The sequence below is a fragment of the Dermacentor variabilis genome, chromosome 2, assembly GCF_050947875.1.
Source record: "Dermacentor variabilis isolate Ectoservices chromosome 2, ASM5094787v1, whole genome shotgun sequence".
NCBI classification, from domain to species: domain Eukaryota; kingdom Metazoa; phylum Arthropoda; class Arachnida; order Ixodida; family Ixodidae; genus Dermacentor; species Dermacentor variabilis.
The window spans coordinates 139634349-139743712 of NC_134569.1; the positions used below are offsets into that span (position 1 = coordinate 139634349).

Genomic DNA, 109364 nt, shown 5'->3' on the forward strand with positions numbered 1-109364 from the left:
GTTAGGTGGGCGGATGAGATTAAGAAGTTTGCAGGGACGGCATGGCCACAATTATTACATGACCGGGGTTGTTGGAGAAGTATGGGAGAGGCCTTTGCCCTGCAGTGGGCGTAACCAGGCTGATGATGATGATGATGATGATGATGATGAGTTCTGCAGCAATTTTATTATGGTTTCCTGCACATCTGGGGGTGTTGGACGGAGCTCGGAGAAACCTCATTGAGGTGGCAAATGAAGCAGCACGCGGACTTTCTAGCCGTGCTCTTCAAGATCGAGCAACTTACAATTCACCCGGAGAACACAGGGATCGATTATTAACATATAATGAAATCACGAAGCATTATTATTTAAGCAGAAGGGAATACCCATTGCCACACGGTAAGCTTTGCAGAGCCCAAGCGGTCACATTACGTTTTCTACAGACAAGAACATACCCAAGTCCAGATTTTATTAACAGGATCTATCCGGAGAGGGAAACTCGAATCGACTGTAGTAAGTGCAATGGCATCATTACTCTTGACCACATGCTTTGGCAGTGCCCCGCGGCCTTCACAGACTGTGAGAAGGAACAAGAATGGTGGCGGCAAATGCTACACAGCGAATCACTCTCTGACCAATTACGGGCAGTCCAGAAGGCCCGCGATGTGGCTGAAGGGCTCGGCCTGACAGTCCCAACGTGGGAGTAGCCCGCGTCAACCTAGGGTTGACCTTCAGGACCCAATAAAGTTCTTCTTACCTTACCTTACCAGCGAGCAGTTTAGTGAAATGAAAAAGCAACAAACTTTAAATAGGAGTACTCTTACGATCAGAATTCAATCTCACAAGCGCAGTACTGTGCCACTATTCGACGCCGCTTTGTTGCATGATAATAATTGCAACGAATGAAATTATGCATGTAGAGAAAATATTTACAATATGACAAGCACCAGGTGTTTATGACCAATGACCGGTAAACGAACGCTGCATAAGACGAAAGCGTCGTACAAAGCGACACCTTCCATCACAAGAAAAACTTGGATGGAGAAAAACATATTCTAAAGTATATAGGAATCAGGCTGACATTCATTTTGATAGTAAATGTCCTTCAAGTGCATACCCATCCAAGAGAAATGTGCTCTTGAAGAGATAATTCTTTCCGCATTTCTGTCTTGCGCACGAGATTTCCATAGGTTATGCATGCCTATCCGTAAATACCTATCGAATGTCACGTCACCACACGGAACGACAAGATATAGAATTCTGCGAGCATTTAGACATAAGACTTTCCGCAAACTTCTATCGAGGACATCCCAGAATAATATGCCATCTTTACAGTCAATGAAGGCAGTGTTCCATAGTTTCAGCTGCGCTGGTTATTTACGAGACGTGAATAACTAGCGACACCAAAGCCTACATACAGTTCGAATTGGTGCTTACACGTCGCACACAGACATACTAGATGCTCATTCTACACTGAACTAAAACGTATGCCTCTATGAGAGGGAAAACATATTTTGCCCATGCCAAATAGCAGGCCCTCACGTGGACAGGCGCTGATTTTCTGTTATGATCATCGCCGTTTAGCTTCTAGAAAAAAAAATCAAGTTGAACCGCCACCTCCGGAGACTGTACGGGATGTTACTGCCGATTCTGATAGCTGTTTATTGTTCTTCGTAACCGGGAAATGTAACGTGATCTTAGTTCAACACTGCGTTCCAATCTAAACATCTGAGTAGTCACATATCTCAGTCAGGGTAGCGGGGGCGAGTGTGACTGGCAACCTTCAACGGCACCACATGTCCGTATGCTTACAACGCGTCGCATCGGCGCTCACCGCTTCCTGTCGGGTGACTGTAGACACGAAAAAAAAAGGTCTTAATTAAGGCCACTGACGCCAAAGCTGAACTATAGAGTGATTTTTCCTCGGCGGACTTGTTTATTGCCCAGTGCAGACGCGTCGATAGCGTTAGACAGACTAGGCAGGTATGTTAGTCCTAACTTTCAATGAAATGAAACAAATGGTTGAAGGCCGCCTGGTGCACTCTAAAGCTTGTGTGTTAGAGCTTGCGAAGGTTTCTACTACTATTTTTGAGTACACTAAAGCAAGTAGCAGCGCAGAAGCTGCCTAATATTTATGGCACTAAAATATTACCTTTTATTTACGGACGAATCCTACTCTAGTTCTGTCTGTCTAGTTCTGTAGGCTCTACTTCGGTCTGGGAAAATAAGGAGGCCGCACACGTAAAAAAAAAAAAGCGGACGCCACTGTCATTTAATTAAAAAAAAATATAGCTTGTCCGTAAAATTGCATGCTTCCATGAAAGACGAGGCTGAGCGTGCATGGCTGGACACTATATGCAGATATTCTGACAGCGCTGATTCATCCTATTGGCTTTCAATCCGCTCGCGAACAACAAAAACGATTGTTTTCGCGTGGCTGCGGCACTGCTTGCCATATTTCTTCGCGGGTACTACGGCTTCGTGGCATTTATCCAGGTATAAACGAGTGCTAGCATCCATTGCGAGTTATGGTGGATGACGCATTATATGATAGTGCAGATTTGTTAGCCGCTCTTTTCTACTTTTCAGCGGATGACCACGAAACATTTTGTGCCCGCAATAGAGCCGCAAAGATTTTTTTTTTATTTAGCAGTGCCAAGTTACCACACGGCAAGTACGGTAACACAGTACCGGTCGAGGACATCCCATGCGCGCACTTCACCGTACGGAAGGACCCTCCGTACGACGTACTAGACGGTAAGAAGTCGGTAAGACTCGGCTCGTGCCGTGTTTTGCGAGCCCAGCCGCACTAAGCCAAAACAGTGACAAACTGGAGTCGGCCACTGAGTTCACGCCGTGCGTGTCCACGTCTCGTGCGCGTTTTTCATCACGATAGGACCAAGGCCACGAGTTAACTTTAATTCAGCTTTTGCGGCGCCACGAAGTGCCAACAAGTATGACAACCTGTGGCCGTACCCTTCGTGTCAGGCGATTAAGTACTGTAGCCGAATCAGAGGAAACGAATATTCAAACAAAGCGAAAATCATCTAGAAGAAAAAAAGTCAATAAGAAGCACTTCAGGTTGGAGGCTTCATCTAGTGACTCAAAATTTAATTAGATGGGACGTAGTTTATATTGCAGTAACTAACTATATTCTACTTACCTGCTGGTATAAAGTGTCGGCAGTCGTGCAATTCACAACAAGCAATCCTTTTTTTTATATGTTGCGTAGACAAGAAACCCCAATGAAACAAAAAAAAAACATTTCACGTGCTATACAGCACAATGTCGCAAGATGTCGTTACCCGCCTTGTGAGTGGCGTCTACGCTTGCCGGAGCGTGGCGCATCCGTAAAGAATAATCTGCGAATGGACAAACTAGCGCTTTCTAGTATTCGACAAAACAATATTGGGCGCTCAGCACATACTTATTGTATTCGGCAAAGCCCCAATGTTAGCCACTTTCATCACTATCACATTACCGTACGCATCGAGCGGAACGCGCAGCTAAAACATCTGGCATTGGGGTAGGTTAGTACGGAACGGTAATGCCGTACCGTATAACGCACTTCCTGGAAATTAATATGGCCCTGCGAACACTTTCTTTTGACAAGGGATGGTCGCTCGATTCCAGGTAAGCTTGACTTCATGCAGGCTCAATTGATAGAGAATCAAAGTGATAGGATGATACTTCATTCATTCATTCAATCAACTTTATTCAGTGCCTTGCGATTTGGTGGGGTGGGCCTGGACCCCAGGATGATACTTGGTGGTTTTCTTATAACTAGTGCTTATAGTTACGAAGCAATGGTTCAAAGCGCATGAAAATTATTATTAAGGCTGCAAGCATTGCAGAAGAAATTAGCGCACCTTTTTGATGGAATCGACAATGGTGAAAATTCTGTCGAACATTCTAAGGCCTGCAGTGAAGTTGTCATGTGGACCAGTGCTTGGCACATTGAAGCGAAATAGAGCCACACTGAGTTCAGTTTATGTGAATCTCAATATGCACGTTTCTTTTCTACGCCACTTGGTTACAGACATGGCACAATTTTAGTTGAGTACCGAATTTACGCGACCAAATTTATTGCGGGTTTAAGAGGAACCTTTAGTTCGGGTGCTCCTATCTAAATGCATGTAAAAGGAGAATTCGTTTTTCTCGGCAACCACTGCACGAAATTGGGCGAGGTTTGTTGCATTTCAAAGAAAAACTTAAAATCGAGTGACTGTTGGTTTTGAATTTTTGATTTAGCGCTAATTGTTTAGTAAAAATAGCCAAGAATCGAAAATTTTCAGAAAACGAAACGGTCAAGTTTAGAACTCTAACTCAGCAACGATAAATGTTACCACAATTCTGTGAATTGCACCTAAAGTACATCTGGAGTGGACAAAATTGGTATGCTACACCTGAATCTCAAAAAGTGGCTAATATGGAAATTCAGCGTTTGCAGAACCATCTTAAACAAGATTTTAAACAAGTCATGTAACATATAAGATGACATATCGAATTTGTCCGCTGTCAATGATCTAGTGGATGCCATTTACAGAACCACTATATCTGCCCTTGATACGGAGCTGATACTTCGCACTTATATTTTTTTTTCGAACTTGCGAATTTTTGAAAATCTTCTTAACAAAATTCAGGAAATTCCGTTTCCAACAGTCACTAGAACTTAGCTTTTTCTGTCAAATGCGACAGATTTCATTAAGATCGGTCGAGCTATTATCCCAGAAAAACGCCTTTGCGTTTTACATGCATCTGAATTGGACACGTCGCAGTTGGACCCGAGCTAAAGCTTCCTCTTCAATTAATATAAGAAAGCGAAAATGCGCTTGGAAATATACCTGTCCTGATTTGAGAAAGAAGACGTTTGCACGAAGAAGATATTTGCACAAAAATGCACAAAGTGCATTTTTCTTTACCTTGACTCTCACATTGCATGCATATCCCTAAAAGTTCGATGTACAAAGACTACTGTGTGTGAGAAATCACAATGCTAGCTAAGAGATGTCTATTAATTTCCACGTGCATTTGGAAAGTAGAAGGCGGAAATATTTAGGAAGGCACCTTGGGTTTCATTCCATTAATTATACATCACCTTCTAAAACTGGTACAGCGCCCCGTGGAATAGAGAAACAAGCGGAGCCGATAACATGTTTACACTGTTACTCTATTATTCAGGGACACGTAAGAACTCACTGTCGCGATTGTGGATGTAAGCCTATTTTATGTCGGTGTGAAGTGCTGAAGAAGGAAACTTCACTACTTACACGGGAGATTGCAGAAGCTGACTTCATAGCAAGGGATGGCAGCAGCAGGTGTTTTAGCGCGCCATTTTTGTGCTTATCTTCTCATCAAGCAAGATTTCTTGATCAGTTTAACCGTGCATGACAGAATTGCGTGTTCTGTGACTCATGATTGTGTAGTATTCTCTCGGTGTGACGTTTTGTAAAGTGTTGTGACGACATTGCTTGATGCTTTCTTGTGGCTATGTATATCGTGAAATCTGCCGATCAAACCAGTTAGAAGTCAGTGCTCTGTTCCTTCTTATGGCCGGCTTGGCTTGTTTTTTTTCCTTTCCATGTTACGCTGAAGCAGTTTTGGATTGCAATACCAACTCGCCCAATCCTTAACCCTAACACACTACCTTGCTACAACAATCGATTCGAGTCTTCAGGCTCGCACAATTTTTACATTTTTTTTCAAACTCCCTCGACCGCATCCTACGCACAACTTACTAAGTTTAAGACTGAGATTTTTTAGGTATAATGCGAAAATTTGTTTTATAGATAGAGGCCTATCTATCGACTCGGTCTGGGAATATTCCGATAAAGAGTGGTGAATTGGACCATGTTGAGGTTTTTTCTGGTGTGCCGCATGGATCCGTGCTAGGTCCGTTTCTGTTTTTGCTATATTTTAAACAAGTTTACAAATTTCTGGAACCATGGCTAACAATGTGGCTTTTCACAAACCAGTGTGTCATTTACCGTCCTATTAAAAGAGCTGTTGACCTGATAACTGTATAGTGACCTTTTACAAGAAATGAAGGATGCAAAGTAAAACAAGCTACACGATTTGTGTGACTAATCTGTAAAAGGTGTTTTTAAGTCGGTTATATGAATTAATGAATACATCTGTGGTACGGCTGGAGTTACGATAACAACGTCATTGAAATAGCACATTCACGTCAATGATGCATGTGCACATTCATGTCATTCAAGAATTCGTATGTCAAATTACAAAAAACAGTGGTGGCGACCCTTTCAGTAAAATTATCTGCTTAGATGACACTGGGTAGGTCAATATTAGGATATGGCAGCTTAGTAGGTGACCCACATGAACAGGACCTAAGGTAGGCACTAGGAAATTTTAAAAACGGAGCACTGGGATGTATTCACATCAGGTGCTCAAGACATGACAGCATGACATCATTTTGCATATGAGCAGACAAATCAACACTTGCATGCTGGAGGAAGTTGGCCTCTCTGAAGTTTCTCTCCCATGATCTAATAAACCTGACAAAAAGCGACTACTTGTTGCCTCCTGCGTGCCACTCTAGTAGGACAAACCATGGTAAACAGATTATACCATTTGCCTCACAAATGTTTTTTTCTCATTAATGGCGGAGCTCTGAAATGCCGCTCGTGTGAAATTTGTTCCCAATCTGCGAAGTCGGTTGTGCCCTCACTTGGATTGCACTTTAAGTCCTTGCCAGAGTGGCTAACGCTTTCTCGTGCTCTTGGCTTAGCGCAAGCTCAGGCATATATTTTTTTCTATAGCGCATTTTATTCATGTGCTTATGTTTGCTCAATTATTTTTAATGGTACGTTTCTGTACCCTTCTGCATACGTTCAGGTGTTGGTCTTCTTTTTCCTTACTATACTTGACTCTGACATTGCAAGCACACATTAAAGCCCACAAAGCACAATATACAGATACTACTGTGCGTCATAAACCACAGCGCTTGTTAAGAGATGTCTGTTAGTTGCTAGGTGCATTCAAAAATTTGAAGGCAGTAATGTTTAGGAAGCACACCTTGGATTTCCTTCAAGAAATTATACATCACCTTCTAAAACTGGTAAAGTGCAAAATGGAAAGCGAGAAACAGGCCTCTGGATCTGTATGTTATGTTTATTTATTTGTATTCGCTTACCTATTCTTCGTGCCTTTCATTCTTTACGCAGGATTTGTTTCGCCTTAATAAAGATTAATGGTTTCCTGTATTTGAAAGTGATATGCTGAAAAAGTAGCACTGCTTTACCCAGCAGGATCTATTTGGCATTGGCACACAGTGTCTTGTATGCATCATGATAGCCAATTAAAACAATTTCATCGTTTCAGAAGTCATTCACTGTTGACGTTGTTCACTTTCAGTTGATGCTAGAATGCAAGTACCCAATGTTGCGATTAAATGTCCTTCTATTCTCGAAAAATTAATGCGATCCATGAACACTGGCAGAGGATACGTGAGGAATTTTTTTTATTTGGGATGCATTATCTTAAGCTACATTGCTGTAGCACACTAATATAGGTTACCCTTGTTGATCCCCACACGATGCAATAGTGATTAACCCATTGAATGTTTTGTTAGTTTCATTTCTTATGTTATCATTTTCAGCAAACCGTGCTTTGTGACATGTGACCACAGGGTGCGTTTGTCACACGCAGTGAGCTTTACGGAGGCAAATTGTCTGATTACATATTTGACATTCCCTATGCTGAAAGAGTGTTTCACAACGCGGGAAAATCTCCGAAGGTATTGGGCACTGCTATTTAGTATATCAAAATGCTACATTTAAAATATTTGCATTATTGCCACTTACAGCTAGCGCCCACTAAAAAGGCGGACACAGAATATAAACGTACCGGCTCGCCCAGCTAGCTACCGTAATTTTGAAACAGTTTTTAAGCTTCATTGTAGGCTTGCATGTGTATACCTCTTTAAAGCTCCTTCGATTTCTATTATTTCTTATATAGTTCAAAGCATTAATTCCAGCAGATAACAGATTATGGAAGTTTAGCGTAGGGAACTCAAATCAGTTTCGGCTAGCCAGCAAAGCATTTGTATAGCCTTACTTTATTTACAATGTTCTAGTGTGCCTCGTCTTGCCTGTAGCATCACTGCATCATGCATGAAAGCGTCTGCTGCGCAGCACACCTTTCATGCATGATTCATGATGCTATGCTTGATTGTTAAAGCACTTTGATAACTCAATCTCCATATCTTTATAGTAAAATGAGTGCTTGAGACAAAATAAGAATAACGATATACTGTAAATGAAACACAATGCAATCACCTAAAAAGCATAGTCATATTCCGTTGTTTTGAATCTTGAATTAGCCTTGTTAGCTACTTAAGTTTATGAAAGATTTGAAATATTGTATTATGGCATAACACCTACATTAAAGCTTGTAGAATCTGTCCAGAAACATAAAAAGAAGTTGCTGTCAGGATTTAACTATTAGCATTTTTGTGTGGCACTCTGAAGAATACTAGCAAATTATTTTATTATGAATCTCACTGGTGGCACAGGTTCAACACAGTGCTACGTGCCTTTTCGGTTTTTGTTCCGCCTTTGCGCAGTGACTAAACCGCAATCCCTGTTCTACGGCAGTGTCTTGTACCTGCAAGCAGATTTAGCTTGCACTTATGCACTTATCACAGTTGTGCAGTGCTCATGCCGCTTTTCATATCGCGGCTGCATGAGGCAGCAGTGGCATCAAACTAGAGAAAACTATTTAACTAAATCAGTTGAAGTGAATGGACTATATGACAACAGATGCTTGACAGCTTTTCAAATCATTGCACACTTTCTGCGATAACAGGGCCACGTGTGCTTGTTTGCCAGTGCTTGACAGAGGTCATCGTATACAGTCCGCAGTATTTACTCGCTGAAGTTTCTCGGGATGTCATGCATGCATCATCATTCTCCAGAAAGTGAATTAAAGTAGTAGCGCTGAAGTTTGACAATGCAGCAATTTTCAAATGAGAGGGCGTATATAAAGTCGTGAGAAAAAGTCTTGAGGCCGCCGGTGACGTCACATAATTTTTTTCTTTGCAGCCGTGGCAGACACGAAGTGGTAAAGCCTGTATGCTCCTGTTGGACCAGTGTGATGCATTGAGTATTTCATGCTACATGGCTGTAACTAGACAAAATTTAATTTGTGATGATACCATGGTTTCTAGACTCTCGCTCCCAACTCTATTTCATGCTGTTTCGGGAGGGCGCTCTTCTTGGTGTCAAACTTTTGCATGTCATTACGCCTGTTTTAATGTCGCAGCTTTTCGGAGGAAGTTCTCAACACAACCCTTCCCATTGCAAAAGGTATTGCGCTCGGACTGTGGGTTCCAGTAGGCAAGACGTGGCACTCTTTAGTTAAGAAGGTGGTTCTTCAGCATTAGCAGGTAGTGCCTGAGCGTGAATGCTGGTTTATGGGCTAGGCCTTCATGGTACTATACAGGTGAGGAAATGTCTCCCATGGTGTCTGCTTGATGTATTTGTTGGAGATGTGTCTGACGGGGGATAATACTGGCGACAAGAAATGCTTTGAAATTTTTTTTATCTTTTCTACTACAAGTATCAGTCCCAATTATATAATCTTGCAACGTCGTCCTTTGAGGCGCAAATCTTTCCTGCTTTTATATAATGGTTTCAACCACGGGTGCGGCGCAGTGCCTTAGAATCGCATGCAGAAAACCAACCCACAATAGGCAGTTCTGTCTCAGTGCCTCGCAGTTGTCGTTTAAAAAGGGACAAAGTTGACTGTGCAATGTCATGAAAAAAGTTTGATCATTTTCTGATCTTCACAAGATATGTAATGTGCCTATTACAAAAACAGGGGATAGCGCTTACTGCCTGTTAATTAAATTTTAAACTGAAAGAAATTTGAGAAATCACTCTCCTTCACTGTGATATATGTTGCTTATACTTTCTGCTCTTCCAAGTTTTCTGCTTGAGTTTCGCATTGCGCATACATAAAATAGCGCACACATATGACGCAAAACGTGTGCACTCCCTGGTACAACATGAAAAACATGTTATTGCTTATAACGGGAGATTTCAAATTATAAAGCAAACATATTAGCTCGTAGATGTAGAAGTATTTCAAGTAGTTAGTGGTAATGTAGGGACTAATAACTCACTACATTCTTTTCCTTTCAGGTAATGAAGCTTCCAGCATCCATTCAGTCGTGCAGTCACGTTCTTCTTTATTTTCTAATAAATACAAATTTTCTTTAGACATGCAGGTCTTTGACGGATTCGGTGATAAGCTGCAAGTGCGCTTTATGCATCCCGTAGACAGAGAACAATTATACCGTACAATGTAAAGCAGTTGATTGTGGTCATTATCGCTTCTTTATTCGGTTCTTGTCGTACCGTTGGCGTCACACCATTGTCTTCATCTCATTGTCTTTTCGTCTTCATTGTCATCACGTTGTCGTCGTTATGCCATGGTCATAGTCTAAGAACCTCTATCTCATTTTCCTTGTTCCGTCCTATTTCTACGTCGTTGTCATGCCATTGATATCCTTTCTTCGCCCTTGTTCCATCGTCAATGCTCCAACCTAACCCAGTCATTGACATGCTGCAACGCTCATGGGCAAACCTGGCACGCGGATGTTATTGCAAGGGCGAATTGATATCGGAGTATGTGGCATTAGTGGAATCAATGAAAGCCTGAGAATTAACACAACCCCTGTTAAATAGACGGAACTTTAGGAATATTGCCTATGTCTATATTCCTCGATTACTATTCGGATTACCACCGACAGTAATCGCGAGACAATTTCTGTACTAATTATTTCAATAAAGAAAGCCAGAGCGAGCAGTCTAGCGAAATAAACATTTCCTCAGAAGGAGCACTGTTACCATCAGGATTTGATCCTTAGACCTATGGAACACAAGCCCAGTACTGTAACACTATGTCATGCTGCTGTCCTTTCTTTATTGCAAGGAACTGTGAGTAATGTCATTCGAAAATGGTTACATTACATTTAGATCGCACATGAAAAACAAATGCACACATGCTAGGCACTCCAATGCAAGTTCGAAATTCGAGTAAACAAACACAAGCATCCAGATGCGAAATACATTCAGGAACGGGATCAATATTTCCAACCAAACTATGCACTCTAGCAGCCTCTTCTCGAAAAACAGACCTTGTCGAGTGAAGTGGCTCGGCATGTATGTCGATCATTCGGCTTCTCCATAAGGAATAGAGTCCAAATAAGATAAGTAAATCATATGGTGCATTACTGGATGTCTCTTTGAACCGGACACAGCAACCGGACACCATAAGATGTGACAGGAAGTTCATTTTTGATAGTTCATTGTGAAATGTGCCAAGAATAAAATGCGTCACGACAATGAACAAAGCAGTATTTTATTGTCTTGGGTTGACTGCAATGTCTGCAATTTGTATTCAGGGTACGATACATATAATCATTTTTCCTGCAGCCACTTTGTAACTGGAACGGTGGAAGCGCGCCGCTTAAAGAAGAATGTTTTCTCTACTGGCATAATGCACATTCTACGGACACGTAAAAGAACATCTTGACCAAATAGAGACAGATACGGCTTTCGATATATGGGTGCAGGGAAAAGGTTACTGATAACTTCTTATTTAGCGAAGTTGTATCAACGCTTAACAACTATTCTGGAGTGAATTCGGCTTTCAGAAATGAAATAGCGTCGACAAGTTCTTTAAGGAAGCATCGTAACGGCAGTTCTTGAGCAAAGCTTGTCGTGACCAAACGAAAAGGGAACTGTGAAGCAGGACGTGTTCGGTCAGCTGCGAGAAGGAATGGATGACGTACGTTTGTAAGGTAAAATATTGGCATGACCAACTGTCGCAATAGAAATGCACAAGACTGAGGCCTTCCTTCTCAGGTGGAAGAAGAAAGTTGTCCCTTCTCATGGCTTTCCTTGATGAACGCCAAATAAAATATGCGAATATTCTATGAAATGCCTGAAAATGGATACGAGAGCAGTGCAACAACTGCAGAGCATAAAGAATCTTAGAACCAAGAAATGTATTGCATACCTTAGCTCTCGCAAAATTGTAGAGGTCACGTCCCTGCTAGGTTGTCAGCTTTCAATGAATAGTGGTTAGCGTGGACGTCCGATGAGGTACACTATTACGGAAGTTATCGAGAGGCACACCAAGATATCACAGTGGAGACTTATTCTAATAAATATTAGAAAAAACAGCGCGAGTTAGCGCCCGCATGCCCAGCCAAAAACCTTCGCTCTTATGGGTATTTCCACCAGCTTTTGCAACTTCACAAAAACACAGGGTATTCTTTAGTGCATCGGTAATACTGGGCTTAACGACGAAAAAGAAGTCAATGTCATCCGCATAAGCTAGCACTTTAATTTCATCGTCTGTGTACCTGCATCCTATAATGCTTCCAGTCACAAATCACGCTTAAGCAAAAGGTTCCAAGCAGATGGCGAAAAGTAAAGGCTAGAATGGACAACCCAGATGGATGGATGATATTACCTGTAGTAAATCCGAGAAGGTACAATTGTCAAATAATTTTGCAATGCAACGTTTACAACAAAGTGCTATACCATCGTATACTACATCCGCTAACTAACGATTTCGCAGTAGTCAGAACAGGAAATTGTTCTGAGCTTTATCAAATGTTTTGGCGAGGTCGATCTGAAGAAGGGGGAGCTGCTTGATCCATACTGCCTTCTATGCACTCAAGGGCTGAACATGCGATAAGAACATTTGTCTTATAAAGTGTCCTCGAATTCTGTATGTTTGATGGTCGCCTACTAATTTAGCAATGTCTGGTTGCAACCTATTTGTGAGTACTTGTGCAAATATTTTATAATCGACTTTACATGACGATATCAGCTTGTATCCCTTTACTTTATTGTTACATTATCAGTGCTCTTTGGGATTAAGGTTGTGTAGCCCTGATAGAAACAAAGACAACTCATCATGTTTATAGGCTTCCTCGGAAAGCTGCTCAAGAAAAAGACAAAGGCAGCCCTGCTATGTTACATAAAATTCAGCACTATGGCCATCAGGGCTACACGTGTTGTTTTTCTGCAGAGTGTTCTCGGGAAACTTGAATTCTTCAGGAGTTAGTTAGTTGTAAGGGTGGCATAACGGAACTAAATTTATCAGCTTTTTCTTCGTAACAATTCTGAGGCCTAACTGCTGTGAAAAGATATATCTAATTAGCTTAGAATACGGTTATTGTTTGAGACATTTCTCTGTATATGAAACCCCCAGACTCAATTTGTAATCTTGGCCGTGAAAGTGCGTGTCGTTTTTCATCACCGAGAGCCCTTTTTCCGTGCTTCGAACCTGTTAAACGAGTTTTGCGTGAACTACCTAAAACTACCAAATCTCTGTCAGTATCAAGGAGTGGAACAAAAGAGAGGAAGAAAGCCTTCCTGTCACGGACTTTTGAGGGAACATAAACGCAAGATAACTGCCAATTACGGGAACGAAAAAAGAAGTCGCCAATATAAAGCGGCCTTCCGCATCAACATGTAGCGACAAAAAAGAGTGATTTAACTGATTCCTAACAAAAACCTCCAGCGGAAGAACCATATGCTTAGCTAATGCACACCTCGTGCACTGGTTGAAAATGTTGCACCACAAGGTTCACATCACTGGCAGGCTAATCTTGGTTTCTTGCACTGAAGAAACAGCAATACAATGATGCCTAAACACGTGGAGTAACTGCTGCTGACGCCCTATAATCCACAGGCCGCACACGTTGAGTGTCGCTACGCATAAAGGGAAGGTGATAATGGTCGTCATTTTCTCGCCTAAACCTGTAGTTTTGATGGCCTTCGGCCGGAGATAAATCTGTGGTCAGGATGCAGCGGTGGCGTAGAGGTAGAGCGTCCGCCTCGCGTGCAAGAGGACTGTGGTTCGAATCCCCGTGCCGCGCAATTTTGCCGCGGATTGAAAAAAAAATCCACATGTTGAAAAAATTGTATAAACAGGCCTGAAGTGCGGCCTGATCCCGGTAACCAGAACCGGTAACGCACACCCTCACCAGAGCAGGATTCGCCCCCCTGTGCAGTAATCGGCCACAACCTCCTATATGAATACAACAATGAAACCCCGGCCCTCCGTCCCCGGCAGCTGCCAAACAACTGACCCCTGCGGCGGTCAGAACATTGACGCAGCAGAGCGTGCAAAGTATCCCTGGATCCGGACAGGCAGCCATTAGAATGTGAACCTGGCAACGTTTACCGCTAGAACGTTATCTAGTGTGGCGAATCTAGCAGTGCTATTGGAGGAATGAGAGGGCAGTAAATGGGATATAATAGGGCTCAGTGAAGTTAGGAGGCCAAAAGAAGCATATACAGTGCTAAAAAGCGGGCATGTCCTGTGCTACCGGGGCTTAGCGGAGAGACGAGAACAAGGAGTCGGATCCCTGATTAATAACAACATAGCTGGTAACATACAGGAATTCTATAGCATTAACAAGAGGGTGGCAGGTCTTGTGAAACTTAACAAGAGGTACAAAATGAAGGTTGTAGAAGTCTACGCACTTACATCAAGTCATGATGACCAGGAAGTCGAAAGCTTCTATGAAGACGTGGAATCGGCGGTGGGTAGAGTGAAAACAAAATACACTGTACTGAAGGGCGACTTCAATGGCAGGGTAGGCAAGAAGCAAGCTATAGAGAAGTCAATAGGGGAATGTGGCATAGGCTCTAAGAATAGCAGAGGAAGTTATTAGTATAGTTTGCAGAACAAAATAATATGCCGATAATGAATACCTTGTTCACCAAGCGGGATAGACGAAAGTGGACGTGGAGGAGCCCGAATGGCGAGACTAGAAATGAAATAGACCACATACTCTGCGCTAACGCTGGCATCATACAAGATGTAGACGTGCTCGGCAACGTGCGCTGTAGTTGCCATAGGATGGTAGGAACTCGAATTAGCCTAGACTTGAGGTGGGAACTGAAGAAATTGGCACATAATAAGCCGATCAATCAGTTATCAGTAAGATGAAAAATAGAGGAATTACGGATCAAGCTACAGAACAGGTATTCGGCTTTAACTCAGGAAGAGGACCTTAGTGTTGAAGCAGTGAAAGACAATATTATGGGCATCATTAAAGAGTGTGCAATAGAAATCGGTGGTAACTTCGTTAGACAGGATACCAGTAAGCTATCGCAGGAGACCAAAGATCTGATTAAGAAACGCCAATGTGTGAAAGCCTCTAACCCTAAGCTGGAATAGAACTGGCAGAAATTTGCAAGTTATTCAACAAGCGTAAGACAGCTGAAATAAGGAAGTATAATATGGATAGAATTGAACATGCTTTCAGGAACGGAGGAAACCTAAAAGCAGTGAAGAAGAAACTAGGAATAGGCAAGAATCAGATGTATGCGTTAAGAGACAAAGCCGGCAATATTGTTACGTAGGAAGACACCGACGAAAAGCTATTTACAAGTATATTAACAAGGCAATACGCTGCAGTTGGCCAAGAGGCAACAGCCCGCGCTAGCTCCCAATCGTCGTCGCCGTCTTCTTACTGCTCGGCTCTTCGTCATTGGAAATACTATCCCGTAGCACTACCACCGGTGGCAAAAGCGCCATCCCGGAGCGACTAAAGGCCGGACTCTGAAGCAGTGGAGTAGCTCTTGAGCCTACTGACGTGCACGACATCACTAGATGCCGGAGTAGATGACGAGGTTGAGCTCACAGGAGCAATTTCGTACGTCACAGGCGTGACCTGGCGCAGCACGCGGTAGGGCCCTGTGTATCGCGAAAGGAGCTTTTCTGAAAGTCCGACCTGACGAGAAGGTGACCACAGGAGCACGAGTGCACCAGGCGAAAACTGTACGTCATGGTGGCGGGCATTGTACCGACACTGCTGCGTGGTTTCCGAGTCCGTCAGTCGAGCACGGGCAAGCTGGCGTGCATGGTCGGCAAGGGCGATGGCGTCACGCGCATACTCGGTTGTTGAGGTCGCAGCAGGAGGAAGTACCGTGTCAAGGGGCAAGGTCGGTTCGTGACCGTAGAGTAGATAAAACGGAGAAAATCCGGCGGTGTCGTGCCGGGAAGCATTATAAGCAAATGTGACGTAAGGAAGGGCAACGTCCCAGTCGTGTTGGTCCTTCGAAACGTACTTGGACAGCATGTCGATAAGAGTACGGTTTAACCGCTCTGTCAGGCCATTGGTTAGACGGTGGTATGAGGTAGTCAGCTTGTGTTGAATACAGCAGGAACTCACAATGTCGGCGATAACTTTCGAGAGGAAGTTTCGACCACGGTCAGTAAGCAGCTGTCGCGGGGCGCCATGAAGCAAGATAATGTCACGCAGGAGAAAGTCCGCGACGTCAGTGGCGCAACTGGTAGGGAGAGCCCGCGTGATAGCGTATCGGGTGGCGTAATCAGTTGCGACGGCTACCCATTTGTTCCCAGAGGATGACGTGGGAAAGGGACCGAGGTCTAATCCAACACGAAAGAATGGTTCCACAGGGACGCTGATCGGCTGGAGATGACCGGATGGTAGCACCTGAGGTGTTTTCCGTCGCTGGCAGGGATCACAGGCAGCAACATAGCGTCGGACGGAGCGAGCGAGACCAGGCCAATAGAAGCGGCGGCGGACGCGGTCGTACGTGCGGGTTACCCCAAGATGTCCTGCAGTGGGTGCGTCATGCATCTCAATGAGCACAGTCTGCCGTAGATGTTTTGGCACGACAAGAAGAAGATCAGGGCCATCAGGGAGGAAGCTCCTTCGGTACAGAATGCCGGCCTTGCCGACATATCGGCGAACGGATGCGCGGGTAGGTGTAGAGCGCAGACGCTCGATGAGTACTCGCAGCGATAGGTCTCGGTACTGCTCATCGGCGATGTTAGCGAAGGTAGACACAGAGAAAATGCCGTCGGCGGTACTACTGTCGGCGTCGTCAGGCTTGTCTACCGGGTAGCGAGACAGGCAGTCAGCGTCCTTGTGTAGTCGGCCAGATTTGTAGGTGACAGAGAACGAATATTCTTGGAGGCGTAAGGACCAGCGACCAAGTCTTCCTGTAGGGTCTTTCAATGAGCGTAACCAACAAATCGCGTGATGGTCTGTGATAACGGAAAAGGGTCGGCCATATCAGTATGAGCGGAGCTTCGCAACGGCCCAAACTAGGGCCAGACACTCACGCTCAGTGATCGAATAGTTGCGCTCCGCGGGCGAGAGGAGCCTGCTGGCGTAAGCGATAACACGGTCGTGGCCACGCTGGCGTTATGCCAGTACTGCGCCAATTCCGTGACCGCTGGCATCAGTACGGACTTCGGTAGGCGCAGAAGGATCGAAATGGGCCAGAACGGGAGGGGTTGTGAGAAGGCCGATTAGAAGCGAGAATGCAGAGGCCTCGTTATCGCCCCACTGGAAAGGGGCGTCTTTTTTCAAAAGCTCGGTTAGTGGTCGTGCTATGGCTGCGAAATTTTCCACGAAACGGCGGAAGTACGAGCAAAATCCGATGAAGCTGCGCACATCCTTGACACACTTCGGAACAGGGAAGTGAGTAACAGCACGGATCTTGCCTGGATCCAGTTGCACTCCGTTCGCGTCAACGAGATGTCCAAGGACGGTAATCTGGCGACGGCCGAATTGGCACTTCGATGCGTTGAGTTGCAGACCGGCTCGCCAAAAAGCGTGCAGGACTGCTGAGAGGCGCTCGAGGTGCGTAGCGAATGTTGGGGAGAATACTATAACGTCGTCCAAGTAGCACAGGCACATGGACCATTTGAAACCGTGAAGAAGGGAGTCCATCACGCGTTCAAAAGTGGCAGGAGCGTTACATAGGCCGAACGGCATCACCTTGAATTGATAAAGACCGTCGGGTGTTACAAAGGCAGTCTTCTCGCGGTCGAGATCGTCCACGGCAATCTGCCAATAGCCGGAGCGAAGGTCAATAGAGGAGAAATAGCGAGCACCGTGGAGGCAGTCAAGGGCGTCATCAATCCGAGGTAGGGGGATACACGTCCTTTTTGGTAACCCTGTTAAGGTGCCGATAATCCACGCAAAAGCGCCATGAGCCATCCTTTTTCTGTACCAGCACAACAGGTGACGCCCATGGACTACATGACGGTTCAATAATGTTCTTGGCAAGCATTTTGCCAACTTCGGTGTGAATAACTTGACGCTCAGCCGGTGATACTCGATACGCGCGGCGATGAATAGGAGGGGCATCGCCGGTATTAATGCGATGTTTAACAGCTGTTGTTTGGGCCAAAGGACGATCGTTAAAGTCAAAAATATCTTGGTAGGAAATCAGAACGCGGTAGAGCGCACGAGCGTGCTCGGACGGCATGTCGGGTGCAATCATTTTCTGTAAGTTGGCGATGGTACAAGTTGCCAACTGCGATGGTAGAGGAGGATCGGTTGAATTGTCGTCTACTGAAATCGATGCTACAGAGTGATCCTCGAATGAGCAAAGTTGGGCCAGAGCCATCCCGCGTGGCAGCACTTGTGTCGTCAAGCCAAAATTGACCACTGGCAGGCAGACGCAATTCGCCGTAATAGATAAAACTGTATGAGGTAGTGTGATCCCGTGTGTAAGGAGGACGTCTTGCATAGGAGCCGCGATGTAGTGACCGTCGGGCACTGGTCCGGATGACACGAAGTCAACGTAAGTCAGTGCCGAAGGTGTCAAGCGAGCGAAGTCGACGGAACTGAGGCGAGTAGGGTGTTGTTCAGCGGGATCCAGCAAAGGCAGGTCGAGGCGGAGAGTACTGGCGGAGCAATCGATGAGAGCAGAATGTGCGGAGAGGAAGTCTAGGCCGAGGATGATGTCGTGGGGACAGTGAGCGATGACTGTGAATAGCACGGTAGTGGAGCGATCGGCGAAGGAGACGAGGGCGGCACACATACCAATTACAGAAGCTGTTCCGCCATCGGCGACACGGACAACAGGCGTCGTGGCGGGCGTGATTATTTTCCTCAGCCGGTTACGAAGGTCAGCGCTCATTACCGACAAATTCGCCCCAGTGTCTATGAGAGCAGATACAGGAACACCGTCGACTTGCACGTCAAGACGGTTCAGATGAGTGGGCAACGTCAGGAGAGGATTTGGCGGCGTAGGGAGCAATGCAGCGTCACCTCGAGGCGCTGCATCGTCTAGTTTTCCAGCTGGGAGCGGCGTCCGAAGGGAGTCGGCGAATAGGAGCGACGGGGCGGGGGGGAGCGAGATTGTCGTCGTTGGGGCGAAGGCAAACGAGAACAGGGGCGGTTCGGCGCATGAGAATCGGTGGCGGCATTATCTGAGCGGAGCGGGCAGCATAGGGACGATAAAGGCCACCTGGGGGCCGAGAGTAGGCAGTATATGTAGGCTGGTTCAGGGAACTCCAGCGACTGCGACAGTGCCGTGAAATGTGCCCAATTCGATGGCAGTGAAAACAAATTGGCTTGTCGTCGGCAGTGCGCCATTCAGAGGGGTTGCGGAAACGTGGTGGGTAAGAAGGTGCGGGACAGGGTGGAATCGAAGAAGCCGGGTGGTTATTAGGGCGATGGGCCGAGCAGATGGTGTGAACACCCATGTTGGCGAACTCCTGGCGGACAACTGCCTGGATCAGGGAAACAGTGACTGCAGGTGCATTGGAGGGGCTGGAGTCGAACGCAGCCGGATAGGCGGCCTCGATCTCACGCCGGACAATCCTGGTAACATCGCCACTGTTGTTGGGACGAGGAGCGTCGGCACAGGAAGATGTCGCTGGGGTGTTGGGCAGACGGGCAAACTGTTGGTCGATACGTCGGCTTTTAGCGAGTTCCAGGCGGCGGCACTATTTTATAACTGCATCCTCCGTCGCCACGTTGTTAAATACGAGCAAGTTGAAGGCGTCATCGGCAATGCCTTTGAGGATGTGGGAGACCTTGTCGGACTCAGTCATGTGTGTGTCAACTTTGCGGCATAGAGCCAAGACGTCCTGGATGTACATGACGTAGGGCTCCGTTGACGTCTGCACACGACCGGAAAGCGCCTTCTGCACGGCAAGTTGGTGACCGTAGGGGCTACCAAACAAGTCTCGAGGCTTCTGTTTAAGCGAATCCCAACTGGTCAGCTCATCTTCGTGCGTCCGATACCAAACTCGAGGTGTGCCACCGAGGTAAAAGACTACGTTGGCGAGCATGATAGTAGGGTCCCACCGGTTATTGCGGCTGACGTGTTCGTACAGGCTAATCCAGTCCTCGACGTCTTCCCCATCTTTTGCCGAGAATACGCCGGGATCACGGGGAGCGGAGAGGGTGATGTAGGTCATCGAAGTGGCAGCAGGTGTCGGAGCCGGCGGAGTCGGGTAGTCGTCGCCGGGAGCCATGAAGGAAGGCTTGACGTACCATCCACTGCGAAGCTCCGTGACGAGGTACAGGGAACGTCCACCTGCACCAGATATGTTACGTAGGAAGACACCGATGAAAAGCTACTTACAAGTATATTTACAAGGCAATACGCCGCAGTTGGCCAAGAGGCAACAGCCCGCGCTAGCTTCCAATCGTCGTCGTCGTCTTCTTACTGCTCGGCTCTTCGTCATTGGAAATACTATCCCGTAGCAATATCATTACTAATATGGATGAGATAGTTCAAGTGGCTGAGGAGTTCTATAGAGATTTATACAGTGCCAGTGGCACCCACGATGATAATGGAAGCGAAAATAGTCTAGAGGAATTCGAAATCCCACAGGTAACGCTGCAAGAAGTAAAGAAAGCCTTGGGAGATACGCAAAGGGGAAAGCCAGCTGGGGAGGATCAGGTAACAGCAAATTTGTTGAAGGATGGTGGGCAGATTGTTCTAGAGAAGCTGGCCACCCTGTATACGCTATGCCTTATGACCTCGAGCGTACCGAAATCTTGGAAGAACGCTAACATAATCCTAATCCACAAGAAAGGAGACGCCAAAGACTTGAAAAATTATAGATCAATCAGCTTACTGTCAGTTGCCTACAAACTATTTACTAAGGTAATCGCAAATAGAATCAGGAACACCTTAGACTTCTGTCAAGCAAAGGAGCAGGCAGGATTCCGTAAAGGCTACTCAACAATAGACCATAATCACGCTATCAATCAGGTGATAGAGAAATGTGCGGAATATAACCAACCCTTATATATAGCTGTCATTGATTACGAGAAAGCGTTTGATTGTGTCGAAATCTCAGCAGTCATGGAGGCATTACCGAATCAGGGTGTAGACGAGTCGTATGTAAAAATACTGAAAGATATCTATAGCGGCTCCACAGCCATTGTAGTCCTCCATAAAAAGCAACAAAATCCCTATAAAGAAAGGCGTCAGGCAGGGAGATACGATCTCTCCAATGCTATTCACAGCGTGTTTACAGGAGGTATTCAGAGACCTGGACTGAGAAGAATTGGACATAAGAGATAATAGAGAATACCTTAGTAACTTGCGATTCGCTGATGATATTGCCTTGCTTAGTAACTGAGGGGATCAATTGCTATGCATGCTCACTGACATTGAGAGGCAAAGCAGAAGGGTTGGCCTAAAAATTTATCTACAGAAAACTAAAGTAATGTTTATCGGTCTCGCAATAGAACAGCAGTTTACGATAGCTAGTGAGGCACTGGACGTGGTAAGCGAATACATCTACTTAGGACAGGTTGTGACCGCGGATGCGGATGACGAGACGGAAATAGTCAGATGAATAAGAATGGGCTGGGGTGAGGTTGGCAGGCATTCTCAGAGCATGAACAGCAGGTTGCCATTATCCCTCAAGAGAAAAGTGTATAATAGCTGTGTCTTATCAGTACTCACCTACGGGGCAGAAAGCTGGAGGCTTCCGAAAAGGGTTCTACTTAAATTGAGGACGACGCAACGAGCTATGGAAAGAAGAATGATGGGTGTAACGTTAAGGCATTAGTAAAGACCAGATTGGGTGATGGAACAAACGCGAGTTAATGACTTCTTAGTTGAAATAAAGAAAAAGAAATGGGGGGGGGCATGAGCAGGACATGTAATGAGGAGGGAAGATGGTCATTAAGGGTTACTGACTGGATTCCAAGGGAAGGGAAGCGTAGCAGGGGGCAGCAGAAAGTTAGGTGGGCGGATGAGATTAAGAAGTTTGCAGGGACGACACGGCCACAATTAGTACATGACCGGGGTTGTTGGAGAAGTATGGGAGAGGCCTTTGCCCTGCAGTGGGCGTAACCAGGCTGATGATGATGATGACCATAGCCACTAAGCAACCACGAAGTGCTAGAAAGTACTAGCAGCGGTAACGTTTTCCTTTTCAGATTGCAAGAGTAACAAGACTAGCTTGCGTCGTGCCACACTGGTGCGACGTGAACTCGCCGTAGCGTGCCCGACATTCGAGAACTGGTTCTGAAAATTCTGCCATAACTTCCTTCGAGAATGGCTACAACTTCATGTAGCGTTCCGCCATCTTTAGTCGAGCAGGTGGAGATGAATCTGAGACGACGGTCCACATTTCCGAACTACTATTTTCGCTCATGAAGTATTCAGTACTTCAAAAAAAATCTTCATGGAAATTTTCTGCTAGGGATATGCAGTAAAAATGGTCCTACATCTTATAAAGGCATGTAGACCTGCGTGATGCATATACTTCATGAATCAGTGCATTTGCTGTCCGTTATCCAACGGATATAGTCCTTTTCAACAATAGGTATTAGTTTGGCCTCAATGAGTTTTTATATTTTACATGTTAATAAAGCGATTGGCAAAATTTATGAAAGGCAGGCTATGAATGTCCTCCATTTGTGCTCTAGTCATTTGAAGAGCGCTGGTACATTGCTATAGATAATTTTTACTATAAACATACTACGAAACTTCTCAAATGTTTGTCATTTTTGATGTCCACACAAGTTACGACTTCATCTATTGCATTTCTTTCAGTTTCTGTTTAGAATCCTACGTGTAAACAAATTTTGGGTCTCCATGTATACTGCCGTTTTGTTCTGAGTAAAATATTTGATAATATATTCAGTAGCATTGTGGCATTGCTGGCATGATGACCCTGGCAGTTGAGGCTAGCCTGCGTTCATTGGTCCTAAACCCGAATGCAATGAAACCAAACAATAACACCATATTTAGCCATAGTCGCACCATCAGACATTAGATGTACGACGTGTCGTATGTAGAGAACTATTCCAAACAGTGGTTTTGCAAAACTGAGTTTCAATGACATTATGAGACACGAGAGGGACAACTCGTCGTTTCTAGGCAGTTACTTCAAAATGTTATTTTGTGAACTAGAGTTTCAATTCAACACTATCAGACACGTGAAGGACAACTTGCCGTACCTAGTGAGTTATTCCAAAAGGTTATCTCGCAAACTAGAGTTTCACTCTGACACTTGTCAGACACGAGCGGGACAACCTGTGCTACATAGATAGCTATTCCAAACGTTGTTTGGCAAAACCGAGTTTCAATCTGACGAGGGCTCCTTTTGAAATGAAAAAGTGGAAGTTTTTTTCATGCGCCGAGCTTAAATAACGTAACATACTATAGCAGAAATTGAAGCAGTTCGGGTGAGGGGGGAGGCAGGAATTTTTTAAGTCAACATTGTGGGCATGTCCAGTTCTTCCTGCATTGAGCTTTTTATTGGCTGGGCTGGGGTGCGTGGGAGAAGTAGATGGGTGCCCCCCCCCCCCAATCATTCCTTCAACAGCAGACGAAATGGACATGTCCACACAGGAGGACGCTTACAGAATAGCACCGCCTCTCATAATGAGATTATTGTTTTTGATATGAAACCTGGATGACGTGGACGCAGTCGCCAATTGCGAAATCCTGCGAATTCGCTATAAAAGGTAGGCAGAATTGTTCCAACACTAAACGCTCCTCTAATGCTAAACATGCAACGACTTTCTAGAATAGCTATTATTATCGGAGTGTTTTCTCTGCCTCCTCTTATTTCGGGCAATGCTAAGAACCAGCTTCAGCCCGAATTTCCAGATGTGGGAAAGGTGAGCGACTGATATTGCCTGCGTGCGTTTATGTCCATTTAGTTTGGAACAGCGCTCGCTTTTGTGCTCACCGCGTATTGGGGAATGGCCGCACGACATTCTACGAACTTATTATCGCAGTGTCGAACTTATGCCGAAGTGTCATTTCCTCGAATATTGCAATGATAACCCTGATGATAATGATTGTTTCTGGTGAAATTTCTTTAGATTCGGAGTGGAAACAAATGACCTAGCTTGAGTGAGCTAATTAGCTTTTTATAGCTACTGCACGATAGAATCGAGGCTCTATCCGCTTTCTCCAGCGAAGTTAGCCATGCATGTTATGGCCACCCCATTCCTATCTCTGCAGTGCCATTTTTCCCGTCATTGGTCCAGTTCTATTTGTGTATCCGTTTATTTATTTATTGCTGATGTTCAAGCTTTGAACCAAACTTTCAAACAAAACTGTTTTCGAAGGTGGACGTTATTCTCTGGTCGGGCGGCGTTAATACCTTGGCATTCCAATACAATATGATCATTCAATGGCAGGAGCAGGTTTCCCTATATTGCGAGTGATTGCTCCTGTTTATCTTCTCTTCGGCCAGCAGATCAGGCCTGAAGTAGCTAAGACCTGCCGTTTGTGTTGGGGTGCAAATTTTCTTTTTTTCAGTACTTCTTTTCCTTCCTCGTAAAACTACTGGAGAATATTCTACGCAGTTTGTATACCGTCTAAGTTTCGTTTTCTCGTTGAATAATTCAGGGGCACTATATCGTAAAACTATTCCGAACATTTCTATTCAATTCTGCCATCAGCCCTCCACGATTGATCAAAAACGTTTTTGGACCCCCCCCCCCCCCAATTTACCTGTTTGTCACGCGACGTCACGAAAACCGCGACACCTCCCCATCTGATATGACGCGTCCACAGTGATTATGCATGATTTAACCGAACATAAGAAACATTTTTATCGGTGATTCGACGCCTTTTCGCCATTAGCCCTCGGCTATTGGTAAATATTTTCGGGATGCATCCACTTCAGCTGCCTGTCACGCGACGTCACAAAACCGCAAAAACTCACCGCCCCAAAGTGAGCGTTAAAGATGCATTAACATGCCGAACAAAACTGAATTTTCTTCTGAATAGCCGCGCGCTTCCCCATTCCCAAAGGAATAAAAGATGGATGCCGCCTATCGCTAAGGCACTGGCGACTCGCACCTGCCGGAGAGCATGGGTTAATTTGCGTATAATAAAACTTTTTGGGCGGCCATGTAACGTTTTCGAGCAGTTTTGGCACATTTACGACCTTGCTCTGCCAACTCTTCTTTGCAGAGATTCCATTTTAGCGTCATTCTTAAGCATCCGTTGCATGCCGCCGCGATTTTTGACCAGCCACCGCAAGCTAAGTGAAAGCGGACCAATTGAAAACGTCGGCACCCCCCTCTTCGTCTGCTTATCGATTTTCAGTGCAGTGGTTTGGCCCCATCGAATGCCTCTCCACTTGAGCCTGCTCCTCGCCTCTTGTCAGCCAATTAGATGAGACAACCCGCTCAGTGTAGGCAATGTTATTCGTTTTTAAAGCCAACAAATGTGCCCTCCTATAACTGAGGAGAGCGTTTGATTGATCTGTTCAGACAACCCTTGGGGTGACCGCCCGATGCTCGCGTCGGCGGTTACGCAAATTTAACGTCAGGCGATTGGAATAAAAACATATTGGAATAGTTTTACGTTAGAGGGCCCCATAACAGCTTCTAGATATGCCATCTTCTTTATCACATATTATTATTATTATTATTATTATTATTATTATTATTATTATTATTATTACAAACATATCCACACATGACAAAAAGAAGAACAGCGGGCTAGCAACTCTCTTCTACTAGGCACACCTCTCGTCCACACGTTTGCAGATGAACCAAAAATAAATAGACAGAAAAGGAGGAGATAAAGGAAGGAAAATCGCGAGAAGCAAACGCTCACACACAGATTAGCAGCGTTACAGTCGGGGTCTAGACTCGTGGTTCACAAGAACACCAGAACAGCTTTCTGAGCCTTATACGTGGCTGACCGCATGCCCGCTCAACCCCCAAAATATCTTAACGCACCGTTCGTGCAAAATTAAGTTGTCGAATTTTTTTCGGGAGCACCCAGCAAACTACGGAACGATGCACATTCTAAGAGCAACGGCTTAAGTCTTTCGCTGTAGTGGGCGCAAGCGTGACTCGAAGAGCTGGGCACACGTCCTTGTCGATGAAGACGGCGCGCGACCTCAACACAGCCGTTGCGCAACTTGAGCTAGAGAGACCTACTGTTGGTAATTAGAGCACGGCGAGCTAGAGCGCGGAGAGTCAGAGTACGGTCAATGATTGGTGTACAGTATGATGCCTTCGCTACATGTTAATGCGGGTGTAGGCGCTGTAGGTAGATGCATGTACCTGCAAGCCTCCGAATGCCATACATTGTCCTTTAGCAGTACAATGTTTCCCGCATACATAAGCCGGGAACCCCACCATATCCAGGTTGCAGATTTTGGATAAATCAATGCCAAATTCATGTTATTTCAGCTGCATTTCCATTTAATTAGGATAAATCGTGAACAACAATGCAAGAGAGGGGATCTTTGCTTCAGTTTGTTGTGAATTTTCAGCAGTTCTGGCCACTCTTAAACATTCCAATGGGAATTCTACTAGGTTTTTCCTGCATATTCTCTGGAAATCTCCATAAAACCAGCAGTTCTGCGCCATTGTGATAAAACGCATAACAAGTATCTGTCCACGTTGTTGTAAGCTTCCTTAATATTTAAAGCACTAGACTAAACATCTGCCCTAAGCCATTGAAATGGCTATGCCTTGAGCCAGTACAATGATATCATCCTCATAACGCTGCACTCTTAAGCAAAATGACACCTTTGGGTCGTATCTCGTCACATAAAAGTAATCATGATCTGTTTACTCCACATTTCCTTTAACTCTGTGGGCCCGGTACTTCGAGCCCGGTACTTTCAAGTAATGAATGGCATGCGCGTTGTCAGCATGACAGATCCTACTCGACAGGAAAGTAGCGAGCGCAGCGTTTTCAAGAAAGGAAGCGCAAGCAAGACAGATGACGATTATGGTTGTGTGGAAAATATAAACCCTAAAGAATGTACATTTATTTAAGAGTGCGCCCTCTAAAAAACATATACACTCTTTGGGGTGTATATCTGACACAAAACAATAATGTTCATCTGCCTTGCTTGTGTTTTCTCTGTTGAAAACGCCGCACCGGCTACGTTCCTGTGGGCAATGCTAGGTCATGCTCATAATGCGCATGGCGTCCGTTACTGGGAAGTACGTGGCTTGCAGCTTAAAGAAAGGAAATGCTAACAAGACAGATGACGTTTATTCTTGTGTGGCTACATACGACTCAAAGGGTATAAACTTTTCTTAGAGGCTAAAACGGTAGCACCCTTTAGGGTGTATATTTGTCCCGCAACAATAATCGTCATTTGCTTTGCTTGCGTTTACTTTCATGAAAACTCGCGCTCGTTACTTTCCTGTCGAGAATGCTGTGTCACACTGATAACGCGCGATCCGTCCATGACTGGGAAGTACCGGACTCGCAGCGTTAAAGAAAGGAAACGCGGGCAAGAGAGATTCTTATTATTGCGGGACACGGTAAGCCCCAAGGAGTGTACTTTGTTTTAAGAGTGCGGAATTCAGTACGAAGTTTCATTATTCCATTTTCACTAATTTTAGCAGCTCGATTTTTATGGCCTGCTTTGTCATTTGATCTACCACCTGTGAAAGTTATTATTGCTGCTCAACACGAACTTGCCTAAGACTAACCTCCTTTGCATGTACAAACTGCATTCGCCCTTTTTGTGCCAATCTGTAGTTATTTCGTTTTAATCACTTCTTGAAGGATGGCAATGAGCAGTGTCTTGTTGCATAACTCCAGCTGCTTGATCTACTGGTATATCATTCGGATCGACAGAGATGTTACTAGACAAAGTATCATTTCTTTTTATATTTATTGTTTATTTTTAGCGCGCAATCAATTTTTTAAGCGTTGCGCAGACTTCCACATGCAACAAAAATGGTATCGTCACGTGACAAGGCGGCACTTTGCCCGCTTCAGGCCGATCGAGCAGCGCCGTTGATAACTTGTTCGCTCTCTTCATAGGAACGTGAATTGGGTTAAAAGAAATGTTTATTGCCGCAAGTTAAAACACACACAAAAGGAAGACACATAAAGACAACATGGTCCACGTTTTCTTTATGTGTCTTCCTTTTGTGTGTGTTTTAACTTGCGGCGAAAAACATGTCTTTTTGCAAACACCGACTAGGCCAACAAGCAGTTCTGTTGTAAATTGAGTTGTAGACTTTCGCTGCAATGTTCGGGCGTTATCTCGGGGTTCTTCTGAGAGTCCATTTACGACATCGAGTGATTAAAGCCTAGCGCCTGTGGTCACACGGAGGCGAATTCGCGCTATCACTGCAACGGAACCGAGGCGCTGTCTCTCACCGCAACAGCAAAAAAAAAAAAGAAGAAAAAAATGAAGGACGCGGTTAGGTCCGTTGCCCGGTGAACGAATGCGCCAATGTTTTTTTCTCGAGAAATAGCTATCTGCTCAGCTAATGTGATGCCCTGCCCAATGCTTTGAACTGTGTTTGCTTAAGAAGGTGCAAACCAATATATGCGTTCCATTACTCATGCATCAATGCTAGGATGTGCCGAATTAGTTTGATAAACAATGCCGCATACGGTGTTTTCTTTGAGGTCTCCCGCAGACTTCCGTTTCGCGCTAACTACATGAGAACCGGAGACAGGAAAACACATGACAGCGCACATATATCGCGACAGCTTTTACGCAGAGCCATCTGTACTTCCGCTACAGGTGTGCCAGTTCCCGGCATTGTTCTCTAGGGAATCATGTAACGTAGCATGTAACACTACCTAAATGCGCTTTCTGGAAAATGTATGCGCACTCGATTGCATAATTCTTTTAGGTAATCAAATGGATTTCCTTGCGTCTTTCTTGTGTGTTAGAGCGACTAACACTCTCAGCTCTTTCCGCGTTTTCGTAAGTGAACTTTCCCCAACGAGGGTCTTTGCCTTCGTGCAACAGTTTTGAGATGTGATCGTCGTATAGCCCCAGCTGACTAAGATGCACGTGATATGCGTGCGCTAAGGTGCACGTGCGCGTGACTTTTATGGCGTATGAAGGTCAAGATGTCGGTCACGTCGCGTCATCGCATAGAGCAAAAATAAAAACACAACGAGGAAGTTACGCGTGTTAGTCTTGAAGCTTAGCCACAGAAAAGCATGAAAGGAACGTAACGTGGTAGTCAAGCGTAACGTGGTACGTAACGTGGTAGTCAAGCGGTATCCTCTTTCACCTCGCTTTCTTTGCAGCCGCTGCGGTGTGTTCATTTGGCCCCTTCATAGGTGGACAGACAGGAACGCAACGGCTGATGTGAAAAACCTTGAGGAGTGTTGAAAAAAGTTCTAACGCGCTCGGGCGTTCTTAACAAGCTTCGAAACGATAGCGCTTTCGACTTTCATTTCATGTTTTCGCGTCAGGCGAACGCCTCCTAGATTGCTGGCCTGTGCACTGTCTTTTATGATGCCATGCTACTTGAAGTTGAAGTTGAAGTTGAAGTTGAAGTTTATTTTCACCACTTGGACTGAAATTCGCGCTGTCAATCACGGTGTGACGAAATCGGTGACGTCAAAATCGCCATGGCTTACACAGGAGCATCCCCATTACATTCCAAGGCAGTCAGGCAACCTAGCATGACGTCATGGATCGAAGTGCTCCTGCTCATAGCCTTCTCCCCACCTGCTCATACCCTTGTGCTTGCTATGAGGCGTTGGCCAGGCGACCTGACTTTTGCCCATATTTCAAGACTGTCCGCTCGCTTCAAAATGCGACGTGCAAGGCTAGAACAAACCGCCGGTACCTTCACGACAGACTGTTGTTCGTATTTGCCCCTGCGTCGTTCGCATCCGAGAGAAAGTCATGAGAGAAACGTTTGTGTAATTTTCTATAGAGTTTTGCGAGACCTGGGGACTTTTTGGTGCGCATTCTTCCTTATATTATGCGTTTGTCTAGGTACTACGGACGACGACGCGCTTTGCTCACGTGTAAGCGCTGCTCGATCTACCTTAAGTAAGCATACCTTCAAGATTCATATTTTTATGAACTTCTGGTGATATCGGCTTTTATTCCTCACCACACAGACCACCCTGTGCACCACCCTGGTTTGTATTTCCAGCCAAAATTCCATCAGGTGAAGTGGAAGCACGAATCAAAGTAATGCGATGGTGGGACTCAAATTCAAAATTTTTTCCTCAAGGGAAACGCAAATTACTTTGATTAAAGTTTCCGTTGCAAAAGTTGTTATTTTTGTCAATGATATGCGCTCTTCTGCATACTTTTTCATGGAGCACCTTAATGAGTTACGAACGTCTAAACAAAGACAAAATTAGCATTTCCGACGAATTCAGGCATTTATTTTGGAGCCTGTGGCCATAACGTAGGCGAAAATAAATTTTTAGAACATAGTAAAACTTAGGGGGCAGTTCTATAAAAGTAATTCCAGGTTTTCATCTCTTACCGTCTTTTGTTACAAATTTCCCAAAATCGCTAGACTTTCCGCATTTTCACCTAGGTGCTGAGGAGAAAAAACATGAAGTTATGTTGTACAACTTCTTTATAATAAAAGAGCAATGTTCAGACAACGCAGACAACGCAGAAAATATTTTGGCGAATATTTTCGCACCTGCTTTTACATCATTTCGTGAAATACAAATGGCACTCACGGTGGCAAAAATTCTTTTCCGTTGAATATATTTGACGGATATACTGTTCATGTAACGCTTATATACGTGTAATGTTTTCGTAATTTTTTGAGAGACATTATTTTTATCGAGGTTGGGACAGCTGGTGTGGAATGACTCAATAGTGAAGCGTCATTTTTCTGTAGTCAATGGTTGGCCTGTGTCACTGGTAACGCACGTAGCCAAAGGTTTGTCGCTTCGCAGTGCGTCTTCTGCGCTATGCCAGTACCGCAGTCCTCTGCGACGGCAGCAGTACGTGCCACATGGTCCTGCTTGCGCATGCGCCGCCCAGCCGCGAGCAAGAGCTGAAGTATCACGTGCAATTTGATATTATATAATAAAAGGGATTCGCAGTAATGATACGCCATTATTCATTGGTCTGCAGCTCATTCATCTACCTAAGCTCCGTGGAGTACATAGTTCAGTGTCAACAGACATCGTGTACAATTTTAACTGCCCCACCTACAGAGAAGACTTATGTACAAGCCAGCTCATCAACGCCTCTTCTTGAGTCAGCAAAATTCCTCGTCGGGAAATCTAACGAACTGTTTCACATTAAAGGCACGACGGAAGCATCTGCAGCTCAAGAGGGTGTGGCCGCGCTGGAAAAGTTCTACCAATGTTGAAGACTAGGCGTGTTGGCATAGCATACTAGAGGTTCGATTGCGCAAGATTTTGACGAGACAAACAGAAGTGAAACACACACCACAGAGTGCTACTTGTTAAACTAACGCTCTGTGGTGTGTGTTTCTCTTCTCTTTGTCTCGTGAAAATGTTGCGCAATCCAACCTCTAAAAAGTTCTACGTAGTACAAAATCTCAACGAGCCAATTTTTGCCCTATGCCTCATCGAGAAGTAGGGCATAACGAGCGACCTTTCCGGAATTCATTACCGCGACGCTCTACTCAGGAAATACTCGCAACATTTCTTTGGCCTCGGTAAAATTAAGGAGCCCACTTCTGATAACATTTATGACAGCGATGCGCCGTAGCGCTAGTTAAGTGGTTTTATTCGAGGTACAGCATGCACGTACAGGAGCGCGTACATAGAGATCAGCGCTGGAGCCGCATCCAACTCGCACTATAATGCCTATAGGGTCTATAGTGACACCGCTTAAAGATTAGAACGTTGATAAGGTTTTGCACATTTAATATTTATTAGTCTGAGAAGATTCACGACAAAGGCATGCGCTGCGATTGTGATGTTTCACATTTGTTTGTGGACTGTCATTCTCAAAATTTTGAGCAATAACTTAGTCAATAACGTAAAACGAGGTATGAGCAAATTTAGTGATTGAATAATTGAGCAATAAAGCCCATATATTTGGCAACGATAAGCCTATAGTATGTTTATACCTAAACATATGAAGAGCCCCGCGGCTATGGCTACGTCTACGAGAACAGGGAATATTCACTTGCAGCGTCATATAATTGGTATCATAACAATAGCTCAACGTGGGAACGGTGACCTATTCTACCCGCTGTCTACTTACCTTTAACTTATTATGTCCCTTCCATAGTGCAGCACAGAAAGCAGCGCTCAAACCAGTTAACAACGGGAGCTTTTTTAGTAGCACGAGCATAAACACGCGAACAAGTATACGCACATGCACACACCCGGCACTAACTTCCAATAACAGCTTACTTTTAAAAAAGTAATGGCCATTATGCCTCCCGCTTAAAAAGAAACGGCGTTTGGAAACTGTTGCTTCTAAAAATAAATTGCTGTTAGAAGTGGCTCGGTATTTGTGTGTTTAGGCGTCCTCTTGTATCCGCGTTCTGTCATGCGCTAGGAGAATGCCAACAAGCCCTCATCACAGTATTGTGCGGTTGAGTGCACATTGCGTGTATGATGTCACCTAATTTCGACAGTAACAGTCATGAGTTCTTTTACCCATAGCAGTTGCCTTCGTTGTAATCACGTATAACCAACTCGCCCACCAGCACGTCCTCAGTAGTACTTGAAAATGTTCTTGTCTCTATTGCTTACGCGTTGTTTCCACCAAGTTATCCTCGGCGAGACTACAAGATGCAATAATGGTCGTCCTTATTGCAGAAAAAGGACCAATAAACGGCTCTTGCAAGAACAATGTTAAGGATGATTATGTGCTTATTGATAGAAAAATGCAAGGGACTATCGTCGTCTTCCTCTCCAAGATTTTTTCTCGACGAGAGACAGTACCCATTTCGCAGACGAAGCCCGCTATGAGAGCCATTATTCTCCGATGGGATAGTAGTGCTTAAGACGCGCAATACCTGGAAATTGGGTTTTGCTAGACCACCGCTATGTAGAGAAAAGACGTGCCAAAACGCCAGTTAGGTCACTGAAGCGATGGAAAATCGACAACGGGACAGCTTACCACGCGAAATTTCTGCACAAGGCGCGCCTGCACTGTTTCGATCAAAGGCACACTAAATCGCCTTTACGAAACTGAACTGCTTGATGAGTGCTATAGTACCAATGCTTCGAGCGGCTTTGCGATGCCACCGTGCGAAGACATGCTATCCGGCGGACTTCTTCCGCAAAGCCATTGGTGATTGGCCTTGGTGATTGAATCTTCGCTGTGTAGGGATAACGGTAAAATGGTGCAAAGGAAGGCCGTCAGCGATCGAGGACTCGTACATGGCCAACATGGTCGTCAGCGTTTGTTTCATCCATTCAACAAAATCGTTGGTCTTTTCACGATATGGCGTTGAGTGGCGGAATTGTGCACCGCATAAGTAAACCAACTGCTCTACAGCTTAGGCGAAGAACTGACGACTACGGCCACTTATGATCACAGGCAGGTGGGTCATGGCGTAGAATGGCGAAATTTCACAAAACAGCTACAACACAAACAGCGCGAGGTGTGCGTATTGCTGCTGTTTCTGAGTGGCGGTTAAGGTGGTGAACACTTATATTGACCCATGGGTTTTATTTCAATGAACGTAAAAAGTGCCCGGGAGGTCGACACCAACTAATTCAAAGTGTGTATGCGGAGAAATGAGTGGGTCGAGGAGGCCTTGTTCATTGTTGGGCATTGTTCGAATCTCGCCACGTACGGAACTGTTAAGAGATGCATCTGTGTCCAGTGAAAGTGCTCCTGGACAGGCTGCAGCGTGCGGGCGAAGGCCGGTTTACTTGTTGCCGGGAGATTAAAGCACCGCACATACAGCACGTCACCTGCTTAGGCTTACCGGTACAACACAGAGGAAGCGAGCACCACTCACTGGGACTTTGGTTTTACAAAGCAATTCGTCAAGAATAGACAATCGACAACTTGGTATCGAAGGGCCGGCGGCGAAAAAATAGAACTTACAAGCTTAGGACATTACGCTCTCCCTGCTCAACAATGACAACGTCGGCTGATAAAGAGAAATAGCAGACTCGCAGTCATTGACGGTGTCTTCATCGCAATGTGTCATAGCCAATGGCGGGCGAGAGATGCATTTTGCGTCAGCGTGACGGCGACCATTCCAGTAGGTTTCTACAATATTCTATTCTTGAAGTTGTGAAGTCCATTGTGCGAGACCAGCAGACGGATCTCGATGACTTACAAGCCAACGTACATTATGGCGATCGGTTATGATTTTGAATGGGCGACCGTTAATATAACAACGGAATATTTGAACAGCAACAACAGCAGCGAGATATTTTGCTTTCCTGACTGTGATTTTTCAAGCAGAATTGCTCAGACTCCAACGGGAATAAGAAACAACACGTTCTGATTCAGTGTACCATTGTCCGTTACTTATGCTAATGACGTCAGTATAGATTTCAGAGGCCAAAGGAACCTAAGAGTCCAAGTGACGTAGGATAGGGCCCGATGTAAGCAGGAACTTGAGCTGACAGAACGACAGGTTTGGTGGAGGTTGCGGGGTACCCCGCACCTCCTCCAAACAAGTTACGTACGATTGCCTGCATCTTGACAAAAGAAGGTTAGCAGAGATGATCGACCTGAAAGATAGCCCGCTGAAATGCTAACGCTCGCAGAAGGAACCGTCGTCGTCCTCTTTCTTATTTTCTCGCCGCGTTGAAATTTGTCGCCAGAAGTGCTTGTCACGAAATAATTGAAAGTCGACAACGGAGTAATATATTAATTGGAATACTGTTAATATGTTGCTGTGAATTTATTTTTTATTTGGCAGGTTTTCGAGGGGTTTCGGGCTGGTCTTGCACTCTTCGACATCGACAACGACGGTGACCTTGACTGTGTAACTGCTACGCAACAGGATTACAATGCAAGCGTGCCAAGCGTAACATACGTTTGGCATCTCCAGCCCCTGAACGGACACGAAGCGTAAGCTTAATTTCGGCTTAGCCAGGTATAAGTTTTCACTGAACAGGTGACCGAGAGAGTTTTCATAGCCTAAGATGTAGAGTGTCGGAGCTCCATATCTACGTCATACACAGACAGATCCACTTTACGGTTTAAGACATCGAAACCTTGTTCAGATGTCAACAATTTAGCACCCTGCAATAAATGCAACTTCTGGTATCTCCTTATATAACTTCCCCAAACAGAAGGCATGTCTGTAGGTTTGCCATTGCTTATCGCGATACGAAAGTACTTACTGTCGAATTCATCGATAAGTTACGCAGTCTTCGCTTTCAATGGCTCTTCTTTTTTACTGAGTTTGTGCGTACAACTTTAATCGTGATCTACGTCAGCCGCAGGCTAAAAAGAAGAAAGGCTGCTCCTATGTACAGCATTTCTTAAATCACATACTGGGAAAGGCAACTACTGGCATAAGAACATCACAAGAAGTGCTCAAGAAGTTTCAGAACATCATGTTATCGGGAAACAAATGGCACTCATAAAGTGTTTAAACACTCTGGTAACGTGGGAAGAACTCTATAAAATGCAGCTTACAAAAGACGTGGCGGCGCGAAATTTAGACATGTATTATATAACAGAAGTTTCTTCCCATAAATTAGCCGGAGCAATGCTGCAATCCTGCTTTTCTTCCGTTCGGCTGTTGGCTTGTGCGGTATTGCGCTGCATAAGCTACATAAACAGTGCTAAACCGCTCACTCCCAATCTGGAGAATCATGTAACCTAAATTCAGTGGTATTATCGTGTTGTCCGCGACGCCAACCACTTGCCCGGACATGCGAGACAAGCCCGCAGCATCCGTGGCAGTATTGGTAGCGTGCATACTTATACAGGCGGAGCTGTGTGGCTTCTACGTCGTCGCTGGGAATCCACTGGAAAAGAGACGCTTATAAGCGGCTCCTCCAAAGAGGCGACGAGATTTTGAGGGGTGAGCTACTTAGCAGGAGCTCTGTGCCAACCACTATGCTTGCTTTGCATGGACTAAATAAAAAAATAAGCACCGTGTTACCCAGCATGAATTGGACCTTACCGCTGCTAATGACGAGGTCGCGGTACCAAAACGCAGCCATGGCGGTCGCATTTTGGATAGGGTGAAATGCAAAAACGTCCATGTGCCTTGCATGGGTGCACGTCAGAATAAATCCGGAGTCTCGCCCTGCCGCGCTTCTCATCATCACATTGTGCTTTTGGGGCATCAGATGACAGAAATTACAGAAATTAATCTTACAGGGGGCCTTAAATGGCCCCTAAACCACACAGCAGTCGAAATTTAGTTGTGGTGTTGCGTTGTGCACGAGCCTGCAACGAACACGTGGCCGCGAGAGTTTTTTGAAATAGTGCTGTAATAGCGAAGTTACACGCGTTTGATGATTTAAACGGTGCTCCCGCTCGATTCGCTCTTTGCGACGCTCCTTTTACCGGCTGCTCTCCTCCTCACCGAGTGCTCCTCCAAATGTCAGGTGAAATGCGTTATTTGCCGACGTGCTTTTCAAAGCACTGTCCACTTCCGGTTACCGATACTCCGCACTTCTCGGCTACTCGCTGTTGCTACCGTGCCAGCCCGTGCTCCTGCGAAGTGTGCCGCAATGGACCCTGTGTTGCCCACACATCTAAAAAGCCTCGGCAATATCATATATACGTATGGTGAAACGCCGTGCCGAAGTATCGCCGCTGGAGATGAACAGCCGCTGTCACCGCCTTTACCATATCGTGACGACAATAGGGGTTGGTACTTTCTGCTGTTTTCGCCAACTGGCTGTAAGCCCGTCCATCGCTGATGGCATCATCAATGAAGGCGTGTGAGGCAAAGAAATGGCGCCCAAAAATAGGTAAATCGTCGTTGCGCTTTCTTTCTGCCGCAACTATAATGTGCTCAAGCCAGCCATTGAGCAGGGCGTCATGTTTAGGCAGCCGCTGTCGTGTCGTTTCGTTTTCGCAGTAGGCGCTTCTAGAGCCACGTACTGGCTCTAGAAGCGCCAACTGCGAAAACGCAGCTACTTAGACCGCTAGGCACGACTGTGTTAGAACACGAGCGATTTGGCACTTGGTTTGCGGGCCATGTTTACCGATTCGCAAGCACGCACAAGCAATCAACGCGACGAGAAAGAGCAGGGAGTGCGCGTACCGGCCAAGCAGGTTTAAATAAAAGTGCTGGAGCGGAAGTCGCCTATATCTACCAAGGGGCGGCTGTGAAGCCGCGCCGAGTTCGCGGCGGCCATCTTGCCATGGGCAAGAAACGGGTATACCTGCAGCGCGCCCACCGCGTTGACTGCGTCTCCCCGCCGGGCTTTTTAACGGTTACCGAGAGCACTAAGGCGGAAACAGTCAATAATAAGAAGTCTTATCGCAGATAACAATGCAAGCACCTTTATTTTGTTTCATTTGTCGTTCTCCTTGCAACCATCAACACCGGTGAAGGTTCTGTATGACTGGTATTTAAAAATTAACGGTTCACGGTCGCCTGCATACTGAGATTCTGGAAGCACGATGTTAGAGCTATTTATAAAAAATTCTACATAAACTCATATATCGCGCATAATTCAAGAGAGTGTTTAGGCATGTAGGAGGCCCTGGGATGGTTTTCTGCGCCCTAAGGTGGCCTCGCCGCTTACAGTGCCATGTGACTGAGCAAACTTGGATGCGGGGTCACTGTAGTCATTAGTTCAAGTCCAACCTTCGCTTTCATTTTTGAAGTGTTCCATTGGAAGTGTTCCATGCGCTGCTATGTGACTGAGGTGGTGCCTTGTAGCAGAGGTAGAACATCGAGCTATCACCTCTTCCAGTTCTCTAAATCATCAGGGTTGGAGTGGCGCCTAAGGAGGGAAGGAAAGAAAAATGCCTAGAGCCTGTGGCACTGTTCTAGTCCAGGTGTAACCAAATTAGGAAGGCGCACTGAGCTTCAACAAAAGGCTCTCCCTCACCAGAACAGGAATTGGCCTCACTGGTGCAGTATTCGGCCGACGCCTCCCTTATTACTTCTACAATTAACCCATGGCCCTCAGTCCCGAGCAGCTGCGAAGCACCTGACCAAGGCGGCTGTCAAACGTGTAACACAGCAGAGGGTGCTGAGACTCTCAGTACTCGGACAGGCCGCCACTCGAGACTGAACCTGGCAACGTTCAACACACGAACCTTCCCGAGTGGAGGCTGCTTAACAAGACTGTTTGAGGAACTGTCAGGCATGGCTTGGGATATTACTGGCCTTCGTGAGGTCAGAAGAACTGGTGAGGCCTATGCAATGCTGACTAACGGCAACGTCCCCTGCTACACAGCATTTCCAGATAAGAATCAATAAGGGGTAGGATTCCTAATCCATAAGGACATAGCGTACATCATTGACGAGAGGGTAGCCGTAGTCGTAAGAAAGCTAAATTGGACGTATAAAATAAAACTAGTACAAGCCTACGCTACACCCTCCAGTTACGATGATGAAGAAATTGAACAGTTTGATGAAGATGGTGAATCAGCGATGAAAATAGTGAAAACTCAGTATACTGTAGTCATGAGCTACTTCAATGCAAAAGGGGGTAAAAGCAGTGTGGTGAACGAGTAATCGGACAACTACGGCATCGACGTTAGGAACACTGGAGGAGTGATGATGGTAAAATTCGCGGTAAGGAATAATTTCCAAATAAAGAATACTTTCTTCAAGAACTGTGGCAACAGTAAGTAGACCTGAAAAAGCCCTAATGGTGAAACAAGAATTAAAATTGATTACATAATTTCTGCGGATCCCAGCATAGTGCCGGATGTAGAAATGCTAGGTAGGGAAAAGTGCAGTGATAATAGCTTAGTGAGGGCCAGGATTTCCCGTATACAAAGACAGAACAAGTAAAATTAGTCAATAGGAAACTGGCCAGCCTAGACGCAGTAAGACTAAAAGCAGACCAATGAAGGCTCGTGTTTGCAAACAAATAGCAGCTTTAGAACAGAGATGGAAATGGCACAAAGGTAATGGAAGAAACCCTAGCCACTGCATTTGAAATGGGAGTTAAGGCACCAAAGCAACCAGAAGGTAAGGTTCCCCAATTAACACAGGACCTAATAAAGAAATGATAAAGCATGGCACTGCCCAACTCACGAGACCCGAGAGAACTCGCGGAACTGTCAAAACTCATCAAAAAGGAGAAATTAAGAGAATTCCTAAATTATAACGTGAGTAATACTGGGGAAGCAAAAAAATGGACGGAGCATGAAATCAGTGAGAAGAAAACTTAACCTAGGTTAAGCTAAGATGTATGCAATGAAGGATAAGAAGAGTAATATAATAAGAAATGCGAACATATAGTAAAATCAACGGAAGAATTCCATACGGACCTGTACAGTACCCAGAACAGCTACGCAACTACCATTCGTAGTAGTAATGAACAGGATTCAGAGGCTCTCTCTAACTATCAGCGAAGCTTTAAAGGCCTTGCTTGACATAAACCGAAGAAAAGTGGCAGAAGAAGATGTAATAAGAGCCAACCTAATCAAAGATAGAGAAGATATTATGCATGAAAAACCTACGGCCCTTTATACGAAATGTCTCATGACTGCAAGAATTCCAGAGAACCGTAAGAATGCCAAAAGCACACTAACCCACAAAAAGGGAGACGTTGAAGAAATGAAAAATTAGAGGCCATTAGCTCACTTTCAGTATTGTATAAAGTATTCACCAAGGTGATTTCCAATATAATAAGTGCAAAACTTCACTTCAGTCAACCACGAGAACAGATTGGCTTTAGGAAGCGATACTCTACAATGAATCACATCCATGTCCTGAATCAGGTAATCAAGAAACGTGCAGAGTACAATCAACCTATCTATATGGTTTTCATAGATTAGGAAAAGGCATTTGACTCAGTAGAGATGCAAGCGGTCATAGAAGCGTAACGTATTCAAGGGGTACAGGAGGCATACGTAAATATCTTGGGAAATATCTGCAAAGATTGCCCAGGTAGTTTGGTTCTTCACTACAAGAGTCGAAAGATGCCTATGACGAACGGGGATAGGCAGGGAGAGGCAATCTCCCCAATGTTGTTGGCGGCATGCTTGGAGGAAATATTCAAGCTATTAAACCGGAAAGGCTTGGTAGTTAGGATAAACGATGAATATCTGATCAACCTCTGGTGTGCAGATGAGATTGTCCAGTTTAACAATGCTGGGGACGAATTGCAACAAATGATTGAGGCCTTTAACAGAGAAAGTGTAAGACTGAGATTAAGGATTTTTATTCTTCAGGAAGGATGAAAGGAGAGAGAGGAAGTAGAAGATCGCGGGACGCTGGCTGCTGCGTGTTGTTGGTGGTCAGTCATCTTAACTACTGACTCATTTTGTATATATATTGTAAATACACTCTTTCTATACTCCCAACATCCCCGTAACATATTGGTGAGAGGTGCGGGGTACCACGGCTGGAAACGGAGCTCCGCAGTGGACGTCGCATCACTGTCCGCACCGTGTATGACGGTGAGCACGCGGGATCAACGTCGCTGCCGCCTCCTATGTCACCGTCGCCAGTTGCGTCGCTGTCACCTTCGGTTGTCGTTGTGCTACCCAAGGGTCCTCGAACTTTCTGCGGGACCGATGGCGCCGACGTTGAAGAGTGGGTGCCCATGTAAGAACGCGTGAGTGGAATCAACAGATGAGACCCTGCGCTTATGCTAGCTTACCTGTTGTTCTACCTACGAGGCATGGCAAAGGTGTGACATGAAAACCACAAAGAGGAGCTAACCCGCTGGGAACAATGCAAAGAGAAGTTGACAGAGTTGTTTGGCAAACCAGCTGGCCGTAAAGTGCCACAAAGCCAGTAACTGGCCTCCCGTACCCAATTCTCCACGGAGTCCCATCTCTCGTTCATCCAGGACGTGCTCGCACTTTGTCGTAAAGCCGATCAGGACAGGAAAGAGGCTGGGAAGGTTGGGCAGGTGCTTAATGGCATTGCTGACGATGCGTTTATTCTGGTCATGTGCAAAAGCTGCTCTACAGTTGATGCATTCATTAAAGAGTGCCAACTATTCGAGCAGGCCAAAAGCCGACGCGTCTTGCAACCATTCGCCAGACTTCCCAATACTGTCACAACGTCAACGTGTGTAGATCAATTCGTACAGAAGCATGCGTCGCCATGAGAGGACGTGGTGCGAATCGTTCGACGTTAACTGGATGCGATGGTGCCTGTACTTTTCTGTTCGCGTAGCCCTGGTGCTACCACATTTTCATTTCCCTCGTACTAGCCATCGTTCGCCAGGAACTTGAACATATTGAGTTACATTCTGTCTGGGCCGTCGCCAATCTCAGAGCTAACGAACACCTTTCTACTGTTTTCGCTCCACCTCAACGCTTCGCTCCGCATTATCGCAACCCGACTGAGTGGAGAACTGCAGACGACCAGACAGCATGTTTCACCTGTTGCCGCGTTGGTAATGTTGACCAATACTGTCGCAACTCGTGGGCCTCAACACCTCGCGTGTCGACCAACCTGAGCCGTTTTAATGGAAATATCCGCAATGTCTCGCCAACGCCGAGTCTAACAGCGCCGACAACTCTGCTAGGAACATGTGGTACAGTCGCTATCCATCGCCGCGCGGACACCATTCTCGTTCACCGCAGACGCGTCGCCTTTCGTCCCCTGTGGCTTTTGGCCGCACCCTTTCGAAAACTACCAAAGGCAGCCCTCGGAGGTGGTGCTGCATTGCCTAGAATTGCAGCAAATCTTCTGTCTGTGCCCATAAAGAGAAGTGTAATTGACGTTAAAATAGACGGCGTACCTGTCCAAGCACTCGTCCACACTGGAGCTCACGTACCTGTGAGGAGTGCTAGCCTACGTAGACGTTGAAAGGAGGTCCTCACCCCAGCAGCTGCCCGAGTGCTTCGTGTGGCCGACGGTGGCGTGCTGGTTTTTTGGACTTTTTATCCCATCATTCCGCTCTCATCGACTGCGCAATCGCCGTTATTCAGTTGGAACTGCCTCAAGTCGCCGATGCTCCGAGCACCACTCCACCGAACCTGTGTTCGCTTCACGATGTGCATCTGTCATCTGAGGCAGTCACATACGTCGCTTTGACCGCGCAGTCACGGATTCCTGACGGTGAATATGTCCTTCGCCTCGTCTTCGACGTGCTTTTGAACGGGAACGTTGTTCTTCCGCATACTCTGGTTACGATTACTAATAAGGGCGTCGTTCTTCCGCTTCTGAATTTCAGCCTGTGCCCTCAAGTGCTTTCAGCCTGCATGCCCTTGGCCCGCGTTTCTAATACTTCCGATTTTGACATTGCATGTCTGGATACCGAGAGTGGTTTCTTAGCGTTAATTGCAGCTCACAGCTCTGGTTCTCTAACAGATGACTTCGCGAAGCTGATTGCGCCTGACCTCATCTCTGCACAAGCCACGGACATACGTCTCCTCCTCGAATAGTGCTGTGACATTTTTTTATTTCGGCGACAGGCCTTTAGGACAAACATCTGTACTTCACCACCGTATCAACACTGGAGACACGAATCCTATTCGTCGGCCTCCCTAACGCATATCGCATGCTGAACGTAGATTCATGCGATTAGAAGTTCGAAAAATGTTGCGCAAAGGGGTAATGGAACCATCAGCCAGGCCTTGGGCTTTGCCTGTCGTCCTTCTGTAAAAGAAAGGTGGTACCTGGCGTTTTTGTGTCGACTATCGCCATTTAAACAAGATCCCCCGAAAAGTCGTCTACCCACTACCATGCATCGATGACGCCTTGGATTGCTTGCACGGAGCTGAATACTTCTCGTCCATCGATCTTCGATCCGGCTACTGGCAGATTTCAGTTGATGAAATAGACCGCGAGAAGACGGCCTTCTTCAGGCCGGATGGCTTATATCAGTTCAAAGTCATGCCCTTTGGCCTATGCAATGCTCCTGCGACATTTGAACTTATGATGGATTCTCTTCTGCGCGGCTGCAAATGGACCACCTATCTCTGTTACCTTGACGACGTTATTCTTTTTTCTCCCATGTTCGGCAGCCACCTAACCAGACTCGCTGCCATTTTTGTGGTCTTCCGAAAAGCCGGCCTGCAACTGAACTCCACGAAGTGTCAATCGGGTGCCGTCTGATTACCGTGTTTGGACACCTCGGTGACGCATCCTGTGTCCAACCAGATCCGGAAAAAGTTCGCGCCGTATGCAGTTTCCCTGTGCCGCTTTCGTCTTCTGAAGTGCGCTGCTTCATCGGCCAGTGTTCTTACCTTTCGCCGTTTCGTCAAAAACTTCGCCGACGTTGCTCGGCCTTTTACAGATCTTCTAAAGAAGAGCACGCCGTTCTCGTGGGGCCCTGAGCAAGCTCAAGCGTTCGCTGATCTCACCAGATTTCGGAACACCTGTCTCATACTTGCCCACTTTGATCCATCCGCATCGACCGCAGTCCGCACTGACGCAAGCGGCCATTGCATCTAGCCGAAAAGCCCAAAAGCAGAATGGTACCGTATGTGTGATAGCTTGAACCAGCCCCCTGCTGTCACTTGCCGAGGGAAATTACTCGAGGTTTGATACAAAAAGAACATTATGACCGGTGCTATCGCGATCTTAGATTCGTGTCTGGTGCTTGGGTGCTCCTTTTGTCACCATGTCGTAGGGTTTGCCTCTCCCAGAAGCTTCTCTCTCGCTACTCCGGGCCTTATGAAGTCCTGCGTCAAGTTAACGACGTCAATTACGAGATTTTGCCGCTACAGTTTGATGCATCCTCAAGTCCGACGCTTGTTGACATCGTGCACGTTTCACGGCTGAAGCCATACTTCGCTCGCAATTCTTCGCGTACCATTCGCCGAGATGGCGCTTCATAACCCGGGGGTCCTGTTACGGAAGGATGAAAGTATAAAGAGGAAGAAGATAGCGGGATGCTATCTCCTGCGTGTTGTTCGTGGTCAGCCACTTAACTACTCTGACTAATTTTGTATATATATTGTAAATGCGCTCTTTCTATACTGGCAACATCCCCACAACAATATGCTGACTGCAACGATAATGTCCTACAGCCAGGCAAGGGAACAAAAGTTCAAGATCATCAGTCAGCCTCTAGAATCCGTAAATGCATGAGTACGTTTATCTAGGTCAATTGCTAACAGGAGACCGTGATCATAAGGAGGAAATCTACAGAAGAATAAAAATGGGTTGGACTGCATACGGAAGCTTACCACTGGGAGTTTACCATTATCATTCAAATAAAAAAATGTACAATGAATTCATTATACGGCTGTTAAAATATAGGGAAGGAGCTTGGAGGTTGACAAAGCTCGAGAACAAGTTGAGGACCACGCAAAGAGCGATGGAACGAAAAAATATTACGCGTAACTCTAATACAAAGGAAGAGAGCGGTTTGGACCGGAGAGGCAACGGAGACAGCCGATATTCGAATTCCCATTTCGAGAAAAAATGCAGCTGAGCGGGCCATCTAATGCGCAGCACGAGTAACCGGTGGACCATTAGTTACAGAATGGGTGCCAAAAGAAGGCGAGTACAGTCGAAGATGACAGAAGAAGAGATGAGGTGAAGAAAGTAGGAAATCTTCAGGCACCAGTTGGAATGAGTTGGCTCATTAGAGTGGTAATTGGAGATCGCAGGGAAAGGCCGTCATCCTGCAGTGGACAAAAATAGGCTGATTATGATGATGATGATGATGACGACGACTTCAAATCTGGGCATCGGCCCTGCAGTCGTCCTTAGCCCCTTCTCAGGGGTAGTGCAAATCTCTATCATGTCCTGCGAAGGAGAGACAAGCCCCCCTCAGCTTTTCTGCCTCACTAGGGGTTGTTGCTAATCTGCTTTCCGAGCCACCACACAATCCTCACAACAATTTGTCACGGCCGCCTTTCTGGCAACAAAGCCTGCGATATAAGGCACTACAGATTCAACAAAAGGTGAAAGGTTCTCGAGATTGCCTACACAGTGTGTGTAGTCATGGTCCTCTGGCTGTAAAAATGGTGACCGCCTTGCTGCAGTCACTGCAGTGTCTACACTTTCTTCAAGAGCTGAAGTACCACTCAGTATGGACACTATATCTTGTGCACAGTTTCCACTACTTGAAGATTTTAGTTCAGTTTGCACCAGAATTCTCTTGTACGACGCCATGAACAATGCTGCTGTCGGGTTATTGCACCCCCCACCTCGTCCTCTGATACTTCAAATGAACGTTTCCATGTGGTCTTCACTCATTTCGTCAGTCAGGATGTACTTCAGATCACTTTATCCGGCCAGCCTGTCAAATATTTATGAGTGCTTTCTATGTTTACGAGGAAGCAAGCAAATGCAGTACTCTTTGCACTTAATAAAATGGGTTGCCCTTTCAGGTCTTCCACTGTCATTATGTAGGCTTTGGCTTTGCAAAAGAACAGCCTCCAGCTAGCTTCATTTCGCTTACTCAACGGTGCCTTGAACAACTTGGCGAGACGATTTTTGGAGTTAGCATGTCAAAAATCTGGTCGAAAATTCTTACAAGTATTGCAGTATGACTTAGACCTTTGAATTCGGGCTGCTGTAGTTCAGTCTCATAAAACTTCAGAGCATCAGCCTTTGACGCAGTTCATTCCTGGACTGTGAGCCTCAGCTTGATTTTCTGCGTTTCCCATTTCACATGGCGATTCGCCAGCTTATTGCGTAGCCGCATCCCTTCTTTTCGTGACAGCGTTTCAAGTGCTTTCATGCGTGCACACTTCACATAGTTCCGTCACCATCAAAGAAGCGATTGACAGTTACCGAGGAATCACGGATGAGCCTGACCATGTTACACGCATCCAAGTCGCATGTATTTCAAGGATAGCATGTGTTCTGAAAGCATGTTGAAAGGGCTCAAAGTATAGTCGGAGGTCTGCGCCGAGCAACTCTGCCATGGTGATGTTTAATGCAGTGCCATCAAACGTCATTAAACAAACCATTGATGTTAGCTTCTCAATACACTGTTTCGTTAGCGCGGCTCACTCTATTTCTGTCAGTGAATCGATAAAGAAATACTGAACTGGCAACTTAAGTCCCAAGTTCAAGCCAAGGAGCATACGTATACTCATATGTATTCTTGGCTTCAGGCAGACTCTGATCATGCATTCCAGTCCCAAAGTACACATATCCAACCACTTTTTCACCCCCAAGCTCAAGATGTTTCCTGATTGACATGTCATCAACAGTCAAAGCACAGTACAGAGTCTCCGTGGTGCATTGCACAAGCTTTTTAACAAAAGACAGTGGCCCAGCCGTGAAGCAATGATCGCCATTGATGGAACTGTACCATTCTCGTATGATGCGCAATCGTGGCAGTGCTCCTTCAAACTTCGAGCGGACGTACATGCCCATTGGCTGACGGAGAATAGAAGTGCAGCGTTAACGCAAATGCACGCAGAGATCGGGTGGGTACGTGTCTTTCGCCTCTTCCCTGGCCCTATCGAGGAGTTGTTTTACATCAGGTAAAAAAGACTGCAGTGAACAATGCCGTGCCCTCTTCAGACATGAGCTTCTGGTCGTTGATATCCCTTAAAATCTCATCAAATGTTTCGTTCATTTTGGTCAGTCACCGCTTGCGCTGCAGCAGGATTTTCATTTCATTGAGTTGTGTTATCTCCTCTTGAGAAGAATGAAGATTTTTTTTGTAATACTGCTTTGTAGATGATCCAACTGCCACATCTTCAACAACTTTGTAAACTTCAACACTTGATGGCTGAAGTACTCTGGGGCCTCAGTCGTAGTCGGTTCCTTTTTAGCTGAAACTACAATTGCACAGTTTAATACTACTGGATTTACTCACTGCATGGCGTAAAGCAAACACAAGTATAACAACAGAAAAAGACAAACGTAACACCACACAGCTGCTTGTATATTGCTCAAACGACGCTACTTAACTGTCGTAGTTGCGAGCAACCTCTTAATTTCTGACTCAGAAGGGTTTGCGTGCGAGCTAGTTTGTACGGATAATTTATATTTAAAACAGCGCCGAAAAACACGGACAATTAGGACAACAAAGCGAACGATGACGAAATCTAGGGAGTCATCAATTTAATCTCATCAATCTCATAAGCGCACACAACGCACAATGCAACCACTACAACTTTCGGACTCCACCACGCTGACTACGCCCTGCGGTTACCGTGGCAAAAGACGCGTTCTGCCCATATGGCAAAGTGGCGGTGCGTGGTTTCAGCTCAGGTACGCTGGTAGCAGACTAGCCGCTAGTCGTAGGTCCTTGTTCGACCACTCGACAACGTCTGCTCCTGATGACATCACATGATGCACCCTGGTGATGTTACGACGAGCGTTGGGGATCCCAAAATATCACAGAAAGATGCACGGGATTGTTTTTTGATCTTGCGGCACGCCCGTGACGTGTAGCGCTTCAGCCTTTGGTATGGTTCATCTTGAAGACATTCTGAACTCGAGGCGCGTGTTTATTTGAAATGTTTAAAAATTATTGGAGATGCTTTAGTGGCACTTTAAGTAGATTTTTCTTCTGGTACATCTCTTTTAAAGCGAAGCTTTCATTGCCTACCCCCTGCGAATCCCCTTTGGGGTTTGGTGTAACTGCGTCATAATAGGCGACTTATGTAGCACTGCTTTTTCACCAAAGAAGTATAGTGTCCCTGATGGCAGCTATGTTCGGCGTAATGAAATATTAACTGCGGGCTTGAGAACGCACCATCGTTTTTGCGATCGCAGGATGGATAGCATCATTCATGCCATGTACTGCCCTGCAAAAGCAAAATCATGGCTAAGCAGGAAGTTCATGAAGCATGATCAGCCCGTTTCACTCAGCCCGGATCCGAATTAATGTTCTCAATGCATAAAACAAGTAATAATAATTTGTTGACACCGAACCATGTGGTTCTGTCTCCAAAATCTCCACCATAATTACGAGAGGGACGGGGTTTACGTATTCATTAAAGGCCAGCAAATAATCAACGAGCTAAATTTTATTGCCATATGGTAATCACTGCTCTTTTGACACTCTCAATGCATTGTGAAGGTTTCATGAACGGCGCTTTATTCTTTCGAATGCTACGATGGTGCACCTTATAAAGTACGCTGGGCGTTGATGCGAGAACACGTCGCAGGTCCTCGAAGGTACTTTTTACAAGAACCGTTGCAGCGAAAAGTAGAACGTAACATTACACAGGGCGCCTGAGTTAATCACTGAGTTAATAGCACTGAGCTAATCAACTTTTCGTTCCTCACGCAAAATTAGCATTTTACCGAAAATATTGTTACAAGCAATTCCCGCATACTGAAGAACGTGTTCGCCAAAGCGACCAAGAGGACCATCAAAAGGGCTCATTCCTGGTTGTGGTTATTCTGCCATCTTGGTTTTCTTTCTTCTGTGTAGATATTGTTACGATGAAGGGAAGGAAGAAGTTGAATTCGACTAGAGGAAGACGAAGTCTGGCAGTTGCCAGGACGCCATATACACCAATTCTAAATGTACATTATTTTACACTCGTAGGCCTGTTTTCTGCCTGCAACATTTTTGTGGAAGGTGCCGGCTACAATCACGGAGCTTCGCAGCGGACGTCATCTACCTGCCGCCACAATGGCAAATCGACCGACACAAGCGACAACGCCTCAGTAGCCCGTGCCAACGGTCATCCTCACTCATCCGCGGGGCCCAAGGACACTTTGTGGCACGGACAACGCCGACGTCGAGGACTGGCTTACGATGTACGAGCGAGTGTGCGACAACAATAGGTGGGATCTTACAACGATGCTAGCAAACCTGATATTTTATCTAAGGGAAACTGCGAAGCAATGGTAGGACGCACACGAAGCTGACCTAACGATCTGGAATGTCTGCAAAGAAAAAATGCGAGACCTGTTTGGCAGACCTGTCGGTCGTCAGCTGGCAGCAAATAAAGAACTTGCGTGCCGCGCTCAGACGTCCACAGAATCCTATCTCGGGTATATACAGGATGTTCTGGCCCTCTGTCGCAAGGCTGATAACAACATGACCGAGGCAGACAAGATTGGTCACATACTGAAAGGTATTGCAGACGATGCCTTCAATCTCCTGATGTGTAAGGATTGTGTCATTGTGGATGCAATTATAAAGGAGTGCCAGCTCTTCTAACAAGCGAAGGGCCGCCGCGTCGCTCAAACTTTCGACCAATTGCCCAATGCAGCCACGACATCTTCTTGCGAAGACCCGCCGCGGTTAGTTCAGCCCACAGAACCGGAAGATATCACGCGCATTATTCGCCGTGAGCTTGAGGCGATGGCCCCGGCTCCAGTTTGTTCCGACTGTCAGGAAACGTGCCCGCAATATCCCTTATACAAGCGGTCGTTCGCGAGGAAATAGCTAGTTTGGGCATTCCATCTCACTGCACGGTCCGCGATACAAACACCTACCAGATTTCTCCGGCCGCTCGCTCCCAGACGCAAAGCGTTCCGCCACTCCGTCGCAACCCAGCTGAATGGTGCATAGCGGATGATAGACTCATCTGCTTTGATTGTCCCGGTACCGGACACGTCGCCCATCGTTGCCGCAACCACTAATCGTCGCCTGCTCGATGGTCGTCTCCGACTCACTGCCGCCAAGTGCCAGCCAATCGTACTTTCTCGCCCTATACGCCGACTAGGAACAACAACGCCGACAGTGTTCCACCAAGATCCAGTCGCTCCCCGTCTCCGCAAGGTCGTAGGTCCCGTTCACCTCTCGTCCACTGCTCTTCGTCCCCTTCTGCCGCCGGGCGCTTCGCTTGGGGAAACTAGGGGGTGTCGATCCCGGAGGTGAAGCTGCAACTCCGACCCTGCCCACAAATCCTCTGTTGACCCTGCCTACATGTGGGAACCTACTGGACATTGAACTTAATGGCGTTCCTGTTAGAGCTCTCGTTTATACAGGAGCGCAGCGTTAAGTTATGAGCGCTGCTCACCGCCGAAGGCTCAAAAATGTTCTGACACCCACCGTACCGTTCACTGTGCGAGTCGCCGATAGGAGTACTTCACCTGTCCTTGGAATGTGCACAGCACGTGTGACCATTGGGGGCCATTTTACCGCTGTTCTATTTATCGGCCTTGAACACTGTCCGCACGACATTATTCTCGGCCTCAACTTCCTATCGAAACACTCTGCCCAAATTGACTGCTCCACAGGTGTTGTACAGTTGGACCTGCCGCTTCCTGCAGACGCAACAACTTTTGCTTCACACCGCTTATGTTCTGCTGAGTTTGCAAGGCTGTCTCCACAGGCGGCTACAAATCTCCTCCTGACGACTTGTCCTCCCGCACCTGATGGCGAGTACGTCGTATCGCCGCTTACTAACGTGGTTTTGTCGCGCAATATTGCCCTAACGAGCACCTTAGTCTGGATCCGCGAAAACTGCGCTCGCGTGCCCATCCTCAATTTTGGATTTTCGTCGCATGTGCTGCCACACGGTATCGCCCTAGCGCATATCACTCCTTTGGAAGAATTTGAATTTCTTCTTTGACCTCTGAACCCTTCCTCAGTACCAACGGACCTTTGTCACCCACTCCTCCGTACTCGACGCCTCCCCACGATGTTTCTAAGATGATCGCCCTTGACCTTCCTTCCGAGCAAACAACAGCTCTTCGTCACCTCCTGTCACCTTATCGGGACCTGTTTGATTTGGACGACCGTCCACTTGGCCAGACATCTGTTGCCACGCATCGCATCAACACCGGTGACGCCAGCCCCATTCGTAGGCGGCCATATCGTGCCTCCGCGACAGAAAGGGCCATCATACAGAAAGAGGTAGACAGGATGATGAACAAGGACATCATTGAACCTTCAAGTAGCCCGTGGGCATCACCGGTTGTCTTAGTAAAGAAAAAATACAACTCGTAGCGCTTCTGCGTTGACTACGGTCACCTAAACAGGATAAAAAATAAGGATGTATATTCCCTGCCTCGCATTGATGACGCTCTTGACTGCTTTCAGGGATCCCAATACTTTTCATCATTTGACCTCCGCTCCGGCTATTGGCAGATTAGCGTCGATGAGATGGACCGCGAGAAAACCGCCTTCGCCACACCGGACGGTCGGTACCAATTTAAAGTCATGTCCTTTAGATTATGCAATGCGCCAGCTACATTCGAGCGCATGATGGACTCTCTCTTGCACGGCTTGAAGTGGTCTACATGCCTCTGTTACCTGGACGATGTAATTTTGTTTTCGCCGAACTTTGAGAGCCACCTGCGGCGCTTCACAACCATACTCTCCGCGTTTCGCAGGGCTGGCTTTCAGCTAAAACCCTCTAAGTGACAGTTCGGTCGCCATCAAATTAACATGCTCGGCCAGCTCGTAAACGCCGCCGGAATCCAACCTGATCCACAGAAAGTTCACGCCGTGAGAAATTTTCCTCTACCTTGTTCAACAAACGATGTCCGTAGTTTTCTGGGTTTATGCTCTTATTTCCAGCGATTTGTCAAAAACTTTGCCGCCATCGCTCACCCTCTCACTGGCCTTCTTAAGAAAGACGTCTCTTTCTCTTGGGGACCACTGCAGGAGAAAGCCTTCTCCACCCTGATTTAGCGGCTTACAACTTCCTTTTTTCTGTCAAAATTCGACCCGTCAGCGCCCACTGAAGTACGAACTGACGCGAGTGGTCATGGCATCGGCGCTGTCCTCGCTCAGCGTCAACAGGGCCAAGACCGTATCGTCGCTTACGCCAGCCACCTTCTTTCCACGCCCGAGCGAAATTACTCCATTACTGAGAGAGAATGTCTCGCGTTCGTATGGGCGGTGGCGAAATTTCGGCCGTACCTTTTCGGTCGGAGCTTCTGCGTCGTAACCGATCATCACGCCCTCTGCTGGCTCTCCTCTTTAAAGGAACCAGCTGGCATTGCGTCTACAAGAATATACATTTTCTATTATGTATAAGTCACGGCGCCTGCATAATGATGCTGACTGCCTCTCCCGCAATCCCGTGGATCAACCGGACGATACCGATGCAGACTCGGAAATTCCTATTCCTCTCCGGCTTCCTCCACATTGGCGACGACTAGTGCAAAGATCCTGTTCTTCGAAAACTTATGGAACGCCTAACCTCCTCCCCCAATGACCCGTTCCTCCGTATGTTCAGCTTGCGTTATGGAGCTTTATACCGTCTTAGCGTTCGTCCTTACGGCCCAGACCTCCTCCTAGTCGTTCCCAAGCATCTTCGACTCGCCGTGCTTCAGCAACTTCACAACGCTCCTGCTGCTGGACATCTGGGCATCACTCGTGCAGACGACCGCCTGGGGCGCCGCTTCTTCTGACCCGACATTTATCACTCTGTGCGCCGTTATGTCGCTTCTTGCGATATGTGTCAGTGCCGGAAGACGCCTGCTATGCCACCCGCTGGTTTGCTTCAACCAGTTGATAGCCCTACAGAGCCCTTCTTCCGTGTGGGCCTAGACCTCCTTGGCCCCTTTCCAATTTCCATCAAAGGAAACAAATGGATTGCTGTAGCAACCGATTATGCCACGAGATATGCCATAGCACGAGCGCTACCAACCTGCTGCGCTACAGATGTCGCCGGCTTCTTACTATACGACGTCATCCTGCACCACGGCGCCCCTCGCCAGTTGCTGACGGATCCCGGCCGCTACTTTCTATCGAAGGTCGTCGATGATCTGCTCCGCTGCTGTTCTACAGAACACCAGATTGCTACCGCGTACCACCCTCAAACCAACGGCCTCACCGAGTGACTCAACCGCACGCTAACTAAAATGCTGACCATGTACGTTTCCGACGATCACCGTGACTGGGACGTCGCTTCACGATACATGACTTTCGCATACCCGTCCCGTCACGACCTTTTGTATGGCCGCGACCCCGCCTTGCTCTTTGACACGTTGCTACCTTCCGCAGTACAATCACCCAGCACTGGTTACGCTCGCGATGCTATTTACTTAGCCGCACAGGCCCGAGATGTCGCCCGTCATCGCCTCACGGTCTCGAAAGCTTCTCAAAAGTGACGCTACGACCTTCGGCGCCGACACTACCATTTTTCACGTGGTTCCCTTGTCCTTCTCTGGACGCCTTCACGTCGCGTCGGCTTGTCAGAAAAACTACTTTTCCGTTATTCTGGTCCGTACCAGATCTTACGCCAACTGTCCGACGTGACATACAAGATCGCCCCAGTCGGTCAGCCTTCAGTGCCTCCCAACATCACCAGCGATGTTGTTCACGTCGCCAGGCTGAAGCCCTATGTCCCCCCATTAAGAGAGGCTCTATATCTTGCACCGGGACGGAGCTACCCCGCCAGGAGGGTGACGTTACGGTGTAGGGAAGGAAGAAGTTGAATTGGACTTGTGGAAGACGTAGTCTGGCAGTTGCCTGAACGCCATATTCACCAGTTGTAAATATACATTATTTTACACTCGTGGGCCTGCTTTCTTCCTGCAACAATATATTTCAAATATAATTTTGCCTAATCTTCATCAACGTCATATTTTTGGTGGAAGGGCGGGGTAAGAACTCATTACGACGTAGCACCACAGCAGGTGTCGCTTGGATTTGTTGAAGAGAAGCTGTCTTTCCTGGCGTTGGCTACTGGCGCACGTTACGTCACAAAAACGTCATGATAAGTTGTATTAATGGGTGGCTTCCACAGCAATGTTTCTAGCTATCAGTGCTCGGGGCGCGTGTGCTGTGAATATGCCAAAGTCCTCACTGAATATTTCGAAAAGCGCAAATACAGACCTGAAATATTTTTGAGTTAATGACCTAAGCGCCATAGCGCTCTAACAGACACGAATGTCATGCACTTTTTTGTCCTATGTCTCGCGCTCTTAGTATATGCTATGAATCTGTGCCGATAAGCCAAAACTCATATGCTGCACTACGTAGCGCGGCGGCGTAGCTCACGGCAAACATGACATGCATTGTTCGGGTTATATTTGCTTCTTTATTAACGAAAAAGAGCGCCAGAATGTTTGTATTAGCAGTTTGAAGGCGAATGGTTGGTAGCTATCGTAGCTATCTGCCACTCTCGTTGACAAGCCTGTGCCGCCACCTGCATCAACAGAATGTCTTAAAATGGGGCTCTAAACCACAGAATATCAACACCTGTGTAACTGGAGCATTTGTTACAGTTCCTTCACTGGAAATTAAAGCAATAATTCCAATTTTTTAACCTGGTCATGCACTTAACATTTACTAGGTCATTATTAAAGCATGCTAAGAGGAACCATATTCAAGTGCATGAATTGACGAAAGTATGGAAATGCAAATGAAGGCGCCTGAAGGTTCGGTTTAATCTGGTACTCCCCTATGGATTGCACTACCAACGTTTTCCATTTGTTTGAATTACCAGCATTGACCTAATGCTGAAAACAAGGAAAACTCGTTCCTTTTCTTGTTTTGAAAAACAGCTTGAATGTCAATCGAATACTACATATTGCTCTGAGGGAATGTGTTAAACATTCAAGATATCTCTACGCGTTTATGCGCTTATTCGTGAACAAGAATGAAATAAGGCTCCTTAGCTTTGCAAGTTTCAAATTCAAAACAGTGTCGCACTTCTTTTTAGGAAGTCACATTAAAGCTTTTTGATACTGACTATAAACGTCTTCCTTAATACAGGTGCGTGTACGTATGCGGGAACAGGTGTGGGGGGGGGGGGGCACATGCGACAAAAATCGCCATTTTGGAACGACGAAAATCGAACCATACGAAACAGGCTTTAGGAATCATTTCAATGCCAGTCCTGAGTGCGGTGTCCATCGTTGAGGCGATTGGCGCACTGCCATCGCCCTCACACGAGTGAAAATAAAGGCAATGTTTAGTTCGAGCCGCCAAAATTCTGCGATTTATTTTCCGATAAGTACGAAGGTAAATGCGCTGCTCACACCACTCGGTTTGAGAAACAACAAACGCGCAGCTGTCCAGCATATTAAAATAGAGCGAAGTGATAGCACAGCAAAAGTGATCGGAACTATAGGTTGCCAACAGTGCTCATCTGTTTCCGCTGAATGACTAAGAACATTAAAAGCCGAAGACCTCATGTGCGGTGAAGCCCCGCATACGGCAGGGCATCGCCGCCGATACCGTTTCGAAACATCGGTTGAGAGAGAATAGGAAAGGTAAGTATCACGTTCGTTTCTTAGTATTTAGGCTTGTACAAGGTCTTTTTAAAATAAATACGTAATACATTCCTAGTAGGCCGCATACTCGTTCCTAGGAGTTAGGGGTTATCAAGAAAAGAGGTTCAGTGCCCCTTTAAGAGTGCTCTGAATTCTGACATGGTGTACTTTTTCTGTGCTGTTTCTTCCCTATTATTCTTTTAGCGAACTTTCAAGTGTAGCTTTGGCAATCAAGCCATCACGCACTGTCTTGTGTCGAACTGAACATAATGCAAAATTCAACTATTCCTATGGATGTTTTTCCATATAAAATTTTTCCGATCATTGCAGGCGAAATATTTACTTCTATGTCCGCCCCGGCGATGGCCCTGGCCAGATCCTTTTCAAGGACAAGAATGGTGAATATAGTGCTGCGGCTAAGAAGAAAGGCATTCTATAACTTAATGCTGTTATTAAAGAAAGAAACAAGGAAACCAGAAAAATGGCGCTGCCTAATAGCATCTGATTGAATCAGTAAGCATCGCTTTAAAGAAAAGGCAAATGTAGCGCGAAAGGTCTACGCTTCGCAAAGGAGCGTAGACCTTTCGAAAAGAAGCCGACCCGCCGTGGTTGCTCAGTGGCTATGGTGTTGGTCTGCTGAGCACGAAGTCTCGGGATAGAATCCCGGCCACGGCGGCCGCATTTCGATGGGGGCGAAATGCTAAAACACCCGTGTGTTTAGATTTAGGTGCACGTTAAAGAACCCCAGGTGGTCGAAATTTCCGGAGTCCTCCACTACAGCGTGCCTCATAATCAGAAAGTGGTTTTGGCACGTAAAACCCCATAATTTAATTTAATTTTTTAAAAGAAACCGATACAGAAGCGTACCAAATTTATGGAATTGAAAGATGATTCAGAAAACGAAGCAAGCAAGTCTGGCTGTGGTTATAGGAGAAATAAAACGTGACAAAAAAAAAGCAGCCCATCAGACCTGTGGCGCCATCTAGCGACGCAGAGTTTACACAGAGGGGGCACAGAGTTTTTATTGCAGTAACTAAATATTTTCTAATTATCTGCTGATACGATGTGTCGGCAGCAGTGCAACTTACAAAACAGAGTCCCTATATTTATGAATTGCTTACCCAAAAACACATGTGTAACAAAACAACGTGCCACGCATTGTGTAACAAAGTGTCGCAAGATTTTGCTACCAGCTTTCTCACTGGCGTCCACATTTGCCGTAATCCAATACATCCCTAAAGAGTGATATGTGTGTGGACAAGCTAAAGCGTTATTTCGGACAAACTAAGCGAATATTTCTCCCTTAGCACATAGTTCTCGTATTCTGCGACGCGTGAATCTCAGGCAATATCGTCACTATTACGATATATCACGCATTGAGACACACAAGCAACTGAAAGGCGTTCGGTCATCGCAGCATGTTAGAACGGAACGCTAATACCGTACCATATACTGCACTTTCCGTACGGTAACTTGGCACTGCTCTTGGCAGCCAATTAGACAAGAAAAACCGCTAAATGTACTCAATGTAATTGCTTTTCAAAGCAAACAAAAGTGACCTCCGATAAATAAGGAGAGCGTTTCATTGGGTTCTTCAGGCAACGCTGTGGGTCACCGCCCGATGCTTGCGTCGGTGGTAAGATAAATTTGGCGTCAGGTCATTGGAACAAAAACATATTGGAATAGTTTTAGGTTATAGGGCCCCAGGTAATATCTCGTCAATATTTCAGTTATGTATTAAGAATAATTACTCAAGAACAGGACGTCTTTGATGAACCTTGTAGCGTAGCACTTCGAAATGTTCTGTCATAAGCTTGGTTGGATCCCTCTGGTTGAACCACGAAGCAGGTTACGCCCTAAGCTCTTTAGCTCAATCTTCCATAATTATTCGGGAGTCTGCTCATCTGAAGACCCCGCGTTATGCTTCCTCTCGTAAAGACCATCGACCTAAAGTTAGACCGTACCTTTGTAGGATTGATCTCCTTGATTATTATTTTTCCCCAATAACCATTCTCGCCTGGAAATAGCCGGCGGACGAGGTGTACGGGCCCACCGTACACCAAATTACCACTCACCGCAATCGCATTAATGGTGATGCGAGTCATGTCGAAATGCACATTAAATGCGTAAATTTTCATTGGTTAGCGTTTTTTTACGAGCCATTCCTTACGCCAATTAGTAACGACATCAAGGTCAGAGAGCACTCAACTGATATTTTCACATGTTTTTCACCGCTCTATAGTTAATTGAATCATCAGTCAACAGATTAATGCTGAAGAATTTTACATGATCGCAATATCGTGCCGTGCTTGGTGAGTTCAAGCCTGACACGCTTGAGTCGCAGTTACACGAATCAACATCGGTGGATTCGTACTAGTTCAAATAATTGGCAATTCAAACCTGCTGTTGGCACTTACCAAGTTTCACCTTTCCTCCTCTTATTGCACTGCTCCTTTGTCTTTCAAAGAAGGAATTGTTGACTGATACTTTAAACGATGTTTATTTAAAGTTTAAATGCCGTACTGAATTGATGAGGGCACAATTGCTGGACGCTAATGACACCCGCGTAGCGAAAAGAATTCGCAGTTTCAAACTTATCATTCCCTGTGTTAACTGTGAGCTCTGCATATACTTTGGGAATATTGCTTTCCTGCCCCCTATTTTCTCCGAAAATACAAGACATATAGTAGCCATCCCCATTGTCCTCGATCTGATAAACTAGGCGATGACTTCACATTTCAGAAATTGCGCTGGTTACGTCTATACGTGCTTGCAAAGTTTCGTTCATGCCGTTAATCACCGAGCTATACAAGCTCTATACTCATGTATTTAAGCGTTTTGGGAGAGCACAACCTGACACTGGCTTTCCACGTGGAACAAAGTTCGGTATAGCGTGTATACATTGCAATATCATATGGTAGAAAAGCTTCAAGCTGTTTTATTATTATTACAGGCGAATAATATCCCTACTACAATTGCTCGACAGAAACAGCTAAAGTGGAAATTTTACTGAACTCTGTGAGGTCGCACAAAATATGTGCGTTCTTTGGATTGCCAGGGACGCTAGTAACGTAAAGCTAGGTTCTATAACGAAGAACTATAGTAATCTTCTTTTATTCTAATCTCCTGACGTAAAATTTACGTAACCACCGAAGCAAGCATCGGGCAGTGACACCCAGCGTTGTCATAGCACCCAATCAGACGCTCTCCTCCATTATAGGAGGTCATTATTGTTTTCTTTCCAAATTAATAAAAGTGCCTGCATTTAGCGGTTTTTCTTACCTGATTTGCTGGCAAGAGGCGAGGAGCACGCTCAAGTGGAGAAGCTTCCCGTAGGGCTGTGTCAGCGCAATGAAAATAGATACCCGGATGAGGAGGGTGGTGACGGCGTCCGGGATTGGTCCTTTTTCCCTTACTTAACTCGAAAATGGAGGCGGCATGCAAAAGAAGGTAAATAATAGACGCTGAAACGTCTGTTATGCGTCGTCACAAAAACCACGACAGCTTCCAATCTGACACGACGCGACATGACGAAGACAATCAAAATAATTATTTCTGATTTGACCCCTTTTCGCCATTAACCTTCTGCTTTTGGTCCAATGGTTTCAGGCTGCACCCAGTGCACCTGTCTGTCACTCGACGCCACAAAACCATAGAAGCTCATTGTGTCAAAGTGACGTGTCCACGTTAAATATGCACTAATATGCCGAAAAAAAACTGGATTTTCTTTTTCTCAATAGCCGGAGACTGCTCCGTTCTGATAGGGATAGAAGATGGCTGCCGCCGAACGCTCAGGCACTGGCTACTCGCACATGCTGGAAAATACCGGTTTATTTACGTACAAGAAAACTTTCGCGTCAGAGTATAATGATTTCGAGCCTTTTCAGCACGTATACACATCCCTCTGCCAACTCTTCTTTGTGGAGGATCTGTTATAGAGGCATTTGTAGCTGTCCGTTGCACGCCGCAGCGATTTTAGACAAGCCACCGCAAGCTATGCAAGAGAAAGCGAACCAATCGCAGACGCTGGCATGTCCTTCTTCATCCGGTTATCAATTCCGGCCTCATTGAAGCCCTCTCCGCTTGAGCGTGCTCCTCGCCTCTTGGCAGCCAATTAGACAAGAAAAACCGCTAAATGTACTCAATGTTATTGCTTTTCAAAGCAAACAAAAGTGACCTCCGATAAATAAGGAGAACGTTTCATTGGGTTGTTCAGGCAACGCTGTGGGTCACCGCCCGATGCTTGCGTCGGTGGTTAGATAAATTTGGCGTCAGGTCATTGGAACAAAAACATATTGGAATAGTTTTAGGTTATAGGGCCCCAGGTAATATCTCGTCAATATTTCAGTTATGTATTAAGAATAATTACTCAAGAACAGGACGTCTTTGATGAACCTTGTAGCGTAGCACTTCGAAATGTTCTGTCATATAAGGCAGTAGCCTCATCTAAAATATTTAGCCTAACAGTTACAGAATTCCCAAGCTAAGAATGCTGTGACCTTTAGCCAACTAAACACTTTTCCTAATAGCACCCCCGCCCGCTCCCCTTCTTGCCTTGTTTTTTTTACCTTCCAAGCGGCTTTACAAGCATCCCTACCAACAAATAGATTATCTTAACTTTAACTACAGCGGAAGCCTTATCTCGGGGCATCCTATCGAAGTAAACTGGAAATCGGCAATCGTTGTTTTAAGCACCGATTGCACCGAGTTTGTGGAGTCATCTGGAATTTAGAAGAAAAGGCTATAATGTAGTTTTTTCGGAAGGCGAACTGTTTATTTAGGCTACAAATTTTTTAGCAGGAATTCATAAACATAACAAAATCCGGAAAAGCAAAACGAAGCACGAACTCTATACGGTAGGAACTAAAAGCGATATTGAAGTTCTATAAACTGGAACTAATATTACATGTAATGGGGAATAATGATTTCCCATGCGCCAAGCTGAAATATACAAATAATTTGTGAATATGACCTTTGCAAAACCGTTTCAAGCTTTGTACCAAGTTCACATAATTTGTAAGTTCGTACATCAAACTTTTCCATCGTCGTATGATGCAACGGATACTGTCTATAGAAATACGAAATGTCGTTTTGGTGCTGAATTATTTATTTGTAAACTTCATGTTTATTTTAAAATTTACCAATTTCCGACAATGTTTCCGCCAAATATCGTTCCCAATATCAAACTTTTTTGCGGCAGCACTCCAACTTTCTTTCCTAAGTAGAAGAAGTTTTATTCAAATTGGTTCAATGGATTTCTCATAGAAACTTTCCTGCGTTTTAGATGTATTTGGGTACCCAGTATCGAGATAGGTGCGAGCTAAAGCTTCCCCTTAAACAATGCAACACACCGTTCCTATACAAACCCACGAAAGAGAACGCTGTCGTAAGCTAGCTCTCAGACACAGCGGTGCACAAATAAAAAAAAAAAGGCAAGGCTGACAGCCGCGCCGAATTTCGGCTTCTCCTGTAGGCCGTCGTTGGGCGCCGCGTGAAGCAGCCTAAAGTCGTCAGATGTTCGAGCTGCGCGAACTTCCTACAGAAAACCGTTTGGATATATAAGTGCAGGATATAACCGACTCCTTCTCCTTGCAGTTGATGGGCCTCTTCAAGAGGGTACAATGTTATACTCTGACTACAAGGACTGCATTGTGCTGGATTTGCCTTACGGAGGTTATCAAGGTAAAAGTCAGCTACGCTGCTTATCACCCACTGCCTTAGGAATACTTTTTCATACCGCACTTCTTGAGCAGCTAAGAATTCAATGAAGCGCTATCAGAGTAACCAAAAAAGCGTTTCAGTGAATGTGCTGGCGGTTTCTAATGTACTCTGTAATTTCATTTATGCACTGACCCTAACATTTGAGTGAAGCAGGTACATAAATACAAACTGCGACTACACTGCAGCGACACTTAATCATTATCTCCATTTGGCTTACCTAACATCGACAATGTTTGCTTGACTGAACAACCTGAAATTGCCTCGCTCATAGCTGCGGGAAGTTTCGCAAAGAAAAAAAAATGGTGCCAGGAACACAACGCCGACAACGACACAGTGACTCACTCTTGGTATACGTGGTGTATTTGGGGAAAAATTCATATGAATATATAATACTATTAGTTGCCAGGAATGCTAACGCACCAGACAGATACAGTCATCTGTTTGCGACAGCATTTGGTGGCAGTAAAACAACTATCGGCTACACTGACATAGACTACCTGGTAACTGTAGCCCCAAAGAAAGCACTATCTGTTTTAATTCGCAAATTTTTAGACCATAGCAGAAGCAGCGCCAGTAATGCGAGGAACGTCGACAAGCTGCGGACAAGTACTTCCTAGCGAAGGCATATCAACGCGAACTGGGACGATCACACTGAAACCCACAAGTAGAAGCACTTATCTTTATATATTCTCATCTCAAGCTGCTCGTTTTGGTTTGTTATGTGTTCGTTACGCGTTAACGAGATAGAGTAGCAAATTGTTCTATTGCGCCAGGTACTGTTTCCTCTATTAATGTCAGCTTTATCTCCGAAAACTCGCGGTAGTGCAGCAGCCACTTGAAGTCAAGCATTCGGGATGCCTGCTAACTAACGACTTCAGTGTAAGCGTGACCGCACTATGAAGTATAACCGCCAAACTCCACGTCGACTGCATGGGAAACCAATCTCTTAAGAGAATAGCACCTCCTCGACAGTAGCCAACGCCGGCTAGATTTGGTGTAGGATACGTGCTTTGCGAGATTGCTTGATAGAAAGTAAATTCATTTATTTATTTATTTATTTATTTATTTATTTTTTACATTGAATTCTGTATTATGAATACCATCAATCGCCGAAATATTAAATAGGGAAGTGGTGTTAGAATTGAAACAGCAATTTAAAATTCAGGAAAGAAAGGTGGCAACACTACACACGTGTTAAGAAATATAAGAAGACTGGAAAACATAAACTATAATAAACTGAAATATTGGCCTGACCTTATACAAGTATAGTGTCTTGTAAACCGAAAAAAAAACAAAGATAAACACCAGCGGTTATAATATGCCAGATGGGTACATAATGTAAGGTACCAAGTGAACGCGCACCACGCAAGCAGATATAAATCTTTATTTCAGATGTATATCATATGAATTGTAACAATAAATTTAACTATATCAGAAGTTAGTACCTCAAGAAAAATAATCAAACAAGCATTTTCGAAGAAACATAGGGTCGGTAACAGATGCAATAGAAGCCGGCAGGTGGTTGTAGTCTATAGCTGTGCGTGGCAGGAAACAATTAGTGAAAGTCTTCGTACTGCAGCGGATGCAGCCGTCTTGATTCTTGAGGTGAACCAGAGACTAATAATAGGTGGGTGTAGAAATGAGATGGCCTCTCAAATACACATGACTGCAAATTTTGAGGACAAGACAAAGACGGAAAGCCTTTTGGCGGAATCATAGCGACGGCAATGATAAGCTCTCCTTAATGAGGGTTACTACGCTGACTGTGCGCTTGTATTTAGAAAGGATGAAGCGCGTTGCGGTATTCTGGATGAGTTAAAGGGCTTGAGACAGGTTAGCTTGTTTAGGGTCCCAGATTGAAGGTGCATACTCTAATTTTTATCAAACAAGTGTCTCAAACACGTGAGTACTTCACGTGTATCAAACAGGTGAGTATGTTTAGAGAGGCAGGGGCTTTACAGAAGTTTCGGCGAAGATACCCTAGTGTGTGGTTAGCATTACAGATTATTGAGTGAATGTGGGGTTTCCAAGTCAGAGTAGCAGATATGAGAACACCTAAATACTTACAGGGAGATGCTGTCTCTTTTAAAATATTGTTTATGCTGTAAGAAGGAGGACAAATGTTCTGACGTGAAATGCGCATCAGTTTACATTTCCTACGGTTAAGTTCTATTTTATAAGATTTGCAACAAATTGCGACAGAACTCAAGTCGGCTTGAAAGGCCTGCTCGTCACTGAGGTCACGCACTTCGCTGTAAAGAACGCAGTTGTCTGCATATAAGTGCATCATGAAGATACTTGGTGAGGCAAGTCATTAAAATATATTAGAAGTAACGGACGTAAAACAGAACCCTGAGGAACACCAAATGTTACCTCAGATAGCAGTTAATCGTGGTCGTTAATAGTAACATGCTGAAAGAGATTCCTAAAAAAAAAGACACTCGAGCCATAGTGGCAGATCAGTATCGAAATTAAGTAAGGACAGCTTATACATTGCTAATTTATGACTTACATTGTGAAACGCCTTGGAAAAATCAAGAAATATACAATCAGAACGGGAACCCCAATCTAGCATAGCATGCGGGCAATGCGTGAAAGGAAGAATTAACGTTTTGCAGGAACACGAGTGTCGGAAGCCATGCTATGATGATGTGAAAAAGGCATTACTTTCAAGAAAGGTAAAGAGTTGCGAGTATAATATATGCTCCACTATGTTGCAGCGAATTCCAGAAAACGAAATGGGTCTGTATTTTAGTGGTGAAAGTCTGTTACGCCATTTGTATATCGAAACCACCTTCCCTGTTTTCCACTGCTGTAGTAAGGCGTCATTGTCGAAGGATTGTTGAAAAATTTTGCCACAAAGTTGGAGCTTAAACTTTTGTTTCTTTTAGGAATTTCGAGTTGATGTGGTCGGGCCCACAGAATCACGATAATGTTAACGAATCAATCATGTTCACAATGCCAACAGAATAGAGTAGGAATAAGAGAATAAGAGTAGGAAACATCAGAGAGCAATTAAGAGTAGAGGCATCAGGACTGTCAACTTCCAAAACTGAAGAAGAAGACGCTACTAAACACTTTGTTAAAATCTAGAGGGCCATCCTTTAGCAAAACTGACTCGCCGGATTCATCACAAAGAGAAATATTCCATTTATCTGTGGTATTAAGAGTGGACCTAAACTGCATATAAGGCAATGCGTCGCCAAAGAAATGCTCTTTAGCAGCGCAAAGGTCGTTAGTATAGTCTGTGGATACGGAGGAATACGAATCGCAGCCAGCAGCTGTTTCTCACGACATAGTCATACGCAATAGGCACATTTTCTAATATAAAAGGCACGTATGAGTTCGGTTATACCATCCGGCTCTGGCATTAGTTCGAATATTCTACACAGATATATATGTGTTGATAAGCTTGTAAATTATACACCAAAACAAATCCCAGTTTTCTCATATTATTATTATTATTATTGCGATAAAGACTTGCCCTTAAGGCATAATTCTTGGTGCATATATGTGTATTATATGTGTGCTGTGAGGCCTGTGTTATGTATGAATTGAAGCAGTGTTTTGTGGAATCTGTTGTCATGTATGAACCGAACACTGATCAAAGTCTGTCAAATATAACTCTAGATAGTTTGACAGCTGTTCATTGATAATATTGAAATTGGTCCTACAATAATCATGAAAGATTTTTTAAAATTTCGATTGGCTGCTTGGGCTTGGTGAAGCCTTTAAATCGTAGTGGAACAAAGCGTGGTCGCATAGGCCGAGTAGTAAAGTGATAATAGAGAGGAATTGAGGGTGAGAAGATAGTATTACGTCTAGAGTGTTAGCATAATATGTGGTGCATCTAGTTGGGCTGATAACGAGTTGAGTGAAATTGAAACACGTGAAAGGTCTAAAAATCTTTGACGTAGTCATGAGAACGGAGAAATTACGGGATAAGCGCAGCCTCAACCAATGTTGGGAAAATTAATATCACCCAACAATATAATTGGCAAAAAAGGATAGCAAGGTACAGTGCTGTTGATGACGTCATGAAACTCGTCGACAAATGATAATGCAAAATGTGGAAAGATAACATGATCTTTGGAAAAACTTTCCGACTAATTCGGTGGACGTTTCAATCGCAGTCATCCGAACTGAACATGCAATAATTGCAGTAATCTTGCAATGTGTTTTAGGGCCAAAGTTACATTCTTGTATAGTCACAAAAATGGTAACTACAGAGACACTGCCTTATTTATTTTTTAGAGATAGCTTTCCCGGCTGAGAAACTAAAAAAAGGAAACTTTGATTCATTTATGTGCTACTGTTTAATACCACGTAAGCTGTTTTGTATAATTTACTGTTCTAATTACGTCTTTTGCCTCCACAGAATGCATGTTGTGGATATCTTGGGAAGCAAACAACAACGTTCCTCAGCGTTGTACAGACGAATATGAAGACAAGTGCGAAGACGCTAAACAAGCATTTGATGAAGAGACTTGTAGCCCTTACATGAAAGTTAGTTGATCATAGGATTGTTATAACAGTGACACATGGCGATTATTCATTGCACTACAGCACGTCGCTTGGTTAATCTGTCCAAAATAGGTTTCTCACGCTTCCATAGCGTCTAGCACAGTGCGGTAAAATACCAACGATAAGCAGAATTTTGATTGATCTGTGGGGCAACTTTTTGAAGCTTTCGGTAATAAAATCACGGCTGAAATGCACCTGAATAGAAGGGAGAACTTTTCATAGTGGTATCGCACACGCTAGAGCATAGACGAGAATGCATACACGAGAAGAAGGTGCAGAAATGCGTAAGTATCTTTTATGAAGCATTATGTTCTTCATAGAAGTCTGGTGCCTAAGTCCTTCAAACAACGTATGCTTATATTTCTTGCGGACCATTGCGTGATAACACAGAGTATTAATACCTCGTAGCCCAGTTCGTGATAGCGGCCGAGAGACTACAGCATCGAGCAACTGTGCTTGGTGACTTAGCTTCCATATCACCAAGCCCCACAGCTTTAGAAGTCTTCCTTTATATAAGAAATGCTGCTGGAGGAAAATACAAACCTCAATATAAGTCCGGCAACGTAGACTAAGCATATTAATATCGTTCAAACAAACATAACAACAAAAAGAGCCACTAACTCAAAACGAAGAGATTTGTTCGCCAAAAAATAATTTTTATGCGAGGAAAACTGGTATCAGTCATAGCAGATTGCTGCTACCTTCCTCTCTTCCCATCTTGAAGCATCATGAGCGACCAACGAGAGGTGAAACTGATGTGTTCCAGAGTGGGCGTTGTCGCTATCGGCAACTACGGATCAAAGTGGCAACCTAGCAGCAGCACTAGATAGCGCTGAAAATAGTTTCCAGTAGGTTATGCTACGACTTCGTATCTGCAAATTCATCACTCATCTTGAGGTACACTTGCCGACCTTGTGGCCTGACAGGTTGGTTAACGGTGCGCTAGAACGCGGGGGTGCATGAGCACATCGCTTCAACTGGCGTTTACGGGAATACCGCACACGTCCAACCTCTATAACGGCTGCCCCGTCGGGCTAAAGAAGATGTTGATACAAGTAGACGCTGGATGTAATGCAAAATTGGATGCTATTTTTCTTGTTGCCTCCATGTTGTACTTTGACCACCCATTTCAGTTTCACAGTCAAACAGCTAGACAACCTCGTTGCCTGTGTTGCTTTCCCGTTCTCTAGAGATGTAAGTGTCCGTGCTTGTCGGAAAGCAGCGAACACGATGGCGCTAGCAATAAATGTGGAACCAGCGGCCGCCATCACCCTGCAAGTACCTATGTCGCCACATTGTGGCACTCCTCGGTAAATAAAGTGGTGTTTTTTGGGCGAACACATTCACATTGCTGCTTAGTCGCCTCCCGTGGTGAAGCTTGAAGGCGCTGTATTGCACATGTTTCATCGTAAACAGCCACAGTTGTACATTTCTATGTTGACATAAGTAATTTACCTTGAAATAGCAAAGTATGCAATTAACTGTGTAAGACATTACGACCATTCTGCGATATTTCGCATTTGTTACTTCAGGTAAACAGTTCTGACTAGAAATATTTCTTCGCATTGTTTGGGAGGAAGCAGACGCCGTGCATAGCGCTCGGACGTGGCTCAACATGGCTCTGCCGTTTTTTTGTTTCTGTGCGCGGCTCGGATACATGTGAGCTCAAAAGCACTTCTAAAGTGTTTTTCAATAGCAAAGGACACGAACCGCTATCAATTTTAAATGTGCTGGCCGCTTCTTGGCAGATCATCCGATTCGGATATGTGCCATAGTATAGATATTATAATCACCATTAACTCGCGGCCACCTTCTCTAAGACCTAATTGACGATGGCAAGATACGAGCCACCCGCTTCTTGGCAAGTCCACAATAGTAGATATGTGAAATCGTACTGCTGGTTTTTGGGTTAAGGCTCGTTGCATGAAAATCATTATCGTCATAATCAACACGCCGACATCCTTTTCGTTTGATCTCCGGCTGTGGCTAAGTGCTACGGCACGGAGGAGGAAATAACTATATTGTGTGCCCTGCGAGTTTGTGGGGAGGGCCAAAGGCCCCGCCTAGGTGACGGCCAGGAGTTCGTGTGTCCTGGAGGCGTCCGCGGCAGAGGAATTAGAATAATAATCAACACGTAGCGATCCTCTGAAAGCTCTGGTAGGTAGCACGATTTGTACCGCCCGCATCTTGGCCAATCCCGCATTGTGCCTATGTGTCATAGTATGAACATTCTCGTCATACCACGTGGTGCCCATTTGAAAGAGATAATTGGTGTGGTACAAGAGAAGGGTGTATAGGTGCGAGGCTTTATGGTTAATGCACCAGGCCACTGCGCTGGCTGGTCCACGTTCGAATGCCACCGCCGGACGCGCTTCAAATGTTACAGAGAAACTGTATACCTCTACCGTCCAAGGAAATTTCAGTGTCGTAAGCAAAAAACTCCCATACGTGGTCGAGCCCGAAGATAACGCAATGCCGGGCCGGTCTGCGGCGGAGGTGAAGCAGGCGTTAAGCACTGCCCACACGTGGGCCGATCCCGAAGATAGTGCAATGCCGGGCCGAGCAGCGGCGGAGGTGAAGCAGGCGTTAAGCATTCCCCATACGTGGGCCGATCCCCAATATACTGCAATACCGGCCCGACCCGCGGCGGAGGTAAAGCAGGCGTAAAGCACTCCCCATACGTGGGCCGATCCCAAGGATAGTGCAATGCAGGGCCGACCCGCGGCGGAGGTGAAGCAGGCGTTAAGCACTATCCGTACGTGGGCCGATTCTGAAGATCGTGCAATACCGGCCCGACCCGCGGCGGAGGAAGAACAGGGGTGAAGCACTGCTCATACGCGGGCCGATCCCGAAGATAGTGCAATGCCGGGCCGACCCGCGGCGGAGGTGAAGCAGGCGTTAAGCCCTCCCCACACGTAAGCCGATCCCGAAAATAGTGCAATACTGGTCCGACCGGCTGAGGAGGTGAAGCAGGCGTTAAGCACTACCCATACGTGGGCTGATCCCAAAGATAGTGCAAAGTCGGGCCGACCCAAGGCGGAGGCACTGTTCAGCATTAAGGGGCCCACATACACATCTTCGCCGGTCGTCCTTCTTCACAGAGTGAAAGGGCACTGAGATTTTTTTAGAGTAAGTTTGAATCTGCATGTCCAGAACCCGAACAGCAACCGAGCGTCGTAGAAGAAACTTTGGGATGATAGGCAAAGAAAGTTTCGCTTTATGATCTCAGCTGTGACCGACACAGCGCGATGGTCGCTCCAAGCACAGCGCCATGGCACCGTTAAGCTAGGGTGCCATGAAATGAAACATGTTTACGAAGCAGCGTCGAGCCATGCAAACGTTGCTTTGCAACAAAGGAATAAGGTGAAATGTTGTGGAGACTCTTAAGCTGCGGCACGGTTACGCCAGCGACGGTGCCTCATGTAGTACGCTTAAACGCATGAACTATCGCGTGCTACATTTTGCTTCCGTCGGTGAGCAAGACCTACAAACAAATGGAGTTCGCGCTCTCTCTTGCGCGTGCGTGTATGTCTGTTAAAATACGTATATCGAGTATGTGTCACTGGTTCTTTGTTAAGCTTACCTTTTGTCACAGGGAGGACAATCCAAATGCGAACTGGAACATGGTAACCGAGAGCGTATGGCGTTTTTATACGCGCTGAATACAGCGCCGCACCAGAAACCAAAGCCAACACCACTGACGAAATTAAATTCGCGTCGTTTTTTTTAATGCGACGCATTCCTTGGCGAATGTTTGCCGCTTTGACAATATCTATCTGTCTATCGAGCCGCCTACGTCTCGGTGCCCTAATGGTCGTTTCGTTAACTTCGTAGGTACCAAAATGGGCATACCATGACAAGAGTGCATGACCACCTTAAATGATAGGTGATCGCATGAATATCATGACACGCGTATCACGTAGGTCATGAACAACCGGCAACGCCTTGTGCTGTCACGGCCATTTCATTAACGTTGTAGGCTCCCCGCGCACTGCTTCGCACAACATCGATTCCCACACGGCGTGGTATCTGCAGGTTTTTTCCTTGTTCAACTAATGAGGACATTCGTTCAAAACCCGGCTTGCCTTATTGCAGGCGTTGTCATAGCTCCCTCGTTGCCCGAACTACGGCACGCAACGCTGAAACAGCCCCACAGAACTGAAAGTGAAACAACAGAGCAATTGTCAGCTGATATGCGGGGCTGCAATGGGTTTCGTTTTTCGGCATCGTAGGCAAGATGGCGAATGGTGTTTCGGCGGTTGTCAGGAAATGGCGTTTTGCATTTGAATATCCCCCCTTCTGGTGCCAAAATGCATGCAAAAACTTACTCTTTACTAGTACATATATTCGTTACCGTAGTTCTTTGATTAAAATGCACCAGCTCACTCAGGCACGTGCCCAGGATCTTTATTCGGGGGGGGGGGGTCAAACCAAGGTAAATTTTCTAGATAAATGAGGGCGGGAGTAGCTTTACTAGTACAAATGTGAATAACGCCCACTATTATTCCCCATAAAGAGGCGTAACCCCGCGAAAGGGAAATTAAATAAGGTGTATCTCACAGCTACGCCTGTGAGATACACCGCTCCTTGACTTGGCAAACAAGGAACCACGTCAAATTACTTGAGGAGGACAAAATCGCAGGAACAACGCTTCAAGAGCAAGTAAACAAGCGAAAGTGTAAAATGAAGTTTTCTATAGTAGAATTTTTTTTCATTCATTCATTCATTTATTGATATTGTCAGCCCTCATCAGGGTATCACAACTTAAAGAACAGCAGTTTGCAGCCAACGCACACACACCGTGAGAGGTTGTGTTACTCCTTCAGCCAATCACAGGAGCAAACAAAATACATCATTGGGCATTTTCAAAATGGCGTTGTACTTAAAAGTATTTTCATCGGCGGGAGCAATGAGGTGTGCAACAGACATGGACAAAGTGCATGGAGTATGAGCATTTTGCTCTTCAAAAGTCTGCGGTACAGTTAATTTCACTTCTGAGCCCGTTTTACTCATGAAACTTCGCTGCTAACTGAAGTGAAATTTGAAAATAAATAGTTGTAGCGAAGCAAGCCTTTATTTCATTTCAATGAAGATTTAGGCTTTCACCATTCCACTATAATAGGCAAGGGAAAAGGTATTAAATTACGCGGTAATAATTTGTTTTTGTGGTTACCGCCTTATTTGGGTGACGGCAAAATTTTGAAGTACGAATTATTTGCAGCCTCGCGGGAGAACAGTGGCTAGCGGTTATAAGGGCGTAGGCGGGGCTTCACTGCATACTTATGTTGTATCGAACAATAGTAGCGTTTTCGAATCAGCTCTCGAAGATTTACAGATAAATATATATTTGCGCAACCACAGTTCTTTTGGATCCCTCGTTTACTGCTCTACCAAGTGCCAAAACTAACTCGTACTGTTATTTAGGAAGTTGCGTAACGATGCGTGGCCGCCAGACCCGTACAACTGCAAGCACAGCTCTGCTGTTCTAGACGTACTGCGCCCGCCGCAGAAGGTTAGAAAAACACCTGTTGGCTACGTGAGGCGGCTCGCCTGATAACTGTAGAAGCGTCATTCAGAACACACAGAATTGTTCTCCACTTCCGGCGGCGTTTTCTCTACTTCCTTTTTAAATATAAACATGTTGATCCATGAATACATTCATAACCAACGGCTAAATGTCTTCATTTTCGCTTTTCCTTCTTGTTTGGGTGTTGCCTTGGCTCTCTCCCTTACTACATAGCTTAATTTCTGAACTTCTTGCGATTCTTGTTTCCAGTTGCCAATTGTGCACGAAATGTGCTCTACAATTAGGGGAACCCAGACAAGATAACGGGTGACAGTGATAATGATAATGCTTATTAGTTCAAGGGTTACGGCAAGCTTTTATGATGGGCTCTGTCTCGCATTAATTTATTTTCCACCTTTTCTAACCCATAACTGGGGTATATGATTCATAGGTTCTGCCAGCGTCACGGTGAGCTGTCAGTCGAGGAAATAATGATGCAAAAGGAAAAGTTAAATATAAGTGGCGTTTTCTCCGGCCCCAACTCGAGCCACGAGCCTACAGACCAGTTGATCACGAACCGACTGGATCAGTCCGAACAAGGAAGGTTGAACTAAGGAAACAACAGCGATGAGCATGACTATTGCATAAATCGTGACCATTGAACGCATCTTGAATGATCGCGTGGGCACCGAATCGATGAGAAAACGGCCCTTCACACCCCAGAAGATGCCAATACCTACCGCAAAAGACAGCGAAATATTTACCGCCGAATAGCTGTGAAGGCTCAACATGGATTTTGCGGCGGTTTAGAGAAGTGTGTGAGGAGTGGGGGCGTGGGCGAGGAGGGGGCCCTCCAATGCGGCGAAGAAGAGACTCTCGAGCACCTCTTCTTGCATTGCCCATCCTTTGATGTTGAGCGCACTGCGCTTTGTGCCTCGTATCGTCGCGTGGGTCTGCCTTGCGACACGGAGGGAGCCCTTCTGTTTCCCGCAGCGCACGCCTCTATCGTCAAAAGAGTGCTTGCTGCCCTCCTTGACTTTTGCTGCGAAACGCAGCTGAGAGCGCGGCTATAAGCCCCGCATCGCTCCTTCTTCAACCTTGTCCTTCCTTTTTTTTTTTTGCCGCTTTCTTTCCTTCTCTTCCTGATCCTTTTCTCCCCACTCCCCTTACCCTGTGCAGTGCTGTTGAGGTGTCCTCCTTTGAGAGACAGTTACGGCACTGCACTTCTCTCTTCCTTTCTTCTAAAAATCACTACGCACACACACACACACACAGGGGGCCCTCCCCGGACACGCTGCACCCCCCCCCCCCCTTGTACGTACCTGAGCTCACTCTTTATATCCAGGGTGATCTGTACGTAAACGTCAGAAGTGGATATTCCTGTAATGTTTATTGAGTATCCGTTCTTGAGCAAGAATAGTAACACCACCGCAGTTTTTGAAAATTTCAACGACGGGTAAGTTGCCATAATCTAGCCGACATAGAGCAGTATTATACACGATTGGGCTATAGTCGGGAATATGTCACCCAATATGCGTTGCGCAACCTAATATTTTAGAAATACTATGTATGGGAGTATTCATTCAACCCATTATCCATTTTGCTTGAATTGTGGGATTTAATTGACGCATGGCCTAATAAGAAACTTATAAAAGTTACATAGAGAGATCATTGCATAGAAACTTAAATACCACTTTGCAAGTATGTCTCTGAAACAGCCATTTGTAGTTCTCCGGCACATACGACTTCCACCTGTTGTGAGCAACTAGACATGCGAGGGCAGAGTTAAAGATATGCAGCCTGCGGCCGTATAGCAAAAAGAGCCGGTCTTATGGGATGTGTCACTTTGTCGTCAGTTGTCTGTCGTCTGGGCCAGATGGCGGCCGCCGTCAGGGCCGCTCCCGCCCGAAGGCCCCCAAAATATATATGGTCTGTGCGCATAGGCTGGCGGGGTAAACAAAAGTCAGACAGAAGGGGAGATAAAAATCCTTGTATTATGTGGCGGATTCAATTTTAGGTCGTGATGGTGAGCACGGACTTTAGGAGCAACGAGAGCTGGAGTTTCACAGGAGCAGGGCAACTGAGTCAATTGATTAGCCCGGTTGGTCGAAGGATTCTGACCACGTCTTTGCGCGCATTGTGCTTAGGTACCGAGGTGTGCGGACTTGTGAATTCGGTGAATTTAGCCGCAAACGTACATTGCCCTAATACTTAGTTTCATATTCTGCGCTGGAAATGCGATTAAGCTTAGCTTATGGTGCGTCGAGGTTTTGGTTATGGTTATGGTTAGGTTATGGTGCGTCGAGGTCTTGAAGGTGGTGCAAGATACCCAACCGTTCAGAAGAACGGTTGGGTATCTTGTACCACCTGCAATTCAAGTAGCATCGACCAGGGCATTGCTAACTTATGGGTGCAAGTAGATAGGATTATGGGTTGCGTTTTGTTCACGAAGCCGACTCATCCTTGACGCAACCAAGACGCGGCATCCGTGACTTGCCAGACTGACCCTCCGGGTTATTCGAGCACCCCGTTTTGAAGAAATTTCGGCTCGAGCTTAACAGTGCCTCAAGAGAATGTGGAAACAAACAGAAAACACGTCCTGTTGCCATTCTGCATATACACAGATTTGTTCATTCGTTAAAAAAATGCTCCTTCTAAGTGCGATGTCGCGGTAGTATTTTCGGCTCCTGGAAACTTTCTCGCATGTGTGCGTGCCTATCTTCTCTAAAAATGGTCGAGTGTGTAAAGAACGACGTAAAGTGTTTCTTGAAAAAATGTTCCGCTCGCGTCATATATAATATTCCTTTAGACAGTGGCATATATATCTGCCAAACTGGGTGTTGTATAAATGATCGCCTGCGAGAGCAGTCTTTATCAATCAAGAATAGGACAGACTCGCATTTGCCGTATCACTGCAAGGTGTACACGTGTGAGCCTTTGCTGGGAAACATGCATATTACGCAAAATTGAGAGTACGTTAGCACGGCAACTAGCAGAGGCGATGTATACCAAAGTTTGGGGACCAGTGCATCAGCGTTCTGTCACTGTCTCTTCCCGAGAATGAGTTTAGCTTCCTGGCTGATAAAATATGATTAGGTTTGGTTTCCATTTCATGTGACCTCACCTGTGTATGTTCCTGTTCTCATGACTGCGGGTATATGTGAAGGAATGGGAAAAATAAAAATCACTTGCGAGTGTGTATCTGTCCGTGTCTTTTATTCTGTTGTGCGTGTCTTATTTTTTGCGCCTAAAATAATTTCTGAAAGACCCTCAGCGGCGTATCGTCCTTTTCGACGTTATATACGCTTTCCTTGATAATGGTGAGAGGCGTATTGTTCAAGTGTCCTTGCGTTTGTGCTCATGCGTCAGATTAGTTTTCGAGGGGTCGTCAAGCAATATCTAAATGGTGACCGAGTTTCCTAGGGCTATCTATCTTTCGTATAATTGAGCAAATAAATGATGTGCATCCCTATTTTCAATCTGGAACCAACTGATAAATACGAAAGTTTCCCGCCTGGTAGATATGAGCGCAAAGCCTGTAAAAACGAAACGAACCGGTCATCATCATCATCATCATCAGCCTGGTTACGCCCACTGCAGGGCAAAGGCCTCTCCCATACTTCTCCAACAACCCCGGTCAAGTACTAATTGTGGCCATGCCGTCCCTGCAAACTTCTTAATCTCATCCGCCCACCTAACTTTCTGCCGCCCCCTGCTACGCTTCCCTTCCCTTGGGATCCAGTCCGTAACCCTTAATGACCATCGGTTATCTTCCCTCCTCATTACATGTCCTGCCCATGCCCATTTCTTTTTCTTGATTTCAACTAAGATGTGATTAACTCGCGTTTGTTCCCTCACCCAATCTGCTCTTTTCTTATCCCTTAACGTTACACCTGTCATTCTTCTTTCCATAGCTCGTTGTGTCGTCCTCAATTTGAGTAGAACCCTTTTCGTAAGCCTCCAGGTTTCTGCCCCGTAGGTGAGTACTGGTAAGACACAGAGGGATAACGTCAACCTGCTGTTCATGATTTGGGAATGCCTGCGAAACGCACTGCCGGTACATGTTATTTTTGGCACTGATATTAACTGCGTATCCGTATTTTCTTGCACACGATACCTTGTATAGTGCAAACAACTTGGCTTTGGAAGCCCCATAGAAGCAGCAGAGATATGAGGACTGAATTATCTATTTCGAAAGCACTTGGGTGGGGACTGTAAGCAAATGGTACATATATACGATACTGTACTGTACTTTCTGCACTGCATTCTCTCTTTCTGAGGAGTCAGTAATGAGGTTTGATTCTGTCCCTTTCTTTCTGCGCTAATGGCTTCGCTAAACTCGAGCGTCAGTATGAATACAAACGTGGATATGTAGCTCCCCTTGCCTCAGGCCCTGGTTGTAGGCCACAACTCGCTCCGCATGCTGCGCCCGTCAAGGAATAGGAAGTTAGCTCCCGATATAAAAATAAAAAAAAAACAGTTCAAAGCCCAACCTTACCGGAGCTGGGTCATCCTCGCACTAGTTCCAACACATTCGGCGACCCGGTAAAGAACATGCTGCTCCACCCCTCCGGCACGGATCCTGCCAGCTCTACTGCTCTTTCTGCCGGTGACGACGCCTAGGAGGTCTCCCAACCTGGTGGTGCTGCGGTAGCCACGTTCCAACTCATCAAGCTGCTAGCATTTTGTCCGAACAGCCTCAGCACCTGGCTCCTGCAGGGCGAGGCGTACTTCCGTGTCTGACATATAACCATTCAACGCACTAAGTTCTTACATCTGGTGATCTCCCTACATGCGGACATCGTCCAGGACTTGACGGATGGTATCACCTTGCCGGACCTGACCCATCGCTTCGAGATGTTGACGGCGGCTATTATTTCCCACAAGTCAGAGTCTGAGCACAGCAGACTCCTGCAGCTCCTCACAGCTACTGAGCTCGGTGACAGTCGCACTTCACAGCTCCTTCGACGCATGCGCGAGTTTCTTGGCGGAGTCTCCACCTTTCAACAGGAGAGGCTGCAGAACACACAGAACGTAGTTCCCACACAAAACGCAGTTCCCACAGAACGTAGTCACAGTACTCGCGGCTGCAGGTGGTGTGCCATTCGACTAGCTCGCTGGACTGGCTGACCGAGTTGCAGACTACTCGCGGGCTCTTAAGTATCAGCGTCGTTAGGAGACCGCATCCGTCTACTGCATCAGCCTCTACGCTCGTGAACATAGAGGGCCGTCTGGACGCCCTTGTAAGACGTCTAGATGGCCTCGTGCCCTTCTTCGTCGAGGTTCTGGTACCGCAGTCAGTCCCCAGCGCCCGTACACCCGAAATAGTTTCAAACATCTGATGGCGTGACGCGAAAACTCGCCTTCAGCTGTGTGCTGGTAGCACTGCGTATGCGCACCTCTGCTCGCAAGTGCACCCGTCCGTGCTCCGGGTCTAAAAATGCTGCGACTGCCCACTGATGGTGGCTAGTGGTACTGGCCGAAGGACATGCTACCTATTCTACGTTTCACACAAGATCACTCGCGCTCGCTTCCTTGCCGACACAGCATGCCAGGTTAGCGTCATACCGGCCTGTTGTGCAGATCGTCGTCGCGACGAACAGACCTGCTCGCACCAAGCGATAAACAACTCCTCCATCTACGTATATTACCAACGGTCTCTTACACTTAACTTCGGATTGCGCCGTATGCCTCGCTGGATTTTCATTCTTAGTGATGTCTCGCAAGCTGCTCTCGGCGCTGACTTGCTCAGTTTGTTCAACCTTGCGGTAGGCATGCATGGTCATCGCCTCATCCATCCGAGCAGGCGCGTCTCCATCAACAGTGCACTCTTCACTGTCTCGCCGAGAAGACTTCGAGTTCTTGCACCCACTTCGCCGTACGCAAAAATCTTCGATGATTTTTGATATCTGACTTCTCCTTCTTCGATGATGATATTTAACTGATATCTGATATAAAAATCTACGACGAAGATATCTAACTTCTCCGTTATATATATGAAGGGAAAGTTGCACAGCAATGCGGATGATTTGAGCAGGCTAATTTGTATTCTGCGTTTAAGTATTCCGCCTAAATTTTGGAGTGGTTATTGTTAGTTTTGTATAGCAGGACTCCATCCATAATTGCTCAATTTGTCAGCAGGAAATTGCTTCAAAAATTGGCGTAGCGAAATGCAGCATTTTTTTCTGTTTCTGCACTTATGTTTGCTTTGAAGCCTAGCGGGTCTAAAGTGAGACTCAAGATACGTCATCCCGGCGCAGAGCCCTGTTGTGAAGTTGACTTTGCAGTTGCCTGTCTTTCTTGGATGTTTTGTAGCGGTGTCATCATTTTACAGCTGGTCACTGCAAGCCAAGGCATCCCCCCTTGCTACCAGCAATTATTTTCCTGCCCAGCGGTTATCAGCACTGGCCAGTCGAGATTTTCCAGGCCATGGATCAGCTGTTACGAACGGCCTGCAAGGGTATCAACATACAAAATTTTCCCAGCCAACTGCTACTGCGGGGTTGGCGAGCTTCCCAGAAGCGACCTTGGTAACCTTCCCCACCTGCGGCGGCGACTCGCTTTGTAGGGGCTACGATGTGCCGCATCAACACCCCTCGGCGTCGCTTTGGCTAAGCGCCGTCGGCGGACCAAGTAATGTTAGTGGATTCATCGTCGCCGTCACGGCTTGGTTGAAGTGGTGGAAATGCTGGGAGAAGATCTTTGGCAGCCCTCTGACCGGGCTTAGCAGTCGTCGGTCAATGAACCAACGCGGCGGCCATTGTCTGCGGAATCATCACGGGGATGAAGAGGCACCTGTTCGGGGCAAGGCCCGTGTCTGCGAAAACCCTCTCACCTTGGTGTCGTCACTGAAAACTGTGCAGCAGGGTGTAAACCCTCCCCCTCAAAGGCGGGTCGGCTAGAATGACTTTGAACGCTCCGAATTGGTAGCAGGTTGAACGGCTGTTTTTCGCTCACCTAGGGATCTAGGGAGGACAGAGTGTACTTAAGGCGCCGTTGGCGGCTCCTCATGTGCATTCCTCTTTCAGTAATGTTAGACTGGTGAACTGTAACCTTCTCATGTAAATACTGTAAATAAACCCATATTTCTCGTTCTCGCGGAGAACAAGTCCATCGTTTCAACAACGTCCTCAGCGTGGATAAGTTGGACGACGGCATGGGCAGCAAACATTTATTTCATGCCCGACCCCAACCATAACAACAGGAACTCATTGTCGCGATTATGGATGTAAGCCAATTTTTTATCGCTGTGAAACGCTGAAGAAGAAACCATCACAACTTACACGGGAGATTACAGAAGCTGACCTCATACCAAGGGATGGCAGCACGTGTTCAAGCGCGCCATGTTTGTGCATATTTTCACAGGAAGTAAGATTCATTGATCAATTTAACCATGCATAACAGAACTGCGTGTTCTCTGACTCACGAATTTGCAGTCTTCTCTCTACGTGACGTTCTGTGAGGTGTTGTTACGACATTGCTTGATGCTTCCTTGTGGCTATATTATTTATCAATCTACCAATTGAATCAGTTAGAAGTCAGTGCTCTCTTCCTTCTTCTAGCCGGCCCGGATTGTTTCTTCCTTTCCATGTTGCGCTGTAGCAGTTTTGGATTGCAATACCAACTCGCCCAATCCTTAACTCTAACACACTACCTTGCCACAACAATTGATTCGAGACTTCAGGTTGGCACAATATCTGCAATCTTTTTTCAAACGCCCTCGACCGCATCCTACACACAACTTACTAACCTTAAAACTGAGATTTGTTAGATATAATGCCAAAATTTGTTGCATTGATAGAAGCCTATCTATCGAATCGGTCTGTGACTATTCCGATAAAGAGTGGTGAATCGGACAATCTTATTGTTTTTTCTGGTGTGCCGCATGGATCGGTGCAGGGTCCTATTCTGTGTTTGATATATATTAAAATAGTTTACAAATTTTTGGAACCAGGGGTAACAGTATGGCTTTTCACAAACGAGTGTATAATTTACTGTCCTGGTAAAAGAGCTGTTTACCAGATAAGTGTATTTAGATATTTTACAACAAATGAAGTATGCAAATTAAAACAAGCTAAACGATGTGTGTGACTAAGCTGTAAGAAAGTGATTTTTAAGTTGGATATATAAATTAATGAATACATCTGTGTTATGGCTGGAGTCACATTAACAATGTCATTGAAATAGGACGTTCACGTCAATGATGCATATGCACATGCGTTTATTGAAACCGTATTTTAAGTTATAAGAACAGCATTGGCTACCTTCTACGTAAAATTACCTGCTTAGAAGAGACAGGGTAGGTCAATATTAGGATATGGCAGCTTAGTACGGAACCCACACCAACAGGACCTAAATAGGCACTAGAAAAGCTTATAAACGGGGCATCGGGATGCATTCACATCAGGTGCTCAAGACATGACAGCATGGCCGCATTTTGCATATAAGCAGACCAATCGACACTTGCATGCTGGAGGAAGTTGGCCTCTTTGAACTTCCTTTACCATGACCTCACCAATTTTACAAAAGCTGACTACTTGTTGCGTCCAGGGTGCCACTCCAGTAGGACAAACCATGGTAAACACATCATACCATTTTCATCCCACTGTGAGACACTAAAATACCTTTTTGCTTATTAATTGAAGGGCTCTGAAATTTCCGCTCGAGTGAAGTTTGTTCACCATCTGCGAATTCGTTTGCGCCCTCACTTCGATTGCACCTTAAGTCATTGCCTGAATGATTAACGCGTTCTCGTGTTCCTGGCTTAGCGCTAGCTTAGGGATAATTTTTCTCTATAGCGCATTTTCCTAATGTGCTTATGTATGTTCAATAATTTTTATTCGTATGTTTCTACACCTCTCTTCATACGTTAAAGCGTGGGTCTTCTTTTTCCTTTATATACTTGACTCTGACATTGCAAGCAGACAATAAATATCCCCCAAAGGGATATATACAGAGGCGACTGTGTGTGAGAAACTACAGCGCTTGTTGAGAGATGCCTATTAGTTTCCAAGTGTATTCGAAAATTAGAAGACAGAATTCTTTAGGAAGCACTCCTTGGATTTTATTGAAAAAATTATACACTTCCTTATAAAACTGGTGCAGCGCAATATGGAGAACAAGAAACAGGCGACTGGATCTGGATGTTATAATTTTTATTTCTATTCGCTTACCCATTCTTTGTGCCTTCCATTCTTTACGCAAGATTTCTTTCGCCATAATAAAAAATAATGGTTTCCTGTATTTGAAAGCGATATGCTCTAAAAGCAGCACTGGTTTACCCAGCAGGATCTATATCGCATTGACACACAGTGACTTGTGTGCATCATGATAGCTAATTGAAACAATTTCATGGTTTCAGAAGTCATTCACTACAGAAGTCTCAGTTTCAGTTGATGTTAGAATCGAAGTACTCGATGCTGCGATGAATGTCCCTGTATTCTCGAAAAAAATAATGCGATCCACGAACACTGGCAGATCATATGTAATGACATTTTTTTAGTTGGGATGCATTTTCCTAAGCTACATTGCTGTAGCACAGCAATATAGGTTACCCTTGATGTTCCCCACACAATTCAATAGAGATCAACCACATTGAATACTTTGTTAACTTAATTTTATGCTGTCATTTACAGCAAACAGTGTTTTGTGGCGTGTGACCACGGGGTGCGTTTCTCACAAATAGTGAGCTTTACGGAGGCAAATTGTCTGATTACCTATTAAACATTCGCTATTCTGAGGAGTGTTTAGCAACGCTGCAGTTTCTCCAAGGGCATTGGACACTGCTATTTAGTATAGCAACATGCTACTTTAAAATATTTGAATTATTGACACTTACAGCACGCCCAGCCTACTACTGTCAATTTAAAACAGCTCTTAAGCTTCATTGTAGCCTTACTTGTGTGCTCATCTGTAATGCTCTTTCATTTTCCAATATTTCTGATATAGTTCAAAGCATTTATGCCAACAGATAACATATGATGCAAGTTTAGCGTAGGGAACTCAAAGCAGTTCCCATTAGCCAGCGAAGCATTCGTATAGCCTTACTTTATTTACAATGTTCTACTGTGCCTTGTCTTCCCTGTAGCATCATTGCATCATGCAAGAAAGGGTGTGCTGCGCAACGCACCTTTCCATGCTTGATTAATAAAGCGCTTTAATAATTCAATCTCCATGTCTTTATAGTAAAATGACTGCTGGAGGCTGGAGACAAGTCAGTCGCGGAATATGGCGTAGGCTATAGGAACAGCAGGGCAGAGTTGTTAGTAGAGTTTGCAGAACAGAATAGTATGCGGATAATGAATACCTTCTTCCGCAAGCGGGATAGCCGAAAGTGGACGTGGAGAAGCCCGAATGGCGAGACTAGAAATGAAATAGACTTTATACTCTTCGCTAACCCTGGCATCATACAAGAAGTGCACGTGCTCGGCAGGGTGCGCTGCAGTGACCATAAGATGGTAAGAATCCGAATTAGCCTAGACTTGAGCAGGGAACGGAAGAAACTGTCACATAACAATTTTTTTTTATTTATACAAGTACCTGCAGCGCCACAAGGGCATTATTGCAGGGGGGGGACAAATTGAAGAAAAGTGAACATGTGACAAAAACTTGATACAGCAGAGTACAGGTGGTAAAAGTAACAAAAAACGTAACATAGATGAGTCATCTCGACGGCAAAACGGTCTTGTGAAATGCGGTGCAAATTTGCAAGACAGAAATGGAAAGGGTACACTATCGCATGAAGTGCAATGCCAGCCAAATGATATAAAGAAAACGGGATAATATACTACGACAGACTGCGTGACAATAAAGACAGAAACTCTGAACACGTTTTACATTCACCAATGCTCCTGGGAAGCCTATTCCAGTGTGCGGAAACATGTGGGAAAAATGAATTACGGTAGACATCAGTACGACAGCGCATTTCAAGGACTTTCAGCTCGTGATCACATCGTTTAGAGATGAAGTGGGGAGGGAAAATGTACAAGTTCTTGTTTAGCCGATCAATGAGTCAGCGTAAGAGGGAAAATGGAGTAATTCCAGATCAAGCTACGGAACAGGTATTCGGCTTTAACTCAGGAAGAGGACCTTAGTGTTGAAGCAATGAACGACAATCTTGTAGGCATCAATAAGGAGTGTGCAATGGAAGTTGGTGGTAACTCCCTTAGGCAGGATACCAGTAAACTATCGCAGGAGACGAAAGATCTGATCAAGAAACGCCAATGTATGAAAGCCTCTAATCCTACAGCTAGAACAGAACTGGTAGAACTTTCGAAGTTAATCAACAAGCGTGAGACAGCTGACATAAGGAAGGAAGTATAATATGGATAGAATTGAACATGCTCTCAAGAACGGAGGAAGCCTAAAAGCAGTGAAGAAACTAGGAATTGGCAAGAATCAGATGTATGCGTTAAGAGACAAAGCCGGCAATATCATTACTAATATGGATCAGATAGTTCAAGTGGTTGACGAGTTCTATAGAGATTTATGCAGTACCAGTGGCACCCACGACGATAATGGAAGAGAAAATAGTCTAGAGCAATTCGAAATCCCACAAGTAACGCCGGAAGAAGTAAAGAAAGCCTTGGGAGATATGCAGAGGCGAAAGCCAGCTGGGGAGGATCAGGTAACAGCAGACTTGTTGAAGGATGGTGGGAAGATTGTCCCAAAAAAACTGGCCACCCTGTATACGCAATGCCTCATGACCTCGAGCGTGCCGGAATCTCGGAAGAACGCTAACATAGTCCTAATAAATAAGAAAGGGGATGCCAAAGACTTGAAAAATTATAGACCGATCAGCTTACTGTTCGGTGCCTACAAAGGATTTACTCAGATAATCACAAATAGAATCAAGAACACCTTAGATTTCTATCCACGAAAGGACCAGGCAGCATTTCGTAAAGGCTACTAAACAATAGACCATATTCACACTGCCTTTCAGGTGATAGAGAAATGCGCGGAATATAACTAACCCTTACATATAGATTTCATTGATTACGAGAAAGCGTTTCATTCCGTCTCAGGAGACCAATTGCAATGCATGCTCACTGACCTGGAGAGCCAAAGCAGAAGGGTGAGTCTAAAAATTTACCTGCAGAAAGCTAAAGTAATGTTTAACAGCCTCGGAAGAGAACAGCAGTTTGCAATAGGTAGTGAGGAGCTGGAAGTGGTAAGAGAATACATCTACTTAGGGCAGGTAGTGAGCGCGGATCCGGCTGATGAGACTGAAATAATCAGAAGAATGGGCTGGGGTGCGTTTGGCACGCATTCTCAGATCATGAACAGCACGTTGCCATTATCCCTCAAGAGAAAAGTATATAACAGCTGCGTCTTTCCAGTACTCACGTACAGGGCAGAAACCTGGAGGCTTACGAAAAGGGTTCTACTTAAATTGAGGACGACGCAAAGAGGTATGGAAAGAAGAATCATGGGTGTAATGTTAGTGGATAATAAAAGAGCAGATTGGGTGAAGGAACAAACGAGATTTAATGACATCTTAGTAGAAGTCAAGAAAAAGAAATGGGCGTGGGCAGGACATGTAATGAGGAGGGAAGATAACCGATGGTCGTTAACGTTACTGGATTCCAAGAGAAGGGAAGCGTAGCAGGGGCCGCCGAATGTTAGGTGGGCGGATGAGATTAAGAAGTTTGCAGGGACAACACGGCCACAATTAATACATGACCGGGGTAGTTGGAAAAGTATGGGAGAAGCCTTTGCCCTGCAGTGGGCGTAACCAGGCTGATTATTATGAGAATGAAGGTCACTGCGATATCTGGGGCTCTTACTTTGTGCACTTCCCTGTTTGCTGCTTGAGTTTCGCATTGTGCATACATAAAACAGCGCATACATATCGCGCAAAACGTGCGCACGCCCTGGTACAACATGAACAACTTGTTGCTTACAAGGGGAGATATTTAAAATTGTAAAGCACACATAGTGGCTAAGAGATGTAGAAGTGTTTGAAGTAGTTACGGGTAATGTAGGGCCTAGTAACTTACTACATTATTTTTCTTTTAGGTGATGAAGCTTACAGCATCCTTCAAGTGATGCAGTCACGTTTTTCTTTATTTTTTATAAATTCCAGTTTTCTTAAGACACGCAGTTGTTTGACTGAATCAGTGATAAGCTGCAAGTACGCTTTGTGCATGCCGTAGACAGAGACGAATTATACAGTAAAATGTAAATCAGTGGATCGTCGTCATTATTGCTTCTTGGTTGGGTTGTTGTTGTACCGTCGTCGTCACACCACTGTCTTCATCTCATTGTCCTCTTGTCGTCATCGTCGTCACGTTTTGGTCGTTATTCCATGCTCATTGTCTGAGAACCTGTATCTCATTGTCGACCTGCCGCCGTCGTTCAAAGTATTTGTCATGCCATTGATATGATTTTTTCTCCCTCGTTCCATCGTCAATGCGCCATTGACACACAATCGTCGAAATGCCCCAAGGCTCATGGGCAACCTTGGCACGTGCGTGTCATAGCAAAGTGCGGCGATATCGGAGCATGTGGCATTAGCCGAATCAATGAAAGTCTCACAGTTGACACGACACCTGTTAAACCTGTGTTAAATAGACAGGTCTTGAGAAAAATTGTCTGTGGCTACATTGCTCGATTACTGTTCGCATTACCACTCACAGCAATTGCGGGACAAGTTCGGCACCAATTATTTCAATAAGGAAAGCCAGAGTGAGCAGTTTAGCGAAATAAACATTTCTTTAAAAGGATCACTCTTACCATCAGGATTTGATCTTTCGACCTATGGAACACAAGCCCAGGACTGTACCACTATGCCACGCTGCTTTCCTTTCTTTATTGCAAGGAACTATGAGTAGCGTCATTCGAAAATTGCTGCCTTATATTTGGACACACATGAACAACAAATGCATTCATGCTACGCACTCCAATGAAAGTTAAAAATTTGAGTAAACAAACACGAGCGTGCAGATTCGAAATCCATTCAGGAATGGGGTCAATGGTTCCAACCAAACTAGGCACTTGAGCAGCCTCTTCTCGAAAAACAAACCTTGTCGAGTGAAGTGGCTCGGCATGTATGTCGATCTTTCGGCTTTTCCATAAGGAATAGAGTCCTATAATATAAGCAACCCCTATGGTGTATTACTGGATGTCTTTTCGAAAGGAAGCAACCGAATACCATAAGTTGGCAGAGCAAGGTCTTTTTTGATAGTTCATTGTGAAATGGGGGGGGGGGGTGCCAAAAATAAAATGCGTCACTACAATGAATAAAGCAACATTCTATTGTCTCGGCTTCACTGCAATCTCTACAATTTGTATTCCATGGTACATATCATTTTTCCTGCGGTCATGTTTTAGCTGGAAGGGTGGAAGTGCGCAGCTAAAACAAGAATATTTTCGCTAGTGGTATAATACACGTTCCACGGACCGTCAAAGTACATCTTGACCAAATAGACACAGATACGGCTTTCAATATATAGGTGCAGGGAAAAGGTTACGTATAACTTCTATATTTACCGACGTTGTATCAACGCTTAAAAACGGATTTAGAGTTATTGGGCTTTCAAAAAAATGAAGCATCGTAACAGCAGTCGTTGAGCAAAGCTTGTCGTGACCAAAATAAAAGGCAAGTTTAAAGCAGGACGTGCTCGATCAGCCGCGAGAAGCAATGAATGACGGACGTTTACAAGACAAAATGTTCGCATGACCATTTCACGCACAAAGAAATGCATAAGACTGTGTGGAAGAAAAAGGTTGTCCCTTCTCATGGCTGCCCAAGATGAACGCCAAATAAAACATGCAAATATTCTATGAAATGCCTGAACATGGATACGAGAGCAGTGCAAGACTTGCAGAACACAAAGAAGTTTAGAAGCAAGAAATATATTGCAAGCCTTAGCTCTAGCAAACTTGTAGAGGTCACGTCCCTGCCAGGTTGTCACGTTTCGATGCATAGTGGTTAGGGTGGACGTCCGATGAGGTACACTATGCGGAATTTATCGAGAAGCACACCAAGATGTCGCAGTGGAGACTGATTCTAATGCATATTAGAGAATACAGCGCGAGTTTTCCAATTTCACAGAAACGCAGGGTAGTGTTTAGTGCATGGCTAATACTGGGCTCATCGACGCAAAACAAGGCAATGTCTTTGGCATAAGCTAGCAGATTAATTTCATTGTTTATGTACCTGTATCCTGTTATGCTTTAGTCAGAAATCACCCTGAAGCAAAACGGTTCTAACATGTGGCGAAAAGTAAGTGCGAGAGCAGACAACCCAGATGCATGGATCATTGTAAATGTATTATATCTGAGAAGGTACGGTTGTCAATAATTTTGTAATGCAATATTTACAACAAACTGTTACACCTTTGTATACTACATCCCCTAACTGAAAATGTCACAGTAGTCGGAACAGGAAATTGTGCTGAGCGTTATCAAAGGACTTGGCGAGGTCAATCTGAAGAAGGGCTACTTGGTCCATACTGCCTTCTATGCACTGAAGCGCTGAACGTGCGATAGGAACATTTGTTTTACAGAGCGTCCTCGAGTTCCGCATGTATTGAGGTCATCTACTAATTTAGCAATGTCTTCCTGTAACCTATTTGTCAGTAATTATGCAAATATTTTATAATCGACCTTACATGACGATATCAGCTTATATCCCTGTACTCTATTGCTGCATTATCAGTGCTCCTTGGGATTAAGGTTGTGTGGCCCTTATAGAAAGGCGGATGAAGCTCATCATGTTTATAAACTCTCTTGGAAAGCTGTTCAAGAAAAGGACACGGGAATTCCTGAAACGTTATATAGATTTCAGCACTAAGGGCTAGGCGTGTTGCTTTTCTGCAGTGTTTCGACGGGAAACCTAAATCCTTCTGGAGTTACTGGACTCGTGAACACTCAGTCAATCATCTTGTTGTAAGTATGGCAAAAGGGAAATATATTTATCAGCGTTTTCTTCGTAACATTTCTGAGGCCTAACTGTAGTGAAAAGATATTTCTGATTAGCTTATAGTATGGTTATTATTCGCGATGTTTGTGTGTATATGAACGCCCGGATTCAATTTGTAATATTTGCTTGGACAGCGCTTGTCACTTCTAATCACCGAGAGCCCTTCTTGCGTGTCCTTAATCTGTGAAACGAGTTTTGTGTGAACGCATTACTGTTGCATTGTGCACTTGCGTCTCATATTTGGGTATTTGTGCACGAACTGTATTTATCTTACCGCTATACAAGCCTTGTTTCTGGCTTTCGAATGCATGCAGCTTGTGAAGTAGATCATAAAAGTGATGTACTCAGTTTTTTTTCCTGGAGCAAGCTCACATAAAATATCAGTCGCCTAATTTTTACTCTCCCTTTGAACCTTTCCATTGAGCAAACAGGGGAAACTGTCGACATTGTGTTATCTCTGGTAATAATTCCTTCACTTTGCTTACAAATTTTCCTCTCTTAAAAGTTGTGCGTTATGTCGCCACAATTTCCAGTTTGGAGAAAACTTGCAACTCTTTCGGAGACCCCATGAAACAGCTACTTAATGGTCTGTGAGAAGTACAGGCGTCTTGGCATAGTTGCGAACGTGAAACCAGAAATATGTCGAAAATGACAAACGATCAAGTCGAGCAGGACAGACGTCTTGAAAGTGCGTAAACCGCACCCAAGAAGACGTGTGTATGCTCCCACGTCTATAAGATTACGGTCGTCTGTGAATTCCTGCAGCAAAGTAGCACTTGCATTATAACTATTCGTTAGGTATCAGTGATCTATGGAATAGCAAGCACAGTTGAAGTCTCCCAAAACTAGCAAACCTCTGTCAATATCAAGAAGTGGAACAAAAGGAGGAAGAAAGCCTACCTGGCACGGAGGCAACATAAGCGCAAATAAACCGCCAATTACGGGAAGGAAAAAAGAAGTCACCGGATATGAAGCGGCCTTCCGCATCAACATGTAGCGACAATGAAGAGTGATGTAACTGGTTACCCACTAACAAAATGCCTCCTGCGGAAGCACCACATGCTTGACCACATGCCCGTAATCTGGTTGAAATTTTTGCAGTGCTAGGTTTACATTGCTAGCAGATTAAATGGTCGTTTCTTGCATTGCGCAAAAATCAATTTCGTGCTGCCTAAGTACGTGGAGTAACTGCTGCTGACGCCTTATATTCCACAGTCCGCACAAGTTGATTGTAGCTACACATAAGGGGCTGGTAAAGATAGTAGCCATTTTGCTCACCTAATGCTCTAGTTTTCATTGCCTTTGGTCACAGGTCTATGGTCTATGGTCGTATGGTATGGTCGTAAATCTATGGTCTTGCTCCCTTTGCCCTTCTTTGTGACACTCTCCTGACTACGCTGACAAAACCGGCGTGGCACACCATCACCAGGGGAGGGAATTCGTTGAGCACTACAGGGCACTTTTTCGGCTGGCCTTACTGCACTCTCTGTTGCTTCATCCTTGCACGCTACCACCCGTTTCCTTGCCTGACTGCTGTCTATTGTTTCTGCTTCCTCCTTGTCGCCACCAGGGCGCTTTTCTTTAAGGTTTGCTAGGCCATGAGGGCAAACCGAGCTATCCTCGTCTATAGCTTCGTTAATGTTACTTGAGCTGCTGTGGCTGCTCGGCATTGGCTTTGGAGACTTCTCTTCTTCATCGCTGATGCCACCTGTAGTTTCTCCGGTGGCATCTATTACCTCTGTAGCATCCATGAATTAGTCCAGTTGTGGCTCGTCTGCGCTATTGCCCAGAACGAAGCATATTGGCGTAGGCCGACACACAGGCATCCGCCGAGTAACCAGATCGGTGGTACTGCAAGCATCTCGGTGTTCTGTATTGTCAACGTACGTGTCCAAGACGCTTGCAACGAAGGCCCTGCGGAGGCCTACCGAGGATAAGTACAAGGCACTGGTGTTCATAAATAGCCACAATGTGTGGTAATGAGCTTACGGTAATGGTATCCTTGAACACCAAGGAAACCTCCCGGTGTGTTGTCACCTACTGTTCAATACCAGGGCACCGCAACACTTCTCTCTCCATAGACTTCGCCTTACCATACGGCCGGAAGGCCTCTTCAACGCGTCGATGTTCAAGGTGAGGTGGAAGCCAGTAGTAACTTAAGCTTGATATTTTCAGTGTTTGGATCTATCACCATACACGTGAGTTTTTTTAATAGGGGCTCACCACAGGCAACGAGAGTCTGTTTCGCCGCACTACTAGGGAAGGTAACCATTCATGCATGGCTCGTTTGATACTGTCCGGCACCCATAATATCTGCAGTGTTCACGATTTCGAGCATTGCGTCTGGACACTTGGACACGCCTCTCCCCGTGGTAATGAACGCGCTAATGCGGTAGCCCGAGAGCTCGCTAACCGGGCGCCATTGGAAGAGCTGTCCAACCCAGACGACGCACCGACAGAACCACTGAACTACACTGAAACTCTACAATATTACAGAGATACCAAGAGACACTTCCCTCCACCACACAATTCCCTTAATAGAGAAGATGCCGTCTCGTGGCGACAGCTTCAAACTAATTCATTTCCCTGCCTCTTTTATTTTCACCTCTTCAACCCCACACAATATCTCTCATACTGTCCCTATTGAGGAGCAAAGCCCACAGTATATCATTGCACCTGGTATTGCCCACACCCTCCAGGATACTACCCTATTCCTTCACCTTCACCTTCCTCCTGGGAGACTGCGCTGACCAGCTCAGACCCGCAAGAGCAGCGACGGCTGATCCGGCTGGCACGCGGAGTGGCGCGAGCCGATGGGGCCCTGAACTAAGGACTCCACCCTGCGAAGAAGTCGCCCAATCGCATGACAAATAAATGTTCTCTCTCTCTCTCTCTCTCTCAAAGTCAGGAGCACGGTTTGGTCTGCCACTGAAGTCCACATGAAGAAAAATGGAATTTAAAACATCGTTACCGGTTCGAAGACGCGGGAGGACAACTTTCTAACTTGCAACTTCATTCAGAAACGGGGTCGACGATCCCCTGCATGGGACCGATACGCAGTTTCCAACAGAGAGCATTTTCAAACACAGCCGTTCCACACGGCTCCTTCTTTTGATTTTGCCTCTGCCACGATCCTTTTTTATGTATGGTATTTTTTACAGTGAATAAAATAATGTATGTAGATGAAATATTCGCAGTATTATAAGCAACAGATGTACATAACCCCCAGGTAGCACACAAAGTCTTGAAAACGTCGTATTAAGGGATTCAACGTCTGAAACGGATTTTTGACCAAAATCGACGCATCAAAGACGTTCCAAACAAGATAGCTTAAAAACGAGGGGTGAATACGTTTTGATAACGTTGGAAGCCAGACAGCTTAAAAACGAGGGGTGAATACGTTTTGCAAACGACTAAAAACGCCACCGCCACGCCACGGCGCGTCAGCCTTTTTAGCGGCTTCTACAATATTCAACAACCCATCAACGCGATCCAACCTTGCGCAAGGTGGCGATACCGTCGTCAAATCATGTGACCAAGGTGGCCACGTGATTCGTGATGCCGGGCAGCCGGGCGAGCCGGGGCATAGTCGCGTCGTCATGGCGTCGTCACGTCACCGCACTCGCATTGCGCTGTGGTGTGTTTGCGGCTGTTCTGAACGTGCTGCCGCTGCCCTTTGCTATGTAAGTGTTGCAGTGTTTTGCTGTCAAGAAAACGATATTCTGTGATCAGTTTGGGTTGTGCGATATGTTTGTGTGGTTTTAATTTGGAAATCAGTAGTGTTTTCAATTGTTATGTGATCAAGGCGGCCACGTTATTCGTGAAGCCGGGCAAGTTACGTTATCGCACTCGCATGGCACTATGGTCTGTTTGCGACTGTTCTGAATGTGCTGCCGCTGCCCTTTGTCATGTAAGTGTTGCAGTACTTTGCTGTCAAGAAAACGACATTCTGTGATTAGTTTGGGTTGTGCGATCTGTTTGAGCCGGGCATAATAACATTATCGCACTTGCATTGCGCTGTGGTATGATAGCGGCTGTTCTGAATGTGCTGCCGCTGCCCTTTGTCATGTAAGTGTTGCAGGGTTTTGCCGTCAAGAAAACGACGTTCTGTGATTAGTTTGGGTTGTGCGATCTGTTTGTGTAGTTTAATTTGGAAATCAGTAGTGTTTTCAATTGGAGGGCGCGGAGTGGAGGGCACTAATCAGCTCTTCAAGTTCATTGTCATGTTATGTGAGGCGCCTTTTCACTGACGCTGTAATTAAGGCGTTAAGGGCAGTATAAGGACGAAAGTGAGAGGGACGAAATCGTGCCTGTGTGTCCCTAGCGTCGGGGTCGGCCGCTATGCGTGATCCTAACAAGAAAGCATATTGCAGATTGCGAAGAAAGGCGGCAAAATTTCTGTCTGTGCGCACCTTGCCGATCTCCGCAATAGAGCCATCATCGTGGTATTTTAGTCTCCCGTTTAGCAAGAGTGTTGCAGACAAGGGAACTGGTTCAAACAGGCTTTTTTTTAATGATTCACTACTAGTGCGGTATCCCAAAAGGTGAGGTCAAGTGCTCACCCTATTTTCTTCCCTCGCGCTACAGCGCACTGACAGAATTTTGCGTGCACCATAGTATACCGCGCTTTTATCGCTTGCGCTTCAGGTTCTCGATTGTGTTTCCGCCCCCTTTACCCACGTGATGGGTATTTCATGGTATTACCGTGTACCACATGCATCCATATATTGTGTCCAATATATGAAACGCCAAATTCGATTTTATTTGACGCCTCAAATGGTAGTAATCTATTGAGTCCCTTGTAGCTTTGTGCTTGTTATCAATTTTACTATTTGGCGAATGGATACAGCATGTACGCTGCATAACTCGCTTGTGCATACTGCATACGTGAGTCGAGTATGCCCTTGGTATAAAATAACTTGTATGCTTTAGGTAGTACGATTGTTTGCAGTTTGGGACATGTGTCGGAATGTACGCTGTGCGCCCTTCGCGCTTTACGGCGGCCTGCCGAGTTCGTGCGGGTGCCATGTGTGCGCATGGAGTTCGCGAAGCGCTCTCGCAGTTTTTTTTAAATATATATATACATGTGTTCTGTTCGCGCGCTTCGCACAACAGGGCATGTTGCAGTTCTTTGTCCTTGTGCAACACATTTTCCTAGCGTACGTCTGTGCATTATTTGGTACCGGTTTCACACGGGGCTCTTTTAGCCGCTATCCAGTCCGTTACAAATCGAATTTCTCGGTCGTGATGGCTCCTCTGCGCAAGCTACGAGAGTGAGCCAGTCGCATCGATAATTTCGATCCGGATCGGGCTTGATCGCGATCGAGAGTGGTCGTGTGACACCGGTTTTACACATGGCTCCCACATAGGGAACACTTTAAGTTCAATGCTACTGAGTGAAGAGCAAGTGCATATATATGCCAGTGGTGGTATGTGGGCAAGTCTTTCTGGTGAAGCCAATACTTGTGCATTCAAAACATTTCAATTACCAGCGTAGTGCATCAATGTGTCTACTTCGACAAAATAGAGCACCAGTGCAGATATCTGAACATACCTGTCCAGGGCAGCAAGTACGTGTGTCTAGATTGAAACCACTACCAGCATGTGCGGCAGTTCTATTTCCAGCAGCGGGACTGCACAATAATCAGTAGGGTGCTCTCAAGCTGTTGATCTATGAAGCTCTGCCTGGACTGTGTGCCAAATATTTTTGGACGTGAAAGTGGGGGTGAATTGGTAAACATCAGTGGAACTGTGCCTGGACTTTGTGGCAAATGTTTTTGGATGGGAAAGTGTGAGTGAACTGGCAAAGAATTTGGTCTGGGCTACATGTGTTAAACGTTTTTCTCATTCAGAGTGCTTTTTTTTTTACTTTAGGAGACTGGAGATGTGCGCAAAGTGTGACATGTCAGTGTGCTAATTAATGTATTTGCTGGTTTGCAAATTATTTGTTGCAACCTTATTTTTGCCAGAGAGGTACAACTTTGCCTCTTGTAAAGGGCTTTTTAGATAAAACACTTACTATTTATTATGACCATTGCTTCCTTTGTTACACAAATGCAGCTTCCAGTGCATTCCAGTTTATTTCCATGTTTATGTAAGTTTCTAATATGAGGCTTGCATATTCATTTCTCACGTTCTGGAGTGGCAAGATGCAGCATTACTGTCTCATCGTTCGCTGCACTACAGTAGTGTTCACTTGTTACACTGAATCCCCCGTTTATGTATTCTGTACTAATTTCACTTTATTGCTTTTTTGTTGTACGGTTATTTTTTCTCGCCATTACCTTCTTTGATATATCCTAAAGGCAATATTTCCAATTTTGCATTGTTTCCATTTCTTTTTATTTCTGTCACAGGATTGTTTTATGATGGTATGCGGTGGTATTTCTTTTTGTGCTCTTTTCAACCTTCTAGATGATTGGTAACATTGCTTGGAGGCAGTTACCATCCAATTCATACTCTTGCATTTTTCAGTCTACTTCTTCCATTCGCTCCGATGTCACTTCTGCATAACTCTAGTCCATCTAATAGCACGCGCACTTTACTATGATAAATTAGAGACTTTAGTACACTACAGGTTTTTCTGTTCATTTTTGTATGTGTACTTGGAATTTTGTTTATGTGCTAGTGAATGTTCACTTTCGAGTTCATTACGAATCCTTTCTGCGACTTTGGTCATTGTTGATGTACTTTTATTTCTATTTGCATTTCTCACACAGTTTGTTCGAACCTTGCATAAGCATTACATTTTAATAAAGTGTTCTTGCTTTGTCACAATGTTCCCATTTCATGCACTCTTGGCATGAAGGGCTTGGTCTGGCCACCTGCCAAGACGTGGCCATTTGTTCTTTGCAGGATGTCATTCCCATTGTGGTTGTAAGCATCGTAGCTTACTAAAGGTGGTATTAAGGATTTATTATTCCTAACAGGCTCATTTTCGTGCGACTTGGTAGACGATGCGCCGGCCATGCGGGGAACAGTGCTTGGCACTGCGCCATGGCTCTTACAGTCAACACCGACGCTTCTACTCATCTGGGGCGCGATTGGAGATCGTTGTTCGGAACGCCCGATCAGTTTCACCTCACGCGATTGGCCTAGGCCGTGCCAACGGGTGCGGCTGACGACGTCTGCGCGGCATAGGCCAGTCGCGTGAGGTGATACTAAACGCGTGTTTTGAACAACGATGTCTCATCGCGCCCGTCACCCGCGAAAATTAGCTTCAGATGATCGTAAACCTTTCAAGACCGCTTCTAGACCAGCTTTTTGACAACGTCCTAAAAACGTTTAGAAATTGGTTACGAATAGTTTTGGCAAAGGGATTACTTGTGTCTTTCCCAATCCTATTTCTAGACCAGCTTTTCGAATACGTCTTGCAGACCTGTTCTAGAGCGTCTCAAGAAAGTAATTAAGCCGGACATTAGCAGAGATATCCGACGTTTTCCCGCCGAAGTTCTCTCATTCGTGTCTTCTTTAACCCGTTTTTATCGCCTTGGATAAACGCTACGAAAACTTTACGTATCTCTTTTGTGCTACCTGGGTTGCAATGACAGATAAACGAGCACTACATAATAGGAAAACGCCATAGAAAGCGACACCATCCATCTCAAAACAACTTAAAATGAGAACGTATAATGGAAAATGTATACCAATTTGACTGAAATTCATATTTTTAGTAAATGTCTTTCAAGTGCGTAGTCATCCAAGAGAAATGGGCTCTTGAAGACATTATCATTTCTTCATTTTGTTTTTGCACACAGATTTACATATGCCATGGATGCCTATCAGTAAAAAGATAGAATGACAAGTCATCACACCGAACATGATATCGGATACTATGAGTATTTAGATCAAGTTATTTCTGCAAACTTCTATGGCGTTCATCTCCGAATAATATGGCATCTTTACAGTCAATAAGGCAGTTTTCAATAGTTTGAGGAACGCCGGTTAGTGATGAGATGTAATTAACTTAAACACGTCAATACAAGGACATGGTTTCAATGAGTCCTGACACATCGCGCACAGACATACTAGAGGCGCATTCAGCGTTGAACAACAACGTACGCCTCCGTAAGGCAGAAACAATGTTCGCCCAAGTCGAATAGCATGTTATCACTTTGCACAGCACTGATTTTCTTTTACGATTAGCACATTACCTTCACAAAAACTTCCGTATTTGAACCGTCAACTCAGAACGCTGTACGGGTTACTGGATATTCCAACAGCAGTTTTTCATTCTTTGCAACCGGGAAATGCACCATTACTGTAGTTCAGCAGCCCGTCTAAATCTACATATCTGTGCAGCCACATATCTCAGCCAGAGAAGCGTCGGTGAGTACGGCTGGCAGCCTTTAGCCACACCGCATAAACGTATACTTACAACGCGTCGTACCGGCACTCACTGCTTCTTGTACAGTCACTTCAGACGTGAAAAAAAGAAAATGGTTTACTTAAAACCACTACCGCAAAAGTTCAAGATTATGGATTTTTTTTCTCGTCATACTTGGTCATTGCTGAGCGCAGACGGATCGATCGCGTGCACGCAGACTAAGCAGGCCCGTTAGGCACTATCTTCGGCGGAATAAAAGCGTCGCGGCGCCGGTGCCTGGCGAACCCTAAACTTTGTGTATTTGAGCTTGAGCAGCGTTTTACTACTATGTTTCAGTACACAAAGGCAAGCGGAAGTGCCCAGATTGCCTCAGCTGTGTTATCGGTGAAATAACATTAATCAAGGGCACTATTCTTGGCGTCCGTTAGAACGCGTTCGAACGACTGCTCGGTTTCCTTATTTCCTGTCGACAGCCCGATATTTGCAGCACTTGCCATCATCAGTCGCGTTATTGGTTCCAAATTCTTCGATAAAACTATTGCGATTGTTGTCACGGTTTTGAAACTGGCATAAGAAGAGCGGTGAACAGGCACCAAATGTAAACATGGATGCGGCTGCTGAGCGATAAGCCCTCGTTGACTCCGCTTGAGTGAGTGGAATATTAAAATCGGACTATTAAAAAAAAACGAGGCGGTATCCGCGCTAACGGATTTTTGTTAAAGAACAATAGGTATCCGCACTGTCAAAAAGAAAATACGAGAATCAGAAGTGATCTTTTGTGGTTCGTACGCCTACATAAACAGAGCAGCTCGCGCACCTTTATTCCGCGCTGCGAAACAAAACAGACATTTGCGACCGCGAAATATGCTATTGTTTATGGCAGCAGACAATACTCATCTCCCATTCTGGTTGCATAACTTCCGAGGGTGCCAGGCGTACACAGGCAAAATCCTTGTACAACGATATTCAGGGTGCTTCAGCGAACACACTCAAAATTTTTTAGAGGTTGCTTGTGGCAGATGGCCGAATTCTAGTTTATGAGCCGGTCTACTAGATTATCTTATGACTCATATTGCAATTTATAAATTCTAGCAGTGGACTTCGCAAGGCGGATCAAATTGGAAGGAATTCTCAGGACGACACCAGTTTATAGATATATATTCCCGAGCTTTGCCAAGAAATGCACTGGCGTTCCCGTTACTTGTGTGATTCAGTGCATGAAACGACGTTTTCTTGACAACTTAACTGGAACACCAACGCATTTCTCCGCAAAGTTCGGGAATTTGTAACTCGAAACTGGTGTCATCTTGAAAATTTCTTCCAAGCGGTTCCGCCTTGCGAGCTCCACGGCTAGAATGTGTAAATTGCAATATGGTCCATAATGGTCCATGTGATTAGCTAGAATCTTAATTAGTGATTTTGCATTAATTAGTTAACTTCGCATCTAAATTTTTTCTACAATTATTGTCCGCCGCTTCGCGTAGACCAGCTTATGAACATGAATTGTTATATCGGCCAGAGGCAACATTTAAAGATTTCCGTAAGTGTTCGCTGAAACTCCCTGTACACATCCGGGCAAGATTGGCTGATTATTGGCTATACTGTAGGGTTTTATTTTTGTTCGCTACATGATACAGTACAGTGATGCATGACATGTTAGGACATCTGTGCATGCACGCAGTACAGCGAAAATTACTGCGTCTTTTACCACCGGACCCGAATAGCCACCCGATGGCCACCCTAACAATGGCAACATGGCAGAGCCGAATTCGCGCTTGTTACTGGCTCTCCGCCCTGTCAGCAAGAAACAAGCGGCTAAATGTGTCTTCGGTAAATCTAATCTCAAGCTGAGGTCAAATCATGCGTACATTTTGTCATAATTATGGAGATCGGTTGTTAGTTTTCACGCTGCCAGGATACAGACACGGCACCAAGCCGTAAAAATGGCTTGATTTCTAGTTAGCAGATGGCGCAACAGCCTTAGCATTGGTGATGCGTTGTTGATGCGGAACGCTATAAAAGCCTAATTGTTCACTGCATCATTACTTTAGTACCACGCTCTAGCGTGGTACGTGATGATCGCAGCGATCAAACACCAAGTAGACGCCGAGGAGACGCTGTGGCGCAGGTCAACATTTGTACCGGCATTCGTCGAGATACTTGGTAAGCAGGCTGAAAGGTAACTGCAGGAAAAGTGCACCGGTAAATCGAAGCCCCGCTGCTGCATACATGCAAGCGAAGTTCATGATTACGGCAACAAAACATTTTTGCATCATTACACCAACCATATAGCATGTAACACGATGGCAATCAGATGCTGAGCAGACGACGCGGCTCGGATGAGCGCATCTCAAAGGGCATTCGGCCTTCCTATTGGCTAAGAATGCGTGTAGCTTCCACAGCGACGCAGCCAGCTTGTCAGACGGAGTAGTATCTAGCGATAAAATTGTTCCATGCATTTAATATTGAATATATTGTTACGTCCAAGCGCGTAAAAGGGACGCGTGGATCAAGAAGAGGAAGAAAGAAGAGAACGAAGACTGTGCAGCGGCCATTCCTGTTGTTCGTAGCCTGCCGTTCCTGCTCTCGCACGCCTCAATAAACCCCTTTTCCCCGTGCTTGTAACAAATTGGTGGACGGTGCGGGGTACACCTCGTAACCACGGAGCCTACGCTGCTACAACTTCGCCGAAGCCGTCGACTTGCCGGACTTCCGCCACCATCACCTGACATGACTGAATACGCCTGCCAGATTCCCGAAGGTTCTGACGCGGCTTCAAGGCCAGCACCTGGCGTTCCGTGGCAATACTACCGGGTGCCACTCACTTTCGGAGGAAAAGCCGGAGAAGTTGTCGACGAGTGGCTCACAAACTACCGAAGGGTGAGCCGATCTAACGGTTGGAACTCGACCGCACAGTTGTCAAATGTTGTGTTTTCCCTTACCGACACAGCACTCGTCTGGTATGAGAATCACGAAGACACGCTCACTTCATGGGAGCTTTTCGTAGAGGAGCTCAGAGCGTGTTTTGGAGACTCTAGCGCAAAAAAGAAACGCGCCGAACAGACGCTTTCGCAAAGAGCTCAGATTCCCGGCGAGACCTGTACGACTTATATCGAAGAAGTGCTGAAACTGTGCAAAATAGTGAACTCTCAAATGTCTGAAGAGGACAAAGTTGGACATTTGTTGAAAGGGATAGCCGAAGACGTCTACAATTTTTTGATCGGCAAAGAAAGCTTGGATTCCGTGTCTGACGTCATTCGCCACTGCAGGACCTTTGAGACGCTGAAGATGCGACGGATAATACCGAAGTTTGGTCGCCTGGCTAATGTCACAACGGTGGCAAGTGTAGACCCGAGTTCGTGTGTTGACCTTCCATCAACAATACGGCAGATTGTTCGCGAAGAGTTGCTCCATCGGGAAGAGTTGTACCGTTGCACTCCCGGCATCGCTGGTGCGTACTTACCACACGAGATGCGAAACACGGCCGTTTCGACCGCATGGCAACCCACGGTTCACTCAGCGACCGTCGAGTATAGGTCTACCCCACAAACGAGAGGGACCCGAAGCTATCAAGATCATGACTACGACCAACGCCCTCGCCGCACGCACGCCTCCGGGCGGCCGATGCCTAGCCATGATGAATGGGACCCACCTGCTGGCTATGCAGTCGACAGCAACATGCGTGACTACGTGCAAGAACATCGAAATTTGCGGCATCTGCCGGTGTGTTTCCAATGCGGTGTCGCGGGCCACATAGCGAGATTTTGCAATCGTCGCCCAACAACGTGGAATCGTCGATCGGGGTCTTCAACAAGGACCACACCTCCTACGAGGACAACTCAACAGCCATGCACCACCTCTTGGTCAGCTGGCGTCCCTCCTGGCAACGATTACTGGCAGAGAAGCTTCCGGAGCCGCTCGCCGGCATCTGACAGGAGTTTGACGCCACCGCCAACTTCTCGTGCACCGCGTTTACGTCAATCTCCATCGCCAGTGCGCCGCTCAGCCTCGCCTTCACAACCGGAAAACTAGCTAGCGCGGCCGATGGGGGTGAGGTCGCTCGACACGTGCTATCGACAGAAATGCCCCCTGCAGTTGCTATGATTAAGAACAAAGTGCATGTACTTGTTGATGGTGTTCCTACAATGGCTTTAGTGGATACCGGGGCAACTGTATCCGTAATGAGTCTCGGTTTTAAAGGTCGGTTGGGGCGCAAAGTTGTATTTCCGTGGAACCAGGCTGCAACATTTTGTGGAGTGAGCGGCGAGTCGTTGCGCCCTGTTTGTGTGTGCACTGCTGACGTATCCTTGGCTGGTGGAGTTTTCGCGACGGAGTTTGTAGTTATTCCCCGATCGACGCACGAAGTGATTTTGGGCATCGACTTTTTGCGGCAGTGTGGTGCGACCGTTGATTGTCGCACGGGGGAAGTTTGCGTCGATGACCATGTTTCGTCCGGGCTCTTAGAGGAGACTTGCAGTCAAGGTGAACTTTGTGTGTCTGCAGATACTGTTGTGCCTGCGTCCACCTCGGTGTGCGTGCCGGTTGTATGTCGCGGTGAAGTTCCAGGCAGTTTCGATGCCTCCGTAGAGCCAATGCATCTAAATTGTGTGAAGAAGAACGTTTTTGTCCCTCATTGTGTGGTATCCATCGACAACGGGCGTGCTGGCTTGTGGACGGCCAACTGCTCGGCAGAAACCGTCCTGCTTCCAGACGGCTTGAAACTCGCCTACTTTACAGAATACACGTCTTCGTCCGTAGCCGTACTAACAGACTCGCCGTGTGAACCTGCTGACGCTCGCCAAGTCTCAGACAAAAAGCTTCTGTCGATGATAAACAAGTCGCTCAGCACAAGGGAGCGCCATACCTTGGTGGATACGCTTTCTAAGCATCTGTCAGTGTTTGACTTTGCGCAGCCGGACAAAGCGTTCGCGATTCCCGAGTCACGAACGCGCCATACTATCGATACGGGATCTGCGCGCCCGATCAGGCAAAAGCCTTATCGCGTGTCGCCTAACGAGCGCAAGATAATCGGGGAACAAGTGAGTGACATGATGAAAAATGGAATAATACAAGAGTCCTCGAGTCCTTGGGCAGCTCCGGTCATACTCGTCAGAAAGAAAGATGGTAACTGGAGATTTTGCGTCGATTATCGAAGATTAAACGCCGTGACTAAGAAGGATGTCTACCCGCTGCCCCGGATTGATGACGCAATTGATTGTCTTCATTCGGCCTCTTATTTTTCTTCAGTGGACCTGCGCTCAGGATATTGGCAAATCCCGATACACCCGACAGACAGAGAGAAAACAGCCTTCATAACCCCGGATGGATTATTCGAATTCAATGTGATGCCATTTGGGTTGTGCAACGCTCCAGCAACCTTTGAAAGGTTCATGGACACCATTCTGCGTGGGTTAAAATGGAACATCTGTATGTGCTATCTTGACGACGTTGTTATATTCGGGCGCACATTCGATGAGCACAATACGCGCCTGGATATTGTCCTCGACTGCATCAAAAACGCCGGCCTGGTTCTGAACTCCAAGAAATGTAAATTTGGTGACCGTCAAACCCTTGTGCTGGGTCATCTTGTTGACAAAGACGGTATCCGGCCTGATCCCCTCAAGACGGCAGCCGTTGAGGCATTGAGTGCGCCGCAGTCAGTGAAGCAACTTCGTAGTTTTCTGGGTCTTTGCTCTTACTTTCGGCGATTTATTCCTGGTTTTGCTGACGTCGCTTATCCTCTGACAAATCTGCTACATAAAGACGCACGGTTTGAGTGGACACCCGAGTGCGAGTCTGCATTTCGTCAGCTGAAGTTCTTGCTGACCTCCCGACCTATCCTTCGCCACTTCAATCCTACTGCGCCGACAGAAATCCACACAGATGCCAGTGGCGTCGGTTTGGGTGCCGTCTTGGTCCAACGTTATGACGACCGTCAGCACGTGATTGCTTATGCAAGCCGCTCATTAAGCAAACCTGAACGAAATTACACGGTGACAGAGCAAGAATGCCTCGCTGTAATCTTTGCAGTTCAGCGATTTCGCTCGTACTTGTACGGACGCCCATTCCTAGTCGTCACAGACCACCATTCCCTGTGCTGGCTCGTGAATCTTCGCGACCCTTGTGGTCGCCTTGCGCGCTGGGCTTTGAGGTTGCAGGAATATAACTTCACTGTTGCCTACAAGAGTGGCCGAAAACATGCTGACGCAGACTGCCTTTCCCGTATGCCGCTTACTACGACGGACTGCGACGCAGACGATTTTGATCATCTCGTCGCTTCTGTGACATCCGCGTTTCCAGAAATCGATGCGTTCAAAGCAGAACAACGGACAGACTCCAAATTGGAGCCACTCTTCACTTCTGCCCATTCAAGTGCAACAAGCAGCTACTGTCTACGTGACGGGCTCCTGTACAAAAGGAACTACTCAAGCACGGGTGCACGCTTCCTTCTAGTGGTGCCGGAGCGTCTCCGGCCAGCAATCCTTCAGGCTATGCACGATGACCCTACCTCCGGTCACTTAGGCACTGTGCGCACCCTTTATCGCATTCAAGAACGCTTTTACTGGCCCCGGATGCGACATTCGGTTGAGTTGTATGTCGCCAGCTGCATACAGTGCCAACGTCGGAAACGCCCAACCACTGCCCCATCTGGTCTGCTTCAACCTGTGCCACCTCCCAGTTCACCCTTTCGGCAAGTTGGAATTGATCTGCTAGGCCCTTTTCCAAGGTCATCTAAGGGGAACCGCTGGATAATTGTCTGCGCCGACTATTTCACGCGCTATTGCGAGACAGCGGCTATACCATCAGCCACCGCCACCGAAGTATCGCTCTTCTTACTTCACGCTATTGTTCTGCGACATGGACCGCCTGGTGTTATTATAAGCGACCGGGGACGTCAATTCCCGGCGGATATCGTGGAAGAGCTTGTGCGTTTATGTAACTCGCACCTCAGGCACTCGACGCCGTATCATCCGCAAACGAACGGCCTCACTGAGCGCACTAATCGGACAATCACAAATATGCTTTCCATGTATGTTGCGTCCGATCACAAGAATTGGGATGAAGTTCTACCGTTTATTACTTACGCCTACAACACCGCCAAGCACGAGACAACCGGCTACAGCCCCTTCTTCCTTCTATATGCTCGGCCGCCCCGGTATACGCTCGACACTGTCCTCCCTTTTTACCACCACGACAATCCTACGGTCGCCGATACGCTATGCCTTGCTGAAGAGGCTCGGAGACTTGCGCGTCTGCGGACTTTGGCATCACAAGAAAACTCCAAAGCCCGCTACGACGCACGACATCGGCCTGTTGCATATCACCCTGGTGATCTCGTTTGGCTTTGGACTCCTACAAGGAAGCGCGGTTTGTGCCAAAAGCTGCTGGCAAACTACGATGGACCGTATGTTGTCATCGACAAAGTCAGCGAAGTGAACTATACTCTCGCGCGCCTCACGAACAATGGTAGACGTTCTGCTAGGACGCAAGTCGCGCATGTAGCACGGTTGAAATCATGCACGCCACGACAAGCTTGTTGACTCGCCCAGTGGGCTTTGTCTGCGAGGAGAGGTATATGTTACGTCCAAGCGCGTAAAAGGGACGCGTGGATCAAGAAGAGGAAGAAAGAAGAGAACGAAGACTGTGCAGCGGCCATTCCTGTTGTTCGTAGCCTGCCGTTCCTGCTCTCGCACGCCTCAATAAACCCCTTTTCCCCGTGCTTGTAACAATATCTTGCTCCACACGTACTGCAACTTATGACAAACACACAACAAGCGTTGCTTCTAGTACGCGCCAGCGAACTCCAGTGAGAACCAGTGCGCTTACAGCACATATCAGGGCGCCCCGGCATCATGTCAGTGCAACCAGTGACTACTCGTCCAATGTGACTCAGCTAATTTCAAGCGACGTCACTGGTGTTCCACTGACGTGCCAGCGTCCCTGGTGCAATACAGTGCTGGTTTCACACTGGAAATCAATGTAACGCGCTGGTTTTTGCAATAGGAAACGCAGGGCGCATGAAGCGACTACCCATTTCTGGTTGCACACGCTTTGCATGCGCTGCAGATTACCTCCAAGATATGGCGTAGGGGCCATGAATGCGTTTGGCCGCGTGAACAGCCATGCACAGCCACGATTGTGCTAGAGGAGGAAACGCGTGCTCACCTGACCCACCCCCAAACACTTGATCGCTTTAGCGCGTGCTAACCTCCTCTGCCCCTTACCATGAGCTTGTTCACTCGACCTTGAGTTTTTCACGTTCCCGTGATTTGGGCGCACGGGAAGGGGGCGTGTCAAGCCGGGAGTCAAACCCCATCCTCCTCGGCTCCCCTATCTCCTGCTTTCCTTCGCATCCACAGCAATGGCGAGCGTGGCGTGACAGATTCTTAACGCACTTATGTGTTATACGGAACATCAGGCAGGCATCGATGGAGAAAATTCACCTGCAGCGTCCATATAATTGATATCGCAATAAGATAAGACCACGGATGTCAAACGAAAGTAAAAGAACCACAAAAGTGGAGTAGGTCAGTAAGAACACAAAAACTTCACTGAAGGTGGTGGTGTTAAGAGAATGTTGGAAAGAGCACAAAAAATATGAACGATGTTTTGCCAGAAACGAGAAATCAAGTTAATTTCTTCTATAAAGCTTAGGAGGCTAGGATAAGCAAAGTCGAGGCACACAGCTACAGTGTTATGGACACACATCGAGGCTGGTACACTGCAGGCCAAGAAAGAAACAGTCCCTTGATATAGACTATAGCTATAACGAAAAGAAACCACAATTTTCCTTCCTAAGCGCGCTTTTGTCGAAAAGGCTTCATCGCTATGAGCAGAAGTTAAAACGCACCCGTAAAAGAAGAATAATAACGGGGTTTTACGTCCCAAAACCCCAATCTGATCACGAGGCACGCCCTAGTGCGGGACTCCGGAAATTTGGAACACGTGGGGTTCTCTATCGTGCACCTTAACCTAAGACCACGGTTGTTTTTCACATTTCGCCCCCATAGAAATGCAGCCGCCGAGGCAGGAATTCGATCCCGTGGCCTCGGCCTTAGCATCCCAACACCATAGCCACTAAGCAACCACGGCAGGTTAGAACGCACCTGTAGCGGCACAACTTCTTAAACTGCAAGGGTTCCAAGACGAGCTTGAGCCGTGCCATACTGCTGCGACTTGAACTCACCAAAGCGTGCACGACATTCGAGAACTAGTTCGGAAAATTGAGCCAAATTTCCTTCGCAAATGCACACAACTTCATCTCATGTTCTGCCATATTTAGTCGAGTAGGTGAGGATGAAAATGAGATGACGGCCCAAACCTCCTAAGCACTATAATTTCTCATGGAGTATTCGGTATTTAAAAAAATATTCACAAGATCGCCTGCTAGGGATATGCATTAAAAATGGTCACACAGGAGATTATATAAACGCATGCAGCCCTGCGTGATGCATGTACTTCATGAATTTGCTGTCTGTTATCCAACGGATATAGTCCTTTTCAACATTAGGTATTGCTTTGGCCTCAGCGAGCTTTTTATCTTTTACGAGTTATTGAAGCTATTAACCTAATGTAGCGAAGACACTCTATTATTGCCCTTCATTTATGCCCTAGTCCTTTGAAAAGCGCTGATACCTCACTATAGTTAATGTGTACTGTAAGCATAATACGGAACTGTTCAAATTAATGTTTGTCCTTATTGATGTCCACACAACTGACGATTTCATCTATTGATTTTCTTTTGGTTTTTTGTTTTTGTTTCGATTCCTACGTACGTGTACAAAAATTTTGGGTCTCCATGTATACTGCCTTTTTGTTCTGAGTAAGATAGTGGGCTAGGCGGCAGCAATCCCGGCAACATGTTGAACAATCCCTTTTGCTTCATGCTACAGGTTACGGTGCTTACTCTCGGAAACCAAGCTTCGACTAGCGCCTGTGCTGCTTCGACAACGTTGGCGGGTGTGGACCAAGACGCTGGCGTGCATTCATCGACACGTGGTGAATGCGGCATCATGAATCGACAAAGTTTTCCATGCGTCACAAGTCCGGGTATCGCCTCCACAGCAGTGACGTCAAGTCACATGCCACATTGGACAGCTATAAAGGCGCCGGACGAGCTGTGCTTCACCAGTGGACTAGGCGGCAGCAATCCCGACAACATGCTGAACAATCCCTTTTGCTTCATGCTACAGGTTACGCTGCTTACTCTCGGAAACCAAGCTTCGACTAGCGCCTGTGCTGCTTCGACAACGTTGGCGGGCGTGGACCAAGACGCTGGCGTGCATTCGTCGACACGTGGTGAAGGCGGCATCATGAATCGACAAAGTTTTCCATGCGTCACAAGTCCGGGTATAGCCTCCACAACAGTGACATCAAGTCACATGCCCCATCGGACAGCTATAAAGGCGCCGGACGAGCTGTGCTTCACCAGCGGGGTAAGCGGCAGCAATCCCGGCAACATGCTGAACAATCCCTTTTGCTTCATGCTACAGGTTAGTAGATATATGCCAACTCGTGGTTATCGATCGGATAACCGGTTTTTGCTGCTGCTGCCCTGCCCACTGCGTGTTAATTATATTTTGTCTAGTATAATTAGCCTATTAATTAGAGATCTTCTGGTTTGCGGAGACGTATAAGAAAATCCAGGTCCAACAGAAAAAGATCTCTTGCTAGAACTGTTAAATGGCCAAAGTAAAATTCTTTCTACTATACATGATATGCAAGCAACACAGAATGAAATGCAAAGGAACCTATCAAAATTAACAGAAAGAACTGATGACATCGAGCGGCGATTGGGTGGTTTAAGTGCACTGAACTCTAACGTAGAAGGCATCAAAACAACAATAACGAACCTCGAAGAACAACTCGCTAACATTAGTGAACATGTTGATGATCTAGAAAACAGAAGTAGGAGAAATAACTTAATAATTTATGGCTTACATGAACCTAGAGTTGAAACTTCAGAAGACTTAGAACGAAATGTAAAAGATGACGTCTTTAGTAAAAAACTGTGCATTAACGTGACAGGCATAGAAAGGTGTCACAGACTCGGAAGAAAAGACGAAAATAAAACCCGTCCAGTGATTCTAAAATTTCTTGACTACCGAGAAAAGAATGCCCTGCTTAGAGCATCGCATAAACTAAAGGGCAGTGAACTGTCACTATCTGAAGACTTTTCTAAGCGAGTAAGTGACACACGGAGGCTTTTATGGGAGAGTTCTAAGGAAGAAAGGCAGAAAAACATGAAAGTAAAGCTGCATTACGATAAGTTGAGCATCAACGGGACTTTGTTTGGTTGGGATGCTGAAAAAAAAATGCCGTTATAAGCTGAAGAAATCAAGTACTCAAAATTGACAGAATAAGCGCAGGCGTGGCTCTTTAGGAATACTTAACGTAAATTGTAGGAGCATTATAAACAAGCGTACAGACTTAGAGGGACTTCTTTTTTCGTATAACCAACATATCGTTGTATTGACGGAGACATGGTTAAATGAAGAAATATATGATAGCGAGATCATTCCACTTGGGTATAACGCATTCAGAAAAGACAGAGGTAGCAGGGGCGGAGGTGTAGCCATCCTTTTCAAGGATAACATTACACTCTTAAAGATGCCTGGTTTATCAGATGTTGAATGCATATTTTGCAAGGCCTACCATGAAAATATTCGATATGTCATAGCTGCTCTGTACCGACCTCCCAATTCTGGTGTTGAAGTTTTGGATTCTTTGAAGCTATACATGAGCGCGCATGTGAAACCCGCTGACCGCATTATTCTCTCGGGCGATTTTAACTTGCCAAGCATTGATTGGGAAACGATGTCGGTCAAAAGCGATAACGACAACTTAGGGGAGGCCATGCTGGACATTGTCTTTTCTTTTAATTTATTACAGTTAGTGGATACCTGTACTAGAATACAGGGTAATTCTGAAACAATCCTGGACCTCTTTTTTTGTAAGTGCGACCATAAGTAGTCACACTAAGTGCGATGTATTTCCCGGTATATCGGATCATGAGGCTGTGTTACTAACGATAAATAATATGAATTGGAAAGACAGCTTTAGCGCTGTCCGATTACGCAATTTCTCCCGAGCTGATGTTTCGATTATAGATACGCTTTCGTTTTACTTAGATTCATTTTCAGAGAATATTGTAGATGTGCAGGGACTATGGGAACGCTTTAAGAGTATTGTTAATAAATGCATTGAAAAATATGTACCAACTATTGTTAAGAAAAGAAAAAAGAATCCCTGGATTTCTCGGGAGACGCTGAGATTGAAAAGGCAGCTCAAGAGGTTAAAAGATAAAATGAAAAATTCAAGCAGTGCTTCACCAGATCAACGGCACAAATTTCTCTCTCTCTCATTTAAACTTAGGATCCAACTATCTACTGAGAAACAACGTTACTATGAAGAATCATTGCCTAAATTCATCACAGCGTCTCCAGATCGATTTTCGCGGGAGGTGTCACCGAAACATTACCAATGCGATGTTTTTGAAGTTGATGGCATTCACTTGAATGATGAAGAAAAAATTGCTAACTTATTTAATGAGCATTTCCACTCAGTTTCTACTAGTGATGATGGTGTCTTACCTATGTTTGAGAATTGTTTGCCCCCTATTTCTGATGTATCAATAAGCGAACAGGGTATATTCCACATGCTTTTAAAACTTGATGAAAACAAAAAAGTTCAGGCCCAGACGATATACCCAACACTTTCCTAAAAAGGTATGCCGAATGGGTTTCGAAATACTTGTACATTGTGTTTTTACGTTCCTTGGAAGAAGGTCAACTCCCGAATGACTGGAGAACAGCCCGAGTAACACCACTTCATAAACACGGTGCCAAACAGTCTATAAAGAATTACCGTCCGGTATCTTTAACCTCTAACACTTGCAAATAATTAGAGCACATAATACATAAACATATCGTGGATTTTTTAGATACACATAAAATCTTAACAAAATGCCAGCATGGATTTCGGAAAGGCTACTCAACTTGTACACAACTAGTTGCTACTATCCATGATTTTGCCGTATCTGTAAATAACGTAAAACAAATTGATGCAATTTTTATGGACTTCTCCAAAGCTTTCGACAAAGTATCACACAGTAAATTGTTATTTAAATAAATAGTCTGCTTAAAAACTCTCAACTTGTTAATTAGATATCGGCGTATTTCAACAATCGCCATCAGTTTGTTGCGTTCAAAGGACATCAATCTAACCAGTTACCAGTAAAATCAGGTGTCCTGCAGGGCTCGGTCCTAGGGCCACTCCTTTTTCTTATGTATGTAAACGACATGGTAGAAGGCATCTCTGTCAAAATAAAATTATACGCGGACGATTGTGTTCTATATACGGAGGTTAATGATCAATGTGATCAGGTATTGTTTAGCAATGATTTTCAGTGTATTGCTTCTTGGTGTAAGAGGTGGCAGATGTGTATAAACTTCGACAAGACCGTTTTCATGCGGATCACTCGTAAGAAGAGGCCCTTATCGTTTCCGTATAATTTTAACAATGTGCTTTTGTCTGAAGTGTCTGAATACAAGTATCTTGCGCTATGGATTTCAAACAATCTTAGGTGGAACATACATATTCACTACGTTACAGCGAATGCTTATCGAAAGTTCTTTTTAAGAAGAACGTTAACTTTGGCTACCCCTGCTGTAAGAAGATTAGCATACACATCCATTGTCCTCCCAGTCTTAGACTATGCTGCTATAATATGGGACCCCTATGCAAAAGGTAAAAATTGGAGGACGCTTAAGCTTCGCCTTCAAGAGTTGAACGCGACAGCGTTCCCGTCGACCCGCCAAGGGGTATAAGACAGTGGGCTACGGCGCAGCGACTATGCGCCCCGCATCGGACGCGGTGAGCGTCGAGCAACGCAGCGTTCGGCGCGACAACGAAATGTGCGCCTGAGCAAGCGACGCACGCCTGAGCCTTAGAAACAGCTCGTTTCTAAGGCAACACCGCGTTCACTAGAGGCGCTTTTGTACCGCTTTGAAGCATCGAACTCGTGGCTCAGTGGTAACGTCTCCGTCTCACACTCCGGAGTCCCTGGTTCGATTCCCACCCAGCCCATCTTGGAAGTTGCTTTTTATTTATGAAGTGCCTGCCATGATTTATCGCTCACGGCCAACGCCGCGGGCACCGACGCCGACGACACCGGCTTTTCTGCGACACGAGCTCCTTAACGCTATCGCGTTAATATTCTGAAACTAGAGAATGTCCAAAAAAAAGCCGTACAGTTCATTTATAACAACTTTCGACGTAGCTCAATCCCTGAACTACAAGCTCGCGCTACCCTAATCCGTTATCCGATAGA

General features: G+C 45.6%; 1 protein-coding gene across 3 annotated transcripts; it reads left to right on the forward strand.

The window, feature by feature from the left end:
• Positions 1–23756: 23756 nt before the first annotated feature.
• LOC142572780 (uncharacterized) lies at positions 23757–66617 on the forward strand. 3 transcript variants are annotated; one of them, XM_075682129.1, is made up of 5 exons: positions 23758–23902; positions 34835–34986; positions 55361–55428; positions 60626–60712; positions 65130–66617. In XM_075682129.1, exons 1-5 carry the CDS (start codon positions 23783–23785, stop codon positions 65264–65266), a joined length of 564 nt encoding a protein of 187 aa, XP_075538244.1. In that variant the 5' UTR covers positions 23758–23782; the 3' UTR covers positions 65267–66617. The 3 variants fall into 3 exon arrangements, with proteins under 3 accessions (XP_075538245.1, XP_075538244.1, XP_075538246.1); XM_075682130.1 differs by lacking the exon at positions 60626–60712 and having other exon boundaries at positions 23757–23902; XM_075682131.1 differs by lacking the exon at positions 34835–34986.
• Positions 66618–109364: the final 42747 nt, after the last annotated feature.

Coding starts and splice junctions, on each gene's coding strand:
- LOC142572780 (XM_075682129.1), top strand. CDS start 23,783: ATGCTAAACATGCAACGACTTTCTAGAATAGCTATTATTATCGGAGTG. Junction 34,987..55,360: donor CCCCTGAACGGACACGAAGC/GTAAGCTTAATT, acceptor CGATCATTGCAG/GCGAAATATTTACTTCTATG. Junction 60,713..65,129: donor GCCTTACGGAGGTTATCAAG/GTAAAAGTCAGC, acceptor TTGCCTCCACAG/AATGCATGTTGTGGATATCT.